This window comes from Grus americana, chromosome 4 (assembly GCF_028858705.1).
Source record: "Grus americana isolate bGruAme1 chromosome 4, bGruAme1.mat, whole genome shotgun sequence".
NCBI classification, from domain to species: Eukaryota; Metazoa; Chordata; class Aves; order Gruiformes; family Gruidae; genus Grus; species Grus americana.
Window position 1 is genome coordinate 74,632,526 of NC_072855.1, and position 144,179 is coordinate 74,776,704.

The window sequence follows — 144,179 nt, forward strand, 5'->3', positions numbered from 1 at the left end:
AAAGGTAGAATGAAAAGAAGCAGTATTACTATGATGTAGGGAATATGTTTGGTTGGTTTTTTTAAATTCCAAGCCTGATATAATATTTTCCTTCTTGTAATATTTAACTGGAAAAATTAGTCTGGTCTGTAACTCCAATAAAAAAAGTTGCATTGGAATAAATACTCTCCAATGTTTCCATTGTGTTTTGGGCACAGTAAGTGACAGGTTTCGTAGCTAATAAAATAATTCTAAATTTTCAAGCGCTGCTGGCTGAAATGTTTTGATTGTTACAAAACATGTATCTGCTTTAGTTTGCCATCATAGTAAATTCCTATCAACTAGTTGTTATATTCTCTTTGACTTCTTAAAAAGGCCCTCCCTTTATCAGTAGAATAAATAATGTTTTTTCCCCGGAAAACAGGAAGATAAAAATTACTGTTGGTCTCCACAAATTTTGCAGCAGAAAATACAGTGCCATAACAATGAATATGCTAAAGAGTCTGTATTATTTCAGAGTAGCAAGCGTGGCTGTCTAAGTGCTCCTGAAGAGCTGGGCGATAAACGAGCGCGTGACGAGTGGCAGCTCTGCAGGGGAAGGCAAGGCGGGAGCTGACAAGAGGGACCGCGGCCCAGGTGGGGACAACGTCCTCGGCAGCAAGCGGCTCGGTCCTCCGGCATTGGAAAAGACAAGCAGAGCAGGCTGGCAGCGGTAGCCCGGTGAGCACGGGCAGCTCAGCCCCCTGGCCCAGCCTCTCTCATAGGTGGTGTTCATCCAGACAGGATGGCTCTCAACCGGGAAGGGACACAAGAAAACCTTTGTTGTGTGGGTTGTCTTTTTTTCTTAAAATTTGTATTGATTTATCCTTTTCCTAATGCTGCTTAGTGCTTGCTTGGTTTTGCAGACTGTGGGCATGTGTCAGAAAGTAATTCTGCTGCGGTTCTTCAGCAGTGTTGATGGTATTCTCCACAATGAACAACAGCATTATCGCAGGAACTATGACAAACCCTAATACAAAACAACTGTGAATATTTTACAGTAACTAAACCATTCTTTATTGCTTCTTTATTGGCTTTTTCTGCTACATCAGGTTTTGGAGCAGAAACGGATAGCTCATTCACATATTAATTAAGCTCTACCCTGTACAAAGCCACAGTAAGTATATGATCTGACAGTAACTTACCAGAAGTCACTTACGCAAAATAATGTGAAAGTCTTAGTTTTTAGTTAGCAGAGAATACTATCTGGAGCTGAGCATTTTTATTTATTTATTTTGTGCACAAACTGAGGAAACTGCTTTTATACATTTCCTGTGGAATACAATGAGATCCTCTTTGCTTCTTGACTGAGCAATAACTGAAAAACAAAACCAGTGGCTCATCATTGCCAGTTGTATGTGCTTTTCGCATGCTCTTGTCCATGAAAAAAAAAAAAAAAAACCATGTGTTTCAACAGATTGCTGGAAATATGTTTTGGTTTTACCCAGATGTAGTTTCTTTCTTCAGGCACTCTTGTTTTTATTATTGTTTGCAATAGAAAGGCTGTATCAGGAAACCTGGGGTACAGCGAATGCCGTGTGAACCAAAGACATTGACCTTGAGACTGCTTGTCCCTGACATATTGTCACTATATCCCGTTCTCTCTTTGATAGATTGAGAGAGGTGGGAAAAGTAGTAACATGGAAGCAGCATGGAAAATTACTTTGCCCCTTTGCCTTAGAAGATGGCCTCGGTGAGAGCTTTGGTGAAGTCCTGTGAAAGACCTGGCATTGTGGTGGCAAGGGCTCCACTTTGTGTGATCTGGCTGCGGTTTTTGTGAGTACAAATGCTAACTTTGGCTCTTCTCAAGCGACATGAATAGCCTTGTAGAGGACTTGGTAAATGAGCCATAGAGAACAGGGAAGGAATCAAATCAAGTGAAATAATCTTGGTGACTGCTGTGAACTCCTAATAGGGATATAAACAAGAAACAGTTTGTATGAGCTCTCATGTGGAGGTGTAAATGTCTTATCTCTACATGCTAGCAATAGCTGGGGCTTTTCATGTTTAATACGAAACAATTCCTGACGGTTTGCGTCGCCAGGAAACAGCTCATTTTATTTCTTCTTCTTACTTTTGTTTTTCTTGGTATTTAGTTTGTGTTGGTTTTTTAACAGGAAAATGTTTAGAAATTCACATAGAGGCATTTTAAACAGCCTCCAAAACGTTATTTGGAGTAAATAATGTTATTACTTAATTCAGATAGAAATAAAGCTCTTAGAGAAAAGGCCTGGGGTATATTCATTGCCATAGTGATGCGAGGAGTACAGGAGGAGTATACTTAGGGCTTTCAAATAATTGTCTGTATTTTTGCCAGCTTTCTAACTGTTCCTTATCTCTTCCTTCTACCTCCCCCAGTGAATGCCACTGCAATTGTAGTGGGTTCTTTGTTTATAATAAAAATAGTGAAAATAAACCCTTGATCTTTGCATTCCAAGAGTGTCAGTATAACTTCCTGAGGTTATTTCTCAATCCTCACAAATATTTTTCTAGGAGGTTTTTGAGCACTTCAGTCCACTCCAGAATCTGAGGAGACCATGATAATAGCACGTGCATAAATACATGAAAACTTAATTTTGTTAAAAATGGGAAAAATATGAAGCACATTTTCTGAGGAAGTATATGGGACTCTGGTGACTGAGCGTGTGTGTGCATGTGCATGTAGTAAGTATATTTATACCTATAAGATTCGTTCATGACTTAAAACGGCTTTTGTTTTTCATGAGTTGTAGCATGTTAAATGAGGGATAAAGTGAGATAGCATTGGCAAACAGAAAGCATTTTTTCATGCCCTGATTGTTTAAAGCTTTGCATTATCTTTTTGGCATGTGGTAATATCCTGTGGTTAGTGGTTTTTAAACATGGTAACATTTTTTTTGGTAATTTTTCCAGTGTCCTAAACATAGATTTTTGCCTCCCGCAGTCACTTGTCAAAAGTTAGTCTTCTACAGGTCTCTCTGATCTCAATTGCTAGATTAGCTGCAATGGTGGAAAGTCAGGCTGCACTTTAATTGATCCGGGAGGCAATCTGTAACCCGCCGCTACGCTTATTACCCACTTGCAGTTCTTCACTTCCATTGCTTCAGTTTTTAAATATGTTGTGTCCATTACTGCAATAAGTATTTCTAGGCCCAAGTGTTTCAGTTGGAAAGTCAAAAGGTGAGTACATGTCTGGAAGGAGACAGTGTATACCTTTCATTAGTAGGCTGTTAGCGATGTAAGGCGCTTTTTAAATTTTATTTTCCAATTTTATGGCTAAATGAAAAAACCAGGGAAAAGAATTCCCCCCCCCCCCCCCAGTGAAAGAGAAAAAAGATGCATGGTTTAAAATCAAATTAAATAGTTGTTTTAAGATGATAGTTTTGGTTTGGGGTGTTTCTTACATAAAAAGGGTTCTTGGCTACACTTTTGAAGAAAATGTCATTTTGATATAAAGTAATATTTCATTTTGGAAATGTGGAAATGAAAGAGTTCGGCTTTTTTAATTCATAGTTTTCAAATCCGAGACCATTAGCTTAGTTCAGCTCACATTTGTGAACGGTTACCCTTGACTCCGAAGAGTATTTTTGGCAAATAGACCATTCACTCTTACAACATGCCCACCCCTACGGCTTCTAGTTCAGGTGTCTAAGTGAAAAGCTGGAGCTGCTCCTCCCAGGACGGCAATGGAGGGAGCGACGGCCCCGAGGAAACGACACAGAGCGTGGGGCGGTGGGGCACAGAACACCCTCGCAGGGTCTTCACCTGCGCGCTCTGACCTGCCATCTCCTCTGTTCCTGCCTGCGGTGACTTGACTCTGTGCCCAAGAGCAAGGGCAGCCCGGCGGCCTGAAGTCTGGTTGTCTTACGCTCCCTCAAAAGTCAACGTCACCTAGAAAACCCCCTTCTGACATTGTCACTCCTTTGGAAAGGAGCCATCCTTTGCTTCCGTCTTCATGCAGTGCTGTTCTGCACGTGGGGCATGCTACCAAAAGGCATACTAATACCAGAAATAGCCTAAAATCCACCATTTTTTTCCCTGAGTGGTGCTGCCAGCAGGGTGCCTGCCTGTCCCTGCCAGCCGGGAGGGCTGGGAGCCGGCCGGGAGGTACAGGCCTTGTTCTGAATGTTGGGCAGGAGCTGCTTGTCGGTGCTGGCGATGGAGGCGCTGGAGAGAAAATGGCGGAGTCCTGAGTGGGTGGCCGTGGTCTCTCAATCTTGGCAGTGAGAACTGACGAAGAACAGAACAGGCTGTGCTTTTTGTGAGAGTGTGAATTACTTCTTACGGCTCTTGTGAGTGTTCAGTCATGGTGTGTCCTTGGGGAATTGCTTCTATTTGTTTTCATCTTAACCTTTTCCCACTCTTTCCTGCTGCAGGGGTGAATTTCTGCTTCTTTGCCTGGGTGCATTGCTGCACTGATGCTTACGGTGCCCTTTTTCTGGATCCAAATCCTGCTTCACACTGGCACTTTTCTAAGACATTTAGATATAGGTATTTCTAACTAGACACCTTAATTCTTGAAGTTTTTATTATTTTTCAGTGCAGGGGTGGCCTTATGCTGTTCATACTTCTCTTTAAATTTAGGAACAAATCCTCCCTTTTCCCACATAAGATTTATTTCTTTTCATTTCCACTGAAATAAAATTTTCCTTACTCTGTATTACAGATTCTGCTTTTCCAGGGAGGAAGCTAGCACCATTTCTCTTACATATTACATACAGCTCTCTTATAAGGTAGACTTGTTCATTCATGTCAGACTGTTCTGAATTTTACATGTAAGCCACGTCAGCTGGGATAGGTAAATGTTAATTATAGGAAAGAGAATAAAAAACTGGAATAGGTTTCAACTTCCTTTTTCATCTACGTGAAATGATTGAGGATCACGTCACATTAAAGGGGAGAAATGTTATTTTTAAAAAGTGAATTGGAGCCTTCATCTCACATGGATCACTTCCTGCTGAGTGGCAGTGGCAGCAGCCACTTTATAATGAAGACAAGAGTTGGCTAAAGCCAATTATTCACTGTGTAATTTTGAAAGAAAAAAAGTTTTTTTTAATTAGTGGTTACAATGTGCAGTGACATTGAAAGGGGATGCAGACTTTGTAGTATCTGCAGAGGGATGCTGCTTGTATGATTGTTTTAATTGCTTGTTCTAATGTCATAGAAAGCAAATAGGTACAAATAAATACTGAAGTACTAACCATACTGAAATCTGTACGTCTTGTCTGTGGTCCTTGCCTGAAAGATCTTTTGGGCTCTCTTGATATATGACGTTTTGGCACCAACTATTTATTCTAGGAATCTTCTCTTGGGCTGCTTTACTTGCTAATAGCCTTGTTATTAGAGAGTTGAATTCCCTGGAGTTCAAGTTAGTTGATACAACAGAGAATGTCTATTGCCATTATTTTATGTACCACCATTAGTTCTTTCTTGGCATCGATTGATTTCATTTCAAAGGTTTAAACAAAATAATTTGCAATCTCCTCTATTTTTCTTCGAGCGGTTTTTTTACCTTAGAAGAGTTAGCCCAGCCCTTCCCAAATGACAAATATTTCTGTAATGCCTGCAATACTGTAAGAATGACAGCTACAGAATGTAGAAAGTTGGTGGTTGAGGTAGTAATCCAGTTTATCTTTTGCAGTGAGCTCATGTTGTTAAGGTAAGTAGAGAGATGTGATTGTTTAAGGACCAGCAACCCAAACAGTTGAGTCAATGTATTTTTAACAGCAGTACTTGAAGGAAGACTAGGTTTATAAAGCTTGGTGAAAGAAGAGGAAACAGGTTATTTTAGTTTTCAAATGACATTATTGACAGGGGAAAAAAGTATTCCACGCCTTATAAAAATAACACAGATTTAGGAAAAATGTGTCCTGAGACAAATGAAATCCATTGGGAATGAACAGACTTGGCCAAATGCATGTATTTGGCTCTTCTGCTCTGCTTTGGAATATACATCAGTTTTGATAAATGATTCGTGCCAAGATAGATGAAATACAGCCAATTGCACAAAGTACTCAACTATGACAGCAGAATACTGTGGGACTCCCCTGTCAGCGTCTTCATTGTCTGACGAGTGAGATTATGCACAGTTCAAGTTGTGCAATCATACTAATTTGGCAGAAACAAACATTGTGTGGTATAAAGCCTGTGTGACTTACTCTCATTACATTCTTATGCATATAGAAAGTTCCAGTGGAAGCACTAATGTAGGTAGCTAAATGACAACAGTCTGATTTTTGTTATTAAAATAATAAAGGTTAATAAAGAAAGGACACAAGTTGGATTGAATTTTATGGTGCATGTTAAAAATGTGGAATCCAAGCCTTTCCTCATGAACCAACACCTAGATGCATTCAAGTGTCTTTCCAGCTCTCTGGATATGCCTGTGGTTTCCAAAATGTTAAAAATTATACTTCTTGTGACTAGGCAACTTTTGATATGTATGCATTCAAATTTTAAGCTCCTTTTTCATATTCTCCTTTGTTTCAAATTTCTGTGACTTAGCAAACAAACACGAGGGCTGGAACATTCGCTGATAAGGATAATTGAAAAAGACTGCACCAAAATAGCAATAAACATGAATTTTGAGTTTGTAGGCAAGTGAATCAGAACAGGAAATGTAATTTTAAGTATTATCTATCTTCAGAGAAAAAAACAGAAGCAAAGCATACAAATTCAGTGTTCAAAAGAGCTTGCGTTCTGAATATTTAATGTTCACTGAGATTTGATTGTAAATTGCCGGTAGACCAAGTATCTTTTATAAAACCCATTTTGTGAATAAATTTAAATAATGAATACGTTAGAGAAGATCATGATCCTTTAGATTACAACTTCGAGTGATAAAAAGGATCAGACATATTTTCTTACAGAACCACTCTGGTTTGTTAGTCTCTTGGTGATTAGTTTCAGAAAAATTCAACATTGAAAAACAAACATTGTTTTTCATCATGCAGATGAACAATATTCTACCTTTAATTTTTTTTTCCTGAAACTTTCAGGCTTTGTTCATTTGGTTTTACATTTGATGATATTGCAGCATTGTTTACACTGGTTGTCATCAGTTTTCAAAGCTGGAAATTACTTTCAAAAAGTGATAACTACTGGAGTTGTGAACTGACCCGAGTACTGATCTAAAATAGCTGATTTTCACTCAGTATATTTCTGTTGTTTGAGACTGACTTATTGATGGGTTTACAATAAAAAATAGTCCCTGTAAATATTCATTCTTCTGCTTATAACTGTTGATATTTACAAGAAATAATGAAAAACCTGTCATATTCTCCATGTTTCCAGAATGCCAACCATTTGCTATTGGCATCTAGGAAGATTAACTTCCAACAATTACATTGCTTTTAAATTTCTAGGAGCAGTGTGCATGTCAGATGTTTTCTGTTTCTACAATGATGCAGAGTAGCCATATGCCTAGTTAACCATCTAATTAAGCTTTGCATCACTGAAGCAATAGAAAAGACCTAGAGTGTTTATTGTTCACATATCCAGCTTGAATTCACCAGATACACTTGTTAGCCTAGGAATTGGAGAGAGGAGCCAAAATGGGAGGCCAATTGTTCAATACTTTGAAGCAGATGTTAAAAATCTCTGTTTTCCCTCAATATTTGTTTTTATGAATTATCACAGAAAAAGAATTCCCAGGTTTCTGGCTTGAATGATGGAAGCAATGTTTACAAGCATGCCTTCAAAACCTGATTTTTCAGATTTCACTGCAATTTTGTTGGCAGGTAATAAGATTGAATGCAAGTAGTGAGCTGGCTATTTTGTTTGCTGTCAGAAACCTTTCCTGTGTGGAAATCCCGCTGACAGTCCTTCCATTATATCATCTGGTTTTGTTAACGTTGTACCACTGTCTATAGTCTTCAGTCCTAATGGAAAAGCCTGAATTATCATCAGATTGTATAAAATATGTCTCTCATACAGTGAAAAATACCCTTTTTTCGGGGTTACAAGACAAAGAACTTTTGCTTGCTTAGGAGGCAAAAGGGAGGCAAATTGCTCTACAATGGAAAATAATCAGATCCATTGGAAGGCGGTATTTTGTCCTTTTATATGTCCCTAGTAGGTAAATAAATGAATATAGGAAAATAATTTGTTTTTCCTTTGTTAGCCACTTTCCCTCTTTTTGCTAAGTTTGATCATCAAAATCCAAACCCGTTGCACAATCACCTTTGATCCAAAATGAATATATTTTCTTTTTTTCAGTTACCAGTTTCATGAAGAGAGATAACAGCTTCTTCCTCCGTAGCTCCAGGAAAACTCAAAGATTCTTCTTCTCATTAGGTTTTTGGGATCAGATGTAGCTTGGAGGTTTCTTGCTTTCTACTTCCGCCCGCATATCAATGTTTGTGAGGAGTGTAATGAATTTTGTCCTTTCTGTTTCCACACCTTTTTGGCTCTACTTTTAGTTTCTCCCCAACTGGGCCTATGTATTAATGTGTAAACTAAACAGGACTAGCTTTGTACAGGTGGTCCCATAATGCTTGTTTGCTTAACCATATCAATCTATGTTCAATCTGAAATAGTAACTAGTAAAACACAAGCATTTGTGTTTAGGATATTTTAAGAAAGAGTTGAATAATTAAAATGGAAAAGGTCAGGGAGACTATGAGGAAAAGTGTGATCCAATATATTGGTTACAGATCTTTCTGTGAAGATTATCCAAATTCTTCCATAAACAGAGATTGGAAACAACAGTATATTAGAGATGTGTTGGAAGGAATGATCTTCATTAGCAAAGAAAGTGGATTTCTTGAAAGGCCTTTTCTGCCTCTTAACTTCCACAATCTGTGCTGCCAAAGAGACAGATTCAGAATCAATTTTTTAAAAGTGATTTTCATGTTCAGATCGCCTTTTTTTACATATCGCAAAACTTACGTTATGTAGAGTGGAATTTCACCTTGCACTAACATCCTGAATCTGTTTAGTCACAGGCTTTGGACAATGAGTGGAGCGACCAACATTTGTTTTGGCAGCTAAAACTACTTGCTACGTCTGTCATTTATCTCTTGGAAACCCGCGGACTACAAAATGGAGAGAATGTATAAAAGAAGTGATATATGAAAAACCTATTGTCCGTGCAGCATTTGCAGTAGCAAGCTAGCAACATTTTTCTTGGCTTTCCATCTGGTTCTAAGGTTGATGAAGTAAACAAAGCCACTGCTCTACTTCAGGCTAGAAAGTCTCTAGTAAAGAAGTGGAAACGTCCACCCGTGACTGAATATATGCCTTCACTTTATCTTGGAAATTCATTCCTGAAGCACCTAAAATGGATGCATTCTTGGCCTTCACTTAGGGACATGTGCTCCCAAGACTGTGATTATTACAGTAATAGGTAGAATAAGTGCAGAAGGGCCCAGATAATATATTTACCTTGTTAAAAGCAGTAAGGGTGTCTTCTGACCTGCTTTGGCAAGGTGGGTATTTGGCTTGTGTGTGTACAAACTGGAAGTGGATGAGAGCATTAAAAATGCTAGTTTCTAATTTTTTATCCAGAATTTAAGTTCACATGGACTGTGAAGGTTAAATTCAAAGAATTTTACAGATGTTGGTCTTATGGAAACAGGAATTAATATAAAATATTTCTTTGTTTATGATCAAGACCTGAAACCTATTGAAATTGAATATCAGAACTTCATGGCATCAGACACTCTTCAATTAAACTGATGTCAAGGTATATTTAAATTTATGTCTTCTCCTGTATTTGTTCTTTTTTAGGTCTCTCACTTGTATGGCTGCCATTTTTGATTGTAAATCTGTTTTCTGTTAATCACTGGAGCTCAAATGGCAGAATGAGTTAGGCTCGAATGGATACAGGTCTCTGCTGTCTCATGGTTGTAGAGCTGTCCCTTTGTCTCACTCCTCAGTGTTGCAGCTGCTGCAGCCTGAAGGGCATATGAGTAACTGTCTTTTTTCAGAGCACTTCAAAGTACAATGGCTGAATGGAAGATTAACTATGAAAACATGAAACATCTTTGTTGGGACACATTGTGTTAGAGTGTGTGCCTATGGTATGGAGTGTGCTGCTTCTCGATACTTTCAACAGATGAGTACCTTGACTATAGAAGAATTTAAACTGGGAATATTTGGACAATTGTCTTACTGCTAATTTTTTCCTTAAATTTTGGGAGCACGTTGAGGGTGATATTTATTGAGCATTTCTGCCTTTAATTCTGCTTGGTACAGGACAGGTATTGCAAAGATTTTCCTCTTACAGAGCACCTGAGCACAACTTTGGTCTGGGACTCGTTTGTCCTCTTGAACATGCCATACATTTGATTTTTCCTTCCTACAAAAATGTGCTTGCATATCCCTTTGGGCTCTAGCGTTTTCCCTAATTTTGTTTGGTTTTGGTTTTTCTTTTGTGTTGTTTTGTTTGTTGGGTTTTTTTTAAGATGAAGATTAGCAAATTGACTCAGCCTGACATTGTTCTGTCACTTTTTGTATTGTTTGTCTGTTCTATGCCTGCATGTCTACTGTATGCCTATAAGTTTGTTGTCCACTTAATACTTGATTGAGTAGCCCAACTACTGGGCCACGGCACACTACCCAAACTTTTTATATCAAGAAGATAGTAAATATCAAGAAGATACTAAGATTCTTCTTGCTAGCTTGCAATCCTGCCACTTCCTATATTCCCAGTGTGCCTCGAATTCTGTCTATAAACTATAGATAGGGGAGAAATAGGAAAAGATAAAGATGCGAAGAAAACCAGTTGTTGCTTATGGCAGTATGTAGGTTAAGCTTCTGTGCTAGACCTAAAAATGGCTTTGCAAGTGCCAGGCTGTTGGAAGGAGACTATTATCTACTTGACCCTGCACGTTTTCCTGTAGCTTTTTTTTAATCTTCTGTTGCTGCCACCCGCACTAATGGATTTGCGTACAGGAGGCACAGAATCTTTCAAAAGGTTTGGTTCAGCAATTTTGTGAGGCCTGTAGTCCATTAAACTGAGGGACCAGTTGAATCAAACAGGCTGCACAGCCCCTAGCTTCAGTCTTGAAAGCACTGGCCCCCAGGAATGAAATGGTATAAAAGACGACAGACCTAACCTTTTATTTTTCTACCTTGGACTGAGTTCTAGTTAGCAGTGACACGAAATTTCTATCAGGTTCCCTCCATATGGTCCTTTCAAGGCTCCAATAAAGGAATGAATACCAGAGCAGAGCCTTTACCCATTCAGTTTTCAGCTCTGTTAGCTTTCAATACCAGAAATGTATTTAAAAGTGGGTAAGGTTTGTTAACTCTAATATACCACTGTCACTCATCCTGCCTCAAAAGAATAAACCTATATATGTGTTGGGATTTGCAATTCAAATGAAACCATTTTACTTCTTGAAAATGGGCTGCCGTGGAAGAAAAAAAGGCTGTATAAAGGATCACATTAACCTACAGCAATAATATTATAACAGCACTGTTCGTGATACTATAGTTAGGACTGTGCCAACTGGTTAATTTATAAGCCTACTCCTTCCTTTTCTGAAATACCCAGCTGCTTCTCCCCCACCTTTACAATTTTCTGAGTAAGTCTCAAATAAAAATGCTCTGCTTGTTAGAAAATGAAACTCTGTACACTCAGCTATCAGCAGTTTTATTTCAAAATGGTTGTGAGGTTTCATTTTATATCCTTTTATTTTTAAACAGGAATATAGGCCCGTCTGTTTTGTTTTCAATATGTTGCATATGCATGATCACAGTGCCATACTTTTGAATTACTTGAATTCCTAAGGGACTTTGGTATTTAGCTTATTGCCTTATTGTAGGGACTGGAAAGGGGCAGTTAGGGTGTATTTCAGAAGTTTGTAAACACAGAATTACAGAAAACAGTAGATTTCATCTGTCTTGCAGAAATTGTCACCACTGGCTGAGGAGTTCGTTGATAAGCGTCTGGGCTGCGTTTTGTGGGAAAGCAATTGTAAGGATAGTTCTTTATCTGCTGTTAACAGTCCGTGATAATTAAATAAGAGGACATTTTGGAAAGGTATTGCCTTTTAGGCTAATACTCAGTGGAACTGTATATAACTGAGAGCTGAAAACCATGCTGATAAAACTGCAGTGTGGTGGGCCGGGTAAGGACGAAGCCAGAGCTATTGATCTTAACATTAATGGTTAATGCTATCACTGGCATTGATGTTAAAACTTTTCATACCAACACTGCTGTCCTTCAGTTCACGACTGGAGTCACTGAGCACCGATTGAACTTTAACTCCTGTATGCAACAGAAATTGCTGTTCACGGGGCCCTATTAATGTTGTGTTTCAATTTTTTTTGAATCCCACTTATTTGCAGAAGGATTGAAAAAAAAACAATTATTTAGCAGCCCCTGTATTATGGAAAAACATTAGATCACTGTCTAACAGTGATATTTTGAACGCACCTTTTACTATAAGCACATCAGCTCAGGACCTGGGAACACTGAGTTCTTGGAATTGGAACTCTGTGTGTCTGCATGGTAATGCAGGCTCAGAGCAGCTTACTTGGGAAGAGCCAAAGAGCTCCAGTGGTGGACGGAGCTGTGCTCTCCCTGCGACTTATCCATCCATGCTGCATGAATAAAAAGCTGGGCCAACATTAACACATGATGTTGTTTCGGTTTCTCTGGCTACTTCTAGATAGTAAATACAAAGCCTCAGGGATTGTTTTCTAGTCCTGGAGCCAACTGGCGCAGCCTGGCTTGCATCAGCACAGCGAAAGTCACCCTCACAGAAGAGAGTGACTGCGTCCAAAGTACCCCTGGGAAAGTAAGCGTTCTTTGTTCAGGCTCACGCCTGAGCGTTGTCTTGCAGAGTGCTTGGGTGTTCAGGCCAAAGTGGTGTCACGTAGCACTGCTGAGATTTTAGCAGCCTGGACAATATGTCAGGACTTGGGCTCATTCCCTGGCCCAAAGGTTTAGTTTGCTAACACAGACATAGTATGTGTCTCTGTGGAGACCTGGCTGTTGAGCTGATGGTTTCTTGAGTGTGTGCTCGAGAGGGTTACAGTGTAAATGCTGGGTAAATCTGGTCTTTAGAAATGTCTAGATATTTGCTTAATTCATATTCCTGTCTTCCTCCACCCCAGCCTAACCTCCTTATTAAATATTAAGCCTGATTCTCTAGAAGTTAAAATCTCTGTCAAATCTCTGTCCATATGTAGATTTATGCATTACTTTCCAATACCTTTTGAATCTGCTGATTAATTCAGCTAAATTTGGCAAGAGTTAATGGCTTAGAGGCCTTAAATTGCAGGATGTGTGGTGAAAAACAGTAGCTGGTAAGGATGAGGGCTCTAAAGGAATGCTTCCACCAAGAGAAGGCACAAAAGCTTGCTTTCTCTTGGTAGAAGCAGTCAGAGCACAAGTATATCTTGCTGCCTGGCTGATGGGCACAGCTACAATGATGAGCAACAGCTGCTTGCCCATCTGATAAGATAGCTGGGAGTACTGATTGGATGAGGAACGTAGCTGTAGGGAACAAGAGGCAGGAGAAAGAGACAGAAGATGCAAATCTGGAGGAAAGTAGGCTTCCAGAGCGTGGCTGCTCAAAAAATGTACATGTTTTATTTTCTAGAGAGTGCAAAAGACTTTTTTCTTAGGTAGCAGAGATCTGCTGTAGAGGTGAGGATTGTAACCTTTGAGTGTCTGGCCGTAAAGGGGAATCCAGAATCCAAATGCTGAGTGCCTTGGTGTCCTGGGGGGGGAATGCAGCGAAGTACGTGTCTTGGAAGCAGAACGTGTTGAGTGAAGAGATGCTTCAAGATAGTTAACAGAAAGGTGCTGAAGCCAAAAGTACAGAAGATTGTGTCCAGGTCTAATCACACTCTGAAATTTAGGCACCTTGCTCAGGAGGAAGCCTGGTGACTCGAGTGGGTGCACATCCAGTGAGCATTTCTGAAAATACTTCTTCTCTCAAAGAACTGAAGAGATCTTTCTTTTCTTTTAAAGGAAAAGTGGTGGAAGGAATTAGGTTGTGTTTATATATTTTGTGCGATGATGTGAAATACAGGCAAAGTCTTGGAACTAGAACCCAGGCTGTCTCTTTCTTAGTAAGTGACATAACTACTAGACTTTAGAAACATGGTCTGTAGTATGCTTTTTTCTGGACCAGTGAGTCTCATATTTTATGGGAAAACATGGCAGTGATTCAACAAAAAGCTGAAGAATGCCCTTTCTGGAGTCTGGTGGTTAGATCACTCACCTGGGTGGTGGCAGATGTAAAAGAGAACAACTTGAGTCTCCCACATTGTAAATGCTCTGACAATTAGATTCTTGCATGAAAGCACAACTTAGTCTAAAGCAAAGCCATTGTTAACAGCTACATTTTGCAAGGAGCTTTAATGTCTTGAATAGATACATGAATGTACATATTTACAAATTAAGTACATCTATTAGATCAGCTCTTTGAGGAGTGACGGTTTCATTTCTGTTTTCTAAATCCTGACTGATTTTGTGGAAGCTAGGTTTGGACCTGTTTGACCTTGTTAAGACCATGGCTGTTTTCAAACATTGACAGTTCGTAGCTGTGTAAGACTGTTTTCCACTGCCCAGACGATGCGGTTTAAAGCAGTGCCAAAAGTGCTCGTGTGAGTCAGCTACCGCATCTCAGAAAGAGAGCAGCTTCATTGATAGTAGTAAACATTTGTTAGGAATGGCGTCTTTAACTACTCCAGCCCCTCACAATGTGAACGCTCGCCGAGTGAAAAAGAACTTTTTCAGAATATCCTTTCTGCTCAGTCCACTTACAAGAATCTGGAATGAAGGCACCGTATCTCGCAGAGAAACAGTGAAGATCTTCAATTTATGTCAGTGTAATTAAACTGGCCGAGAGCATCAGCCACAGGTTCCCCTTGTTGCTGCATCCCCTGTGCCTCCGAGCGGTTACCACAGGATCAGCTCAGTCAGGAAGATGGGTTCTCACAGCTCTGCTTCCTGTGCTCAGCTGTGGCGCATTTCAAATGCTCGTGAGGTTTTACTGTAGTTACCAAGGTATTTGCAAAGCAAAAGAAATAGCACCTGAAAATGTTAATATACAGTCTGACTGCCAAACGTGTGTACATTTTAAAAGATCCTAAAGTGGCTTGCTCTACCTGCCGTTCTGAGGCTGTGGCTCTGCTTGCCTCCACATGGGATTTGACCTGTGCTTCCCATGGCAGATTCCTCTCAGCGCATCCTATCTAAAGGTACGTAAGAATGAGATTTGGATGATCTAATGGAGCTTCGTGGTTGCTGAATACCTAATTTAAATGATTAGGGATTATGCTCCCTAAGTATTGAGCAACTAGTCCTACCCAGAGCCCAATCACTGTGGAGCTTTTCATCAGTTTTCAATTTTCAGACCTTTATTTCTTAGTGGACTTATGGATCCTGTGGAGCAAGTTCAAGCCTATTGGCAATAGCTGTTTTGTAACTGACTATTTTAGATTCAGTGGGACAGCAAACCTTGGGTTCGAAGTCATAGGTCTATCTATATGAAGAAGTGGGACAAGTCAACCCAGCCCTAATAGATCCGAGTTGTACTGCCCTACTGTGCTTTGACTAGCTTTACTGTTCCTTATGCAGCCTTGCCACGTCAGGTTCAGAAGTACAATAAACACCAGATCTGGCTTCTGCCTTCAATATACATACAAATTCTTCAGCTCAGTGGCTGTTACTTCCCTCATAGTACCCGCGCAACTGGATATATTTTATATAAAAATACTTATTCGGTAAAGAGATTAGTTTGCAAATACAAAAATTATTTGCTTTTCTGAGTGAAGGACTGTTATAAGAAGCACTATTGAAAGTATGTCCAAAAACCCCTTCTGTATTACAGAAAATGATTCAGTTGAGCCTTGAGCCCAGTGGCTGTTTTCTGGAACACCTCTGAGACTGAGCTGTTATATTCTTTAAGTATAAATATTAAATCAAGCTTACCATCATTTGGTAAATATCACTGTAATTTTTAACAGTTTTATGAAACAGGTTTCTAAGACTACAAATTCAGAACTGGCAAAATAACAGACTCTATACCTAGTAGCTGTTTCGGGTGATATAATGTCCATGTAAGTAAATAGGGCACTTTTCTGAATATGCTGACTTTGGTCCTGAATGATGTATATAGCTATATTAGACTCTAGCATGATACTAAAAGAGGTTACCAATGACCAAGGATATGTGATTGCTTGCGGCTAGTTTACAGGCTATATGTTATTGTAAACCTGATAATAAATCCTTTATTCTGCTGTAAGGCAGAAATAATTAAGTCAAAGCCAGCAGAGTTAGACTGGTTTCAGGCAAATAAACTAGGGATTTAGGCAATTTTAACCCAGAAGCCTGGAAATCAATGATGTGGGGACTGAGTTCTCATGTGGCTCTCCGGAACGGCTCTGGGTCAATGCTTTAAGTGGCATGTGGGTGACACAATCATAGTCCTCATAGTGTATTTGTTCACTTCACCTTAATTTCTATCCTTGTGACTTTGGCACCTTTCCTTTACAGAAATAAATACTCAGGTTCATGAATATAACACATTTTAACTTTGAACTTACATGATTATGTAGTGAGAACATAACCAACGCATGTTCTTCCATGGCCATATGGGTAAATAAAAGTAGGAAAAAAAGACTGTTTTTTGGATATGTTGGAAACAGGAAAATAAGGTAAATTAATGTCTGTGCATAATTCCATGAGTCTTTTGTCTAAAATAATGTATGGATTATTATAAATATAACAAAAAGTCAGACTTATGCGAATGATGTTTAACAGCTGTTGAGAAAACCTGACAAACAAAGGCTTTGGGTCTGCTGCATTTACACGTGGCCAACTATGTGGTAGAGTTGCCTCATTGAACTAAGTGGGACTTCTCAGATCTACAGAGTTGTTTATATCCATATATATTGTCGTAATAGACAAATTTTTTACTCATTTGTCAATACTTTTATATCTTATTTTTTAAGAAATGAAGGGGTCAAACTGTTGCAATATTATGGTTAACTTAAAGCAAAAATGCTCATCAAAATACTCACTTGAAATAAGATGAGGAGTCGTGTGGACGAGTTTTGTTCAAGTGTGCATTCGAATTCAGGAAAGAATACGTGCTTGTAAACAGGAAATTCTCTTTTGCAAACTGCAATGCCAAACACATCTTGATACATACAGAAACGATCATAAACTGCTTTTTGTTTACAGAACTATGATAGCTTTAATAAAAAGATTGTATTTTGGAAGAGCTGTCCGGAAGTTATTGTGGAGGGCATCAGACATCCTACCTCACAAGCATTTTAGTTTGTTAGGAATCTTTAGTTTGGTAGGTGTCCGTACGTTTTCCTGTGGCTCGTGTGCAAGTGCATTTTTGAAATATACTTTTCTACAACGATCATCAATTTTGCTTTATGTGCAGCAGAGGGAACTACTGTCACCAGGAAAAAAATGGACAGAGAGTGAATGTACATAGTGTTGTAATAAAACCACAGAAAGTAGGAAACAGAGGGTTCAAAGTAAGGTAGGTACGTGTGGTGATTGAAGTGAAAATTGTACTTTTGAATCAGGATGATGTTTTTTTAATGATACTTGAGATAATGCTTTCGAATTAGCGGCTGAAATTGAATTTTGTTCAGGTAATTCATATGCTATCTGAAGAGTAAAAGGTCTTGGAGGGAGTTTTCACCTTTTACTTTCTTTAACTAGCATTAACATTCATCTGGGAGGGTTTCTTGTGCAATTGTTTATTCTTTCTTGACCTAAAACCTATGCCAATGCAAGATTTTTATGCCAGACAGTGTTAATACTTGCCCTGCTGAATAGCTCTTTCTTTCACATAAGGTAATTTCCATGTGTGCTGCCCAGCAGGGTATTTCAGATGAAGAATTGATATGATGTTGGGTCTTTAATTTGAAGGTTCATATAACAGGTTTGCTATCCATGCAGTTTTGTTATTATCTGGAAGGAAAGTTTTGACATATGTAATTGTCCACCCACCACTGAAATATTCAGACATGCTTTATAATTATATGGTGAAACCTTATGGGCTCAGCTGCAAAAGCGACTGTCCAAAGCAAATAATGGAGACTTGGCTGCAGACTACTTTCCCCTCCTCAAATAAGACATTAGCAGAGAGAAAAGAATAAGACTCCTGTGTGGAAAAGTGCTGTGACATTTAGTAGAAAATGATAACCTTTCTACATGAATTATGAACCAACCTATAAAAATGAACAAGAAAAGATATGCTGCTTCTCCAATTCTGTATGACAATTAAAAACTTATATAGAACTGATGATCAGGTTTTGATTCTACAGATTTTTACAGCACTTATTTTAGAATTCTAATAAATTATCTATTCCTAAGGATTAGTTCATATTGAAGTTTAAAGGACTTTTTATTCTCTCTTAGGAAATTCTAAAAGATTTTTCCATATGAATGTAAAGGCCATGGTCAGAAGGTCTGCTTTTCTCAAAAATCAAAGGAAAACATTGATTTCAGTGATCTCACCATCCTCTGTATATGAAATTTAAGTTTCTCAATCCAGGATAGTTGCTGTTCTGTGGGGACCTCAGTGACAAACTTGGTGAGGGAGACTTGAGTCCTTTTGAACTGTGGAACCATGCCATTTTCGGTTTTGTCACTGTAGCTGCTGCAAGGAAATCTGGAAATCGGTGAGAGTAGGTTTTGGACTGCTACCTTTAGATTGTAACTTTGTGGATTCCTGTAGCACATAATGGGATAGGCAGGAGGTTTTTAGGGCAGTCCTATTAGAACTGTAAAGGTTTTGGTAACGTTCTTAAGAGTGTGGGGTCTGAACATAAATTGCTAAATCCAATACTTGCTGGTAAAAGATACAGGAGAACAGAAAGCCTGTTTTCTTTTAGGAATTAATGTATATTTTTTTCAGCTTTTTTGGTCAAAATGTACTTTTAATTAGAATTTCCTGGCAACTTCCGCTGCTGCTGTTCGTTGTAGTTTATTGTTATATTTGATCTAACAGTATATAGCCTTCTTGAACCTGCAGATGGCTTGCAGTGTGCTGAACAGCGTTCTGATTTTTATAAATAGAGCTGGCACTTTGTGTAGGTGTGTGCAATAGGCACGTGTGTACACAGATGCCACTGAAGCAGTGTTTGCTGAAGTCCTTGGTCTGTATTCCTGAGTTGAGCACCATGGTCATGCACCACAAGTTTCCATTCTCTGTTTTACATAAGTTTGTGAACTAATAGCTCATGAAGATGACTTTCCTTTCTGGCTTTGCAAGTCTTGTATTTCTTGATTATAAGAATCTAGTTTTACTCTGCACACAGTAGCTGTACTCTGTGAAAAATTTGCTTTGGTTGTTCCAACATATGTAGTTACATATCGTAATTGCAGCCTGGTTGTAGAAATGTGTAAGTCTGTGTGTTGAGTTCAGGGTACATTAGTCTGAGTAAAACCTCTGCTGAATAAAGACAAGGTTTCCAACTTTGTGAACTAAATAAGCAGTTCTCTGCATCCCAGTTTCCCACAGACTTCATTGTGTATATATAGCAGTATGTCTCAGCTTGTCATGTGGAGAGAGGTTTCATGTGATGGGTTAGCGCATCACATGATACGCATTTGTGTTCTTTTTTCTTTTGTTTTAAACTGAGATTGAGACACCATTGCAAATGGAACTTTTGGAAGAGAACAGCAGTGACAATGTTAATATAAATACTCCATTAAAAAAGGCAAGCTTTTGCTGTGGTTCACTGATTGTTGCCAAGGACATACAGCTGGTGCTCTGCATCTCTCTAGAAAAGCTTAGTGATCATTAGGCATCATTTCTGACAGACCATTGAGGTTTGGGACTCCTTGCAAACTCACAGGGGTTGCTTTGATGGAGAAATTTTCCATCAGACTCCCTGGAGCATCTGTGCTTTCAAAGAGAAGGGTTTCACTTCTCAGCTTGACAGGCGGGGATGTGCGCTGTGTTTCCCTCTTCAGAGGAAGGAGCACTAAAGCACAACTTGCTCATTGCTTTTAGCGAAAGATGCCAGAACCCATCTCCTCCCTGTACTTCCTAGGCAGCATCTCCATTGGATTCAATGGCTTCCTGCATCTCTGTAATACTTCACGGTACAGGATTTGATGCGAGTTTCGATTAGACGAAACTTTTTAATTGTAGCCCCTGTTACGTGCTCTGTCAGTCTGCTCAAATCCACAGCTGACCTGCCTCAAGCTGTGGTAAGTTGTTGCCTCCAAACCTAGAAGCGTTTACATGAAAACATACTTTTTTTAATTTAGTAAAGAAATCCAAAGCCAAAATACACAAAGCCAGTTTGCCTGGACCAAAAGCACTTCCGCTTTCCTCCATTCACTCTTGTCGAAGCAGAGTATGGGAAGCAAGGCTTGTAATCCTGAAAGAATTCTTTCAGGAGTTTGCTTGGTCAAAAGTCATCACAAGGAGTTTTTATTGCAATCAGAGGCAAGGATTTATATTAGAGTAAGTCTATGCAGGATAAATCCCTCTGTCCTCCTGAAATAACTGCTTGGAAATGAGATATAATTCTGTCTAACAGGGGCTAGGCTCAGAGAGCGAGGAATGGCGTTCTGGCCAAGAGGTACCCAAACAAAGACCTCAGTTGGACTTTGACAGGTATTGAGTTGTGGGTCGTTCTTAGTATTTTACCTTCTTATCTTTGCTCTGCGTTAAAAGATTAGAGAGGTGCAAGGTGTCAGATTAGGACTTCTTTGGCCATAACCTTTTCATTTTATTGTGCCTTTTTTCTGTATTTTTCTAGTTCTGTAGCTCACTCCATCTGTGATACTTGTTTATGCCATTGCTATTTTATGTAGGACTAATCAGTGTGACTGAAGAGTCAGGGAGAATGACTTGAGAGCTTAACCTTAGTTCTTGGGGAAAGTAATGACATGTGGATGGCAACAGAACATTGAGGAGAGAATAGAGCTTGTTTTAGGCAAAGGCTAATTAAACATGGGGGGTTGATTTTTTTTGAAGATTTTTAGAGGGATGCATGTAGGGGTAGAGCTCATGTAGCAGAGTTCAAATCTGCAATTAATTTTTACCGTATCTATCTATTTTTTTTTTACTATTAGGGAGTTATCTGACCTTCATAAATCTGTACCCTAGCCCAAGAAGTTACATTATACTCGTGAAGTGAAGGGGACTTGTGCCTACAGCAGCGTGTCCTTTCTAGCCTTGTGAGATAGGCTGTTCTTGTCTTTTGAACAAGCCTTTCTATTTCCCTGTGAAATATCTGCTTTATGCTGGTTTCATACTGGCAAGTGAAACTCTGGGTGAGCTGAGGAGATAGGAAGTGGAGTGGAAAAATGAAACTTTCTCTGTTATTGTAATCTTGGTGGTGGTTTTGTCTGTATCGTTATTAAACGTTGTGTGTCTGCAGATAATGTATAGAATCATAGAATCTTTAAGGTTGGAAAAGACCTCTAGGATCATCAAGTCCAACCATCAACCCAACACCACCATGTTCCAAAGTGCCATGTCTACACAGTTTTTGAACACCTCCAGGGACAGTGACTCCACCACTTCTCTGGGGAGCCTGTTCCAATGTCTGACCACTCTTTCAGTGAAGAATTTTTTCCTAATATCCATCCTAAACCTTCCCTGGAGCAATTTGAGGCTGTTTCCTCTTGTCCTATCACTTGTTGCTTGGGAGAAGAGACCAACACCCACCCATCATGAAGCACAACATGTAATTGAATATGTAGCACTGCTTAGGTTCTCTGCACTGTAGTCTGCTTTATGTCATTATATTTATAATTGTTCCAGTTAACTGTTTTGATTAGTTGTGTTATTTGGGAAAGCGCTTTTGACTGATACAAGTTACTGTGTGGTAAGTTGGAAGTCGTGGATGATTCTACCGATAGCATTAATGAGTAGCCTGGCTGGTAATGTCTACAACGAGGGCCCGTGAAGCACCCCACTTCCCAGAGGACAGCAGGTATATGTCCTAATTGCATGTTGGGGCCCTTTTTCCCAGTGGTCTGTACCCCCTGATTTCCATGACAGAGGAGCCTTGGATGAAGGATTAGGGAATGACGTATCCTTTTTCTCTACCAGTCCCACGGCCCCGGATAGCAAAGCTCAGGACCGCGGTGTGCACTGAAGAACAGCTGAGCTGCTGCTTAGAGACAGGCACTCTTACTAGTCACAACTGGAATCTCGACTGAGATTTCATCCCAGCTTTATGCTTGGCTTTCTGTATAAACTTGAGGAATTTACATAAGAAATGTAGTTTAATGCAGAAACCCGCCACATAAGCATGCATAATGTTTTGGTGAGCAGTAGCACAGAGGAAGGATCTAGGAATCACAAGGGACTGCAGACTGAGTAGTAGTCAGTATTGTCATGCTCTTGTAGAGGAGGAACCTTGTTCTGAGAAGTATTTGAAAGAACAACTTGTGAACAGTAATTGCCGTGGTTGTCTGAGTACTTGTGAGGCATCAGTGGTAGTGTCGCATCCATCTTTTGGGGCACCCTGTTTTAATGATGCAGTTAAAAAAAGAAAAAAAAAGACAAACAAGGAAAAAAGACAAATAGAATGAGAGAACTGCAAGGATAGCAACAGGTATAAGAGGTTTGGAAAGCATGATCTACATGGAACGACTAAAGGAAAACTTCAGCAAAGTATTTTAAGGAGTAGCCTGCAGACTGTGGGCCAGAGAAAGCTTGCCAAAATAATTCATACAGCTTCTGTCAGCTCCTGGCTACCCGCTTTCTGAGCCATTAAGTCATGGACAAGGCCCAGGTTGTGGTGCCCACTTCCCCATTCTTTCTTCAACATGTGGGGTGCTGGGGGACCTGCAAGCCAGTCCTTTGGTGAGGTGTGTATGTATATGTTGGAGGACATTCCTGCTGTATGTCCAATAGTGAAGGAAGTACCAGGATGTTTTGCCCTCAGGTGGCTGAGAGACAGACCTTGCAGGTTGTTTTGGGACAGGTGGCACTTCTGGATTAGACATCTGAAGTGTATTGCAGAGTGATAGTTAGCCCTCCTTGGGGGAAAGGTGCAGGCAAGGTGTCTTAAGGTCCCCAGCTGATGATATTTTCCTGTCTTCAGTTTTGCCATTTAGGAAATAATAGTGTGAAAGGGGGGAAGAAAAAAGTGGAGCACACGGAGTCAAAGGGGAAGGATTTAAAGCAGTGGTCAGACTTCACAAGCTGTGAAATATTGTTACTAAGTTCTTTGTGATAACTCCCTCTTACGAACAAATTCTTCCAAATGCGTGGGCAAATGCTTGTCAGATGTAAGCTAAAATACCAATACAACTGTGCTGCCACCCGCAGAAAATGTTACCCGTCTTGGCTGGGAGATGCAGATCTGAGGGCATGGGAGCGAAGCCTCTTTAAAATGCAGGAATAGTTATTTTTTATTACCCTGACCTTTTTCTATTTAGCGTATGGTTCCTTCTCTTTCTTGTTCTTTTTTTCCTATGGTGGTATTTCTAAATACTGATGAGACAACAGATGGCCCAAGAAGGATTCATTTAAAGGATTTTAAACTCTCTATACTAAAATATTTTTGTAGAAGTCATAGATCAGATCGCTTTTATTCTAGCGGGAAGTTTTGCTAGTACTTCTGTACAACTAAACAGTTTGAGATTTCTATGTTGGTCCATTTCTAATTAAAATACTGAGCTGCCGCCTGCTTTCTGGCCTTCAAGCCTTTTACTACCTGAATCTGGAGAACAGGCTGTAAAACATTAAATATGGGAAAGCTGGGAAATGTAACACGCTATAAATGCATGAAGGTAGGAGCTCAAATATGTGTGGACATAAAGATTTTATTTCTTTACATAAGGTTTAAATGAAGAGTCTGTAGTATAAATCTCTGCTTTCAAAGTGAACTATCACTTTTCAGCAAGAAGGAAGGCAAGAATGGCTATTAAGAAATAAAATATTATGCCTTTAGGAAGCATCAAAGCAATCCTAATAGGGCCATCCATATATGCAAATAAGACCACACCCTGCCCCCAAATATATCATAGGACTTTTTCTTTCAGTTTTTTTTATCTGCAGTCCGGAATTGTGTAGTTTTGCTTTTTTTTTTTTTTTAAAATGTTGTGAACAAGAAATGCAAAGGTCACCATTATGCAATGAAACTGTCAGGAGACAGCTGGGAGGTCTTCATTTAATGCCCATTATGCCCCATATTTGATATCTGTATCTGGCTCCTCATGTGTGGTAGGCGGGGGTGGAGGATGATTGTAGTTTGGAGGAAACAAGATGTAGCAGCTCACTGGAAATCACTGGGGGGGACAGGGTGGAGGTGATGTTTTTATAAGCAAAGTGCTGCATTTAACTGAAAAATATTACTTAAAACCTAATGTATTTATAAGCAGAATTTCTGAACACCAAGAAAACTGTTTTAACACTTAGAAATGAAAACTGAGAAATCCTAAATGATTAGTGTAAAAGAGTTGCAGTTCAGATCTCCAGGCTAAATCTTGTTTGATTTTTCTCAAATGTTTTGACCAGCTGGATCGATCACATTATTGACTTTTTAAACAGAATTCTTCATTGTGGTCTGTGTGATTTCTGAACGTCATTTTTCTCAGCTGGTTATTGAAGTGGTGGAATCGGCAGCACTCCCCAACATGGCTGCTCCAAATATTTGTTACGTAGATGGACCTTAAAGGAAGTGTCCTGGATCTTTCTGAGCCTGGAACAATGGAGCACTCATCAGCTGATGGTATTTGAGGCCTTTAGACTTTCATGCTCCACTGCTGGAGTGGAGATTTTTCAGCAAGTGAGCTTGATTTTTCTGTATTCAGTTGTGTGGCAATATTTTTCTCTTGTGTACTGAAATAATATTATCTCAAGTTCGTTGAAAAGCCACCCTAGTTGAAACAGTAGTAAAATCCATGTTATGTACAGGGGGTATAGTCAATTAACCAATTATGTGTTTTGTTAAACTAATTTTTGATCTGCTTGCATTCTGTGTAGTGAGGTATCAGAAAGCTCTGTTGGGTCCAGGGTATGTGGAGCAAAACCCATCATTGTTTTACTGAAACGATGAACCCCAGGCGAGGAAGAAACGAACATTAAGCTGAACTGAGTTACTGTTCAGAAGAAACATGATGCTATCATACTTCATATGAAAACCTCTCGTGGTTGGGGGAAGGCAGCCTTTCCCTTCTCCCAGCAAGTCTGGAGTTAGTTTTGGCTTGAGATGGAGGCAGAAGCTTGAGCATCTCCCAAAGACATTTGCTAACTTTGTACTGCTCAGTCAGCTGTCTGAAATGGATGATTGCACTGAGGTGGGTTTCTGCACAGTATTGATGTTCTGAGTTGTTGGCATGGGGTGGATCTTGGAGAAGGAGCCTGCATCTCATAAAGATCCTATTGATAAAATGTTAATAAATGACCTCTGCATCTAGCTGTTATTGGTATTCTGGGGCATATTAATTGCACCTAAATTATTGCATAGGAAAGACCAATGAAATTTATTTGACTTCAATGACCTCCTCAGAGAATGGGCTTTGTAATATGCTGAACAACTTGGTGGTTTTTTGTTTTTTGGTTTGGTTTTTTTTTTTTTTCCCAATATACCTTTATGAGATTCCCTGTTAGCAGTCTGTCTGATATAGGTTTACTTGATTTTGGCCCTTGCCATGGGCTTGTAAATTACTTTCAGCCATAGACGGGACTGTGTAATACCTCCCAGAAGTCTAGAGCATAAAAGAAATGAAGATACAGTCTGGGCTGCGGTATTAGGCTATGGCTCTTACATTTATTGCTCTTATATGTTATCAGCCCACTTCTCAGATTCTACCCCTTCTCCCAAGATCTACCTTTTACTTGTAGAGCTACCTCTGAAATACTGATCTCTCTCAAATCCTTGTTTATTCAGACCTGCGCTGTCATTTCTGGGACAGAGAGGTCTGACTTAGCGGAGTTAGCCTGGAAACTCAAAGCAAGCTAGTGGTGCCACCATGGTGTTTCCTCCAGTGAATGTGACCTCTCCTCTGGAGCTCAGGCATATCCACCCCTACTAATATTGTGGCACATCTTGCCCTTACATTTCCTAAATCACTGTCACTGTCAGAAGCTTTTCATAATGAAGTTCTCATGAAAAGCTTATCATAAGCAGCTGAAAGAAACAGCAGTGACTATAACAGCTGCTTTTGTACAAGCCATTGCAGCTCATTTAATGCAAATGTCATGGGCAAGTAATGAAGTCTATGACTGTTAATTATGTTTTAATAATATCACTGATTTTCTAATGCACATAGCTTTGCCTTCATGGAAAAAATCCTCTTAAAAAAAAAAACCAGACCATTCTCCTATGGGTAATTTATAGGTATAGCAGTTATGCCAAGTGGATAAATAATCTCATTACTGTGATTACTATGATCACACATAGACCACCGTATTAACTGAAATGTCTTCTTTACTTTGGAGACCTATGCAGCACAATAGGAGCTGCGAGCTGAAATACTTTTTAAGATTCTGCTAAAAACAAAATAAAAGAGTATGACCAGAGCCTGTCTGTTATGGTTACACCGATGGTGGAGGCTCATTCTCAAAGCTAGTTCCACTAGATGGCAGCGGTATACAGCAAAGCTGCCTCGGCGCTTGGCTCCTGGGGGTGCCTCCGAAAACTTGCAACAGTTCGAGAGGATGAAAAAATAAAAATGAATCTGTGCATGCATTTAAAATGATACATGTTTAAATTGAAGCCATTGTATTATTTTTTCCTTAATAGTTTTGACTGTAGAGTGAGGACACATCCTTACTGTAAAACACATCGTAGAGCAGTTACTAGTTACTGTTGGAAAAGGTTTGTGTTTGGGAATGTTTAGGTAGAATAATGCAAGAAAACTTTGGTTTTTCCAGTGTGTTCCCTAATTAGCTCAAATGTTTGCTGCTGATGCAGCCATGGGTCTTGTGATCCCTAGGATGCAATTACAGGGCAGAGAAAGGAACCACAAATGCTCCAGATACATTTTGATTTGCAGGGTAACTGTCAGACAAATGCTGTGGTAAAACCTCAACAGAGTACTCGAAGCATCTGAGTGTGCTGATTTTTGTCTGTTTCTCCATTTTCTCTGAACTGTACTTGTGCTTTCATTTGATTTTGGATACGCATATTTTCTTCAGGTTATTTACGTTGTGACAGTCTAAGTGCAAAATGTTCTTCTTCCTCCTGCGTTCCTCTGAACCTCTTGGGTTCCGATGCATTTCCCGTTCACACAGAGCAACTCTGAACATCCTTAATATACAATAAGTTGCTTTCTACTGGAAGACAGTAGGAAGAAAGAACAAATGGTGAGTTTCTGAGAGAAACCAAAGTGGGCATGTCTTCTAAATAGGCTGGAGTAATTCAGGGTGAAAGCACAGACTACTCTGGCTGCAGAATTTTAAAAACTTATCCCCGCAGCTGTTTGCTTCATCCTTCTGCTGGAGACAATCATCCCTGGTGCAGGGATAAACATGTTTAGGGCTCAGTTATCTCTCTGCACCATCTTAATGTGGATGGCTAGTAAAACTGCCCAATGGTCTTTGCGTTGTCGATCAGGAAGATCCAGTTGTGTCCGTACTGACAGGCTGAGGCAAGCTAGAGAATGCTTTCTGGTGCTGCCATGGCTGTCATTCAGAGAGAGTGCCCGCTGGAGGGTGTTATATTGCCTTCATGGGCTTCGCACCTGAGGTTCCTATGCCTTGAAACTAGGGCGTGGAAGATGGGACTGGTGCATGAATGAGCCTGCCCTGATGTAGCTGGGATGCAGTTAGGGTGCAGAACTGGGAACAGAAAATACTGCTGAATTTTTTTTTAGTACAGATGTAACCTAAGTGTCCATAAGATGTGGCTCTCGCATTACTGTAGTCTTTGTATTGCCTGATAAAATCCTGTGACCATGAACGAGGAACGAGTTTAAATGCCTGTGGTGATTTGCCAGAAAGGAATTAGGGTAGGCCGGCTCAGGCTGATTGTAGGAATTCTCAGCCTTCTTATGTTGTAAGCACTCTTCTCACCATGATGAAGTTTTGCAGTCTTGGCTTTCTTTAAAGTCTGTCACTGCCCTTGCAATCTGGAGTAGCAGCAGTAAGCAACAGTGCCTTTCATCGTCTCCAGCTAGGCAGGAGACTGGGATCACTCCTGCAGAGTGTGTAATGGCCTTCCATCTCTCTCATGGCAAGGTTAGACTCTAATTAAAGCAAATCTTTGAGGAATTTACAGCTATTACAGAGCACTCCCATCTGTGAGGTGAGCTTCTGAGAGAGGATAATGCTTGTGCTCATGTTTCTGCACTAGTTTCCTGTTCTCATCCAGGTGCAACTCAAGCTGTTGGTGATTATCTTTAAATCCAAGCATGTCTGGGACCTGTTAGCTAAGACACAGCCTCTCACCCCATACTAAGTTGTGGGACATACAAGTGGCTGTTTGTTCCTGAGGTGAAGCTTTCCAAGGGAGGTTATGGGGTTTTCCTTTTAGAAAGCTTCTCATTTCAGGAATTTGCCCCTTCCCCTTCCTCCCTTCTCTCCCCTTGAGAGCCTGCCAACCACAGGTTTTAGGAGTTTCCAGCAGACCGTATGGCTTAGCTGTTGTCCCTTTTCCTCTGTTTTGGTACGTGTCATTTTCTAGTTAATAACTTGTGTGGCAGTAGCTTTCTCAAAGCAGTTGTTTGGTAATGTCATGCATTGTGGGTGCTTTGTGGAGTGATTCTCCACCTCTTCTTCCCAACCTCCTAATTTTAAGAGGAGTAATTTTGGTTGCTGTAGCCATAGGAACTATACAGCTCTATCAATGAAAATGTGCAATGCAAACATATCTTAGAGTTTAATAAATGATCAGTAATTGGTTTATGAATGGCTTTAAATAGTTCATAATTCAACAGTTAGGTTGTTTATAACTATCCCACCTTCTGATTTTTAGATTTTTAGCTATTTGTAAGACATGTACCGTTCATGTCTGCAATGTGTATCATTCCTTTCTCACTATCCCTTTGCAAAGTATCCATAAAAAAGCGTTAATAAGAAGCATCACTAAACAGGGATTCATACTATATATTTGTGGGGGAGGAAAAATTTCATTTTCCTGTGCAAAAAAAATCACTTGTGCTCAGTTTAAGAAAATAAAAGATGTTTGGGATCTGGTGGAAAGGCTCCCGGATCTTCTGTCTCCTTTTCTCTTGCTCTCACTTTTTTTTTGTCTATTTGTAGATCTTCTTGTGATAGAGCTATGTTTCAGTGTCCTCGTTCGGATTCTCCAGAAAACCGATTTCTTCCCCTGTCTTCTTGAGGCTGATGGCTGCCTTCCCATTTCCTCTTCTGGAAGTTGTCTGTTCCAATACCACAATAGTAAAGATTTGGATTTGTTAATACAGCACTGGTTCTGGTTCCAATAAGTTTTAATTGTAGTGAAATGGCAAGATGCTTCATGTGATTTGTCCTGGTCTACCCTAACTGCCGAGTAATGGCCAGTATCATATTTGTTCAGTCAATCCTACAGGGCCAGGCTCAGCCACAGACGCATTTTGGAGTGAAGACAAATCGTGAAAAATGGGTGTCGGCACCCGTCCATTTTTCTGTAGCTGAATCCAGAAGTGCTCAATTATATATATTACTGTAAAGGGAAGAATCTTTCTGTCAACATCTATAAAAACTATTGAGGTATCCAATTATGTAAACTATTATACCTCTAGAAACTGTGAATATGTAAAGAACACTCTTAGCTTGCAGAGGTTTCCCTTACAAGAGGAAAAGTGAACGTTACCATGGTAGTTCTCACTGTCTTGTGACAGTGGAGACAAGGAGTGTGGGGTGTGTTGGCGGCTTTCCCCTCAACCGGGACGGATGTCTGGGTTTTCCATACCTGTTTATTTCTTGTAGGCAGGATAAGGAAGAAAGCTTTAAGTTATCTCACTCAACGAAGGTTGGTGAAATATAATTCTGGTTGGATTGCTGTGACAGGATGACTAAAGTGCTCTTCAAAGCTTCACTCAGAACAGCTTATGTTTGCTCTGGGTTTATCCTGAAACAGCTGGTCTTGCCTCAGTTAGGCAGAACTTAATGAAAAAAGGAATTAACCGTGATCCTTCGACAGCAGCATCTCCCACATTGTTATGCTCGTAAAAAGAAAGTAAAACAGCAGTGTTAGCCACAGCTTTTTAAGAGCCTGTGAATCCCGAAGTCTCTTGCTGTTGGTAAGGGATACAGCTGCATCTTGCAAGGCTGCGCTGACGCCCCCTCCATCTGGATTTGTCTTGAGCAATTTGTACATGAGAACTGGTCCTTTGTGCTGCTGTAAGCTGCCTTACAGTAATGCTGGACAAATATTCATGAAGACAGCCTTTGTCTGAAGAACGAGTTACAGTCAAAAGGCATATTCCCACCTTCAAAATGCCAGAAAATTTATTACAGCTTTCCAAGAGTTCTTGAATCTCAAATAATTGGAGGTTTTTCTGCCTCAGAGCTTGAGGCCTTGTCCTTTCAGGACTCTGATTCCGATTCGAACTATTGCTGTATGAACATTAAAGGATTTGATTATTCTTCAAGAATGTCCTCACTTTACATGTTCAAGAGCATGTGACTTGTGGCTTCGTTCCCAGGGTTGCAGTCAGAATTCCTTTTGCATTCTTTTTTCCACACAGTACATGCAGTGGCAATGAACACTTTCAGTTTTCATCGTGCCCAAGGGAATAAACCAAAAACATCAGTGCTACAGCATTTTCTTATGGTTGTTGTTATCTCTACAAAAAGTTTCTATTTTATGAAGATAAGCTCACCAAGGAGTAATATATGATAGGATAGACTCCTTTAATCAGTAACATGCAGTTAAGTACACAGATGAATGGCAACCCAAGAGGGCCAAAAATGTAATCACCAAAACGATTACAGATAAATTGCTCAGGAATGGCCCTAAGCCTTTGAATAACTATGAAGACGGCATCTTATACTTTTGATTAATTCCTCAATATTCTTTTCTGATCTCTCCCTTTTCTCTATTGTCATCCCCAAAACCCAAATGGAGGCATTCTGCAGATGTGCCGTCCATTTCAAATCCAGGATGGCTTTGACTTGAGGGAGTGTAGATGGGAGAAGAATTTGGCTCTCCACAGGTAAGGTTCAAAATTTAAGAAACAAATGCTGTGGTAATACCCTGATTACCCAAGGAAGAAGAGAGACCCCGTGATAACCGGGAGGTTAGGAGAATTAGAGAAGCTGGCCAGGAGACTTGAGAGGTGACTGATGACCTCCCTAGGTTCCCATCAGTCAGCTGGGGTCCCCAGGGACCGCTGGGTCAGAGGGAGGTGGCAGCTGTGCTCCAGGACTTCTGTGATCAAGCACATAGTCTTCATGCACTGGTCAGATTTCAGCACGTAAAGCTTTAAAACTGATTTTCAGTATTCACACTTTTCACTTAGGCCATCAACAGCTGTGGGAAAAACTAGAAAATTATGACAAGTGGAGGTTTCTTACAATTCGAGCTATTAGTAACTGAGAATTTACAAACTCTGCCATACGCAGCTGCAACAAGCCATCCGGTAACTGGGAAACTGCAAATATGTCAAAACCAGCAATAAATATCTACAAGTTTCTATAACAACAACAACAACATTGCTCAAACACCACCACAAGAAAATGCTTGTTAAGGCCTAGATCTGCTTAAAATAGAGAGTTAAAGAGGCTTGAGAAACTGTTTCTCCAAGGCTGAACTTGCCATAGCTGATTTAGTTCTCCTGTAGGCTTGAAATTGCTCAGCCAGAGGACTCCCATTCTCACAGCAGGAAGCTACTGTCTTAAAACTATACGTTTTAAATATAACAGCCTCTAATACTAAACACCTATGGCACCAGAACTCTGAATTACAAAGCTTTATAAGGAACTTCGTGTAGCGGCCCAGAGATTTCTTAGTCTTTGGGAGAGGAAGCTGGCATCCCTTCTCACTTCAGGCAGCTTATTTACAGTCTGAATTAAAGAAATGCAGTGATTGGCACCATTCAGAGAACAGCGAACAGTGGCACAAGGTGAACAGCCTGAGCCTGTGGGGAGAGCAAGGGGAGAACTTCTGCCTTAATTCTGAAAACAAATACGTTGTGCGAACACAGCCATAAATGTTGAAGGTTGAATTTGGAGATTGCTGCCTTGGCGTATTTCTTCTGCTGGGGTGAGAAACAGGAATTGGGATGCAGATAATTACAAGGAGATATTGGAAGAGTGGGACGTTGGTTGAAATTGGTGATCTGTAGAAGGTTTATAGGAGGGCTTCTGTTAGCATTAAGTGGTCCCAGGGTCTTCAGGAGGTCCTCTGAGGACATAGTAGTTTTAGCTGCCTCTTACGCTGAGGCGGCCTTGAAATATTCACTTGGTTTGTAATCTCAAAGTTCGTATTTCACTGCAGTACTTTAACAAAAATCATGACAGAATACTGAATCGGACTAATGAAAACTCAAAGCTTTATTTCTTTTTTCAGGGTGTAGAAAATGTTCTCTGTGTAGCTTCTAAGATACCGCTTTATCACTGTCTTGCTTGTTAGAAGAGCACAGATAGAGAATCATTTCCATTTTAAAGCTGAAGGACTGAGGCACAAAGAAGGCAGGACTTATTTAAATTCAACCTGAAAATCTGTGGTGGGGCAAAGAACTGGTATCCTTAAATGCCAACCTGGCAGAGGGCTTCATCTCTAAATGCTTTGTAAATAATCACGTGGATTATGCTGTGGATGCGCTAAGTGTGCTGGCTGCCGGATGAGAAAGCTGAGGAATACAGTCTTCAGAACGCTTGGCTCATAGGAAGTCTCTGGATGTGAATCCAGTTTCTCCAGGGAGTGTCTTGTCCTTTAGTCATTTGAATGTCCTTTTAATGCTGAATTTATGAGACCGTGTGTTGAGAAAGCTTAGTGGTGTAAGAGTGCACTTCCACATGCAGAAGGCAGTGAGCTGGTACCCACAGCTCAGCCACGTCCGCTAGTGTGGAGCGTGAAGGCGGTAAGAGTCTCTAGAAAAATACAATGTGTGAATTTGAAGTTTGATGAGAAAAATATATCATTCTGCCTTAGGCCCTTAATTGTTACAGTTTTAATATCTGTCTTCTGACCTTTCAGAGGCAGACAAGAGTCTAAAGAAAATAGAAGTGATTTCAAATCTCAATGAATATCAGGGTTTTAAAGCTAAAAATGAAATATACCTATATTTTGAAAACATGAAATATGTCTAGTGAATAGCAAATAGCGGGAGTTCTTTGAATGAGATCATATTAGCATCTGCAAGCATGTAACTTACATGGCAGATGAGAATCTCAAGTTATCATTAAAGTTATGATTCAATTGCATGTTGTAAAAACTTTTCTATTATTAATTGGGCTTTTAATACTGTGCTCAAGGGAAGCTATAATGACTTTATGGGTGTGGGCATCAGGCAGACCTTAAAGCAACATGTTAAAAATGACATGGAGTGGAATTTTCACAAAGCTGTAGTGATTTCTTTGTAACTTAAAGCCTTTAAATCGGGAATAGAGCTCTTTCTGAAGAACACGTCATAACTTAGATGGAATCTGTAACCTTGATGTGAAACTCGGAGTCATGTTTAGTGGTCTGTCTTGTGGAGAAGGTCCTACTGGAAAGACAAATTGGTTCCTTTCAGCTATATGAATGAAAGAAGCTCTTGACTTTTAGGTCTGTAACTTTAAACATGGCTGCAAGAAAAAGTGTGTGAGGATGTGTGTTTTAGGAAATAAGGAAGATTTTGCAAAAAAATGTTGCTATGGTGGAGAGTAAAACACAGATCTCTTCTGTATTTTCCCCAAAATTCCAGGTGAGTGCAAGCTAGGAAGGAAGGAATCAGCAGGAAAAGCTACGGACGTTTGCAGAAACTCACTGAAGCTAGGTACAAAATCTCTTCAAGTCTAAGTACTTGATCACTGAGCAAGGCAGCAAATCTGTGGCTTGCAAAGACTGATGTAAACGGAGCCTTAGGAAGGCAAGCTCTTGGTCTAAACAAATCATGTCTCTTTTTGAGTCCAATGTGGTTAAAGAACAATTTTTTCTGCAGTTCTCTCTGTGTGTGTGTGTATGAAGTGATGAAATGGATATAGCAGAATATTATGGGAAATGTAGCCGCGAGAGAAGGTGGGAGGACTCAAATACTTAAGAAAATCTCAGGAGGATGGGCCTTCATCTGGTGAAATTCAGCATAGATCCTTATAAAATGTTCAGTGCTCTCGTAGTACAGTTATATGGATTTACACCACGTTGTGTCTGGTCTAAGAACGATGAACAGAGTTCAAAGGGAGAGGGCTTACCTATATGCTTGGGCTCTTTTTCCACATGCCTAACGGGAGCTGATTAAATGCTTGTCTACTGCTGGAGGCAAAACAAAAACTTCCCCCAGAAAATAGTCCAGATAAATCTAGTGGCTTAAAAGGTAGCTTTCCTCAGCTAGTCAAAAGGAACAAATGGGAAACACGGAATAATAACCCAAAACATGAAATGACAGTCAGATGACTCGCTGCCATTAGAGGGCAGGAGGAAATGGGTTAATCAAAAAGTGGAGTAACCACAGCATTCCACCTGTGATAAGAGAATGTAAATTGGTGAGGGAAATGGTATGTAGAGCTTCAGAGCTTGCTTAAATACTTGTTTCTGTAAGAAAAGTAAAAAATGAAGAAATACAGCATACATTTGAATCTTAAGGTGCATTTCAGAGAATGTTTCATGAGCAGCTCACCCAGGGAGTAGAGTCAAATCTGGCCCAATGTCTGTTTTGATTGCAATGTTGTTAAATACTACTTTGCTTTGGTTCTGCGTATATCCAGTACAATAAGTCCTAGAAATAATAAGGAAATATAGTGATACCGTAGAAGTATCTTGGTTAAATTAACATATGAGACAGGAATACCGTGAATATTCTAAAAACTGTATCCCAAGTTGTGGGATAACCTGTACGTTGCCTTGAGAGGGACGTGAAATACTGTTGGCATCGAAGGATCTAGTGTATCATGTCTGTGTAGAAAATGATTATATAAAAATTGTGGTGAAAGCAGTCAGAGCATAATATTTTGTATTCTAGCCTCCAGAATTGTGATGCGGTATGTGTGTGCAGGAAACAGATGGGCATTACACACAGATCATCTTAGGCAAGATGAGATTTACCTGCGCTAAATTGGATGGCTAAGTCTGTTAGTCAGCCTAAGCTCACTTCATAGTCAGTGGGTGTAATGTCTCAAGGAGCAAGGCATTTTATCCTGAAATAGGCTCTGCACTAACGTGAGCGAGTTGGTTTCCGCCAAGTGCCAGGCTGTCTGTGGCTGCGTTATTTTGTCCCTTTTTCAAGTTAACTGTTTTAATTTCTCAAGTGGAAAACATGACAATCCCCTTCCTTTTAGTATATTTAAAAGCTTGAAAAGAGAAGGAAGGATTTTGCTGTAGGTGCTGCCATTTTTTTTCCCCTCCATGCCTTATTCTAAGCCTTCTAGAGAATCAAAATGTAGTTTTATTCATACAGGTCCTGTGGAGGGACTCTCAGCAGTTTCCTTTTTTTCTTTTTTTTTTTTAAAGCAGCTCTGAGTGGCAGTGAGAAGGAAGAATGAAGAGTGCTTTGCGACTTCATACATCGTGTGGTACTTCTGAATCAGAATATTCTATGGAGATGAGGAATTCAGATTTTTTTCCGGTAGGTTTACCAGATGAAAAGATACGTAACTTTTACTAACACTGTATAACAAACAAGAAGCTGTTTTAGTCAGAATAGATAAGCATAGGATGGATACCTCACCATGTTCTTATTGCTGCTCCGTGACACACCTTCCATTTACTAACTGCAGATCAGGCCTTCAGTTTGGAATAAAAAATCCTGGGTACTGGCAATTGCAACTGAAAAATTAATTTAAAGAAAATTAGGCAACTCAATCTGAAGATGAATGAGGGTAATAATTTATAGCCAGTAACTGTACACATGAAACTGGTTCTGTTAACTCTGGCAAAATCAGGTTCATTTCCAGGTAGCCGGGTATTTCAGTAGAGCTCACTTATCCCTTGTCGTCCAGATCAAACAGCAGAAGTGGAAAATTCCACTAGTACAGACTTCAAAGAGCTTCAAGAAGAGAAGTTTTGGGAAGGGACTTTTTTTTTCCCCCATTCATTGAGCAAAGAGAAATGATGAGCATAGTTGTCCGTGGCTATAGCTTAATAAAAAGGATTCGGTCTCATCAGCCAGGTAACACCAAATGAGTCAGGACACTACACATCCTCACCCGTTTAAACGCAGCACCGTACAGGGTGACACTAGTTTTCTCCCCATCCAGAACACGTATCACCCGTGCATCTCAGGGTCTTCCCTGTTATGACATAACCAGCCTTCTCCCCTTTCAGAGGCATTTTAGTTAAGCATATGACTGCTTTCTTAATTTTTATTTTTTAATTTTTTTTAATTATGGCACTTCTACACTTACTCTAGCTGTGAGCTAATGCTGTTAAGAGAACCTTGTGTCATATAGACTATTCTGTTAAAAAACACCACCGTCAGAAGCCTTGTAAAAAACCTGTTCGAGCGATGAACATTCAGAAGGTGCTAGTTTAGAAAAAGCGTGAAGTTGTGGCACTCATAAAGAGAAAAGTTTTAAGAGATTTGGTGACTTCAGAGATGAATACAATACATCTAAACTGCCTGTCTTTACTCTTTTCTGGGTTTCCCTAATTAGTTGCATGCCATTTCTTCTTTGCTGTTGTATTGCTGCTTTAGTATCCCTCTCAGATTAACCTCCCACCACCCTTACCTTGCCTTTTGCACCACAGAGATTGTTCCTTAGTTTGCAGTACATTTGTCTGACTTAATTACAGTCACATAGATTAGATAACAAGAGGTAGCATATCTCAGACTATGTTATACATCACCCATGAGTGGCATGTTAAAACCTTGGTGTCTGTTCAGGTACCTGTTAGAAGAAAGTTCAGATGTGGCTTTCCTGGACATTCTGGTGTGGGATGTGCTTTCTAAGGAGCTTTGCTTAAGGTATATTCCATTCTTTCCAGGTTTTCTGGTGACCCTGTATGGCCATTTAATGTCAGCTGGATTAGAAGAAAGTACTGATGTGATTAACACCATTTATCACATTGTAACTGTAGACAGTTTTGCTCATCACTTGCCTTTGCTTGATGGACATCATCCCGCAGAAGCCCTCGTTCAGAAAAAAGATAATGCAAAAAGTATTCTCTTGAAACTTTTTAAGTCCACATTACTGGAGGATTGTATTTTCACTGTTTGGCCTGCTTGACCTTGAAAGTGGAAAAAATACATGAAGACCTCACATCTGTACTGTCTGAAGGTAAATACTGGCACAGAGATCTAGAGATGTAATACTTGTTAGCAAATCTGCCACAGGTGAAAACGTGGGCACTTTGATATAAGTCTTAGAGGAGCCTGAGTAGAGAATGTGTAGGTGATGTTCCTTAAGTTAGAACCCCACTGTGTTCCTGAAGGGACAAATTGTTGTCAAAAATGCAAAGATACAAGCTTTTCTTTGTTACTTCAGTATGTGTTTGTAACACTGGGGGGGAAAAAAACCAATAGCAGTGGAAAAGAAACATGGGTTTTGAATTAGGCATGCTCTAAATTGTATGTTACGTGTGTATGTAGAGTGCAAATACGCTTACCTACTGGTTCCCTGATGGTGCCTTTCTATTGCTTTCTCTACAAGTTCTTTAGCTGTCTCTGCTTTCCCTCTGCCCTTCCTCTGAGCTCCGTGCCTGAGCAACGTTACCGTGCTGTTTTGCCTAGTGATGCCTTCTCGGGCTACATGGGTGTTACCTTCCATTTGATTTGACTCTCTTGAATTTGCTGCCATAGTTTACTAATTTAATTCCACCCTGTTATGGAATGTGTAGCAAATCTAAGACATTTTGGTACCTATGGTGTGATGCTATCGCATCTCTCCACATCTCTATTCTTCTGTATGCATAGACTGAGAAGGAACCAAAACTCAGTAATTACTGAGGCAGCAATACCTTTCTGCTCAGTCCCAGCTGGTGGCCTCCTTGTCCTAGGGCAAAGAGCTGTACCTCTTTGGGAACCCCAAACTCTGGACAAACCCTTTCTTCTCATAAGGATCACTAAGCACCTGGAGGAGGATTTTCTGATTCTTGTCTTGTCATTGTGTGTACCTATATAATATATACAGTAAGTGCTTACTTGCCACCTGGGACAGGCAAGGTTGCCATAGTCCAGGAAGGAAAACACACATCAGGAAGCTATCCTGGGTAATGTGCAGTGCTAAAACCACGTGAGAGAAGTACTTTGGAAGGTTGGAGAATATCACTCTAATAATGAAAAAATGAGTAAGTCAAAGCCCTGAGTCCTCCTGGTTTTCCACCTGAAGGGCAAGCAAGTGGAGGACTGCCTTCAAGCAAACAGCAGGCAGCTGCTGCCTCAAGCAGCTCAGCTTCCAAAGACACCGGTACAAGAGTCAGAACCTGCTTCTTCTGGATTCTGCCTCTGAAAGACACAGCCCTGACCTGGGGATGCAGATCCTACCTAGTCTGTCAAATATCCAACCCTGCTTTGAGCCGGACGCTGGACTAGATGACCTCCTGGGCTTCCTTTCAAACTGAATTATCATAAGATCCCGTAACCTTAATCTTTATTGAACCAACCTTTGCCGTAAGAAGGCTAACAGTGTAAGGAAAACTGTCAGTAGGACAAGAATGGAAAGTAATCGATGCCAATAGGATTTTGGTAGTTGGAGCCCAAAAGTGGATTTACTGTATGGTGGAACCACTGCCTAAGCATTTTTTTCTGAGTTGAAAAGGACAATGAGAGAACACATTGTCTTTGAATATGTTGGAATAAAACCAGTAAGTTTCTTAGCCCTGAAAATGCCGTTGCTCCCCTGGAGTACTTTTATTTTTTACGACTGCATCCTGGAGCATCCTGGTGCGAGTCAAATGTTTTATGTTTCCCATTGTATTACATGCATGGGAAATGCATTGTTTTATCTTTCCTCTTTTGGATTTTGATTTTCTCTTGCATTCCTTTTGGGTGGCACAAGCAGTTCAGAACAGACCCTGTGCTTTTCCAACATTTTATTGCTAAGAAATGTTACTGATGCACATGAAAGGACAGTTTTCTGGGGAAAACAAATCTTATCACTTTCTACTGTTAGTGTCTCCCATCTCTACCTTTCCTCCCATCTTTCTTCACTCAGTTCTTGCTACTGACCCTGCAAAATGGCCGTGGTGATATGCTCTTGAGTGTTAGCGATGAAATGAAGGATTCATAGCTTTGCAACCTGAAGATCTCTGCTGATCTGCAGGCCAGGTGCAGTTATGACAGAGAAGTCTGCAATGCACTTTCCCACACTGTTCTGCCAGGACAGTTCGTACTTTTTCCATGTGTGTTTGCCTGGATGGGCTCTGTGGATTTCTGTTCATTGTACCCACAGTAGAAAATGTTTTAGACTAGACGTTTTCTTTTTCTTTTTTTTTTTTCTTTCTCCCTCTATCTCTACAAAAGCAGAGAAGAATTCCAGTAGGTTTCTGGAACCAACTATTTAGGGAAAAAAAGAGCAGAACATTTCTTTTCTCATTATTAAATATTATATTGTATATAAAATACCAGAGGATTTATTAAACTGAATCCTTTTATTACCTTTTTATAATGAGAAAAGTTTATTAGAGAAGACAGGGTCATAAAGCCTTTTCCTATAAACATCTTAAATGATCTATTTGGGCTTCAGTCTGCTCTTTCAACTCCTTCAAACACTACCACCTCAGCCGCTTGCTGCCAGCCCGCCCAGTCACCTGGTCAGACCGCTGGTAAATGTCTGTTCCTCTTGCAGAGCTCCCTGTACCCCACCTTCTGGCTTACACTGACTGTTCCCTCTGGCACAACAGCTTCAGCCTTTTCAAGCCCAGAAAGGATCCATTTCAGGGCTCTATGCTGATCTTTTCTTTAGCACAAGGAGAACAACTCCAAAGCGTAAAGGGGGAAATATCAGTCTCCTCTGGCACGTTTGCCCCCACCGAAGTCAATGACATCCCCAAAGAAGCGAAGCGTCTGCCTGCTACTTTGTCAAGCTGCGTTTTCACTGCCCTGACCTGCTCCTGGTGGCCCCGGGGGAACTCTTGGGCAGAGGAATTGAATTACTATCAGTGGGCTGCGAGTACAGCATCCTGCTGGAGTCAGACCTGTTGTCACCTGATGGCAGCGCACGAGGATGAGCGCACAGGATGGCCCTCGTGGACTGATTGTAGCTAAATAAGCCTGTTGCGTGAATTAATACCCCAGCAATTAAATATTGGTTTCCATTTACAGAGTGAATACGACCTTCAAAATTAATCTGCAGTGAAGAACTGCAGCATTCTGCTACTGCTGTTGTTTCTTGTGTTCTTGGAATTCAATTGAATTCCAAATTTTGTCTTGATAATTAGTGAAAACCTGGTCATGGAACTGTCATCATGAATTTTGAACCCAACAATGTTGCTGAACTGGTTAGCAGATTTTATAATTTTCAGAGTAAAGGGTCTGGAGTAAAGTATTGTTTAGGTCTGCCCAGTGAATCCACACAGTTGATGTGTACCCAGAATTCTGTCACTTAATCGGTCTCCCCATAGGCCTGAAAGACATGTTCCTAGGATATTTTTCTCTGTTCTTATCACTGATACAGCTATATCCATCAGAAAAACGTTAGAGTACACGTGCCCTTTTTCTGCATGAATAAAAGAGAATTATATTGTTTCATGTCTCAAACCTCTTTTGGCAACTATAACTTATAAATTTATTGAAATTGGCAAATTGACTGCATGGGAAGAGATTCAAGAGTTGCATCAGTTGGATCTGGATTAGTTCCTGACTGGATGTGAGATATTTCTGTTGTAGGCAACATACACTCAACTTTGAGACGCTACCTGCCCGTGTTTGGAGCTGCCTACCATCTGAAACCCTCAGAAGAATAACTGCAACTAGATCTCGATTTATAGCATAGAATTACTATAGAAATAGAATGTTGAATAAATCACGTATGCTTTTTAGGAAAGATAGTTGTTACTGTCATCTCCAAAAACCATGGTCAGGCCTTAAAGGTTAAAAAGGTTAAAAAAAAAAAAAAGGAAAAAAAAAAGAAGAATAAAAGGGAGAGAAGTTAAAAGTGACGAAGAAAGTTTGAAGTTGCTTTAACGACTAGTTGTAGTGCTTTTTAATTGATTATCAAGAAAGAGAAAATGTGAATGGTGAGGGTATGGAAAATAATAGCAACAAATCTAAAAATTTAAAATTAATTGGTTTTGAGAATGTCCAGAAGCCTTTCTAATGATACATTACATATATAAGGCTTCATTATTAAGAGGTAATAAGGTGAAGTTCTTTTTCTGAACAATTTTGAAACCTAAGGAAACAAAGTCCTGAACAGATCATTGGAATAAAAAGTTCATTGATCTGTCTTCCCCTTTTGATTTCTTTATAAAAACTGTAATACTAATAATAGTATCTACTTTCTGAAATTTTTACATGAAATAATTTCAATAGACTTGGATTATGGGATTGTTCATAAATGGCCTGAAGCAAATTTTTCTTTTTATTTTGACTTGTGCAAATACAGAATTAAGTAGCCTTTTCTTTAAAAAAAAAAAACCCAAACAAAACAACAAAAAAACCCCAACAAACAACTACCTTAAGTAACACAGTGTCACTTCTGTTTCCTAGCTGGAAAAAGCAGCACCAGAAAAAAATCAGTGGAAAGTAAATTATCCTAGGATGAGAGTGTGTGACACACCAAGGAGAAAGAGAGAGGAGACTAGCAGGCCTTGGGAAATCTTTAGAACGTATAAAACCTTTTCCTGTCATCTTCTCCAGCAGAAGTAGCGTTTGTTTTTGGCTATGTACCTGGACACCAGATTTAAAAATAGCTTGGTTCCTTCCTGCCTGAGGAAGAGAGAAAGACGTAAGCCAGATTTATTGGCTGACCTACAAGCTTTACATTTAATTTCTCTCTGGTCACATTTCTTGAAGACGTTGCTTTACAGACAGGGTGGTCAAAGCAGCAGTTCCACTGCTGATCCACGTTAATCTAGATATTTGCAGGCATACATGCAAACGTATTTGTTCAGGTGTTGCATTCAGAAGAATGCTCCCTCCCAAACATTTATGTACACAAAAATACTTCGAACAAATATTCCCAGAAAAGCAAACCAAAATTAATGCTTGCTTAATCATACAGGGGGGAATTTCCAAAGTGCTTAGCATTGCTTGGATTATGCTCCCCGATGTTTGTCAGAGCTTTCACTGCAGGCAGTGATTAAAAAAACTCAGAGTTAGCTTAACCCTTTAGAAAATTATATGAATTTTTGCTTGCACTTGTTTTTCTTCAGAATTGGTGGGGATATGTTTCTGTGGCAATATCTTCTGGTGTAGGATGGAAGTACCATCACATGGCTTCCTTGGCATTTCATCCTGAACTCGGTTTCTGAGCCTCCACGAACTGCATAATCGGGGAGATGGTAAGCGGAAGGACAGAAACGTACTAATTTTGGGGCCTGGTATATTTATAGCTCATAAGAAGATGGTTCATTCCAGAAGAGTGGTCCTGGAGCATCTTCAGAGACACAGCCACAACTGGCTTGTTTTCTGGGGGCAGTTGAGGAAGTGTGGGAATTGGTCTCATTATAGTCAGGGAAATTTAGGAAGCGTACACTCTTAGGTAAAGCTGCCCAAGATGATAAAGTTTTTGCTACCATTTGTCCCTCAAAAATAAACTTTTATCCTAACAATATTTGACTTGGAAGAAAAAAAACCCCAAACCATGCTTGACCTTAACTCTGTGATCTATGATAGTTTTTGTAGTGCTGATATAGATTAATGTAAGTTTTGCAACATGATTTACCTATTAATGATGATGGCATATGACTAAAATAGATGTCTGAAATTTATATAATGACTGATCATATATGCCTACAGTTGCAGATATGCACACTCTATATAAATATATATAAATATGCATGGGGTTTTGTGTATCATACCTGTCATTTAAATATACAAAGACATATGAACTTTACAGAACTTTCCCATTTTGGGAGATGTTTCCAAAGGCTGTCGTACCCCCTGGGCTGCGTTGGCTTCCAGCACCACAGTCAGCGCGACTTTTAATTTTAAGATTAAATCCACGTATAAAACCAGAGTTATTTGGCATGTGCTTGCATACCTGTCTTAACTCATTCTACTTAGCATGATAAAATAACAGTGAAGCTGAGATGGCATGAGACTTGATATACATCAAAACCAGCGTGCAAGCTCTCCCTCAGCTGTGGCTGTGTACTGTGATCACAGACATAGGGCAGAACCCATAATGCTACATATTCACTGCTCTTGGTACCCGGAGTAGTTTAAGCTAGGGTGTTTACCATCATGTGTGCTGCAGTCACCATTTAAATTTCTTTTTTTTCTTTGATTACCTCTTAAGTCACTGTAGGACTTTCAAAGATCCTTCTCCATACCACTGAAATAAGAGGAAGGAAGAGAAGATACCAACTTTGAACGTTTCTTTTAGAAGACAGCATTTTTGAGAGCTGGAGAGAAGTACTGTGACTAAAAGCTGCTGCTGCTGCTATAATTCATGAATTATTAAGTAATGAAGTATTTTGCCATGTAAGCAGTTAAAGCTCCTGTCACCTTTTGAGCTGGTGATTCCAAAGCCACAGTGGTGTCTGTATGACTGTTAATGGAGCCACACAAAGTTTTTTGTCTGTTCAGATGCCGGACTTCTTTGTTTTCAGTTGATTCACGTAAACAGGGTGGTCAAATGGCTAGAAGGTGCCTGAAGTCTCGAAGAGGATTTCTCAGTAAGTCTGAAGTGTCACTGGATGTGATTTAAACAATTTCTTGTGTGGAGAGTAAAATGTATTATCTGAAAAAGCTGTAAAATGACTGCATGTTCTACACAACCTTGTATTTAGGATCTGGCAAAAAGGACTCTGCAATGATATGGAAACAGGCGTATTAAAATAGCTGACTGTTGAAATAAAATAGCAATAGTGGGATGAGATGACATGGTCAAAAAATCTTTTAAAGAACCAGCACCTAGTTCTAAAAATGGATTTGTCCCTGGACAATTGTTTTCTTTACAAGTAGGATGAAAAGTTTACACGGTTGGAGAACAGATCTGTTTTCCTTCTGATTCTTAATTTCTTGTTCTCTGGGCACCTGAAGTGTTGTAGAAAGGCTAGGAACTTTGCTTCCGGAGCTGAGTATCAGTTTTACTAAAAGAATAAATTTGCTTTCAGCTGAGAATTTCTTTTTAACAAATAAGCTGTTTTACAGCTGAGCAAAATCTATAATCCCAAGTGCTAAGCTGTGAGGGATGGTTCTTTCAAAGCTCAAAACACTTGAAAAGTTGGAAACAACAACAAATTGCTTGTGAAATGAAATTACTCTGCTAACGCTAGGAAGGGTTTTCAAGTAATCCTTGGTTCAGTCACTAAATTATCATAACTATGGCCCTCTGCTTCTGATGTAGATATTTCCAATAGCAAAAGGAAACTGTGAGTAGAAGTCTTCAGACACAGTGTGGTTAAGTCAAGGATATCAAGACATGGATCTCTGAGGACCAAGGACATGAACCCAAGTAGGACTGATTTGCTTTCCAGTTTTTTAAGAGCTCATGTTAAAACGCACAGCTCTGTCAATAGAGCTCAAGAGATAGCTTTTACATTGTAGTTACACGATGCCTGTAATAGGGTTCAGTTATCGTGCTAACTGTATGTGAGGGATCTGCAAAAATTTTCCAGGGTTGTAGGAGAAAAATAAAATGAATGCAGTCTGCTTCACATAACTGTCTGCAGTGAACAATAAAATGGCTGTAACAGGGATTATTTCTTCGCATATGGAAAAAATATAGGTTTTCTATATATTTGTAATATATTTGCTTAAAATTTATTGCAAGTATATTTAAAATATATATCCCCTGTATAAAATACTGTGTGTTTCAAATGGGACAACTTTGCCAATTTTCATAGTATTTCAAGTATGTGGTATAACAAAATGCATTCAAAGTATCATTAAAAATTGATACTTTTGGAACACTTAAAATGTAGTTATATGTTGTCTTGAGTATTTTTAAAGAAGCATGTGTGCAGAGAATTTTTCAGATATATAATTAATAAGCAGAAACGGAGATCCCCCTCCCCTTCTGTGGAACCCGTGACAAGATTTAGTCCAGAATAATAGTGTACAGCAGACTGATGGTATGTTCGTATGTTCTCTCCCTGTGCTTTGCGTAGTAACAGTGTAGTATTTTCCATCAGCTAGACTTTTCAGTACTCTGATGTTGCAAAGTATCCATAGGCAGCTAAACCCAGATAAACCAGCTTTACAGCTGTTTTGCATTGCCAAAGGGGAGTGCAAAGCAGCTGGAACATATTGGTGAATCTGGTCTTACATCTTTTCAGTGCATTCAGAAACCAATGTGGGTTGCTTTTTTTTTTTCTTAAACGTACAGCAGGTTGCTGTGTGTAACACGATGCTAGAATGCTGTGGGAGCGGCTGTGTTGTATCCTGAAATGAGAAGCTAACGTGGTTCAGAACTAACAACTCCTTGATGTGCAGTACTCGGGCCAAGCTCTGCTTTCAGAGATAGGATATAAGTAACTGGGAGCAATACACTTGCTTTGACAGACATATTTTATTCTTGGAAGTTGCTCAAAAATGAACCTGGAGCACTAATTCCCCAATGGCAGTTTAACAAAAATAGAGAGAATAACTGAAGGTACAGAAAATCCTACAATGGCCAAACAGTGCGGGGGTGAGTAAGTTGTGCCTAAAGCTGAACAGGAAATAGATTTCCTGGCCCACAGGGAAAAGAGAAAAGGGGGGGGTTATGGAATGTAGAACTTTGCCTACTTTGCATTTGGATGAAAATAGCAATTAAGGAAAAAAAAAAGATGAACAAAACCCTTCTATTCTTAGGTTAAGCTTACAGTTTGCTTCTGCTTTGCATGAGACTGAGGTTCAAGACCTCTTATCTCCGAGCCAAACCAGGACTTAAACTTCAGTCTCTGTACCCGAGGTGAGTCTCCTGATGTCTGGCCTTTCAGGTACTGGAGAGAGGGGTAGTAGGAGGAGGTCTTGGGGTTTAAACAGAAGTTGTGTCTTGGACATGGAGCACTCTCCTTGAATTTTAAATTGATACGCTCCTACAAAGGGTTTGGTTTTGGCAAATCTGCACGATTTGAAGAGAAATATTTTTGTTTTAAAATTAAAAAAAAAAATCTGAACATCTGTAGTTCTGTGGCCATTTTGGGCCAAATCTGCTTTGGCATGCCAGCACCTAATCCTGTGATTCATGTTCTAAGCATGTAACACCGAAATTCCTCTCCTCAGGAGTCATGTCCAGCCCCTGTCCTGCACCACCGTTTCCAGCAGCCTCGGTTTGCTGCTCCGAAGTTCCTCGGGTGCCGAAAGTGTCAGGGCTTGCTGTGCCCAGAGACGCCTTGACTGCAGCGTGGTTAAATGCCCGTGTCCCCGCCGGCAGACGCCGTGTCAGACACCACGCACGCGCGTCGAGCTCACCTCATAAATAGCGCTGGCTCTCTGGGCAGAAGCAGTGCTGCCACGGCAGCTGCCGTCGTATCGTCTAATTGCTCAGCATTTTGCCTCATGTCCAGGATGCTGCTTTGTTATTTTGGTTTTTTTTCCTCTGCCTGAAGCAAATCAAAGACACACTTCTGTGAGGATCTCCCGCCACTGGGATGCTGGAGAAAGCAGATCATGCTTTCTGCCCATTCCATGGATGCTGTTAAAGTGTGCAGTGCTCCAAAAAGTACTGAGAGCCTGCATATTAGTGCTTCATCCAAGATTTTGAAATGTTCACTAGACAAAGGACTGTAGCTCAGCTTTCCCTTCTGCTGGGAAGGTGCCTGATGATTTCACGCTTCCTTTTTGCTCCGGTTACTATTTTAATTATTCCATGTGAAACATTTTAATGGGAGGGACTGAGCCTATTTCTCTACAAGCTGTAGCATATTTTGAAATGGGCAAACATCTTGTGGATATTAGGGCACAGGAAAGCTAAGCAGTTTGTTTAAAGTCCCACCAAGAGGTTCTGACAGCTAGAAATGGAACAGGCACCTTTTGATGCTTCATCCTCTATTTTAGCCATGAACTGTAGGTATTTCACTGTGATGTTTTCCCGTAAGCTGAGCATTTGCTCTCTTCATTTTCTCCTGGATGTGACACCTTTACATGGCACTAGGTGTGCGATGGCAGTTGTGATCATCAGTCACTTCCCTTATTTTGCAGGAAGGAAAGGTAGGAGTGGTGGAGCACTTTATGACTTATTACAGTCTAGGTGCAGCCATTCATGTGGTTTCTGGATCCTCACGTGCCTCCTTTGGTTGTCAAGGTAATTCGTTCTCCTGATCCTATACCCCCTCGTTCATCCCAGAAATTCTTGTTTCCTATTTCCCTTTCATGCTAAAGTACTTTTTTCTGTAGGGAAGATGACAGACAGGCAGTTTTTTCTTTTGAGATGTTTAGCTCCTGTAAGTACCTTCTGGTCAGGTAGGCCTTGTTCTTAGCTGTTTTCCTAGACGTAATCACCCAAATTCTGTCTGAAGAACACTGGGGCTGAGTCACAGACTCTTTCTGAGGAGAGAGGAGGTTGTACTGAATGTATACTGGGAGCTAGCAGAGCTGCCTCAGGTTATTTTCCTTTCAGGATACTGAATAGTGTCTGTAGCTTCCCAGCTGTTGAGCTCTGGTGAGCTTCACACTATAGAGCTTTAGTGGCAAGGGACAAACATGGCTTTGTTCTTCATTTCTTAAAAATTTAATTATTTTTAAGGGATTGCGAACTTGATTGTGAACATGCTTTGACAGATATTCTTTGTTGATTTTTAAATTTCCCTTCTATTAAATGGTTTGACAGTTAAAAAGTTAGCCATGGAAATCATAATCTACTGTAACTAAATACATAAAATCCAATAATAAAATTATGGGGAAAAACCCTGAAGACATTTATAAAGTAATATAGAAAAATGTAAATCATTCAAAGAAACACCAAAGCATGGTGTAATCCATAACTATGTTAGTCAAATAACCATGAATTGTTTTTATTAATAGAAAAAAAGCCAAATGATATCTTATAGACTAAGCAAGTATCAGAAAACCCTATCTCCAGAGAGCTCCATCACATGCAGAAGCACTGAAAGCAGTATCCTCCATGAAGAAGGTTTCTCTAACTCTCTTCCAAGAGCAAGGAGCAAGTGTAGGTATAGCATCATCTCAGGTAATCCAATTTAGGTACAGCATTGGAGGGGAAGGGGTTAGACACAGGCGTTTGGACTCAGTCAGCTGAAATTGATATAACAGACCTGTGCTTGTTCTTAAGCAAAGCTTGTAAAGGACACAAAAAGACCTAAAAAATATATGACACTACTGGATCAAATATTTTTAAATGATTTCTGAAAATGTATTTTCATTCAGAGTCTTAGTGTTATCTCTTTTCCTGTTTTCTCACTGTTGTTTAAATTCATATTTTCATTTTTCTCCCTGCAGTTCTGGATGACTGGTGTAGATGTTGCTTATCATTAAATGGCATCAAATGAATATGCAACTTCCAGAAAGAAGATTGCTTGCTATTTTTTTGTGCTTACCATTAACTAACTACAGATTCAATTAATTGGAAGTTAAACCTGGAGGCATTTTTCTAACTGTGGCCAATCATGTATATTCCTTGAAAACGTAGCCTAAGTTGTTTGAATAACATAATGAGCAATGTATTTGAACAGAATAATAAACAATCCAATCAGATGAATTCCTTTTCAAGCAAACCAGATGCTAATACTTTTCAGCAAAGTTCCAATGAAATGGTTAACTTTCTAAGGGGAGAAAAATATGTGCACCTTTACTGTTTGGTTGTGATGATTAAACATAAAAATCCACAATTAAGAGAGCAATCTTATGGCTCTTTCTATCCATCAAAATCCTGGACTGCTGTAAATCTCAGGAGAAAGCCTTTTCTCACAAGAGTTATTAGAACAATTCTAAATCAGCTGCTGGCCAAAATGAACCTCTAAAGTTTTAGAAGTTCATAAAATGTTAAGTACATATTTCTTAGGCTGTTCCTTAGGTTGTTCTGGAGGACAGCTTAATCCGTCCTCTCGTCAGCATTGTTTTTTGCTCCCCAAGGGAATATTCTACAATATGTTTCCTTTGACATGTAATACGACTGCAGTTCAGTGTAATCTCTTGCAAGATGATAGCGTGAATTATATAGAAGAAATGTTTTGCAGTAAGATTTTGGTTATTTCAGGAAAAGTTAACTGTTAGGCCTAGAGACCAAAACCTGTAAAATTCCTGAAAGTTGGCTGAACTAGTGAGTGCAGGACTCTTTTATGCAGTTTGAGTTTTGAGAAAGCAAAAGCAGAAACCTGAATGGAATGCTGAAATGATTATTTGGGCTCAGATGGATGAAGAGCTGCTATAAGACCCATCTCAATTTTACCTTTATTTTGCTAAACTATATATAGATTAGGCACAGTCATGTCCATTAGTAATTTCTGTCTTCCTCTCATGTAAGCATAAAACTAGTTTAACAGAGTTTCCTGGGAAGAGCATGATGCATCCAAAACACACAAGTCCTCATCCAGCTTCCTGTCTGTAGGTAATGCTGCAGTCATTTTGGATTAGCGATAAACGGTCGTGAAATTGGAAACAGGTTCTCCCAGCTTTACACAAGAATCTGCAAAAACATGAATACTTGCACCCAGAAAGTGTGATTCCAATTCAAACATCATAAAATAATATACAGTGCATGCTTAACTGCATGCAGGGCCGTAAGAACATATTAAATGACATTGCCAGATGCCAAAGACAAATATGGTTTCAGCATTCAGATGTATAGGAATCTGGAGGAGACTATGGCTTAACTTGAACTACTGTCAGGGCTTTATTTCTGTCAAATTATTTTCTTACCCCATCACTTTTTGCCCTTAGTTTCTGTTATCATTCCACTTGTTCCTGGCACGTATGTCGCAGCGTTATATCATATGTCTGAAAAAGCTCTGACACAGCCTGAGCACTGTTCAGCTGTGCTGGCTGGGTGACCTCTTCTCACCATTCCTTGAAGCCCCTGAGTGTACAAGTCCCCTCCTGGAAGTGCAGAGTGATAGAGATACTGAGGAAGTCCTCACCAAGTTTAATGGAAAATGTATGGGGTTTTTTCACAGGCTGTGTAAGTGAATTGCCACCCACGAGTTTCCAGCTGAACAGGTTTCATTTTTGCAGTCAAGTTAGGCGAGGTGGGAGATCTGAGAGAGGAGAACGTGGATACAATCATCTTTAGTCCTCATACAGCTACTGTAGTTTCTACAGGGTACTACTGGGATGACAAAAACAGCGATTAGAAATGTTGATCTGAACACCAGCCCTGTGCAATTTGAGAGAAAAACACAGGTACAGTGAGTAATTCATACTATTCATTATTTTAAGGACTTGGAGCGTGAAACCGTATTCAAATTTAGAATCCAAACTAAAGACATATGTCATAATTAAATGATGCAAGTTGGGAGGGAATAATCTGAGAAATCACTTACTCTGGGTATCTCATCAAAAATTTGGTGGTGGGGGTGTCATTTGCCACCACATAAATCTAAATCGAGCTCAGCCGAAGCAGTCCAATGTGAAAAATCAACATCTTTTTGCTCATGCTTTCTGAAATGTTTAGGCTGCACAAGATGAATGCTAGCAAACCAAGCTTTTTCAACCATAAGATAAAATAATAATGAAAGAAGGCTATGAGGAAGACCTATAAAAATGACAAAACTAGCCAGACTGCTGTTTTCCAAAATACTTTCTCTCATGTTTGAAATGAATTAGGGATTTCCGTAAGGCTTTGAAAGTGGCCTTGAATTACAGAGTTGGTGCCAGATGATAACATCTGTCCCAGTAGGAGGTGAATCAGAACAACATAAACCAGTGACCTTCAGCTGAAAACAAAAGATCCCCCGTACCTACCATTGCAAATATGGGTTAAAATCTTACGACTTTGAAATGAGATTTTTTTTTAATCACTATTGCTGATATCATGGCCTCAGTATGGGAAATGCAGACCTGCAATCATGATTGCTCCGTATCCTGTAATTTGTCACACCGATGGGGTTTTCAGGTTTTCACATATAATGCCAGTTGTGTGGGACTGGGGCAGCCATCTGTTTGAGAGCGCCCAGTTAGAGTCTTGCCCTCTCAAATGATCCACAATGACCATTTGTCATATCCGATGTAAAATGGTTCTCCTAGAAGACTAGGGCAAATATTTCATCTCTATCGGCAGCCAGAGCTGGAGTGGAGGAGCCTTACGGTAAGAGCTGCTTGCTAGGGGGCTGCAGCTCTGAGGTGCACAAGGTTTGAGCAAGGATCCAAGTGCTGGTTATCCGCATCCCTGGCCAGCACTCCTGCAAGCTAGTGAATAAGTCTTCAGCCATTTGGTTTTCCCTCATAATCTGCAGTAAGAGCTCTTTTACTTTGCAGCAAAACTTGGACATTTCTTGCCAGAAGCTTTCAACATGAATAGATATATCAATTGCCTGGGAATAGACTCATATTTTGTCTTGGACCCTCCTCTGTTATAGATACGATCTTGTCTCCAGAAGTTAGTTACAAAGAAAAAGTTAGCTTTGCAAAACATGCCCCTAGTGGTTTCCTTAAAAAGCAGGAGGAGAAAATAAGTCCTAACAAACCAAACCTTTACTGTCATGTACTTGAACACTGTGAGATGGGTTTTCTGTGCTATTTAATAGTCCATTTTCTTCTACAGTACCTAATTGCACAGATACAGATGATGTGGGAGGAATATGGAAGATTTCTGAGTTTACTGGTAAAACATCTCTCAAATCTACCTGTCATGGTACTTAGGAGAATCATTCCATCATTGTTATATTTTCTTTCACATACAACAGCAGTGACAGAAGCACATGATGTTATTTCACAGTTACATTTCAGATTTACTTTAATAATCTCAAATTACATGTGATGTGCTGGACAATTCCCTCCAGATAATGCCTTCGGTTGTCCTTCTGATCTCAGATATTTCTTAAAATGTTTTTTCTCAGACAGGCATGCTAAAGCTTTGTGGAGTTAATGAGTCATTTTACACCAGATTTCTGGTTTAGGTATCTTTGATTGTGTTTCTGCCCTTTTCACTGTTTCAGGCCAGTTCTTTTCACCTAGCTTGTCCCCTGTTTGCAAGCAAATCAGTTCAGTTTTGCAAGTCTTAAGAGACCTTTCTCGAGGATTTCAGTACTCAGATTTTCAGATTCCACTCTCATTCCCAGAGCAATGAGTTTGCACAAGTTAAGATATATGCGATATTATCATAGTTTTTGGTTCCAATGACATCTAAATATTAACTGTAGATTGTGTGGCATGGGTATTACTGAGGGATTAATTTTACCTGAGGCCTTTTTTTCAACCCAAAAAAAGAAAAATAAAAATCCAGGAACAACAAAAATCCCAACCCCTAGTTGCAGGTAAGCTCTGAGGGGCTAGCTTGCATTTGCAAAGTTAAATAAATAAACAGAGGAACTGCTGGCTAGATTCAATGACCCATGCTTGGACTTTCACAAAGCCACTGCTGAAATGCTGTTTTTGCAGAACCACCACACTCTGCAGGTCATAAGGACAAACTAGGTCCATAAGGGAAAGAATTTTAGGTTTAAAAAAGAAAAACTCTGCTGATTTGAGCATGCGTAATCTTTATGGCACTGCACTCACAAAATGCAGTAGCTCAGGCAGCGTGCTTTTTGTCAAACTGCTGGCCTGTTTTTCTTTCGGGGATCTGGAGACTTACAAAGCTGTGTCAATGGAATTCTTCATATCTAAAGCTTTCCGTCCTTCGCCCGCAGCTCTGCTGCAGATGCTGTTTGTAATTACTGCACTGGTGTAACCTGGAGTCCAAATGGTGGACTAAGGGGTCAGAGGGGTGTCGCCTGGGCTGGGCATCGCCCTGCAGTACCAGGTGCTGCCTCTCAGCTACTTGGTCTGTAAATTGCCCCAATTACTTGCCCATTGTGAATCCCAAAGCCTTAATTAGTGACACCCATGTCAGTGCCATGGGCTGGGTCTTAGTCACAGCTGTGAGAGTGATTAGTGAGAGATCAGAGAGCAAGGGCAGCGAATCTCCTTGTTGGATTTAGCAATTGCTGAGACTTTTGTGGGTTCCTAGATCTTCAGCCGTAGTAGCATTTTTCTTGGAGATCAGAGATATGGCAGGAGGTAAGGATGACTAAAATTCAGGTCTGCACTTAGGGCTGTCCGTATTAGATGTTCTGGTGTTGAGGTCTCTGCAGCATTCCTTCCTCACAGGAGCTGTGAATAAAAGAAGGTAATGAAGTACTTCAGTCGTGCATTTTAAGAGAGAGAGAGAAAGGTATTTCTTGATTGTGTGATTTATTTATTTTTTTTCCCTTTGCGAGCGACTGGTGTAACTAATATTGGTTTCTTTTGCTTTGGGTTTGTAATCACTGGAGAGGCTCTGGCAGTGGAGTTTTAACCCTTCCTTCTCTCAACAGCCTTTACGCTGACCTTAAGGTTTCCCATGGGAAATAAGAGAATTTGCTTAATCTTGTTGTATGGGGCTAGCCATGGGTTATTGAAAATGACCTGTTGTTATTGTGCCAATGAATAAAATGTCACAAGTAATTTTGGCAGAACTAAAGAGCAAACTAATTGAAGGACTAGTCGGTGAAAGCCAGAAAAATTTCATCTGTTTTTAATATCTACCAAGGCTCAAATTCAGCTTTTATTTCACATATAAAGATGTAAACTCTAAAGTATGCACACCTCTTTCTAGTACTACCTATGGCACAGTTTTTTATGAAGTTGCAGTAAGCAATCTGATCAATAATCCAAAGTCATCAAGGTAAAAATTTCAAGGCAAATTGCACTGCTAATTCCTGCTTTGGAAGGAACCTTAGACTTTTTAAAGGAACAGGCTTTTCTTAAAAAGATTATTTTTAGGGGATATCTAGGAAAAAAAAAATTATTAGCAAAATAATTTTGCAACTGGCAATGTAGAATTATGTATTTATGAATCTCCAGGCCACATGTTGCATGGAGTTGCAGCAGTTCCTTATCCTTAGAGATGGCTGCTCATAACTTAAGAATGCGTAAATATAACACTCCCTGAATAAATACTATTGTTAGGAGCCAAGGGCTCTGCAAGTTAACAATGAGTTATTGTTGCTGTTATTGTTTGTGATACCTTTTAATGGAATTGAAGAACCCAAACGCAGCAGCTCTACACAGGAACAGACTTCTTGCAATGGGGAAGATTTGCACAGAGGCTGCACTTGGTCTGCAAATTGTTTACTGGTAAATGACATCATTCTGCTATCTACACGCTCCCCAGCACCTTTTGATTTATAAAATCCCAATGGACTGTGGCTTTTGCTTTCTTTCTCAACTTTCAAAAAGGGTCTGGCTAATGCAGAATTGTGGACTTTCATGTGAGGTTCCTGTGGGTTTATACCCTTTGTTCTTTAACGTGTCGTGAAAATAAAGTTGCTACCTCTGTCAAGATTTTCTGAAGAACAAAGAGTGAGGACAAATTCTTTCTGGCATTATACCAAGGCATCGTGACTAACTTTTAAAGGACTGTATGATGTAACTGGGAGCAGTTTGACTTTTGCTGTATTGTGTGTATATATATAATAGACATGAATGAAAAAGTCAGCAAGGGAATATTTTAGGCTGAGTGTGAGGAATTGTTTCTTTACAGTGAAATCTTTTATGATAGCGAATAGTCTCTGGAGGAAAGTGGTGGGAGCTCCTTTGCTCGTGTCACTAAAAACTGAACAAACCTCTAGGAACACAGTGTGGACCAGTCTTGCATTGGCAAAGATGTGAACTAAATACCTACGAGCTCTTTTCCATCCCCATTTTCCATGACAGAGAGATGGATAGATTGATAACCCTTGTGGTGGTTTTAGCAGTGTACTGCTAATGCAGCTCTTATATTTGCCGGACCAGGTTTTCAAAAGACATTTGGACAACTGTGTCTGAAGAGGTTCATAAATTACACTGCATTATGCCAGCAAAACTCTTTGCTCTTCAGGGAGGTGACTTCAGCAGCAAGAAGTTAGTATGTCCACCATTGTCCTCACCAGGATTTCTTTTTTGGTTTTTGGGTTTTGGGGGTTTTTTTGCTTGTTTCCTTGGGCAGCTAGGTCCATGTGAAAGACCCTCCTGTGAACTAATGGAAGGGAGGTCACTAGGTACCTGTTAAACATCACTCAGACTGAGCCTGTCTATCATCTTCCCTCGCAGTTGTTCTAAAATGTACCTGGCTCGGAGAATCTCTTTAGTGAGTTTGAGTAGTCGACGTGCCTTGGCCCAACCAACTTCTCCTCTGTAGTAGAGAGAATTTATTTACTCATAGGGGAAATATTAGATTTAACTGTGAATGACCTGGAAAAGAGTTTCTACCTGACCAAGAAAGAAGGTAAGGAAGCCTAGAAATTAAATAGGAGCATACAAATGGAAACATTTCCCATTGCTGGTATGGGCCCTTTCATAGAAAATTCAAGCCACATAATGCTTGCTTGCTTTTTTTGTTTGCCTTTCACAAATCCTTTTAAAGTAGTTCATGGGTACTGGTGAGAACTAGTGGTCTGTGTTCCCAAACAGCCATGAAAGGAAACAGGAACGGACAGTTGTTCCTTATGGAAATTTTTGTTTATCAGAAGATGTCTAAGTTTCCTTTTCTGTCTTCTCACTCCCATCGGTTCAAGTTTTTGAAGTTGACAACTCTATATTTAAGCAGTACGTCTTACCAGAAAAATTCTGGGCAGCTGATAGTTGGTTTTGGTCTCTGCTTCTGGCTGAAGAAGGGCTCCTGTAGTCCCAGCTGAGGAGCTGCCGCAGCAGGCAAGGAAAGGGAGAACTGTCTGCTTCCCTTTCAGTAAAGACTCCTCATTACTACAGGACAATAATTAGTGGTTTATGCTGTGTGATTTTTGTTCTTATTAAATATTTGGCAAGATCTAACTTCTTTTCAAGGATTTGTATGACACACTTAGATTTGAGGAATCCTTTTGGAGTCTCTGAGCACACATTTCTTTGTTCTGTGTGTGTAGAGCACACAGCAGTGTTACGTTTGTAAGCATGGAGGGAAATAAAAGGCATTCCTTGCCAGTTGTTCGGTTGAACGTAATTATTTTGAAAATAGATAGCAACTATTACTGTTTTTCTTTTTAATATCCTTTACTCCTGTTCTCCTGTTCTACCACCTCTCTGGAAATCAGGATATACCCCCTAATGGAAGGTGGCTAAAATACCACGTAAAGATAAAATCTATTTTATTATTTAAACCATGTTTGGCAATCAAGAAACTGTAAGTTAGGTTATTTAGTGAAACAGCGTGCTGGGATTGTACTGTGGTGAAACTAGCTTTAGCCAAAAAGGTTCAGGTGAAGAGTACAAGAAGGTTTTCTGCAAGAGACAGTGTACTGGATTGATCTTAGAGTAAGATTTCTTACTTTTTTTTTTTTTTAAATGAGAGATATAGTTAATGGTAACTAACTCCATGTTTAAAATGAAACCAAAGTTAAAAAAAAAAAAATATGCATGAGACCCAAGTGAAAAAGACTTACTATTTACTACCTTTGATTAGAAATGTTCACAAAGCCTCTAATTACTCAAATTTGAGATTTAGAGCCATAATTCAGTGTTAGCATGGTTTCCAAGACCATTCCTGCTTACTGCTATCACTCAGGCACTTTCAGATGAGCTGAGAGGCATCTGCTCATCTTACTTAATTTGAAGGAGTACTTTTTAGGTAAAAAGAGAAAGAAATTTGGAAAAGGAAGCAAAGGTCTTAACCAATGAATAATTAGTATTACAGAAATACTCGATAATTATCATGCAAAAGATCTGACAGGACATAAACTGTGCTTGAAAAATTCCCTCATCTTGTTAGGTAACCTGCCAAAAGCTGGATGTATCCTAATATGTCATTTGCCTTATTGTGCTCATTTAAATCCCATGAACTAATACAGGGAGAAAAAAAAAAAATCTTAGATCAAACTATTTTTAGTTGCCAATGTGTGACAAGGAACGTTTTCCAGTGCAGTGGGGTAAAGAAATGGGCAATGAGAAGGGAACCTTGGTAGAGCTCCAAAAATTCTTTTTTTTTTTTTTTTTTTCCTTATGGTACAAGCCACGGACTGTGGAACTAGTTGGGAGCAAGAAAACCAGCTGCCACCCTGACGGTCCTGGCAATTTTGATTTTTGGCAGAGAAGCTGGGAAAGCTTTCCAGCTGGGGAATCACGGGGGAATCACTCTGCCTGGGAAAAGGCCTGGAAAGGACCAGCACATGTGAGGAAGAGGGCATCCTTGGAGGAATTGGCACAGCCGGTCCCGTATGAGGTTATACTGGGAATCATGCTGTGGATGCCAGCGGGTTAAAAGGGGTACTCTTTGGGAGGACTTCTTCAAGCCTCTTGAAAGTCTTTACATTTTCTTGGGGCAAAGTAATCGAAACATGTTATATTAAACCAATCATCTAAGGCAGCAAAATGAAGTACTTTGAGCCTGTTTTACGAGCCATCTCTCTCTCCCTCTGGCTCGCTCTCCACACGTATCTGTGTGTAACCTATTTTGAGTGTGCAGTATTTGAGCTCTAACACCATTTGAAAGTGTTACACTTGGCATACGTTAGAGAATTTCCAGCATGCCAGATAAAGCCTTGGTCCTTTGGAAAGAGGAGATGCCAGTCAATCTGGTTCGCAGCAGGGGTTATGTATCATTTGTAAGTTTTTAATCATATCTCAGAGTTTTGAAATAATGTTCTTGGGAGCTCACCCTGTTGTTTTCATCCACTGACTGGCTCGGTTTGAGCACTGGGAAGCCAATAATTTGGGGATCATCGCTCACTCCTTCGCAGAAGGTGTTAGGACTTACGAGAATACGAACAGAGCTTGATAGGTTGCAAATGGCTAAATATTTCAGAAGGGCTGTGAACTTTGAGGAAGATCATGATAAACAGGCAGCAGTCCTGGTGGGCCTGATCTCACAGAAGTGAGCCAAGTTTTGTAGACGTGTAAGACTCTGATCCTCAAAATGTTTCCTTAGCTGATAAAATTCCCTTGGTTGTCCAAGCTGTGCCCTCATGCATGTCCCTAAACAAGTAGGGTTTTTTGTGAGTGCTGAGAAACTCGGCGTTTACGGCACCCACGGAGTCAGGTGAATGATCCCCACACCGCTGTGCTGCTGCCTGGGGCGGCAGGGGATGCCTGCAGACAACGTGCTTTCAAATCAGCTGGCGTGTGTCTGGGGCAAAATGCATCACGGCAGCTACCCCTCAGGAAACAGCGTGTGGGGTATTGCCCTCTTTATACGATACCTGCCAGAACGCATGCCTTCTCAATGGGGAGGGGTCGTCTTCTTTCTCCTCCTCACAGCGATCCGCTGTGCTAGGCAAGAGCGTTGGTTCCCCTTATTTAGAAACTTGGCCATAACCATATGAGAGTCATTGGACCAGAGGGACTTGCTCATCTGGAATGGAAAAAGTTGAGGTTTTGATCTCTGCTTTAAGAATGCCTTATACAAATCTCCTCCAATGGCTGCCATACGCAGCCCTCAGCGGGGGGGTTGGAATGCAGATCTCCCCAACGCTTGGTGGCTGACAGAGGAATAAATTCATTAAAATGGGAAGAAAAAGTGCATTGAAAATTGTAAAGCATTTGTGTGTTATGCTAAGAGGTGCCTATTAGTCAACTAGAAAGATTAAGTTGAGATTACTCTAAACTAGAGATTGAAAGTAATCTAAAATAGATTTAAGTTGAAAACAAGGGAAGAATCTGTAGGCTATTGGGCAGGGAAAGAAAGCTTGTAAGCACTTTTTGCTGAGTTAAAAATGACTGATTCTAGCATTCATTTTCTTTTACCTGGATATGTCTGCCTCCTCTTGGAGAGGATGTGCAGAGTGAAGAATTAGTAAAGTTTCATAATCTGGTATTTTAGTAATAGCTGTCTGAACAGTTGGGGACCATTGTGCCCTGCATGAGAAGGAAAATGATACTGCTGCAAGGAGAAAAGAAATACTGCACTGAAGAAAAGTGTTCTCAGCTGGAGAGCCAACTTGATACCAACAGACCACAGCCTCCTCCAGACTGCGCAGCTGACGATATCATTACAGTGCAGTGCTGCCACCACAGCACTGAAATCTCTCTTAAATTATTAAGAAAACATAAATATCAAACAGATAAAGAGATTTTTTTAGAAGCTACTTAAAAGTGGAAGTGAGTATTTAGAAATACAGGAGTCCCTTGAATATTTTCTTTGGTGACTTCTGACAGACAGCTCTTCTCACTGCTGCTGATCTAGTATTCCTTCCTCTTTATTGCTGTTGAAAGGATTATTCTTAGGAAATAAAGACATAGTTTGGGATTTCTGGAGGCAAAAATAAATACACAGTGTCCTCATGAAGTAATAAGTGAATAGAATCCTATTCTAAATATTTTGCAAGAGGGGGATGGGGTAGGAACTGAGGCACAAGGACCAAAACACGTTTCCTGAGGTCAGCCAAGAGGGAGGCAGTAGGAGTCCGAGGGCTCCCTGTCCCATGAGACCAGACCCTCTGCAGAAGGTATAAAACTTTACTCAGGATTTAGACTAAAGTTCGTACTTGATGTGGCAATTATAAATGAGGCTAATATGTCATGAGATAGGTTTAACAAACCTGCATACTATGGCAATATAAATAAACATGTAAATATGCAACCTGAAGTTCTTAATGGCCTTATGTCCTGCCAGGCTCTAAAATAACTTAGCGCAATAAAATAAAACCCCAAATACCTAGTGATAGATTTCTGCTGTGCTATAGTGCATTTATAAAGATAGTCCTGATACTAATGATGATTTTTTTGAATATAATGTAAAATAAGGAAGCCATCAAAATTTTTTTCTTTTTTTTTTTCTGCTTTAGAAAAGCATACTTTCAACTTAGCATTAAACTGTCTTTACTTAATTCTTAGCTGTATCACTTTACATTAGTGTTGATCAACACAAAGCTTTTGGTGTTAACAGCTGCAATTTGTAAAGTGATTGTTTTGTAAGACAAGCTATTTTTCAAAAATACAGTTCAACTTCCTGCAATGTGGCTATCCAAATTTTTGAGGGAATCAGGAACTTTGTCGAATATTTCCCATGTAAATCAAAAAATGGTTTTAGGGTATTCTCCAAGTGCCCACAAAAATTCAGTCCTGTTGTTTCTGAACAAGCAAAATGTGAGCAAATTTAGATCCTGGGCTTTAAAAAACCCACAAAGTTAGGCTTAGCAAGACAGATGAGCGGCCGAGGTTTGCAAGGAAGGTGGGTAAGGGGAGGGTGCTGCTTCGGAAGGTTTTCTTTAGAGCTGTTAATGGAGCTTTAGCTACTTTGCAGCAGAGGGGGGAAAAGGAAGCCGGGACAAGATATTATATTGTAAGAATCTCAGGCAAGCGCTGTTTAACTGAATAGGGCTTTCAACACGTCTGTAAAGGCGGGTTTTTCAATGTCCCAACCTGAACGTATCGTAATGGCATGAGAGACAGATACTAAAATACATAAGCGTTGTATCAAATGGATGAATCTGTATGCCGTGCTTATACTGCCAGATTGTTGGGAGCTCTTCTAATCCGTAGAAGCAAATTGTATTTTGTTAAGCAGGATCGATAAACTTCCTCTGTGGGGATACTATACTATATAAATGATAATTTAATTTTTTATTATATGATGTAATGTAATGTAATTCATATTACAGTAGGTTGCAGAAAACTCTATCCCTGTGTGTACTGGTGTCAGTGTAAAATCAGGGTGGATTCTTTGGGGAAGCTTTATTCTTCAGATACTCCATAAGAGTTTCTAAAAAAAATACAAACTTGCTGAGGACTTTACACAGATAAATATTCCAGACACACAGCTCTCAAACTTTTAGAGCCAGAAGCCCTGAAAAAGGAGCTAGGCTACAAGTATTTTTCTGCTTTTCAGCTAGTTTATGGAACTAACATCCTCCTCCTCCTGGGAGTTGGTAAGGTACAGAATTTAGAGTAAAAACCATTTTCTTCAGAGGCAGCTGAAGCAGGGCATAAGGAAGCCCAAGGAGACCCTCAGATGTTTGTGTCATACTTTGATTTAGCAAGAATCAAGCATGTGGGGGAGGAGGGCAGAGTTAAGGGCAGAGAGTAGAAAGTGTAACTAAGACAGGAAGGAGTGTTTTAAAATACAGAGACCATAACAAAATTTCTAAAAAAATTCAAGGTTAGGGATTACAAGGTATATAGTGTCGATTTTCTTTTTTGAATACCTGCCTAGGAACATTTCTTAAAGCATTTGTCATCTTGGCTATAACTTGAATGCATGGACTAAACCTGTGTTTTAAAATTATTTTGCAAATATTTCCTCTCTCACCAAATATCCTGAAATACTATGTGTTATCCCTTCAGTAGACTTGCAGTTTTTCTTCTAAGGTTTCTTCATAGGCCAAAATGTGCTAGCTTTTGCTTTAGACCTGATAATTAAAAGGAGATGGATATATAATTCTAATTAAAAAAAGGGTAACTTTTTATTAGATTTACCACAAAATGCCACTTGGTTCACTCAGCTGTGTACCATGTGAAGTGTCAGCAAGGGCTCCGTTTTTAATACTGTTTGGCAAATAGCCAAGTGTTGCTAAGGATGGCATCCAGCTTTCTGAGATCAAGAGATCTCGGATCACAGGAGAGAAATGGTGTTAATCGCCACTACAGAGACTGCAGAGAGACAAAGTCGCTCAGTAGGTTACAAATTGAGCCGGAGGTGCTGGATAGACACAGGGAAATTTAGTCAGACTAAATTGCCATAATAGTACCATCTGAAATTAAAATCTCTTTAGCTATCAAACGAAATGCTATTCTTGAAAATCCTTCTCAGCCCAACACTGTTCAGTTTCACTCCGCCCTTGATTCTACGTGCTTTTTTCCGGTTTTCATCTATGGAAATACAGTGCTACCGAATTACTCTTCAGCCAGTAATGACGAAATCTGCTGTGGGAGTTAGCAGCCCAGGAAGATGTACATTGATCACGACCTCAGCAGAGCGGGAAAGGAGAAGGATGACGCCCGTTTCAGCACCCTTCACATGGAACAATCAAGGTTTTAAGCGTGGCTGTTGCAAACCTCTTTGGGATCCTAACTCAGTTTTTTATTCAGTGAATCTGTGTCAGCGTTTGATGTGGTTTAAGTTAGTAGGTTTCAATTCTGCTCCTGGCTCAGTGAAGGCATTTATGCCAGAAATTTTGAGAAAACTTACTCCACTATGTGGGGTGGAGGGGGAACCCTATAAAACAATTAAGTAGATAAAGAATTCCATGCATCCACCCACATTTTTCTCATTTCTCAAGGGTATCTCTTTTCCTTCTCTTGGTGTTGGGAATAAATTGTACTGTATTTTTGAGCAGCCTCACCTAATACATTTTATCTTGCTAATAAATTATTTTTCCAGTAGTTCTAATTCCAAGTGTGTTTGAGACACTACCTTAAAATCGGTAGTTCATAAAACTTAATCCTAGAAAATAAGAATCACAATTCTGATCTTGTTTAAGTGCTCAGATACCATGGCAGGGAATACGAAATAGATAATGATTATGTGTAATTTTGTAATGAGTAAAACAAGAAAGTTTATGAGTTTGAATCCACTTTCACTTATGAGAATCAGGTAAGACTCTTGGAAGAACTCTACAGAGTTGAGGTATTTCAGTGCTAGCTGACAATGGCATAGGTATGCTGCAGCAAAGGCTTATTTTGTTGCCTTTAAGACATCTCTAGTAAGCGAAGAATAAATAAAAAATATTGCCACTACTCACTGTGAAGAACTATATTAAAATTTTCACTTTTTTTCTGGAAAGGTTTATAAGAACAGTCAAGTATTTCCTCTCTGTTTCTTTCTGAAACTGGGCAAGTTTATGCCCCTTATTACTTCACCATGGGGTGCTTTTGCTTTGGCAGGAGAAGATGCAGATAAATGAAAGCAATCTTCACATCCCTGTGAAAGCTTTCTATTCATTTCCCTTCCGAGGGGAGAGGAGGACCTAAGAGCAGTTGAACCAGGTCAGATCACTTGGCCAGTATCCTGTCTGTGAGGCCAGAAGTAGATGTTTATAGAAAAATGTAAGAGTAGAGTCTGAACAGTGATGATTATATAAAGGATGACTGATATTCACCTTTGGGTTCAAGTCAAGCTTCTGTGTAAGGAAAGGAGAAGCAGCAGCTCTGTCCTCACTAGTCAATCCAGAAGGTTTTTCCAAGCACGTCTCTGAAACAAATTTTAAGATGAAAGAGGTTGGGTTTTGTTCTGCGGGTTTTTTTCCTCAGGGTGTTCAGCACCATGCAGGCTTGGTGAGGCTGTTCATTTGAATTTTATTTTATTATTTTTAAAGCTACTGAGCTGATGTTTTGATATTTTCATAGTACTGTATATGATGACTCCAAGGCCTCTGTTCCTGACTGGTAATCAGCACTTCAGAGTCCATTTTTTGTGAACAAAGTTAAGATTGGGTTTTTTTTTCCCTCCATGTGCTATATTCTACCTTTATCTACATTAAACTTATTCTGTCGCCTTATTCCCCTGTCACTTAGGCTCACAAGTTGGCCCTACATAGTTGAATCTCATCTTTATTATCTTGGATAAGACTCCCATATCATACCATTTCCCATAACAAGCCAAGAATTTGTTTGGAAGCTGAGACCTGTTTGTTTTGGAATAGGAATTTCAGTTTAGGTCTCCAGTATCATTGCTGTTTTTTGAAATGTCATATAAGGGGTTCTGGACTGGACCCAGGCTGTTACATTTGGATCTCCATGTCAGACCCATCTGCTGTTGGTGCGAGAGCTTTGATCAGAGCAGTTTGGGTACTGCTGTACCTGTTAAGTCATTCAGCATGTCCTCTGCTTAACATTGAATTTGTTGGTACCGGCTCTGCTGCCTCCCCAGTATCTGAAGCACAATCCTCTGCATCAGCCTTCTATTTCTGTTCTATTTCTCAGGCTGATGTGATAGCTAAGGAAAGAAGCGCTGACGTCATGGCCTGTTTCTAATACAGTCAGAATTCACTTCATGCAGTACTTTTGGACACATATACTTGGAGTGATTGCATTTGTGTTATTTTCTTCTCTCCGTGATATTCTTGGCAAAATCCTCAGTGAGTAAATGGAAGGGGGTAGGAAAAATAAGAAATGCCTGCACTTAGATCTATCTTCCAGCTTCCTCACCAATCTTGAGCGTTACTCTTCACAGGTTGCAGAACTTACCTTCTCAGACCTCTTTTCTGATTTGAGTTACTGTTCAATTTCTGCAGTCTCCTCCAGACCTAGATGATCCACAGTCAAAGATTTGCTCTTCTCCCTAAACCCTGCCTGTTTATCCTCCTACTCTTCTGCTTTCCTCATGCCAACAGTAGAGCGTACTCTCCTCCCGAGGACATTGCTCTGTGCCTCACATTCACTGAGCTACGACTTACCATCACGGCAAACTTAGCGAGAACATGGAAAACAGTGGTCTCGCTCAATCTAGCACTTCTGTTGATTTTACTGGGGTCTGTTTTTCACCCAGTATTACAAACAAATATTTGTGAGCGGATGAAAGCCAAATAAAATAACCCAGAGATTCTAAATTTGTTTAACGCCTACAGTGGAAAGTCAGAGCAACAAGTGAAGTTAAACAATAGAGATTTCAATATCGATGTGGAGGGCAGGAGAGGAGTTGGGTACAATTTAGGAATAGCAGCTCTCTGTGCCCTGGGCTGCCTCTCGCCCTTGCAAACAAGGGGCGAGCAGCACCGCGTGCAGAGTCCTCACCGCAGCGGGAATTCCTTAACCCAACTCCAGGTTGCTTGTACGCTGCAACACCTATTCTAATTTAAGGGGGCATAACCTTGGTTTAGGAAGAGACTAGCAAAGAATTGTAAGGCAGGCAGCTGTTACCACTATAATTAGTTGTTTGGGTTTTTTAAAAGGACATAAAAATTGCTTTATCATTGCATAGCAGAACAGAGAGAACACGTGCAGCATTGTATGGATACGATGCACCAGTTAAATGCAAGCTGGTGCTGGGTCTCATTGTGAGCCAAGACTGGAACAGATGACATAAATTTTTAGAGAGCAGAGCAGAGACTTGTCAGTAAGAGGACTGATGCTGCAGAGGGCCTGTCTACCCATCTCAGGGACTTGCGGCAGACGTGACTGCCTTTTGGGAAGCAAGAATGTGATGGGGAAATAACCCGTGACCCTCAGACTTGAGGTCTGACTGTTAGATGGTGTGAGCTGGCATAGCGTGACTGACAATTTATCTGACTTGCTGTAGATGCTGTAACCAATGTGGATGCAATCAAAAGTCTAGTCTGTTTTTAAGAGAGATGGCGTAGACATCTTTCCATTTCTTTGGGCATCTACTGTATGTGTTGTAATTCCTAAGAGGCAGCGACCTGGCCCGGAGATGGGGTTCCACACATTTGGCTGACTGTTTACACTGGCTTTTGTTTGGAGACACAAACAAGCCCATTAGTTTATATTGAAACACAGGATGGCAACTTCTACAAAGTGTGCGTTTTTTCTTGTTTAGCTAAATGCTTTCGAGAGTAATGAACAAAGACAACTATTAGAGGATGTTACATATTTTAATGTTACAAATGGGAACGACAGGATTAAAACAAAGACATCAAAATGCCATATGCTGGTTTGTGTCTGTAACAGAATCAATTCATCCGCCTGTAACTTTAGGCTTCTATTACTGCAGAGGTGAAAAATGCAACCTTACTGGGCCTTGTAATCAAATCCAAAACCTGGGATCCCAAGCCACCGTGCATTTAAATGCTCGGGGACCTTGTTCTTTATCTTCTTGGAGGTAAAAATAAATCTATGAAGAAAGTGCAGTAATTCTTCCATATGTTTGGACATATTCATTCCCCTCCTGTTCATGAATGTTCCTTAATGTTTCCCCCTCTAGTGGGTTTTCTTTAGTCTTGTGCAGATACCTGATGGATGATCGACGTCCTGGAACCTCTATTCTCTTGGGCTCCCAGCCTAACCTTGAAGCCTTCAGGTGTCACATATATTCAGGGCCTTGGAATTTTTTTCCAGCCATTTTAATCCTCTATCATCAATCTGTTAGCAATTGCTGCATGTTTTGTTTCATCTCAAGAAACATCTGGAATAGTCATACATATTTTGTGTTTTTTGTTGAAAGAATCTTTTTTTATTTGGTCTCATATGTCATTTTTCTTCTTTCATATACCTTGCTTAGCTACCTATTTTCACTTAAATATATTGAGTCATGAATTTGTAAAGTGGATCCTTGGCCTGCCATCAAGTAATCTGTCTGAGCAATTGATTATTTATGCAGCTTTTTAATAGTAAGTCTTCTGTAATATCTGAGTTGTTTGACATGCCTTTTCAAAACCAATAGGTAAACCCAAAACTTAGAATCTTTTCTAAATGACCAATTATTGTGACTAGGCACAAACTTAACAGTGCAAATATTTTTGAAAAAATAAACAATCAGCTGCCAGATAAAAAGCTGACTGAAGGCAGAAATGCAGAGTTTATCTAACAGCATGGCAGCCATAGTAATTTTAATAAAAAAATAATTATAGTGCAAATCTTTGGTATAACTGCCTGTTGGGTAGAGCGTTTTGGGAAAAGATGTAGATTCAGTGCTCATCTCTGTTCTCTGGTCTTCAGACCACATTTTGGAGGACAATCCTTCAAGCACTAGGTTAAAATTAGTAAGAAAATAATGGTAAATGGGCTGAGGTGGAGAAGGCATTGTACATGTACAACTAGGAGTAGTGCAAGAACTTGAAGAAGGGCCAAAAAGGGAACAAAAATGAAATAAGCCCTGGACTAGAGCACCCTTCCGAAATAGGGAGTCCTGGTCCTGGCATGGTTTTCCCTGGGGGAAGGAGAGGGGAGTATGAGCAACATCTGACTCTTGTGCCAATATAGACTTGGGAGGCAGAAACATCCCTGAGCCCCACAATTTGACTGGACCCCCTGTGAGTCACAGGTGAATTATCTTTACACTGTGTCAGCTGTCTGTGCTTCTGACATCATGGATATACATCTTAAACAGAAATGCTGGCCTTTATTTATTTTTAATTTGTTGTATACCTCCTGGTCGCTGGGTTTTGGGGTTATGTTTTTCCCCGCTACTACTTTGAGAAGAGATGATGATTGTGTAATTTGAACCACAAGCAAATTAACTATCACTCTTGGATAGTACATTTAAAGACTCTTCTTTCAACCTGGTTTTAAAACTTGCTTATCTGTACTGCTGGCTCCTATGCTTTAGGAAGGAGATCTAATGTCCCTGTAAGCATTAGGGTTTGGCGATGTTCTGTTCCAGTGTAACAGTTCCTCAGAGCTGTAGGAAGTTTTATTTCTGTTGTACATCTGCAGTAAGAACCAGGCATTTGAAATCTGAGCTCCTTAAGGGCCCGGGTCTTGGAGATATTGATCATCTCCTGCAACTTTTTGTCTGCTTTCAATTCCCATTGCAGTCGGCAGGAGACGAGGCTCTCAGCACCTTGCGGGATTGGGCTCGCAGAGGTTGCTTTTGGTTGCCTATGCATTCAGCTGCCTGGATGATCTCTTGTCAGATGACTCCATATGTTATTGTACATCCCAGATATTTCTGCTGTCAGCTGAAGGTAAAACAATGTCTGCATTGTCTGGACTCAAGCTGTAAAGTAACTAAGTGAAAGCAAGCTAGAGTAATGGATTTAAGGTTTTTTTTGAAGATTAAATTTGAGTTTTGGGTTTTTTAAAGATATTTTACATATGAGACTTCATTTTAGAATATCGCCTATATTCGGAAGGGACAGCTTTTCTAGGAACTTGTGTGTTTTAGTCATTTTTGTGTTTAATAATTTAATAATTAAAGCAGTTTAGTAATGAAAGAAGAGCAAGGCAGGTAGGTAACTTGAGAACTGCAGCTCTCTGAGATGATGGAGACAGTTCATACATCACAAGGTCCCCAAAGCATCTTCAAAAGCGATGGTGAAAATTGAGTATGACTGGAAATGAAAGCTACAACCGAACCAATGGGAGGTGGGGAAGAAGAAAACCTCACTTGGCCACAGTGTTTTTAATGGCGGACTAAAGAAAAAGTTTTTTGAACCAGGGCCCAAATTTTAACACTTCTGAGGATTTGCACGGTTCCTTTTAGCTGCTTCTCATAGAATTTATGAATAAGGCAAATTGTTGACCTTAATGTAGGAACACTTATACAAGAGGTGACAGTGTATAACTTCATGGCTCCTTTTTCCTTACATTCTGTGAATAAAAGATTTTCTAGAGGGAGACTATACTAAAGTAAAAGCCAAGTTCTGCTTTCTACAGAACTCTAACACTTTAGCTATAGATTGTCATATAGTAAAAAAAAGTAAAAGTAAATGCTATGGCTAACATTTGAGGCACTGAAAAAGCTCATTTGTAGGAATGTGAGGGACCTGTTAATCCCATTGAAGTCAAAGGGAAATTGCCCAGAACCTCAAAAAAGCAAACCCAAACTATCTTAAACTAAGCAATAAAAACCAAAGGAATTATTAAAATGTTGAGCTTAACACTTAATGAGTAAACCCTTTTTTCTTCCCTACTTGCACACAGCTATTTTGAGTATACTTAGCATATACTTTCTCTATACTCCTGGCCTCCATTCTCAAATTGGACAAAACGCTGCCAGTTGCCTTCCCAGTCAGAGCTTTGGTCTTGAGCTTTTCTATTTTCACCGGAGTCACACTTAGGCCATATTTAGCCAAAGTGCACAGTGTGCTGACAGGTGAAAGCTGGCAGTTTGAAAGTACTCCCTCTTTTCCACAGACTGAGTCTATCCTTATCCCAAGCAATTATTTTGGTAGTGCGGTTTCCATTTTCCAAGCAGCAACACTGCCAAAGATTTTGGTCAGTGCAAAACATTCTGCCTAGAAAAGTTAAAGCTAAATCAAGAGCACATTGAAATCAACGGGTGGATGCAGAACCAGTAAACACAGAAAAGGCAGAAGTGTATCTGCAAAAATTCTTGGTTTACGTAATTCAGTTTTAGAAGAAAAGCAGTTTTGATGGAAAGACTGTTGCTGGTTCCCTAGGGCAGGGCTGCTTGGGTGCTAGAACTGCTCAGGCAATAGCAGTCACAGGCAGTAGCTCTTGGTGAGGTGAGAGGCTGCACGCGCTGTAGTTCCAAAGCTCCTCCGTAATGCAGGCAAAACTGTTTTTTCCATGCTTGTGGAAAAAGGTTATGGTGAGGGTGAGAGAGGAGGCAGTGAACTCATGGAGGGTGCTGCTGGGAGCCAGGGACCTCTGTGCTGTGGGCAGTCGGCTAGCAGCACAGCCCCTTCCTCCAGATCCTCCTGTCTTCCCTCCATCCCGGAGCGTGACGGCTTCCTCTCTGTATTCTACTAGCTGTATATGAGGAAATACAGGTAACAGGAAAGGTATTAAACTAAAATGTCTTAGTTGAGTAGCTTAAGGTATGACACCTCTTGTAGCTTACATCTTTCTAGATTTAATGGTTGTTTTTTTTCTCAGAGAAGATATCTAATGTGTTTGCACGGATTCAGTATAACTCATTGTCAGTTTAAAAGGACAATAATTTGCCTGCATAACATGTAGTTACCTAAAGCCCAGTGTACATGTTGTCACTAACTGGCTCTTGTAAAGATCTTTGCTGCTGAGAACCATTTTTCCAAAAAAGTTAAAGACCTGGTACATATTTAGTAATTTTCTGAGACTGAAACTTTTGTTGCAGAGCAAAAATTACTCGGGAAACCTCCAAAGCCCAAACTGTGTGCCTGAGTTTCCTTGGTGTGGGAGGAGGGGAAAGGGGGAGTGGTGCATGTCTGGCTCCACGTTACAAAGTTAAGGCATTGCCAGGATGTGCACCTGGAGCTGAGGATACTCCTGGGTCCGCTAACGTAGCTGTAGTCACAGTGACCCTGGTATGGATCTGCCATGTCCTAGCTATTCACGCTTGCTCTTCTGGAATAATTTTGCATGGAATGTAACCAGACAACACAAATAAGTGTTGTGTCCCATACTTCTGTTCAACCAGCTCGCTGCTGGGCCATCAAATAGTCAAGTATAAGTTGTAATATTACATTTCCTTAACGTTAGATTTATTATTGCTGAAGAACACAGTTTCTCCCTCGGAGCATTGCTGTGGCTAATGCTGTGACCAGGCGGAGTCCCTCTCTGCCTCCCGGTGTGCTGGTTCCCTTCCCCAGACAGCTGTGAGGGGCTGAGGGGTGCAGCTGCCTTACGGAGCTGAGCCTTTTTGTCCATCCAGCCTATTGGTACCCTCGTTGAAGGTAATCCATCCAAGAGAGGAGATAACACAGTGCACCCTGAAGCACCCATATAGTCTGTCTTTAGATGCGAGGTGTTACTGTAACGTTGCTAACGAGTAGGGGAGCCTGTCTAACACAACGTGGAGCTTGGCTGATGCCACTCAGAGTAAGAAATTGCAAGTTCTGTGAGAAATATTGTTTGTTTAAGTTCAAATAACAGAAGCTATTGAAAAAACTGTTCTCCATGGGATTTCATGAGCAGGGAAAGAGGCTACATACAAGTAGTTTTGAATTATTCACTCTAACTCATAGCATACATTAAACCAACCAAGTTAGATTAAAAGGCTGATTCTTTATGAGCAAGCAGCGCTAAATACGATCATGAACCAGGTCTTTTCAGGATGATTGTATGATTGGTTCACTCTCTGAAATAGTTTTTCTAGACTCTCTGAGGAAAAATTTATTTGTGCTTTTATTTAAAGAAAATATTTGAAAATGTAGGTCCAGCTTGGTCTTGCTTTTCCCAACCGGAAGAAATATTCCTGCTTTTAAACAATTTTAACAGCTGCAAGGAAGCCACAGTCATCTTTGATCTGTCAGTGAAATTAGTTTTCATTGTTAATAAAACCTGATATCTTGGACAGGATGTTTAAGAAATGATTGTGGACTAATTGTAACCGTCGGTGTGCAAACAGGAGTCAGCATTAAACTTCTGTGTTTAATAGAACAGATACACAACCTAAACACACAGAGAAAACTGAGTACCTCCAAAGAAACACGCGGTCTGCCTCACGGTGGGCCTGCTGCCGCTCCGGCTGAGGTCTGCCATAAATCTCCTGTTGCCTTTTCAATTTGGAGTCGTTGGCTGTGAATGCCTAGCTGCCTTTGGTGGGAGGCATGGGTACCTCTGAGCAGCTGGCTGGAGAGTCTTAAGTAACTTACTGCTGACTGGTGCAGACTTCTGCTGCAATATGACTTTATTGGTAGAAATGTGGGCGCTTCAAAGATTGGGTATGGGTTTTCTGGATCTCTCTCTGATCCACTGAGGTTCCTAAATGCCCATCTTGTTTTAGGTGGGGCGTATCTGGGTTCACATGTCTCACTGATGTCAGTAGGATTATTTACTTGGGTTATTCATGCCCTTAAATATTTTAAGAAGGAGGCCTCAGTGAGGTGTATCGGTAACCGTAACCCTAAAGCAGATTGGAAATAAACCTAATTAATTCAGAATTCTGCTTTTCCTTACATTGTATTAAGTCAGATACCGAACAGAAGTAGAAACAAAATGATAGAGGTGGTGGCATTTCCTGTAAGGTTGTTGCTACAGTGCTTGTCATCAGATAAGGGGGAACAAAAGTTTAACATGGCTAAGTAGACATTTTTAATATTTGAAAGACAATTCCAGAAAAATATACGGGGGGGGAAAGAGAGATGACAGCTGATATGAGGGAATCTGCCCAGTATTCTATCCAAAGAGACAATATAGCAGAGAGTTGCATTTGGGAAGTACAAGAACTGTTGTTGATTTTACAAAGTTTTGTAGTACTTAACCTGATATTCCTAGAAGAAAAAGAATAAGAATAAATCCATGGTTTCAGCCATCCAAGCGAGGATGGCTGAAAAGAGGCAGTCTGGAGAGGTGAAAATGTAATAACTTCCTCCAGCAGCAAACACGATGGAAATGAATCTCATGTGTCTATGCCCTGTTACCCTTGGAGATACTCTAGAGTATTCTGCAGGGCCTCCAACTGCAGTTCCAGGAGAGCTTGGGTCTCCTGTAGGTCCTGTGCGGACATTTCAGATATCTTTCAGCAACCCAGATGTACTGGGTGCTTTTATTTAGGCAATGGAATCGCAGCATAGTAGACTTTGTTTTTTTGAGTGCTGATTCTTAGATGTGAAAAATTAGGCTCAAAGAAGTACTTATGCTCCTAACTTTTTACTCATTTTATTGGAAAAACAGGAGCCAAAGAAAAAAAAAAGCCAAAAAAAAAAAAGCCAACTACTTAAGTGCTGTGCTTAATCCGGGCTGGGGAAGGAACTTCATCCCATACAACTGCTAAGGACAGCTGTGCTCCATGTACTCATTCAGCCTTCCTGGGAACACTGATCTTGAAGAAAGTGCTTTGATTGCATGGAAGGAAACAATACAGAATTAGGAATTTGGCTGGGCCATAATGGGGGCACAGATCTATTAAATGCATGTCAGAGCCGTGCTTTTACGTATCATGGGAACCTTTGGTGATGCTTGCACCATTGATCTTGGTCCCCTTAATGCAACTCCCTAGGAGATGTGTATTAGCTTGTTTTCCGTGTTACTGTCTAGTTGGTCTGACTGCAGAAAGGTGATGCTGGACGTGGGGACAATGAGATGTGTTGTTGTGCCTGAGATGAGTCATCTCCAATAAAATGAAAAGGGGAAATATGGCCTGCAGAAAATGCTTGCTCTTGGATTGATAAATGTAAGAAGCTGAGTGTGCTTGTGAATTTACTGTGGGGAGCAGAACTAGATTTACTGTGTGGTTTTGTGTTGTGTGGTGAGGTTTTTTTTGGTTTTTTTGGTTTTTTTTTTTTAATACTTTAATCCTGTTAGTAAAAGGTGTTATTTTAATGTTTAACTTGGCATTTCTTTAAGAAATATATCAATGTTAAAAAGTAGGAGCCTAAACAATGGTAATGACATGACTCTAAATTGTGCTTATTCCTCCTGAATGTGAAGGGAGATGGTTGTCTACCAAAACAGCTATTAAAACCCACTATCGAGTACAAAACCATGGGTAAGCCCCAGGACTCACAGTTGTGCCAGGCCAGAAGATGCACTGAACTACTATAAAGTCATGTTTGTATCTTCTGACCTTAGATTAATTCTGAGGAAAACTCTGCTTTAAGTCCAGGAGCATCTACTGCAAATCAGAGCCCACTTAAGCTTTAGGTAGGCAAAAGTAAAACATTTCAAATATTCAAGATTAACTTTGTGGTATATTAAATATCTTGTGGTTTGTTCTTCAGTCAGACAACACAGATCTTCTTTCCCCTATGCTTATGAAGATTAGCCTTCTATTACATACTTTGTTTTGTTTTGTTTTTTAAAGAAATCGTGACTGTAGTGGTTCATCATACTCACATTGTTAGTTAAGATGGTTACAATGTGAATTGAAGATGCTTTTCTTTATTGGAAATCCTTTATTTGTCTACTTTTCAACTCTTGTTTAAAACAAACACTCATTTACTTCACTATTTAAAAAGGAAACAAAACAAACCACAAAAAAAGCGCCACCCCACAAACCCAGAAAGGCTGATTAAAAGCTGGTTAGTCCTGCTTGTATGTGTGATCTTATCAGACTGGCCTTTTCCTTTCCAGATGTCACAGTTTTATGTGGTGTAAATGATACTCTCATTACCCAGATGGTCTAAGAAAGTAACAGCTTCTGGGAGGTATATGTTATTTAATTCTGCACATCCAGGGTCTATAAAAAAAGAAACTGGTCAGTAAAGTGTCTGAATATTGCAGTATTCATTTGGGAATGAAAGCCTTGAACCAACTGACTGCACACTTGGCCAGATGTGGCCTCATCTTTATAGACAACAACCAGACCACCAATAAAATTATTCAAAATAAGACTCAGAGTGGCAATCACAGGACTGCTATTCTCATCATAACAAGCTCAACTGTGCACAAACAGTAAGGGTCAGATTTAGTTCTCATTTACACTGGAATATAATGGTCTTGAAGGGAGGAGATTTTTCCGGGGTTTTTTTTGTTGTTGTTTATGGGGGGGGGAGGGTTGATTTTGGGTTTGGTGGTTTTTGGGTTTTTTTCAGAGAAGTAGCTGACAGTGAATTTAGTCCTAATTTTCTGTACAGACAACACATTTTTAGGAAACAGATAGGTAATTCAGCAGGTATTAATAGAACCAATAATTGGACACAATTGGACGATAGGATACGGTGCAGAAATCTCACTGAAATTAAAGGCACATATCTGAGGGCAAAGCTGACCCATATAAGCAAGTGTGGCCTCCTTCCCAAATGCCAAAAGCTATTGGATAGCTTTCAGAATGTCTCCTTGGAAATTATTCTAAGTCAGCAAATAATCAAACAGAGAAGTATTTCAAATTACCTTGTTTTTGTAAATGCTATATTAGTTTTCCTTGAAATGGGTCTACATGTGGCAAAGTTTGCTATTTAGCTGAATAAAGTTAAAAATAGACTGAAGACAGCGCTCATACAGTGCTATAGTACAACCTAAGGTAAGCAGGTGCCATCCCAGTGGTATTCTTGAAATAGTATTCTACTTTTGGGTTTGATTGCCTCCACTGCCATTCCCCAGAGCCTGTTTTCTGCAGATCCTTTGATATAAAGCTCCAGCAAAGTTTGCTGCCTCAAAGTAGGTGATGCAGAAGTGCTTGCCTACCCAGGTGTCCTGGTTTTGGCTGACATAGAGTTAGTTTTCTTTCTAGTAGCTGCTATAGTGCTGTGTTTTGGATTTAGTGTGAGTATAATGTTGATAACACACTGATGTTTTTAGCTGTTGCTAGGTAGTTGTAGTGTCTACGCTAAGTCCAGGACTCTTCAGCTTCTCACGCCCTGCCAGGTGCACAAGAAGCTGGGAGAGCACAGCCAGGACAGCTGACCCAGACTGGTCAAAGGGACATTCCATACCATGTAATGTCATGCTCCATATAGAACTGGGGAAGCTAGCCAGGTGACAGGATCGCTGCTCAGAAACAGACTGGACATAAGATTGGGGTTTTTTTTGTCCTTCTGCACATGATGAGCAATTGCATTTGTGCGTCACTTGCATTACTAATTATTTTTAATTATTACTTTTTTTTTGTTATTATTATTCTCTTCCTTTTGTTATCCTATTGAAGTGTCTTTATCTCAATCCACGAGGGTTTTTTTCCATTCTCCTCCCCATCCCCTTGTGGGTGGAGGGCACAAGCAGCAGTGTGGTGCTCAGTTACCAGTTGGGGTTAAATCATGACACCAGGTGAGTTCAAAGCCCCAGGAGATCCCTTAAGGTCTAGGGAGAGAACCCCTGTGCTGCTGCTCCCTCATTTGCCTGGCTGGCAAGATCTGTGCCTGTGGGAGGTAAAGGCAGGCAGCTGATCCCAGCTAAACGCCTGTTCTTGAGAAATGTAGGACTGGGTGCAAGTCAAGGAACATTCCTGCTTTTTTTAGCCTATGCTGGATAAGAGAGATTCACGCAGAGCTTAGTGCACTCCCCAAGTGCCGCCCCTTCTGTCCTTTGCCCCTGCTCCTCTGTACACTGTATTTTCCATTTTGGGTTCCAAGTGCTCTTTTCTCTCTAATAAGAGAGGTAGAAGTGTGGGATATTGGTTTAGTCAGTGCTTGTTGAAGGCGAATTTACGATGTAGAAAGAATAATAAATGTAAAGTAGAGTTTGTGTCTTAAAATACAGGTTACTTTTTCTGAGGTCATTTTTAAGTGTAGTATATTCTGCAAGAATTCTGTATTTTCAGTTCTCAATTTGGAAAAAGTATCTGTGTTTAAGGTTAAGTATCAAAGAAAAGAAGCAAGATTTTGAGTGTTTTGGGTGGGTTTTTTTGAATACTGGAAGTCATTAAAGTTGGCCTTGAGGCCTTACTCGTAATTCTAATGCTTCTCCTGTCTTTGGTTTTCTGGTAATCTGCTGGCCAGCAGACCTCTCAAACATCTACCCTCTGGAATATTTTCCGTTTGCCATCTGTATTTTTTTAAGTGTAAAAGTGTGAGGAAAAATTGCCAAGAAATGAACAACAGAAATGTGAAGCTGAAATATTATTTACGTTGCTAATCAGAGAGAGAGCTTTTAATGCTGTTGGGGTAATAGAAAGACTAGCAAAGCGTAACTCAAAGATACACGCATTTGAAGGAAACAGTATGACAGCATAACTGAACAAAAATCTGTTAAAAGCTGCGTAAGAGACTGTTGTTGATGCTAATACAAGTTGATAGCCAAGGCCTGGAACTAATCAGAGGGCCTAGCAGGGCTTCTAAATTACTGAGGAAGCAGAAGATGAACAGTGAGAAGTAAGTACTTTTAAATCAGCTGCTCTGCTTTAAAGCCAATCTGCGTACAAATGGTAGGAATGGAAAGTAGGAATGAAAGTGGTTGCTGAAGTGTTCTGAAAAGTTGCAAGTGAGTTATGATGAGGAAAAGAGGAAGAGTTCCTGATGAAAACTCCAGGGTGTTAGCAGACAGTCCAAACTGTTTTGGTTGGGTAGAATGTCCACGGGTGGCTAAGGAGTTGGGAAAACCTGGAGAGACATGGAAGGTCTGAAATTTCAGGAAGAGTATAGTGCAGTGACAGAAGTAATTGTCACTCACCTTGTTGAGCTCTGATTATCTTCTAAGAGGGAAGTGAGATGTCCTGTCATCTATACTGCTGTAGCTGGTCCAGCAGCTATGGGCAAAGAGAAGAAGGTACTGTCAGAAAAATATAAAGGTACACCGAGAACATCTGAAACTCAGCTAAATTCATTTCACTTCAGAAAATTTTCAGCTTCGCATTCCCTCTGATGTTCACCATCACTGGGTGTATTTTTCTCTCACAGTTTCTGCCAGCTAGCAGTTGCAGTTGTGTTCCCGTTGCCTGCTAGGAAGATCTCTGAATCAAATCCCAGCTATTGCATTCCCTCTGAATACGCAGCTCTTTCTTTTTCCTGTGTACTGCACCAGTGGGAGCGTGGGGGGGCAGATATTATGAGTTTCAGTGCTTCAGTTCTGCTTTGAAACACCTATCTGAGGTAAACACATATTCTCAGTGTAGGTCCTGAAAGGAACCAGCCCTGAGCCATACAATATGCATTACGCAGCTTCTGTTTCACTTTTTTATCCACTGTCCTCTGGTGAAGACCATATTGTACCCAAAGGACTGTCTTTTCCCTTGTAATCCAGTGATGGAACTGTAGCCTTCAAGGAAAAATGTCACTTTTCCACTATAGGAAACTAGAAAATCTGTCTTAAGACCTCTGTTTAACTTATTGGTGGAGATACTTGTTTTATTTATGTATTGGCTTTGCCTTATTGCAGTATCTGAGCACTTTTTCAGCATTATTTAGTCACTAAAAGTGAAGCAGGATGCTTTTATTAACTTTTTGTAATTATTTAAGCATTTGAATGGGATAGAGAATTCCGAGATGATACAGGTTAAAAATTATAAAATTAAGATTTGTGTATATTACTCTTACTTTTAACTGAATCTGCCTATTATGATGTTGGGAGTTGGAGGAGATCTCATTGAAACTGATAAGCATGAGAGGTCATTTAGCAAAATGTCAGAAGCAGTTTATCTTGTTACCGTTTAGGCAGCCTCTGCCTATTCTGCAAATGCCCAGAGCACCAGGCCACATGCAATGCTGGATCCTGAGGTTTTCCCTGGGGTCTGAGTACATGTACAGGGAATATTTTTAGTGGAGGATTATGCACATACAAGAAAGAGAAACTGAGCACAAAAAAAAAAAAGAACTGCAGAGCCATACATAGAGAGGCCTGTGGAGCAGTTGAAAGCAAGCCAAAGAAATACTTGGACTTACTTCTTCCTTTAGAGAAAAAGTAACATGTGTGAGAGAGGTGGCCAGAGACAGTGAGCATGCAGGGTAGCGTTTGGGGTAGAATATCTTGGAAGTATAAGCAAACACCCCCTATCTCTTCCTGATGGATCCGTGCAGAGCTGGGGGAAGACAGGACTTTGTGCGCATTTATTGTAACTTAAGTGGGATTGCATCAAAGAGATGTCTGATGCCATTGCCGGTTTCACCTCCTAATGCAAACAATATGAAACTCCCCAGATATATTAGCTATATACATGGGTCAACTGGAGCAGTTTTTCAGTTTGTATAATTCAAAATTAAGTACAAGTGAGGAAAGTACTGATCGCATAAGAGCTGTGTACTTTCCTTAGCTGTTGGGGAATCTTACTGTAACTCGCTGTGTTTTGAATTCCATTCTCAAAAATCTACCAGTTTTCATGCTGCAAAACTAATATTCCTCTTTCCAGTTTTACATTCCCTACCCTCTCCTTTTTTCTGATCAAACTACTAAATGTGGTGGACTTTTTTCTTAATGTTTCTTTATGCATCAGAGCTAATCATTCTTTAAAATAATAATTTCTTTTTCCAACGATAAATACACCATAGCACAGAAAATGCTAAGTCATAGAAAAAAATGCATATTGCAGCTGGAACTGATATTGGGTGCATTAATTAGATCCTTCCTCCAATCTTATGAAAACACAACTGAACCGTAAAAGAAAGAACACTATGCTAGCTCAACTAAACATACATCAGTTACTCATCAAGGAGGGACTCTTAAAACTCCTATTTTCAATTCTAGTCTCTATAAGTAAACCCAACAGTGAGCTTTAGCATGGATAGATAGCACTATTTATTGCTTGTGTGGTCATGCAGGAGGAAACTGAGCAAGCCTTCAAAATATTAACTGAAGGAGCACTAGACCCCCCCGCTGTCCCAAAACCAAACATTTAACAAAGCTGCTTGGGTAAAGGGATAAGGGAGAGAGATAGAGGAGAATTATCTCCAAATGTGGAGAGAATGAAAAACAAAAACCACTCTGCTGATTGAAAAATAGGAAAGAAGCAATGGAAGATAAAAATAAGTGAAAATAATTACAGTCATTAAATAACAGTGACAGAAGAGGTGTCAGGGCGGAGGAAAAGGAGTTTGGAAATGCAAGGCTTGGTTACAAAGCAGTGGTGTGACCCAGCTGTATTTGAAAGTTTGCTTACAGACAGGACTAAATCGTAGTGAATGGAAGTGTGTCTTGGCACTCAACGTGCCATTTCTGACTCCAGGGAAGGCAGGAATTGAGATCAGGAACTGTCACCTGGGAAACACCTGATTGCCTAGCACCTGATTCAGGAGATACCTGTTTTAATAGAAGTTCTTACTTTTTAGCTTAATTTCCGAAGAAGATAAAGCTTTGGTCACTTTTTTTTTTTTTTTTAATGGTTACTTACTAAATGTATGTTGGTAGGTCTTCCACAAAAACAAGTAAGAATGCCCTCACTCCCAGACTTTTAAACCAATGACCCACATTTGGCAGAGAATTAGGGTTCTAGACTTCTTAGTCTTAAGAGTAAAGTGGGCTCTTCTCTCTGAAAGCAATATGTTGTAGGCTTGCACTTTGAAGGGAGACTTCATCCAGGTAGAAGGACCACCCTCAGAACTGTTGTAGGGCCGATCTAGGTATTTTCCTGTTGAAACTGTGCCCTCTCAGTACAGTATATGATCTTGCTCCCATTCTGTGGTACCTGCCTGTTTTCTTGACTAGGAATGTGAAAAAGGGTTTAGGTACCAGGCATCCAAGTGTCTGATGTATTGTTCTGGTCACTTGGGATACTTGTGGAGCACAGGCTATATTCACTTCATGTGAAGTACAAAAGGGCAGCCATGTTGTATATATTGTTTGTTGTCCAGCGAGTCATAGGATACCAACCATAAAGTAAAATGAGGCCAAATTAATAGATGTGCCGTACGCAAAATCAGCTTATCCTGATAAAACTCCTATGTAGAGACACATAGAAAAAAGAGCATCATCCAAGGGATGAAAGAAGGGATTGACTCTATAATCCTTGGTTTATAAACTGCCAACTGTTAATATCAGAGTTGCCTGTAGTTGTAGAAGGATTTTCTATCACCACTGTTGGAGGGCCAACAGAAGATGATATAATCAAAGCATAAGGACCTGATCCCTAAAGTAAAATATGTTTTGTTTGTGTAAGTGGGACCTAGGATCTGTCTTCATCATTAATGTTACGCAGATGGTGACACCCTAGGAAAGAAGACCCTTGAACCATATGTGTCCTAAGGTATCTTTAAACTCAGTAAAAGCCATCATTACTTACTCTGTGTGCCATACTTCTATATTATTGGCTGCCAAGTTCCATTATGGCTAATTGATTTACTATGTACAGATGTAGTGAACTTTTTCATGTCTTTGGACCAGATGTTGCTGAACCAGAGGTCAGTTGTGGGACTTGGTGTATCAATCCATTTTTTGTGTAGCAGTATAATAAATCAGCTCTGCTGAAGTTCTAGGCACCAGGAAATTGAATAAACTGTTTTTAATGTTGGAGAGAAAGTAAATCTCTACCAGTTGTCCTGTTTGTTGTGTTTTTCCTTCAGACAAACTTTGCATCAGGACAGATGTTCACCTTGAATTTTAGAGTTACTCAGATGCCTTTGTAACGGCAAATTGGAGTCTGTGGTGTTGCCACCAGCTTTACTTTTCTGTGGACCGATAGCTCAGGATATTCAGGCACAGCTTCAGGTCACCTCTTGCAGTGGTTTCAGAGGCAGGATGTCCTCAGTCTTATTGGAACACCCCGATCTTGTGAGCAGAAAGAGAGTAGATTTAGTCTAAGCGCTCCATTTCTAACAATGTTGATTCTAGACAGCCAAAGGAATGGCAGAGCAGTTTTATGTCCATGGAGTGACTCGCTGCTTTTTCAAGTGACAAGGAAACTGTTATCTGTTCCACTTGTTAATGAGAGTGTTAATGAAAATCATTTGATCAAATCTTTTTCAGACTTTTTGAACTAGGAGTGTGCCTCTGGCGTTAATATTCTGAAGGGATCTTGAAACTTAACTTGTCACAATATCAAAGGACTAACGTCTAATAAGACTTTTAAGAGTTAGGGGAACTGAATATGAATTGGCAGTTTCAGAAAAATGGGAAAATGTAAAGCTCTAAGGTATATTTGCTAGTCACTTGTGCTGACCATCTCACTTCCTTTCTGATACTTGCAGAAGTCAGTTGGTCCCTTTTTACATCAGCTAAAATTAAAAGCATGTCAACATCGAATGAATTAAAGTTGGTTGTTTTATAAACCATATGGTCGAGTTAAATAAGAAAACAAAGGGTTGATGAAGAAATCACTTGGTGAGGGTCTGTACAGGAAGTGATGTGTTAACTATTATACAGGAAATCAGACTAGATAATCAAAATGGTACTTTTGGCCTCAAAATATACAAAACTGTCCAATGAATATTTTTTTTGCCCATGTTTGATGAGGTAACTGGTGGTTCCTTTGAACTCTCTCAGACTGAGAATACATCTTAGTTGTGTTTTAAATCAAATGGGAATAGCTCTCTTATATATCAAACTACAATGACAAAAATTTCTGCATTAGAGCAAATAAACACTTAACTATTTAATTCAAAGACAAGGTTCTTTAAATTTTGCAAGGCAATATTTACAATCATTTTCTCACTTCCTTAAGTGGAATATAATGCTGTTACATATGACATTAAATGTCTGTCTCTTTCCCTCTGCATGTGTGTGTACAGTAATATAGATCAAACAGGATTTAAGGATAAACATGACTGAATTTTTTAAAAAGTTTATGGCATTTCCAGATAAATGCCAGAGTGAATACTTAAATATACCCATTTATGACACTTTTGTTCACTACTACCAGGCTACTTGTCCAAGATCATAGTCATCATAAACAAGATCACAAGACTTCAGTTACCATTTGATTCATTCATTTTCCTTCTGGGATTGTATCCAGTTAGCCTTAAATAAAGTTACTCAGGAATTGGCCTGCGTTATGTATACATATGAATCAAATGGAAGCTGGAGTACTACATTTGTGATCTTGCAATGGTAGCTTAATGTCGGTGACCAAAAGAAGGAAAAAAAAAAATCAGAAGACCGTAAAGGTAGTGCATTTCTTAAATATTTAGTTAAACATTTATCTAAAGCAAGATTTTCAGGACATATAAATATCCTTGAAGCATGTTTGATCTTAGTTACTTTGTTGTTGCGGATACTGACTCTGAAGCAAAATATTGTCCTTCTTTAAAAAGCAAGGTCTTTTTTCGGAAAATGCAATTTTGCATTTAATTTAAAGATATGCATGTTAGCTCTTTTTAAGGCTTTGAACAGAACCTTGAACACTGAAATATATAATTTCTTTGTGATTTGTCAACACCCCCCCCCCCACCCCCCCCCCGTATAGATTTCTGTGAAATTAGCCAAGAGCTAAAGCATAAGTCAGCTGAGAAGTACTGCTACTGTAGAATTGAGGAACTCACTGGTCAGCCTCATCTTTTTTGGATTAATGTAGACTACCTCTAAAAGATTAATGGATGGCACAAAAATTATTAAATCCATATTCCTTTTATGTAATTCTTTCCATTTGGGATTAGAACTCAAAGAACCATGGAAATGCTTCTAATGAGATTTTGAAATTCTTGTAGCAGTACCACAGGGAGCTCTTTTGTCTGTGAATTTGCTGGGATACAACTCTTTCTTGATTTCAAATAATTCTTTAGAAACATTGGTAAACGCAAAATATCTGCGAACATTACCATCTGAAATACTAACAGTTCAAGGGATTTAGAATTTGTGTTCAACTATTTGCTAAATTTAACATGTGCACCTCAGTATTAGACCTGCAGTACTTCCAGAATTGCTGCTCTTTCTTTGAATTTGTGGCTATGCCTACCTGCTGTCCTTGCTTTCATTCTTGCAGTTATTCAGGAGTGATTGCCGGCCTGTCCATGATGCCCCTCTGAGGGAGGAATACTCTGGATGCTTTATTTTCTTGTTACAGCTGAAAACCTGGTCCTATGGCTGGATAAATGATGGGGAAAATTATTACTATATATTCTCATAAATATATTTGCAAATATAATTGCCATGCTGGTTCTATTTTTTTATTTTTTTTTTTTTTTAATGTGTGTGAACCTGTTTAGTAGAATAATTCACCTCTGGGCTGGTAACCTAAAGCTGTTTGAAGGAAAACATGAATTGTCAGTTTAGGAACATGCTTCTTCCCAAAGCCAAAAGAGTTGACCTGTTTGCAGCAGCAGCAACCACCACCAGAGCATAGCGCTTTGCTGTGTGAGGAGTCAGGTTAGCACCATGATCCTCTGGGGTTGGAATTTCATCCCACCTCCTCCTCGCGCCTTGGCTTTTATGCCACGCTGATAACTGAGAGAGGTTGTTACAATCACAGATACCGTAACAGAGGGAGAGTTTTATGGAAATATTTATTTTTGCTATCGCATTGACACAGCGAGTAGCTCTGAGCTCTCAGTCAGGATGACAGTATTTCAAGTATGCATATGTGTTCAGGGCAGTTACTTGTGTTTAGTGACAAAAAAAAGTCTGATGGAAAATGACAAAGATTATTCAATTTAAGTGCAACACCAGCATATACTGTTGCATTTCATTTTGGGCCTGCATGGTTAGGCAATGGTGAGGAGTCCATTCAGAAAAAGCCACTGTTTGCTATAGAACCCTTCAATTACATCAAATGTAAATGGTTTTATTTTCTTGCAAGTCAGAGGAAGAAAAGATTATATTTGCCTGCATCTCCCTGTAGACCTTTCTCCCTCCAAATCTCTGTACTTGAGGTTTCCCCGGAGGTTGTTTCCACAGGCCTGCAGACCTGCCTAGGGCTTCTGTGGTGCTTCCCTGTCCCTGTCTCGGTTTTGGCCATATTTGGGCTTTTTTTTTTGTTATTTTGTCTCTGAATTTCACACAGAATCCTTTCTGAAACTGTACTCAGTGAATATTCCTCTATTTACACACAGCATTTTTGGGAGTGGAGGCAGTAGCCGTTTCTGTTTCTGCCCTGAAATGCCATGTTTTCTTGAAGTTGTCTTCAGTCAGCGTTGCCTCCCCCGTGCTTCCACAGCTGGTGGTGGTAACCTGATTTGCAGTGACCAGAAATTGAAGCTGGGACAGGTTTGGATCTTGGGTGGGTGTTTGCAGTTGGGTTGCGCACAGTGCCCTGTCCTTCCCCATGCACACCTTTGACTCTGAGGTAGCTCGTGTGTGGCACTACACCAGGCTGTCGGACACGTCTGCGCACACGTCCTGCACGTCCCGCAGGCCAGCCTCTGCTGAATCCTCCAAAACTTTTAATTAATTGGACATTTTTTAATTAATTGGACCTATACTGCTGTACTGGATGTGGGTGCTCAGTTGCTGGTGTTGGGGGGCTGCAGGGCGGCCTCTGTGAGGAGCAGCCGGGGCTGCCCTGTGCCAGACACAGCCGGCTCTGACAGGCCTGCCCAGGGCACCGCTCAGCCCCCTGCCAAGCTGATGGTGCCTCAGGGAAAGTGTATTTAAGAAAGGGCAAAAAATGCCAGACAGGCAAAGGAGGAGAGGGAGGAGGAAAAAAAATGAGGAAAGAAAAAACAAACAAACAAACAAAACCGGCAGAGGGAATCCTGAGAGCCATGAAAGAGGGGAGGAGGAGGAGGTGCTCCAGGTTCCTGAGCAGAGAGTCCCCTCCAGCTGCTGTCTTCAGGAAGTTTTTACTCTTGGAGATTCAATTAGGAAATATATTATGAAGAAATTTACACAGAGCTAAATTAGTAATCATATTCATACAGTGTATGCTTATGGAAGTTTATATTTGTAAATTTGAAACAGGCCACACTATGCAAGTCCTTCATATTTTAGTGTGTATCTTTAGAGGTGAGAGTTGTATACTGAGCATAAATATTGTGTTTTTTTAGATTGATAAATAATGGGAGTGTGAACTATTGTGTTTCCTGCTTTTACAAAAGTTGTCTTGCAAGGTAAAATCATAACATAACAGGTTTTACAATTCCTTCCCAATTTTCATCTGTCCCTTCTCTCCTGTTTGTTAATGACACGGTTTATTTAGATAACAAAAGGAAAGCTCACTCCCATCAGACAAAACAGGTAGGTAAGAAAAATACTCTTCCGTGATTCTGGTCTGTGCATTAATGATTCTGCTGGTTTTGACATTGAACTGAGAAGAGAGTATTTGCTGACAGGCGTTGTGGTAACCAACACTCGCTCTCCTTCCACCGCTGCGGTCAGTGGTGATGGATTCACGGCTCCTCTGACCCAATGATGTTCTGTCCCAGAGATGGCTTTCCCAGATCCCCTGAGTAGCACCTGTGTTTATGAAAAAGGAACCGGTGCGTCAAAATTTCATACACAGATTTGATGTACTCACAAACTGCCATAGATAGGTACTGTCAACTTCTCTTTGGATTGCCTCTAAAAATCATCTAAGTAGTGCAATCAAGGGCAATTACTGCATCATTTGCTTGTGTTTATAACATATTAGAGCTTTCTGGGCTTAAGCACTGCAATCCATCCTGATTGCTACCAAGTAATGCTTTGCAGACTTGTAAATCAAAACTGTGGCTGATTTTCAGCAGCATGATTGTCATGTTTTTGAAACTTTGCTAATTAAAACTTTATGAGCATGCAATTAAAAAGCAGAGAACAGTTTCCCTGCTTTGCAAATGAATATAAGCCATAGCAGTCTCCGCAAAAATAAGGCTCCTCTATATTTACTTTTCTTAAAAAAATAAATGACATTTGGTGGTTTCAGGCTTTCCAAACCATTTACCACGTTTGTCTTTGAAACTTTCTCTTCTGGTTGACTTAACAGCATGAACTTAACAAATTAGACTGCTTAGTTGGACATTCTAACTATGCTGCAACTTCAGGTGCTACCTTTGTCATTGGTTTTATGTGCTTACTGAAAATAAGTCTTTTAAATAGAAGAAACTTAGTGTTCTGAAGTATAAAATACTGTTTAAAAAAGGTTTCTGGGATCCAAAACATGAACCAACATTACTCAGATATGTAAAGGCAAGGCTGCTGGAAATCTACAATGAAATTCAAGATAAGAACAATTAAAGGGAACAGAATTAATAAGATCTGCTAACTTTTAGAATATATCTCTCTGGTGAGTTTCTATAAACAATATGAAAAAATGTAAGGGTTCCAACTGAAGCTTTTAGGCTGAGCTTATATTTTCGGTCACTTGATAAACACTACAAATCATGACTGCTCTGGTCTAAATTTCAAATCAGGTCATGTGCAGAATGCCAACACTTACTAATTTTTAGTGATGACAAATAACTACGTTCACTTTAATTTTGGACTACAGTTTAGAAGATGCACAAAACTCCAAACCAAAAAATAATTCACTTTGAAGTGCTGCATCCAGTCTCAATAAAGTTGTCAATGTAATGCATAGAAAAATGAACATCTATTAAGCAGAACAGTTCCTCTTTTACTGCAGTTTCCACTTAAGCAATCATATTTCTGAGTGTAGAATTGGGAATCAGAAAAAACCAAGACGACATGTTGAAGAGGTATGGTTGTCTGGAATGCGCAGGATATGTAACAATCTTGTATGTGATGTGATCACTTCCTTGTTTGCAGCAACTGAAACCCAGATGAGGGGAAATAATTCTTTTAATTGTGAGGTCTAATGATCACTTTTTTTCTTTTTTTTTTCTTTTCCCCCTCCCTGTATACTATACTAGGTTTGACTTAGACATACATCTTAATTTTAGATGTCTGTAGTTTGGTGACATGGATCTTGTATTTACTTATTGTGCTAGTCTTACCACTCTGTACTTTCTGTTTGTTCTTTGTGTTAATGTCAAACAACTTGCAATTCTCTTTCTTTTCTGAGTGATTTTCCTGGAAGTCTTACTAGCATAAATGCTCAAGGGCTACATAAATACTATATAAACACTGAAGGACTATAGGATGTGGCTTAGAAGAAAAACAGGATTCCATGGATAGGTCACTGAACTGAGGCTTTTTGGGCTTTCTTCTCAGTGTTGTTATTGGCTTTCTGGATGGCTCTCCTCATCTTGCCTGACCTGTAGTTTCTCCGTCACCTCTTATCAGTTGAGGTGGCAACCATTTTGAGGTTCTTATTGACAGTATTTTTCCTTGTGATAGGCACTGATCAAAGAGAACAGCTTGTGACTCTAAGCCTCATATCACAGACTTGTTTAATTCTTACCATAATGGGAATCCCTGTGTATAGTGGAACTCCTATTCCTGTAATAAAACAAAGTAAAATGAAGTTAAATTTTTATGACTTTTCCAGCTGAATAACTAGGTTGGTGTAATTCAGGAAATATGTATAAATTTGTTCACAAAAAATGGAAAGCATATCAGAGCAGAAGGCATACTTTGACATTTATTAACATGCAAATTAAAGATATCATTGCACAGAAGGGATAGTGCCAGAATGCCAAGTGGCAATTTCCCAGTATGTGTTACAGGATAGCAGTACTAATTATCTGTTCATTCAGTGCGAACCAACTGGTCTGGAACTAAGTAGATGGTAGTTCTCTGGAAAATGTGTGTACATTACTAAAAAGTGCATTGTCCTAGCTATGTCCTTTGGTAGCTATTAAAACACAAACTTAATTTCCTAATTTCTCTGTGCTTGACTTTGCGTATGTAACATCTATATAATGCATTTTTTATTGTCATTTCAGAGTTTTATAAAATGTTACAAGCTAGGGTGGGGAAGAAGGGATAAAGAAAACACTATGTACATCCTACCTAGGTCACTGGCAGATTTTAAACTTTAGGTTACTGTGTTACCTTGAGCACCACAGCAATAAAATGCTGACTGATGGGTGTTTTTCTTTAAGTGTACCTGCCACTAGAGGGGAATGAAAGCACATGTTTTGCCCCTGGGTTTCTCAGCTGTTTGCTCAATAGAAAAGTGATGTCCTGATTGCACAGTCTTGGGTCTTGGAGGAGCCTGTTCTCTCACGGTTCTGGCTGTTCCTTCTTTTTCCAAGTCCGTGTGTTCTCCCAAACTTTTGTTTCCGCATCTGTCCCAGAGTTTCTCTTCCATTCCTCTATTGCTCCTTCCCACAAATTGTCTTCTTGTTTGTCACCTGTGATTTCCTTCCTTTTGTGTCAACTCTTCTTTCCTTCCATTTCTGCCATTCTGTCCCCAAGGCCTGGCTCTGCTCTCCTCCCCGCCTTATGCTCCCAAAGTCATTCTGTTCTGCATGACTGTCCTTTCCTTTTCTGCCCCTTCCTTTGTATCTAAATCAGGCCACTTTCTCCTGTGTTTCTTGCAGATAAGCACTTGGAAATGAGACCACAGAGATTTTTTTCTCTGATTTTTATTCCGATACTTGATACTGTAGGATCTTCTAGGAAGCTGGAAAACCATCAGTGGAGAAAGATGTGGTGAGTCCCTGCAGTCCTGGAGTGGAAAGGGTGCAATCCAGGTGATATGAGCTATGTGGGGCTTGAGCATGCTCAGTGCAGAGATCATCTCTGGAAAATGAATTGCCAAACTCTTTCATGTGTCTGCTGAGTGACTGAAATTATCTGGATATATGTAACTCCGTTGAAGTTGAGCTGGTTTGGAACAGTATGGGGAAAAATATACCTCTGATCTGACAGGAACATGGGAGAGGTCCTGGAGCTTCTTAATGAAACAATAATAACAATGTAATTAACCTGGCTGAGATAAGTCTTCTGAAGGTGTCTGTTCATACCACCTAAACTTAAGCACCTAATTTAAAGTTTGCTGGAGGTTTGTTGTCATCAGTGATGAAAAATAGATTCCTAGATGAAGTTTCAGATTATCTAAGGTAGATTGCTACTTGGGATAGTCTCTGGAATAGTATGTCTTTTGGTGTTCACTGTGTATGGAGCTTAAAGTGACCAGCCTTTTCATACAGGAAGTTAAATTAGAGGTCTAAAGTGGAGAGGTATGAAAAAAACATAACTTTGTCCAGGGTAATAGATGTATCACTTTTTTAAAAAATTAATAAATGTGTCCTGTATTTCATCATGAGGCAGATAAATGTCCAAAAACTTCAGCCCAGTGACTTATGTTTGCTAAACTAAGTAAAACCTGAATTTATGTAGTCCTGTAAATAAGAGTTAGCATTTTCACAACCCAATATATGCTGTTCACTGTCTGTGGGAAAGAAGTTGCTGAATAATTAATGAAGACAAGGAAGGAAGGTAGAAAAGGCATTTGTTAAAGTTTCCTTTGAATTGTTAAGTTCAACATTTGTTAAGACAGAAGTGACATTAAAAAGAAAGTGTCAGGATCAGCATTTATTAATCACCTAATCCAGGAATTGTTCCACTGTTTACAAATACTAAAATTAATTTTCAGGACACACCAATCAGGCTGAGATTTCCATCTGATCAAATTGTACGAATTTAGAAAATGAAATAAGCTTTTTTTTTTTTTTTTGGGGGGGGGGGGTGTTTAATGATTAATAAATTAGTGATAGCGAGCTGCGAGTTACACTGAGCATATGCCAGAAAGCCCAGGGAAATAAGTATTGCAATCCATCTATTCATTTCATCCATAGAATTTGTTCACAATGATGCGGGGAGGGATGAGGAATGAAAGGCTTTTATAATGACTGTCTGTAAAAAGCATTAATTATGTCTATCATATATAAACAGACCTGTATTTTTTTATAAATTTTCTTGACCAGAGTGATTGACCTAAACCTGCTTGATCCCAATGAAGAGTGATGAGAAGGAAGTGAGTAATGTTTTTCTGTGGCTGACATGGTCTACTTTGGTTTGTCCTGAAAATAGGCTGTTCCAGGAAGAAAAGAAAAAAAAAAAAAAAAGGTAATACTCCAAATTTGAATACTCCAGTTTGAACCTGAAACAGAAGTGATGTGATAAAAGAACATGTTTCTGCTAAGACCTTTCTGAAGTCATTTCTACAAAGAATAAAATGCTGGGCTGTATAGATACATTAAACTTGAGAAGAATTAATTTTTACCAAGGTCCCAACTGAAATCAATGAAAAGGGAATCAATGGTATTACAGTGTTACAAAACATTGCTTGGAGGTGAAAATGAAAAATATTCTAAATGTCTAAATTGTGTAAATACTCTGAAAAATAAAAAGATAACAAGTGCCTTAAGTTAATCAGAGACATCTTTCAAAAGTGGTCTCTAAAGAAAGACAAACATACTTACTTTTTATATGATCATTTGCTCCTTAACAGATTAAAATATAAAGACTGGTGAATTCTGCATACTTATGTCTGTAAAAGGTTAGGTGACAGACTTTCATTAGAAATTACCGTCTGTTCTGCATATTTCAGTGCTGACATGAAGAACAGGATTTTGTAACCTAACACTACTGAGAAAGGCATCAGGTATAAAATGAGGTTTAAAATGTTTTATATATGCCTTAATAGATGGATGATCGTTAAAGCAAATTAAGTAGGGTGACAGTTTCAACAGTTATATGTACTTGTATCTGCAAAAATTCAGTTTTGCCTACCCTAAGAGGTGTGTAATGCTTTTAGGTACCAAAGTCCCAATAGTGTCTCTGTTTCTGTTACTAGATATGCACACAGCCACCTAAGTTGAAGGCAGCTGCCTCTAATTCCTGCTTAAGTCGTACAGGACTCTCAGTGTACAGCTTTGGTACTTCACACACCTCACCTTCAGGATTTCTTCTGGCAGGCATACACAGAGCATGACTAAATTTCACACAAAGACAGTTTATATTTTGGCATTTCAGAACAGTCACATGGAGGGAAGAGACCCATGTTACGGTTCCCGGCTGAAATCTGATATCTCCCCGTCTAGGAGACTGCTGTAACCATTAGATTATACGTGTTCTAAGATTGTGCTCAATTAGGTTCTTCTACCTAAAAAAAAAAAAAGTGCAGTGAACAGCAGTGTGAATTTACAGTACCCTTACTACTCCCTGCTGGCTCCCCACATGGGAATTAATTTACACATTTCAATTTCAGTAAGGTGCCTTTTACAAAGGCACTTCTACTGCATGCACTGTTTATGCACACACAGCCTTTGCTAGCATCTGGTCTTGAGCCATTACTTTCTGACCAACACATTAAACTTTGCATCCCTTTACATCACCCCTGGAGCTAGAGGAAAGCCACCTAACACTGCTGATACTGATTCTTCTGTCCTTCAATTTAGACAGTAGTAGATAAAAAAATTGCAAACACACGGACACACAGGCATGAAAGTTGATAATTAAGTAGAAGAGAAGTAATAGACCAAAAAGGCAGCTTTACAAGCTAAGCGGTCACCTGTGATTTAAGCTAACCGTTTTGACTTTACACAGAAAAGGACTAAGAGTTTGCTGAGAGACATTTTCAAAAGCCAGTACTGTACAGTGGAGAAGGTTCAGTGTGTGAGCTCTTCTACTTACTTTCATTACAAAGTCAAGTAGCATAATTTAAGCATATTGAAATATAATATTTGAATCTTGTGGAATGATTTTATTTTCCCTGAGTGAAACTGGAAAAATCAACATTTTACCATGATATGCCCCAAATGGCAATTTCAACAGAAAAAACAACCACCCTCCTATCCAATCATGTTGGGCAAAATCTAGGGCTCAGTAATTTTCCAAGTCATTCATTTATTTATAAATGTAGGTATGAGAGCCATCTGTTAAGCATTCAGTTTTCTAATATATTTTAACTTTAAAGTGTTATATGCTACTGTGAGAAATTAAAATGTTTTAATTATCCCCTTCTGTCTAATCATTGTACTTTCAGTCAAGCATCTAAGACTTTTGTCATCATTTAGAGCAGGTAGGCGGCAATCTACTTTTTTTTCGTACAGTGCTGTTATACACAGACACTCTCACGCAGATAAAAATCAACATTCTGCAATTATAATGAAGATACAGAATATAATTGTATTATGGTGAGCAGTTTTGGACTACCATATAGTAGTTTTCACTTTTGCTCAAACAGTTCACTCACCTGTTATTCATCCAGTCACATTTTTACAGTTTCTTGCCTTCCTTCTCTTTCTTTTCTCATGCATTCATCTATTTCTTATAGATGTACCTGAAGAATAATGGTCTACAATGGATGCATAGTGTCCTTCCCATCTCAGTTGTATCTCAATGTAATTCAAAGACTTAGCATTTAAGACTGTAATACTTAATGCAGGAACTGTGAACACCTTCCCGTTTTACTAGGGTCTGAACACATTGTCTATACTATGATACAGCAGAAAACCCTGACGACCTCTGCTGTGTGTTCAACAAGGCTAAGGGGCTTAATGTCTGCTTAAAACTCTTTTTTTTTTTTTTTTTTTTTTCTTTTGGTACAGGGGATATATGCTCATTTTCTCATCTGCTTTTTGTATATTCACCCTTGTAGGGGAGGTAACAGCGGAGAAGTCAGAAATCTGTCTCTTAGAGCTTATTTTGCAGGGTAATTGTAGTTCAGCGTGCACTTTGCTTGATGATAGATGCTTTTCTCTGACGATTAAGCAAGGGCCTTCGGCAAAATGCTGAGATAGCTCCATAGGAGATGATTATTGGGAGTGGCTGCAGGCGTGGGAACTGATGTGACAGACCCCAGTGGCATATCTCACTAAGCACTGGGAACTGTTCAGAGACAATGGCGAGTGTCCTGCAACAGGGAAAGCACCAGCTCAGCAGGTGGGTAACATTCAGGGTTTTATTTGGTGGGTCAGACTGGAAAGGCGACAGAGTTCCAGTGGTTCTTGGTGACAAATGTACATAGTGGGTAACAGTCTGTTAGACTTTCTGCTCGGGGCAAACCCTTGGAAGGAGTGCAGAAACGAGCTAGTGGCTTGTGAGGTTTGGCAGAAGGTACAGAGACCTGTCAGTATTTATGTGTAAAGGGACCCTGCTGAGAAGTTGTCCTCATCTGCCTGAATTGGACTGAAGGACTTGTATATCTCCCAGTCTGGGTTACAGAGGAGGGGGAAGGAGTCCTGTATCTGTTTTACCTCACAGTCCCTGGAAAATACACGGTTAAGTAAGAATTGTGGCCTTCTGTTCAAATTCAACTATTTCAGTGCCCATGTCATCTTTTCTTCTATTGTCAGAATCAATGTGGGATGTGATGATTTAGGAAATGGCAGCAAATGCTGTGGTTGAAATATTTCTAGACTTCAGTATAGGCTCTGCAACAGATCATAAATGTCATGAACACATATCAAGTATTCTAAAATAGCAGATTATTTTAAGAAATAATATCAGATCATGTATTTGGAAATCAGTGCTTGCCTAGAAGAAAAAAAGCACACTTATGGCTGACCGTCCAAATTCTCATGTATGACTGTCATATGGATAATCTTCTTTGCATGGATAATCTCAAGAATGACTCCTCCATTGTCATTTGCTGCCACACAGTAATGCCAAAATTTATTGTTTAAACTGGGACTATTTTCTCAGTGAAGCTGAGTTAGTCCCTAGCTCTGTATGGCTGCATCTGGCTCCCGACATCTCTGCGCCTTGACATCCCTCAGAACTGGAGATCTCCAGGGACCCTGGGCAATACGCCCTCCCTGGGCACTGTGAGGCCAGGGTGGAGCAAAGCCTAGCAGGGTCACGCTGCCCCACACAAGTTCTATCACCTCGGCTGCAATAGGCACTGTAACACACTGTCTGCATTGAGGGTAGCAGGAGTTGGAAAGCACTCTGCACCTAGCAGGGCGTGAGTGTTCATCACCCTGCGGTAATGGAGTATGTAACCCTCCCCTCCTACTCCTCCTTGGAACTTTGACCTCAGTTTTTTTAGAAGTGGGGAGGGTGCGAACAGGAAGACGAATGTGTGCAGAAAGTCTGAACAGCCTGGTAGCACTGCCCCCGTGCTTTGTGTTAATGCCCTGGTCCTCGTGTGGTGGTGTTGCGGCTGTCTATACCCGTGATTCCTGCTAGTGGGAATTCTGCAAATCTAGTGAACGTGGCCAACAAAGACAAATTAAGAGAGAGGAGAATTTTGCCCACAGCTATGGAAGAAGAGAGTTAAGTCTTGTTGTTTTAGCTCTGTGGGATGCCACAGTGGTACATACGGCATGTTAATGTTAGGGTGTTTTATTGTATCACTCTCTCATGCTGTGTTCATTTGTAGGGACAACATGACTTCCATAATATTTATTTTAGGGTCATTTTATTACTTTAATAATGCAGATTTAGATTGTAATTAAAGCCCGTATGATTTGTTTTAATAGCTTGCAGCTTGGTTCAGCATATGTTTTGATATTATAAAAGTTCTTCAATAGACAATGAATTCATTTGTCCCTTTTACTTATTAAAATGCATGTGTACTTCATCAGGTTTATTCTTTGTGAATTTTATGAGTGCGGAATTAAATAATAAAGTCACATACAGACACATGCCAAATTTGGGACTTGATTGATTATGACTGCCCTTGTAAAAGAAAGAACTGGGAAAACAAGTAATCATGATTGTATTTAATATTAGAATAATAACATTTTGCATATTTAACCACATCTTAGGAATTATTCCACTACTAAGTCATATGGCATTGTTAAAATGATTAGAATAAATTTATACGGTATTATGGATTTCATACTTTTTTCTTAATAGTCGTGTAGATGAAATTCTTCCCTTTAAAACTGCACCTTTCAATTAAATTTGATTATTCCTTTTTTCATTGTTTTGTAAGTGGCATTCTCTGTCTTCTGGCACAATCCTTACTGTTCTTTAGCACACTTTATACAAAGGAACAATTTTGCTTCCCTTTCATTAATTCCCAGTATTTTCTGACAATGAGCTTATGTTGTCCACATCATCTGCTACAAAGATTATTTTGACTTCCAGTTCCTTTAAACTGTTTCTCTTGTAACAGGACCCAGACCCATGAGGTGTTGAACATTTCTGATGATGAATCAGGTACCTTCAACAATATGTGACTGCAAAGTGTACTCTTTGGCAGCTGAAACAATATTTGGTGAGAATTTAATAGACCTTATTGTGACACCTAAATATCATACTCCAAGCCAAAGCACCCTTAATCAATTTTGTTTTCCATCTATGTATTACAGGGAAGAGAACTGGAAAAGCATTGAACTAATGGGTTTTTCATTTCCTCTCTTCCTCTCTGTCCCTCTTTCCTATGTTGTGGTGTTTGGTTTTTTGTTTGGTTGTTTGGTTTCATTTTGTGGTTTGTTTTTTTTTTTTTTTTGCTGGTGGGGTTGGTTTTTTTTTTGTTTTGTTTTGTTCTTACATTTGAGAGAGAATGAGGGAATCCTGTCTTTTTCCTATGTTGTTTTAGTAGTGATCATTCTAGCACACTCTTTTGTATCCCAACATGAACAGCATCAGTGGTAGCAACCAACTACTTTTCTTGCTCTGGAACTTCTGATGTATCAAAATGTCTCATGAGATAATGAGGTAATTACCATCATCTCCAAAACTGAGGGTGTAGATATTTGGAAGCTACATCTGCTTATTGGTTGAAAGTCCTAGATCAAATTATCTTGGATTTTGGGGTTGGTAAAATCAAAATCCAAGTTTGAACCTTATACAGTCAGTGCTTTTTTTATGTTGCCTATGCTGCCCCATAAATTCCTCTTGTATTTTACTAAGAAACTAAAAGTCTTTCTATGGCATTTTTGTTTTCATGTCATGGTAGTCAAATTAAGAAATGTTTAAATGCATTTGAACTGGGTAAAAAAAAAAAAAAGTATGATTAACATACAGTTTAAACCTTCAAATGTTTCACTGCAGTCTTCTGAGAATAATCAGGTTATCCCCACACAAACATACACATTTATTCTTCAAGTTATTCTCAAAATGGTCTTAAATACACTGTCCTTGTTTGCCAACCCATGCACATGCTGTTCTAACAAGAGGTACCAGCTCTGAGGCACCTTAAACAAGTTTATAGTTTAATACTTTCCTGAGTCAGGGCCTAAACTGTTAATGCTCAGAGATATTCAATGCTATTCATTTATATAACTATTTAAATAGCTTAAGAGTTGGAGGGAAAAATACACCACCCCCCACCCCCCCAAAACCAGAGCCTCATGTGATATAAACAATAAGAAAAAACAGTGAGGAGGTGAAGCATTTCATGGTTGGTGACCATGAATTTGGAGCCTACCACAGAGGTCTGGCTATAGAAATCTTCACTGGAGGAACTTCTACGCTCCATGGGAAGTGTGGGATTCAGTGCTGTTGTTGGTATGATAAAAATTAAATATTCTGCTCCATTTATTTTTAAGATGGATTAGAAATAGGTTATGAGAAGTATTTTATGACATGGTTGCCTGTGATAAGAAGTGACTGGATTCAGTAGCCCCAGAGGCCTTTCTGGTTTCTGTGTTTCTAAGGAGAAAACATGTTGCAGAGCCAACCATCCTTGTGCTATTCTTCACTAGGTTTGACTTGAAAAAAAGAAATAAAAAGGAGCCTATTTGTTTTGCCACTGGATTTGTTGAAGTCTGGGAAGATGATGGGATTAAATCACTAACGGCCATGTAGATGCCGTCCAGTCTGGAAGGTAAATGGCTGCTGTTGGGGCATTCAGTTTTGAGGAAAAGGGCTTATTTCTTAGGCAGTCTTTTCCAGAATCTGAGTCTGGGCTTCTGACTTGGACACATCTCAGATCTAACTGTGTCATTTGTAGCTGTTTCACCATCTAGAGGTGTCATAGTGGTATATAATAAACCTGTGGGGGTGGTTTTTAATTTTTTTCTTTTTTTTTTTTCCTTTTTCCAGAAGGAAGAGTGAGGAACCAGTTTGAGCCAGTGGCTATCAGTCAGAATGGTTACTGTGCTAATGAAAATTTGGAACGCCATTGCAAACTGGAGCGCTTGGCAGAAGCAGGAATTTCTCTGTGCTGTTTATGAGGTATATAAAAAGGTCAGTATTACTTTATAGATTTTTAGCCTTAGCAGTATTTTCTTTTTTTATGATTTACTTTTTCTTGTTTTCCAACAGCCATGATTTTTTTGATCTGGATATGGAATGTAGCTTTTTTGGTTGGTTAGTGTGTTGTTGGAAAATATGTTGTGTTTCTAAATTCCAGACACGTTTTGACTGTATTATTAAGAAAACATTGCTCCTGGAATAATAAATGGTGGGGTTATTTTTAGCAGTTGTCTTACATTTTCTAAATCTGCAAAAGAAAGAATCAGAACAATAAAAGAATGATCAAGGCTGGGTTTCTTTTGTTTTAACAGGCAGGTCATCATTTGGCCTGTTGGCAAAACTCCATTCATTGTAATGGACCTACATGAATTTCCAGAAGTTGCAGATTTGGAGAAATACTTCTTAAGTGTTTCAGAATCCTTGACTTCTCATCTGGCACTGCCAACATTACCAAATACAGGATCGTTTTTGTGTTACTAACCTGCCCCTCTATGAATAAAGGGAAGAAAATGGTTTTTTAGGCCACTGGACAATAGACAATAAGATAGTGAAGAAAGACTTTGGATATGCTAGAAATAGTATATTTACTGAGTCTTATCTCAGATATAGGTAGTTTGTCCCTCAATTTAAATACAGCTGTTTTAAGTGCAGTATTCAGTTGAGAAGGGGGTGATATCTCCCATTTGAAAAAATTGAAGTCTTAGAGTTTGGACTCATATCTTTTCTTTATCTTCTTAGTGATTATTTAGAAGGGAAAAAAAAATATTCCTGAGGTTCCATTTTGCTCTACCAGATGATTAGATTTTTTGAGGCATTGATACCGTCTGAAACGCAGAGCCATGTATACGCTGTCAAGTATAGACAAAGAGCTGCGAAGTGTTGGTGGTTTCATAAGATTGCATTCTTTTCTGTTCTGATTCCCCCACAGGAATCTACCTACTCTCTTTTTCCTAGCAACTTTTTTCCTAGGTACAGAACTGAATGTTAAGGAGCACAATTAAAACCCATTGATTTAAATGACATCTTATTATTTTAATAGTCAAGTGACTGTGCTCCCCCTGTGTGGCCTACAGTACATAGGTATAACACGGTAATAGCAGCTGTGAAAACAGTCTGCCTTCCCTATGTTTAGATACCTATCTGTGGCTAGGGAGCAACAGAGGAAGTCAAAACTCCAAGAGTATAATGAGGGTAGAGAATGTACAGTCGGCGCATTTCTTCCAAATCTTGCTAAGTAAAGCAGTTTGAAGACTTGTCCTTTTGTCCTGCCAAGTTTACCAATCTGAACTTTCTCAGACAGATTATGCACACTTAATCTCATTCTCTCAGACAGGCCCCTCCAGTGCTGTAAGATTGTGGGTCAGGACTTAAATCTTCCTCCCACAGAAGTTGGTGTAATTTAGCCTGTAAAGAGGCACAGGTAGCAGGGTTAAATACGAAGAAAAAGAAGTATAATGAGTTCTAATGTCTGTTTGTGAATTAGCTCCTGAATGTGCAGTCAGTACAGAAAACTGTTTTCAGACTTAAATTAGGAGATAGGCTAAATTTATACACCTGATTTAGTAGATAGGGGATTTAGTAGAAGGTGATGAAGTTAATCAAGATTTGAAAAAAATAAAGTGTAGATTCTCTTTTCAGAACAACTGTTTCTAGAAAAAGGCTTTCCTTTTGTTTTCTCCCTGTGATATATTTTGGCTTTTTCAGTCTGGAAAAACTACAAAGCGGAGCACAACTTTGTCAAGCAAGCATACAGATGTATTTGAAAGGGCATCCCTTATTCTGCCAAGATTTTGCTGCCTTTTGTAAATCAGGCATTGGAGAAATGCCTTAAAATCATCCTCTGGTCTAGAGACTAAGAACTGTGTGGCACAGGCATCCCGATGGGATTTCAGTCATCTGATGTAGATGTTAAATAAGGTGTCAACAGAGTATGCAGCCTCCCCTTTAGAGAGGAGCTGTTGTCAGTACCTGCCTGGAGATGAATGAACAGATCATCCGGACGTTTTGGCATCTGTCATCCTCTGGGACTGTTACAGCATGTTTGCATTTACCGTTCTAGCCATCTGAAAGTAGCTACTGCTGTTCTCTAATTCACAGCCTATTTATTGCTAGGGGAAGTTATGTATTCTCATTTCATTTATTTTAATTTGTTTACTTTATGGGATTAGAAGCAGTAGCAAGGCCTATAAAACAAGCAAAAGCTTAGATAAACACCACAGCAGGCTGTTTCAGGGACCTAGTTTTCCTCCATAAGTTGTAAGTAGATACTCAAACTACAGAATTTTTCTATGTTCTATATTATTTTCTCTCTTTAGCTGCAGATGCCCTTCAAATCACTGTCACCTTTGCAGCTGGACATATCACCTATGCAGCTGGACTGGGTGATCATTGTAGGTCCCTTGCAACTGAACTATTCTATCTACTGTCCCAGGTGATAGCATTCCTTCTCTTGACTCTGACTCTTTTGCTCCCAAGTTATGGGCTTGATTGTCAGTCAATTTAGTCTTTCCATCATCATCATCTTACTATAATAATGTCTTGAAACCTTAATTGGGATAAAGCTCTACTGTGGTAAAGAGAAAAATAGAGGACGAGCCAATGATTGATAAATGGAGCAGACAAATCAGAAATTAATTGAATTGCACAGGCCAGAGGAGAACCTGTATGGAATTATAATTATTCCAGTCCCATCTACTGGTGTCTTTACAGGCGCTACCCATTTGCCTCACCTTCTTCTACCTTGCTACTCTGTTAATGTTGTGTTTCTTCAATAGTTAAAGTAGTTTTGTAACTTCCCTATATTTTAAGAAGTATCCACTTACTAAACAGCTTCTTGGTCACTCTGTTACCTTTTAATATACTTCCAAATTCTCATTGCAAGTTTATACTTTGGTAAGGCCGAGTGCAAGGTCCTGCACATGGGTCGGGGCAATCCCAAGCACAAATACAGGTTGTGCGGAGAATGGATTGAGAACAGCCCTGAGGAGAAGGACTTGGGGGTGTTGGTGGATGAGAAGCTCAACGTGAGCCAGTAGTGTGCACCTGCAGCCCAGAAAGCCAACTGTATCCTGGGCTGCATCAAAAGCAGCGTGACCAGCAGATCGAGGGAGGGGATTCTGCTCCTCTATTCCACTCTCATGAGACCCACCTGCAGTACTGCATCCAGCTCTGGGGTCTACAGCATAAGACAGACAGGGACCTGTTGGAGCGAGTCCAGAGGAGGCCACGAAGATGGTCAGAGGGTGGGAGCACCTCTCCTGTGAAGACACTGGCTAAGTAACTGCAGAATGACCTCAATGTTTAGTTAGTAATCTGAGCTGGTACTTGCAGGGCTAACACAACACAGAAAGGATCATCTTAGCCTAAAATGGAAAGGTGTCTGCACCATTCTAGAAAAAATGCAGGGTGCTGAACCAATTATTTTGTCACTGGGTCTTGAAAATCTTGTTTGTGTTTATGGATTGCCACGAGTTGTTAGCTGCATAAATTGTGATTTTTTTTTTTTTTTTTTGTCCATATAGCAGAAAAGACTGCTTCAGTTGTTTTGAACACACAGATCTGCAAAGATTTGCAAGATTTACATTCTTTTTAATCTCTTCATCTTCCCCCGATGTCTACCTTGTTCTTGTCCTTGTATGCTACCATGAAAACTGCTATGTTAGCACATAGCATAACATATATATAGCACATAATGCACACTTTCAGCAGATGAAGCAATCAGCAACATCTTTACTCTCCACAACTGTGCTCGCCAAGGCTCCGTTTGGCTTATTGTGTCCAAGTCGGTATTCCCTCATCCCCTTAGTATTCATGTTTTAAAAACACAGAAGCTGATTTTAGAAACAGTGAAGCCAATGAGAACAGCAAGAGCACCGCACCTCTGGGAATCCAGCCCACATCCCTTTTGTTTTGAGTATAGGATGAATCCTAAATGAGAAACCTTTTGTATTTTGGAAACTAAGAAGGAGCTGAAGCAAATTTCTTCATACTTGGCAAAAACAGAATTGCTTTTGATGGAGACCAAGCATGGAAAGTTCTAGTCCGAGAGGATTATTTTTGTCAAAGTTATGACAAGTCTGAACATAAGAGTTTTGCATAGAAATCCCTCTCATTTTACTGTCTACAGTGACAGTAGAATACATTTATGTGAAAAATAAAATATGAGAAGTTAGATTTATATGCACCAAACAATTACTAGTAAGCAAAAACCAAAACCAGATCAGCATAATGATGTTTTTGTCAAGCGTAACAATTTTGGTTTGGCCCAAATACATAGATACAGATTTGGACTTTCTGTCACAAGTTGCCAAACATTTGTTTTCATTTAGATCTGTGTATTTGTGTGTGTACATATTGACAAAGGGGATTTGACTCCAAGAAGAACGGAGGTATGATCCAAATCCCAACACAAATCCTTCCATTGACTTCACTGGGAGTTGGATCAGCACCTTAGTGAGAATGTTCAAAAGAGAGCATCCAGAGTTAAAATATCAGTTCTTCATCCAACTCTCATTGAAATCAATTAAATCTTTCCATTAACTTCAATCACTCTTGGATCTAGCTATAAAACACAAATTTTGTATTAATGGGACATATGGAGGCTATTCTATTAAGTGTATTTTGAAGAGACAAGGGCACGAGAATTTGAGGACAGAGGGCTGAAAGCCAATATTAACTGAATACAAACTATTAGAGGCTAGAAAAATGCAAAATTAGTTACTTTTTTAAAAGGGCATGATTGTTGAAATAAATCAGAAGTCTTCATTCTCTTTATACCATTTTTAGGGTTTAAAGAGAATTGAACTGTGGCTGCTGCTTTGTTGGTTCTGGTTCAGAAAAGCAGCCCTATTCAGGCAGCAGTTAAGCAATGCAACTTAAGTGTATGCGTAACTCCTTCCTTAAGGAGGGGTGGAATTAAACACATGCTTTAGTGATTTCCTGACCTGCGGCTTTTATTTTCCTTCTGTGAATATTAGTGAAAGTACCTTTTTGTTCATAAGAACACTCATGAAAAGCACATTTTGAGCCCCTGGCTCAGATTTGCTTAATCTAATCAAGGAAGAGAAAGTCACATGATGTATATTAGGTAACCAGTTGCACAATTTGTGGGTGACCATTAAATCATTTCAGATAGTAAAAACTGTACTAACTTGCAGTGTGCTCTCAGATAATTCATAAACATAATAGAGAGCTGTTCTCTAGTTCTGGATGTTCTCTCGGTGAGGAAAATTACAAGATAGGGAATATTTTTTGCTAGGAAATAGAAACACCTGAAAGAAACCTCAGATGGACTGTTTTCTCATAAAGCAAAACAAAAATAATTTCCTCCAAATGTGGAAAGAGCTTCCATTGTCTGCATTGCTCAGAGTTTTCCTAATTGAAAAGAAATACATCCAGGCTAAACAGACTTGCAAAGTTGTGCTTAAAGTACACCTGTGCAAATTACAAAAGAACTAACAACACTCACAGATACCTGCAGGTACCTTTCAGAGAATATTATCAATTTTATTTATGCAAGCTCAGATGAATATGGCATTTGTGTGAAAAAAGTGCATTTTTGTGAAACGCCTTTGAGAACACATGGGACGGCTTTTTTTAATGTTTTATATGTATATGTACATATTCCATATGTTTTACTTAGACAAACTTTTAAGCAAAGATTTCTGGGTCAAATGACCTCATTTACTGTTTGTAAACTAAGCTATCTAATCTGGCCCAGAGTCTTTTTATCATATGGTGTAAGTTGAATAAACTCATCTGTTGCTCAGGCTTACAATTACAAGGAGTTTTCAACTCAGCAGTTAAACATGAGCTCTGGTCAGGACAGGGCCATAATGGAGCCGTGACGCTATAGAAGAGTACTTTGGGCCCTAGACCTCAGGGCCATGAGACTACTCATTTTTCATTCTTCTAAAGGAAGTTCTTAGCTAGGTTTATTTCAACTGGCTATAGCTAATGCCAACCTGGCATCCAGAATCCATAAACACCATGGAAAAAAGGGTAACTCCAAGAGCTGTTAACTGGCCCAAGCATCTCTGGGCATCTATCACAGAAGGGTTCTCTGTATTATTGCAGAAGAGCACTCTGTGGGGTGCAGCAGCTGTGTCTTACCCCACATACCTACCTAGGGCAATGCCCACATCCCTGTTGCCAGCACCTTTGTACCACTGCAGGATGGTGTGAGGGGGAAACTCCTCATTAGCAATCTCTGTCCTATCAGCTCTGATCTCACATTTGCTAGGAGGCTTCATCCAGCCAGGCAGAGGAGTTAATGCAAAAGCTGATGTTAAGGCAGTAGGTAGAATAGACTGAGGACACACAGAGACATAAAGATACCAATTTCCTTTTTTTCTTTTGCTTCCAAATCCTGCCTGCAAAATATCTGAACTGCTCCAGCCTCCTACCTGCATGTGAGCAGAGAGAAATACTTTCTTTATTCCCTATTCAGCAGAACTCAGTTCATCCAGTGTTTTTGAAAGAGGATCTTGTAGTTTGCTTGAAGCAGAGGGTAAGGTACCTCCTTTTACTGCGAGGCAGTCTTGAGTGCACTTGACAACTTCTTCTACTGGTAACTACTGGGACCAGCTGTGGTTACTGAATCGGGTATGTTTTTGAAGAGCCTGGCTAGATACAAAGCCCTTGGTACACAGGATTTACTGAAGAGCATTCTGTAGTTTTTCTCCTACTCAGTCCAGGATTTTTTTTCCAAGGTCTGTAATTTCATGTTAGTCTGTTGCAGCTACAGGGGATATTCAGTTGGTATTTCTCTGAAGTTCTGTCTCAGTTCAGAAAGACTAATCTCCAATTAATCCCTGTCAAGGGTGAGGTGTTTTTTGAAGACTTGCAGCCAGCCACTAGAGAATAGCAGGCACTGGACTTCAGGTTCCTGATCCTGGGCCATTCTTTTCAACTGCTCAGAAACTAGACATTTACATCCTTGCCTGTTGGGGAACAGAATTGCATATGGAAGCCACACGTTTTACTTTACATTCCTCTTTGGACATTTTAATATGTACCCTTTTCAACAGTGTCATTTGATTTGATACTACAGTCTATAAGGAGTCTGGAATGACACACAGATATGTTTGGCCCTTTACCAAAAGAGTTGGGTACTGCTGCTCTATAAAATGCATAAAAAGTACTTGCATGCAAGACTGACTGCGGGCTAGACTCCCTCAGGAGCTAAGGAGATTGCAAATCTCAACACGTTGTAGGTACTGTGTGCGTTTCTTTGACTTTCTGCAACATGCATTTCCCTCTGGATAGAGTATGAGGGAGCAGTCATGCACTGTTACAGCTTGCTCACATACTAGTTGATGTAGGAAGAGACAATGATGTTGAACATGGACAGACTAGCTAGAAAATTGTAGTGAACTAAGCCTAATGGAGAAAAATTTCATCTACATTAGCTCTTGAAGGATTAAGATAGGATCCTGTTGCTTTAAAGTGCAGAAGAGGCAGATCATGATTTGAGACTGGAGACAGGAGGAAATGTATTGTGTTGTGGTGTACCTTCACGCAAGTGCCTCAATCTTACCCTAAAAAAATGCAGAGCTGTGTTGTCCAGTGGATAGAACAAGGATCAGGTTGAGCAAACTCCTGCCAGCCTTGCAAATTGAAACGTTCCACCCAAAAATATTCAGCTGGGGCAGAAATAAAAACTATTACTGGGAAACATGGTTTTATGGCCAGGATTATAGGTGCTTTTTTAGCTGAATAAAGACGCAATGTTTCAGAATTACAGTGACTCAGCCAAGGTCATCTACAGTAGACTGCATTATCATCTCTAGAATCTAAGGGCAAAGTATCAAAATAGGCACAGAGTTAAGGAATGCAAATACATAGGCACAAGCATCTCTGAGGGAAAAGTCTTTAGAGCATGTGAACCTTATTGCTTATTTGTACTAGCTATAGACATCACCTAGTGTATGCCCATTCTAGTTTGTAAATTTTAAAGTGCATAAATAAGTAATTTGCTTTCAGGCATAACCTGCCTTCATGTGCTCTATTGTTTATTTCACAACAATAAGTGGATATTTTGTGCTCTCAGCTGTGCAACAGTCTCTAAAACTTATCTTCATTTCCTAACTGTAGTCATTAAGATCATGGGGGTTTTTTGTTCTCTGTTTTTGCTAGATTCAGTATGCTAAGTGTGGAACACTGTGCAGAGGAAAATTATTTTCCCTGAAGCATGAAGTGAGCACTAGAAATGAGCTCTGTCATTTACATGCTTATGAACTAAAACAAAGGAAAAACATGCTTTTCCTTCATTTACTGGAGGAAAGTGCAGTTTTGATTCCATCTTGTCTTCTGGAGAATTAGTCTTCTTGGGGAATGTGCCATTGTGATTTATGCTTCCAGCTCCCATTAGTGACTGGCTATGTGTGTGAGGGATTCCTTTAGTAAAAATACAGAAGAATTTTTCTAATTGTTTTCTTTTAATTATGTGCTTGGATTTAAGGAGAACAGAAGAAGAAAGAAAACCTTTGGAAAATGCTGCAATTCCAGCTCTATTTGTTACTCTGATTATCAACATATTGCAAGAAGAAAAAAGTGAAACATCAGGACCTGAAACTGTGCAGAGAACAGAGGTCTAGATCCTTGCAGGTATCTGACAGGTAAATCTCCTGGATTTCATGAAGAGCCTGACTTATCCTCATTTAAACAAGAAAGCTGAAGACATGGATGAAAGTTATGAGATTCATTTGACATTCTTTTGTATTGTTTTTTAATTTCTCTGCATTCCTAGGGGTCTAACCAGGATTCATGTTTTCGGTGGGAAATGTCACAAGCATATTTAAACTTTTAGGGCTTATCCCTTATGAACGTATCTACTGTAAATATCTGGGGTTTTTTTTCTTCTGGTTGTGTATGTGGTGTTGCTAATTTGAAATCTAAGATTCCACCGGCTCCCTAAGATCTGAATACTGTTAATGGAAACCACTCCCTTACAGAAGGTCAACAAATAAAATCTGTGAGTTTTAATGAAGAAAGGTGTTAATATTTAATAACAGAAAAAAAAAATCTTTAAGCGGCAAATACCATAAAATAGAGTTGACGAAACAGAAAATGCAGCATACAATGAGCAAGATTCATAAGCTTTCTTGAAATCGTAAGTCCTCATGTAGCCCCTGCAGATATATATGTAACCAGTTATTGAGATTGACATAAATAGCTGATGTGGATGCAGTGATGAAAGCAATAGAGATCAATAACAAGTCACGATCCCATTATGGAAGCTAATGTATTCTGCATAATGTTCAACTACATCTGTCACCCCAGAGAATGAAAGCTAATTTAAGTCATTAGGCAGAAGCTAACATCCTTGATAACGACAGCACTACTTTACTTCACAGGATAATTGTTAAACTGACCAAAGCGTTTCTTGGATTTGATGGTCTGCTGAAGATATAAACATACAAGGGTTTCTGCAAGTCATCAGTGGAGCATTATCCAGCTTCTGCAGTACTCAGCCACCAACATTGCTAGGAACACTCATATCAAATTATTTACGATAATCGTGAAAACACCACCACCAGAGACCACACGGACGCTCTCCCTGCGACACGTCAATCTAGTTTGGTGCTTCCAGAAAGGTAAACTTAGTGCAATTCTGTGAACAGCATTATGCATTCTTGGGGGGGAGGAGTTCTTTTTTACAAAACTACATATTGATCACTGTCGGCTTTCCATAGCATTTTCCATAATGGGCTTTTGTCTTTAAAGTTAATACTAGCCTCGAACTTTTCAAATTGCTAAGATGTGCTTGTACTTCTCTTAGAGGACTCACGGAGGCAGCTGGTCACTCCTGGAGGTGTCGCACATGACTTCTGTGCATTGCCATGTTGTCTGTCAAACACATTTTGGTGGGTAGGGAACACGCAGCTCACTGTGAGAGCGACGTGTGTTTTCCTCAAACACACTGATGATGCTTAATAGTGTGTGGAGCACACACAGGCAAACAGCAAAGCTATTCTGTGACTAAGTGGTGTACTGAGAAAGTCTAGCTTGCTTCCTTAGGTTGCTCTGCAACGTGAGATCATTGGCAATGAGGCAATTTTGGAGAAATCACTGGTTATAGTGGTTAGCAGACCAAGTTTTGCCTTCAGAAACCAAATGCATGCTTTCTGAGGACAGGAGAACAAAGGAGGGGTGAAAAGGTACGTTTTTAAAACTGTCTCAGTTATTCCTAACCTTATTATGAAGGTCTATTCAAGCCAGCTCCACTTGCAGAAAGAATCATGGTATGTATTCGAGATGGTCATAAGGAACTGCGGATGGTGGCAAGCCAGGTGGTGATTCCTGAGCAATGTTGTCTAGTGACAGGTAAAAATGCAATTTTATTTTATTGTGAAATGCCACAATGTAGACAGAAAGTTTAAGAAAAGCAACTCTCCCTGACCATGAGGACATGGATCTTGACCCCTTTTTCACCTCAGTACTCTCTGACCCTGATTTAGTTTAATGAGGGTTTGGGGGTTTTTTTCTCAGAAGGTGATAACTCTGCAAGGAAGAAATAACACAAACCATTATGACTTTTCCTAGTAGGGGGAGAAATGTGCATAATGGCATGTCTCGCATTGTGGTCTGTTGCTGATGGTTTCATTGGAAGTTTTTATTGGAAAAGCCATGTAGGGGAAATAAAAACTCCAGCAAACAGCCTAAAACTGTAAAGAGTAAAGAGAACAAGTCTCTGACTGGAAAATGTTTCTGAACTCTCACAAGGTGTGTTTTGTTTGTAATCTCACATCTAGAAAGACCAAATCATCAAGTCTGGTACTTAACACCCCCACCCCAACAAAATAGACTTTTACTCTAGGATGGATTTTTTTATGAGCAGTTTATAATCCATATCGAAATAAGGATTTATAAAGGAAGTGCTGACACAAATTTAGAACAGGATCCAATAAAAATGTCGTATGGCTTCTGGAGTGCAGAAACCTGCATAAGGTCACAACCTTCATCCTCACCCCTCCACCCCAGAAAATGTGTCTTACTGGTATGTATGTGGATTTTTGTGGTGCCAAAGCCAAACGAAAGAGGGAATAATTGAATTTGGCCTCTAATGACAGCAATGCAAATGTGTTCCTCTGTGTGGTTTACAACCTTTGCTTGTATAATAACTGACATGATACTACATTCTGGAGAGTAAAAAACAGTTTTCTGACACAGAACATTAGGGAGAGAAATAAGGTTTTATGAGTTAGGTTGAGTGAGTGACAGATGGGGGAGAAAAAATGATTAATTTAATGTTATCTGCACTTGAAAAAACATAGAGATTGGGATGTGTCTCCTTGCTGATTTTTCAAGCAAACAATCTGTAGCAATGGTGCTGTGTGGCAGGAAATTATCTGAAATAATGAACTGGTCAAGTATGCTAAAACTGATACTCTTCTCATCAGAATCCAATATGCGAAACCTGCCAAAATAGTCTAATTGCAGTACACTCTGTCCAAATTATTTTACTACTTGCCAAGAAGGGCTCTGAAATATTTGGCAGAGTCTTCTACCAGGAGAAAATGAAATAAAAGGGAATGAAGTAAAACACAATAAAGAAATACCCCCACCCTCTTGAAAAATATCAGGTTGGGGGGGTTAGCCCTTTCGTGAAGAGCTGATAACTCTATAATTCATACTAAGTAAGTAATCAGAAATAATTTATCAGAGATAAATAAAATGGACTCAGCTAAAAAGCCTTCCAAATTTAAAGGTGTTTCTTGTTAGAACAACTGCTTCAATACTATGATATTCACAAGGTGTGTTGATATTAAACATCAAATAAAGTATCTTTCCATTCATTTACCTTGATGCACAGCTATGATCCATGAAATAATGTACAGAAATGTTACTGACTAAGCCAATTCTAAATTAGGCTATCATGAATAACTCTAGAGTTTTAAAATAGTTCCACAGACTTGCTTCACAGCCCTAGGTAACAAGGACCACAGTCCTTGTCTCATCATAAGAACAGTGTATTAAATGGATTTTTAATCTGGGACTAGCTCACAAATAAGTAAAATCCAATTATTTTTTCAATTTCCATTTTGTTCCTTGTACACACGCAAGCAAAGTACAAAGTATTGTTTTGCCTTCATCTGCGTATTTGTGAGATGGGAGCAGCGCAAACAGTATGCTTAGGTTATGTCTCAAAAGCGTTGAGGGGAGATTTTCATTTCAGTTCACAAAGTATAACCTGAGCAGAAAGATGCTCAAATACAGCTACTAGTTTTGTCTAATTGGATTCAAGGCTTTATTTGGTGCAACTGTTCTTTGTAATATAATGAAGTATGCTGAAAATAATTTTCAGGCTTTCATACTTCTTAAGCCCTTGATGGTGTATTCAGGGGATACCTCTGACCATAACATGACAGATCAAAGATGTTCTTTAGATACCGTGATTTTGACTCCAGACATCATTACGGCTTGTGATTCTCGCTTACCGAACAAAATTGACAGAAGGTTTGAGCCGCACAGATACATTTGTCCTCCAAGTGGATCCCCCGCCTGAGCTCTGCTGCCTTGGCCACAGCCCTACTGTGTCTCCCATTTCCGCCAACACCTCTTCCTTTGTCAGGGCTGACAGTGGGAAGCACAACACGTTTCTGGATCTGGCACACATGTGCCAGTGAGGACTCTCCGGCAAGAGGAGGGAGCAGTGCTGGCCATGGCCAGCTCTCTCCACCTTTGCAGCTCGCATGGAAGGCAAGAGGGCCAGGAACTGATTAGAGGACCCAGGTCAGAGATTTTTGAACTCTGAATTTGGCAGGCAAATGGAAGAGAAATGGATTTTACAATATTGTGTTTTAAGATGCATTTACTCATAACTATGAAAGCTGCAGACATATTGTGTTACTGCATCAGGATCTTAAGCAGATGTTTAGATTTTACAGAACAGGGTGTATGTAGAAATTTTCAGTTTTCCTTTAATTTTAAAAGACCTCATTGTTATGTGTGGTTTTACACCTAATGCCTACAGGGAGACAATGTACTCCGTTACGTCAGATTGCTTGAATATAAAGATGTTTTAATTTTTTTTTTTTTTTTTTTCTGATTAGACTAAGTAAATCAAGGTAAACGTATAGTCTCCTGCCATAACACTGGAGCCAACACATGTCATTTGCGAGGGGGCTTGAAAGAAAATGACGTAGGAATCGCTTAGGGTAAGATTTTTCAGAGTTTTCCATAATGTGATCATAACTTAACAGAAGAATTACATAACTGATCAGTTTATTTGTTTCATAGTTGCTTGGACTGTCTCTTGTTTCCATTTGCATTTACATAGCAGACCTGTTGGTGAAGTTAGACCAATTGGTATGTGGAAAAACTGTATTATAGGGAAGGAATAATGTTATCTTAGTTTTCTATTCATATAATTTATTAGTTGGGTTTTTTACACAGGAAGGCCATACCAATGATGGCATTGTCCCTGCAAACCACTAGAAAAGGTTCTGTGGGTCAGTGAGCTTTGCCAGTCTCCACATTACAATGAGTTTTCCAACGAATGTGCACAGGGAGCATCTACCTGCATGTTTTAGTTCAGCTCAGGAGTGCTCTTTTGCAGAGAATCTCCCATGTTGTCCCCGTTTACCTTGCTTTGATATGCATTGGCAAGTGATCTTGGAGCAGATGAACTGGATTCCTTTCAGATGAAACTATGCTGTAAGATACACTACAGCATTGTGGCTAATGCACTCCAGCTGCTATAGGGCTTTCAGGCCATGGGACCTGACTGGTCTGAAGTTTAACAAACAAGCAGCCAAACAAACAAAAAAACCCCCCAAATCAGAAAGCCCCGCAGTCCTGCTCCTCAATGCCCCTCAAAGTGTGGACTTTGGGTCCTCAGCAGCAAATCTTCACCCTTAAAAACTCTTCCTGTTGGTCTGTAGTGCATGATAATGTAGTTGTATGTGCTTATCCTTAGTAAGGATTGTTTTTAGAGGATTCCAGCTTCAACTTCTGAGATTATACATTTGGATCCAGAGTTTGGGATCTGTATTGCCATTTTTTACTAATGTGATTTTGAATCGTTAAGAGACTTGAAGCTGTCTTAAAGAAAAAAATCCTCCTTAAAGAAAATTCCTCAAGTTTATCTGTGTCTGTTTTACAACTGATTTGCAAGATACAGGAAAGAAACCTGTAGAAAAACATAAAATCAAAGTTACTCTGTTCTCCATTAAATACATAAGTGAGTGTTTTGTAGAATCTGATTTGAGGTATATATGTACACCTTGATTAGAGACAGGTCAGAGGTTAAAACTCCAAACACTGGAACAGTGCTTCCAAACACTGGGAAATTCTAAGTATGAATCTGAATCTCTCCCTTGGTCTCATATCTAATATAAACAGAACAAACACTCCCTTCTCACATGGGCCAGTTCAGGTTTCCTCATCTGGTTATTAAAGGAGCTCTGCCAGCTTCCAGGAGTTCTTGGCTGAAATACTGTTTCAGGTGAAGGGACATGTAGACATTCATTATTTGTATGTAGAGATTATTGAGTTCTAAATTGCTACTGTTGACTCTTTATGCATTTGATTGACATTGTTGTGAAAAGCATTGGGAGAGTGGATCTGAATTCGTGGGCCAGGTGGTGGGTATTCACAAAAAAGTTGGTAGGTTGTGACTAGATCTTTGTAGAGGAATTTTAGACTCTCTCTACCTGATCATTATAAACAAACAGATTCATTCTGCCTGCTACATCTTCCATTGTGTGCAAACACATAGGTAGTAAAACCACCAAGGAGAAGCTATTTTTCTCGGTTAAACAGGTATTCAATGAGTAACATCCCTGTTTCTTTGACTGTCCCCTCTACTGTCAAACATTGTCAACCACTATGAGAATTGTATATACAGGAGGAAATCCTAACTGGGTTGGATGCCACCAGGCTCCCTGGATTAAGTTTTATGTGGTAAAAAAGGCTGATATGCATGAAGCTGGGATACACTGTACACCCAGATTAGCCAATGCGTAATGGTATAGGAAAATAACATAAACCTGGCAAAATGTTAGGATAAGTATGCTTTACGGAAGAGGCATTTTTGTTGCTGCTGTCCAGTATGACCCGTATGGTTTCCAGTAGCTATATATATGTGGTAGTTGGTTACTGCATCCAACACTGCTGGTTTTCTACTGACTGCTTCCATCCGCTAGCCTTACGTTTGTTTTATTGCTTCTGTTGTCACTTTATTTATTATGCTTTTATATAGCTTTATAGATGTTCACAGCACTTTATAAAACATAGAATGAGACAACCTTGTTGCCGCAAAGAGCTTGCAATCAAAGCTCTGATCTTGCACTGAACTCTTATCCAATGCACAGTACCACTGAACTTAATGAGATGCCACACAGGAATAGGACTCTGCACAAGCGGATCCTGCTGTAAGGTCTGGGCTTAATATACTGATGGCTTGATGCTGATCCAGAGGTTGTGGGTGAGCATCCAGGCAAAAATGTGTGTCTTTACATCTTGGCCTATGTCATAGCCATAATCTCTGCCATTCATGTCACAGTGCAAAGGAATCTGCTTTCTCTGGTTATGATGGCTGTTAATCTTTCTGAAATAAAATATGGCACCTACTTCCATGCCTGCACGAACCATGTTGGCCTCCTTTAGCTGGAGTCAAGTAATGAGAAAACATTCAGGACTGTAACTTAAATGGTTTGAGAACTGGGATCTCTTAAATATTTTTTCATTTTCTCCTTATTCTGGCATCAAGGCAAATGTGTAGGTCAATCCAAGAAAAATATGAAATATCCAAATATTATTTAACATAAGTCATGCAGGTCCCAAATTCCCAACAAGATGCATCAGACGTAATAGTTAGCAGTTTGTATTCTTACAATGGAAAATAGCAAGAGTTGTAAAGCTGAGATTATCCTAAATAAGGATTATTCAAGTTCTTTAGACCCCTATCCACAGAGGAACTTATGGAGTCTCATTGCTTCTGAAAGTAAGTGCGTTGTATTTAGTAGTATAAATATGGAATTAGGAGTCTCACAGCAGGTATCTGAGACTGACCAATTTTTATCTCTAAAATTTGCCAGTTACAATTTTGGAATAGCGCTATGACTTCTTTTGTTCAAATTCTGTTCTAATATACAGTTAAAAAATCTGCGCTTCTAGTCATGGGAATAATTTGGGTTTAGCGAGTGTTTGGCTTGAGTTGTTACTGATGGAGTTTTATATATAAAAATATAAAGCATGTAGTTTATTATAAATATAAAGTCCACATGATTTAAAGCCTGTGTTTAAAATGTGATTTAAGACCTTTTGATTCCTTACCAGTTCTGGGATGGTTTGGCAGGTAGTCAAGTTTCTGATTAAAATTTGAGCAATTCATGTTCTTTTAGCCTATACCTCTCTGCCTATGTCCTAGTGAGCATGGAAAGACCACTAAAGGTAAGAAACTGTCAGTAGAGGTCTTGTCCTCATCCCTCCTGATGGGAACGAATGGAATAAGAGAAGGCATCCCACAGTTCATCTCTGGAGGAGGTTGGGTTTTGCAAACTTTTTAAAACTGTGAAGCAAGACTATGGTCTTGACGACCCAGCTCTCTGTACTAGGGTAGCTACTGGAATTCACTGCAACACCTTCTGTGTCCATTTACCTGGGTTTCCTCCCAAGGGGAGTTTATCCCAGGTGCTGTTTCCCCATGCGGGAGACCACCTCTTCCAAACAAGAGAGACAGTCTTTAACATTTATGTCACAGTGAAACCATTTGGTTAACTGAACATGAGAGAAGAAGTAGACCAGATGCTTAATACAGGGTACTACAGAACCAACTAATGGAGAAATATGTTCATGACCCATGTCTGGACCATGGATTGTAGTTGTATATATGTTTACATTTCAGGTGTTTTGTAGGCACTTAATCTACGCTTTGTTATGTTCTGTTACTTCCTGGTATTTGTAATTTTCAAGAAAGTAAGGAATTTATTTTCCTGCTCTGAGCCCGTCAGCTAGGATTGCTTATGAAAGTGTTGATTTCACACATAAGCAACCAAAAGAATGGTACTCATGTTATTAGAAAAAAACCTGCCTATTTTCTGGGAATTGTGGTATATTCTTTGTGTACGGGAACAAAAAGACAAAGACCTCATCATTTCAGAGCTTAAGCTTCTCTCTAGCAATTGACCTTTCTAGGGAGTGGATTAATTCATATTTGTCTAACATGGGATTGTGGGCATTTAGTACTGGATACTGAGAGAGACAGCATGCTGAAAAACTCGAGATTTGGTCCATCATAACACTTTGGACAGACCTGAAGAAGCTAACAAACATCACATGAAAACAGGTGCCAAGAATCTCACTGATATATTTGGGCTGATATGTAACTGCCCAGTTTCTTTTCTTTTGTCAAGCTTCCTGTACCAGTGGGCGTCTTAAATGGCAGAATTTTAGAACTCAGTTTGTGTATGTGAAATGTCCACAGGTTGAGAAGAAATTTGGTGTAGCTGCAGAATTCATCCCTACATCAGTGAAAATATATGGTTTGGTCCAGAAGGACAGATCAGCTTGAATCTAACTTTAGGCAAAACAAAGTAATGCTTCAAGACAGACAAAGGAAAGAGAAAGGGATACAACTGACGTGCCAGTTTCTTGTGCAACCAATAAAAATAATTCTTTCTTAGATAGCATTTAACATACTACTCTTGAATTTTAGTAAGTGGGTCCTTGGCTTTATGCTAGCTGGGACCAGCAGAGATAGTTGCATTTTAACACCCAATGAAGCTTATCACCCTATTTCTGAAAGGCTATATTTATCCTATTTTTTTATGTTTTTTGTTTGCTTAACATCTCTGAATGTTATGATCACATAGTACTGATTGTACTGTATGCCAGAGTTGGGGAATCATTCCCAGTCCTTTTCTTACATCTTTTTCTTATGCCTAGATTCCTATTTGAAAGAAAAATGTCCCCCGATTTATAAATGTCTAGCCCTGAAAATGGTTAGCAACTGCATGTAATCTCCATTTTTATCCTGCAAAGAGTAAGTAGAAGTCATTTGGGTGTGTGATGTGTACGTTAATGCTTTGGGCTATTACTTAGCACTTCAGAATAGATCCTCATTCATTTTCTCTAGCCAACTACTTGAAGATCTTTGCAGATTTTAGCGCTAAAAAAAGGCTGCAAAATTGTAAACATGTTCCCAGTCATGTGAGAATCTATCAGTGTAGTACATCTTGGAAATGCGAACCATATTTTGAAGGAAAATGATAAATGAGAAGACAGTATGATGCTAAACCTAAGACTGTACTTCAGGCTTGCTTAGTCCTTTCTTGGCAAACACTTAAATCTTTTCTCCTGCTGCTCCATATCTAAGGTGCCAGCTGGGTGGGCAATGTGGATACTTCTTTCCCATGTTGCATATTGCTCCTATAGAATGGCATTCTTTTTAGAGAAATTCAGTAGAACTAAAAGGAGCCAAGGGGGAGTTATTCTCTTGCTTTGTGATGGCAAGGTAGGGCTTCCATGGGTGTCTGCCCAATTTCAGGAATGACTGCTTGGGAATGGAAGGGTGGGTAAAAAAATACTAAAGAATAGTTCACGTAGCATGGGGAACATTTTAGGTCATTGCATCTGGAAAGCACAAGTTGAAGTACGTATCATCTAGTCTCTCCTTCTCACTCTTTCTTTCTCCCTGAATCTGTCTACTTCACTTTAGTTTCTTTGCTCATCTTATTATTAGGCACATTTACGGGAAGCAGGATTTATGGTCTCCCTCTGCTAATAAATGTTAAGGAATATGACTTAAAGTGAGGAATACACAGCAGGAGATGATGAACTCTTAATAAACAAATATCCTGTTTTCATGCAAATATTCTTAGTAACACAAACAAAACAAGGCAGAGAAGGAAATGCAGCCAAAGTGTTATACAAGCTGTGGTGTAATTAAATAGGAGGGATTTCAGAATTTTCCAGAGGCCAAGAAGAGTTTCAAGTTATCCTTCAGACTTTTCCAACTCATTCCTTCAGATGGTTTCATCCCATAATGTTGGATGGAGGGTTGGAAAAGGAGAATTGGAAGAATGACAAAGTAACCTGAGAACTTTATAAAATTCTCAGTGCCTGTCTTGTTCCGTATCTTCTCCTCAATTGGGAGACTCTGACCTTAGAACTTGGCAGACTTTGCTTGAGGGTTTTGGAGTTTTTAAAAAGTTTCTAAGGTCATGTTGTTGTTCTCATTCTGGTGAAAATACTCTCTTATTCCACAACCATAAGCATGATATTATCTGCAAAAGGTATTAATCCTAGTTAATTGGCATTAACATTATGTCTAACATTCATCCATATTAACGTGCTGGAATGAAATGTAAAAGCTTTACTGATGTGTAATAGTGGCATAAAGACTGGGGAGTGATTAATGAGAAAGGAAAATCTAGATCATATGGTCATCTGGATGCAACAAATAGTATGTCTGAATATGGCCAAATAGTTCCTACATCTACAAGCCAAGGGGACAGCTGTAATTACAGGAGAGGGGTCTCCGACTTGGAAAGAGTGAATAAAGAATTGGGAATCAAAATGGATAATAACTGATCGCTACCTTCTGGACTACTGCTGTGGCCAAAAGAGCTGATATGATCCATATACAAATAAGCAAAGGAATCTCATGGCACATTTTATTTGGTCTTGATGCAGTGGCTATTGGGCTTTAGTGTACCCAGGCATCAAGAATTCAGGTTGGATGGTCAAAAGCTGATCAGAAAATAAATGTCAGGATCAAGGAGGGATTAGGAAACATGTATGTTTTATGTTTATATTGTTTCACCTGACTATGAGAAGCTTAATGCATACTTCAGTCATTGCTGATGCATACTTATCAGGTGAATAAAACTTGAAAATTGGGATCACTAGTCTAGCAGAGAAAGCTGTCAGAAGATCCAATGGCTGCGGCTTGGGACCTGGATAAGTTTAGATTAGAAAGAAGATGCACATTTTTAGTTACCACTGGAGCAATTTTCTAAGAGTTGTTGTGGAGTCTGCCACACTGCCAATTTTTGCATCACAATTGTGCACTTTTACAAAAGAGACTCAAAATAGTCACGTTCATCCAAAGTGGTTTTTTTGCTCTTTGGGTCAGCTGCACCACAGAGCAAATCAGTGTCAGTTTTTGCACTTTGGATCAAGTAAGTCTTGACCCAGACTTTGGGCCCAAATTAATATCTGAACTTTTGTGGCTAGTCCATATCTTGCTCATGGATCAAACCAAAGCCTAGTTCATGAAAATGCCTGAATTTCACAAATAGTCATTTATATAGCCAAAATTTGCAGCTGGCTCCAAACCTTCTATTGTGTTGAAACAATATCTGGCTTCAGATATCTTTAAATTTGGGGGAAGTCTGGATTTGAACTTTACAGCTTGGGAGCTTCTGTTTTTTCTTTACTACACTCCTGGGATTGCAGGCATGTACCATGTGTACTGTTGTATAAATGCCATGTGGTTACTGACTTTGGCATGGGATGAGGTTTTCTATCTGCTGAAATGATACAATACACTTACTGGGTTACTACTGAAACATTCGTACCATCCTTGGAAAGAATATGGGACAGATACAACTCACTGATGATTTTATATCATTACAACATCATCATCTTTCTTACTTTTACTTGATTTCATTTACATTTAGAGTGGGGAATCTCTCTAAAAATAATAATTTGTTGGAAGGTTATGTTTGCAACTGAAATAAATTTGTTTCAGACAATACTGTGATGGGCACATCACCTAGAAGAGCTTAGCGGTGTGTTCCAGGGAGGTGTAAGTAGAGCGAGGCTGTTCAGAGGCTTGAAGCCAAGGCACAAACTCGGCTGGTTAAAAGCAGTTGGAAAGCAGATGAACAGCCATCCTGACAGACACGTGCACCAATTCTTCTCCCTTGCTTGGGCACTCTTTGAGATTTGTCATATTTGCAATTTTAAGAATAAATCATTGCTTGACTTCCCTTTGTTGTTCATCTCAAGAAAACAGCAAAGGATAATACAGGCTGACTGACCTGGGCCAGCAAGTCCAGGCCCCTAAAACTGAAAGCCAAATATGTGGTAGATGATTAGTTTAGGTGGCTTAAATAACATCTATTGTGTAGGCCCCTTTGCTGCAGGTGCCATAGCCTCACAATGAGCTTTAGACTCCACAGTAGAAGACAGAATGTCGCAACTACATGGTATCTTCTATTTCCTTGATGTCTGCTTGTCATTTAAGTGACACTTAGCCAACATTTGCTCTGTTAGCCTACTGATAAGCTTTTTAGTCTGAGTTCTTGAAGTCAAGGTTGACACTGCAAAAAATTTCTTGGTGTTACACCATCAGGTACCAATAGTCATTGAAAAACTTCTTGGAAATGTTACTTTGGCGATTTTGAAAGTAAACTGACCTCTGTAGTTTCAAGACGGGACGACTTGGGAAAAGGTTCCCTTGTGCAATCTATGCCTTAAATCATTTAGTACTTTTCATTTAAAATCTGTTTAAGAATCCTCATGCTAGCAGGCTTCCTTACTTTTACTTTTTAAAAACTGTAAAATGGATTTAATTCTTTTTTAATTAATTTAATTTCTTTTCTTGCAGAAAAGAAATACAAATATACAATATATTTCATGTTATATTTTTGATATATTTTGTTTTCTCATGCTGTATGTTATTGATCTATATTGATTTGTATTATATAATCCCGCTTGAAGGATCAATATTGTTTCCTATGTGGTGTGAGAATATAGTGGATTTTAATTGCCAGATACAACAGCACATCTGCTTGTAAAATGTTGCCGTATAGCACATTCAACTTTGCTGTCTTCCCTATTAGACTGGAAAATATTTTAATGACTTCAGTTTTTTAAATACTGCCAGGACAACTATGGGCATTGCATGCTTTCAAAAATTCAAATAAAATACATAATTTCAAGTTAACTCAAATTTTAGTCATATAAACATTTGATTAGGAATGAGTAAAACCTTATACATGAATAAAAAAAATAAATACAAAGCATCTGTTACATAGTTTACATAACATGATCTGTAGTATATTTAATGTCTTTTCTATGCAGAGGTTTATATAAAATTGTATGGTCCAATTTAAAGGGACATTATGCACTTTAAAACACCTAGTTTTGCAGCAATGCAAGTATCATCCTGATGCTTCTGTATTATCAGAGCTTGTATTGTAAGTGTCAGGTACCAAGGATTATTTTTTCTTTTTCACTTCAATGTGTTCCCACAGTTCTCCTCCATATTAGCATTTGGTCTGCTCTTGCGGAGGAAGAACTGTCCCATTGGCTTTTATGTCCTGGTCCCTCTATCAGAGGATGGCGTTAGCACAGCAGGTTACCGTGCAGTAGTCATCTTCTTCCCCTCTTAACAACACTTACACCATCATCTTCTAGCTTTTATTTGAGCTGCTGTGTGGAGCACGAGGTTGCTAGATATCTGGAGAGCTTTTTAAAAGCACACAGTGGAATCAGGTAGTCAACTTCTGCTGAGTCTTAACTTCTGCTGAGTGCTGCTTTGCACTTTGTAAATCATTCCCCAAACACTGGCCTTTACAGTAACAGTAAAACATCAGCTGAAATGCTACATCCAATTTCTCCAAACCTCTCTAAAAGATTTAAAATAAGTTTTTTAATTTTTGGATCAGCAACATAAGTGGATTGAAATTTCCTGAAGCTGAACTTCATGAACTTTTGGATTATTTACCCAAACATTTATACTGGAAAAGATGCAGTCAGTATTTGTTTGCTATCCTTTAAAAATTTATTTACCTCCTGGTAACTTGGAAACATCTTCCAGAATACTTTGTCCAAAAATAAGATGTTAAATTTGGCCCCCAGAACAGGCATTCCAATGTAATTTGTGTGCAATGGCTTTTGTCATTTGGTATAATGGCTTCTGGACCTATGCTTGGAACCCAAGACTGATCTCATTGTCAGCGACGGAAAATGTGTGTAACTCTCTTGAAAACAGATGAAGATCAAAACTGGCCCTTTGGTGAAAAGCTGCCTGTTTTGGAGATCATTATTTTTTCAGGATTGTGAAGTATTCTGCTAGCATTTAATTTCTGTTTAGGGAATCTGTAATAATCTTGTTGTTTTGCTTGATCTGCTTTCTCTAAGAGTTGTTATACTGGCTCTCTAGAGCCCATTCAAATACTTTTAGCACTACTTGTTCAAGATTTTGCTTGTTAAGATGATGGTCCTGCATGATCTCAAGGCCTGTAAGGGCTAATGTTCAGGAATGCAGAACTGTTTTGAGTAGGTTTTGATTCAACCTGCCTAATACCTGCCTCTCTTTTCACCCTGCCTTCTGAATACCTTGAAGAAACTCCCTATTATTTGAAATCTCATGATACGATGTTAATGTTTGCTGAATGGTTTGGTACTGGCAAGGTGACCCCAACAAGCTCTGCCCAAGGTCTTGATTGACACCGAATATGTTTGGAGAAAGAGAAGGAAACACACATGCACACACAAATATCTTAAATGTTTGGAGCCTTGTATTTTAGCATTAATAGTTGTGCCCTTAAACACACCAAAACTATTTTACAATCCATGCTTTTATTTATTATTCCTGTTAGCCCCCCTACTATGCCTGACTCCATTTCACCTCTCCAGAATGAACACAGTTGTTAATCTTTGAGTAATTGTACTTCCTTTCTCGCGGATATTCTCAGCAAACTTTCTGGCACCCAATTAAAATTTCTTATTCTCGCTTTGGAGGCTCTTTTTGTTTTTTTCTCTTGCCAAAGCAACCATCTTCCTTTGCTCCCTCCCTACATGAACCTGGGCTATACACTTAATATCTTCTCTTTCTGGAGCTTTTCCAGAAGGATATTTATCTTCACTTCCCTTAGAAAAATTTTTCTTCAAAGCTTATCTGTAATACCTGTATGAAAACACTTGAATATAGGGCACAGATGCAAGGAGCCAGCATTTTCTTACCTATTCAGAAAAATACAAATCTTTGTCATACTTGTGCAATGTATCTGCATTTACATAATTTTTTTTTAATACTGATTGGTGTTCTGTTAAATAGGATATAGGACTGGCAGAGGAAGAAAGAAAAGCAATAAGGAGTCATTTTAGAATGAAGAATGATTTAAATAGAACTCTGAAGATCATTTAGGAAACAAAAGGACAAAGGTCTGGAAACCGATAAATGTGATGGAGAAGGGAGTGGAAGAGGGAATGATTGGTTGTTTTCTCTTCCAATATAAGAATTAGGGCTTTAAATGCAACTAGCCAGCAGCAGGCTTTAAACCAACCAAAGGCGGTAACTTCACATGAAGGAGTACTCTGGCCAGGTCACTGTGGATGCTTAAAAGTGACTGGGCTTCTGAAAATAATCAAGTAAACTCATTGAAGAAAAAGAAAAGATAGCACTGAGACATTGGATTTGGGTCAGGAAGATCCTGTTTCCCATCTTGTTGGAGATTGTGAGATTGCATTGGGGGAAATACTACTTCATGCTTCTCTAGATATCTGCTCATGGCTACAGGAGGAGACAAGATGCTGGGTTAGAAGGGAGTATTAGTCTCACCTGTTTTGTGCATTGCCCACAGAAATATAATTCTCTCACTACCTCTGCTGCAGAATTTTCAAATATTCAAGTAGCCTAAGCCCAACTTTGCCAATAGGCACTAACTTATCAAACCTAATTCCTGTTGTCTAGAAGGCAGATGTCTTCTACAACGTTGTGATTTACGCTGCTTCTATTTTTGGTGGAGACACCTCTGAAGATGTTGCCACATATCATGAAGTTAAGTGTTAAATTTGCTCCTAATGACAAACTGATTTGGCAGTCTGGAGCTCTGTTCTTGCCCCTGAAGGGATGTATCAACATGTTGTTGCCTTCCCTTCTCTGCTCCCACACATTTCCATTGGGCAATTTCCCCTGCCTGCTGTATTTGTTTCCATCCTTGGTATTTGGCCAAGCAGGCCCAGTTGCACTCCTGATTCCTCTTACAAAATGTCTTTGCTTCTCAGTCTCTAGCTGGTCTCCATCCTCATACTTCCAGACTATGCATCCAGTCACAGCTTCCCTCCTTCAGATTTAAGCCAAAGTGTCACGGAGGATAAAAAGTGTCATTACAAGTTCTCTTCTTATACTTTAATTGCAGGAAATGTTTTGCTCAGCTGCTTGTTACAGTGAGCTGAAAAAAGGAGCAGTCTGCAGGGAAATTTGCAGTTCAATTCCAACTTCCAGTTCGTGCTGGGCTTGCTTAAATAGTCTTTTTCTTCTCGATAGAAGTCTGGGTGGGCCAAGTATACGCAGATTTTTACAGGTGTAGTTGAAAGACTATCCTTGACACAGAACAACTTCTCTGCCTAATCCCAGGCTTTGTTTCACAACCAAATTAATAAAGGAAGTTTATTCATATATTATTTTTTCAGCAGGAACAAAAATCCTGTGTTTTCTCCTGTCTGTTCCTTAGAAACAGGTAAATGTTTTTGGCTGAAGCTTCCAGGAGAAGTCTTGCGAAGCAGACCCCCTGCTTTGGGAATCATCAGCCCAAAAGTTACATTTGGCAGAGTCATGTGAGAAACAACACTATTGTAGGAAGTACTGAGCTGCTTTAACACTAAGCAGAGCTTCAAGTCTCACAAGTCTCCCTTAGTAGTAGTGTATTACCCAGAAAAATATACTGTCTGGAGCGTTTTTAAAATTCTGGATGTAACTTTGAAATTAGGTAGAACTCTAGTAAGCTAATTGTCTATAAAACTTTTTTTTTTCCAAAGTTCTGCCTTGAAAATATTAATATGATGTGAAGGTGTCAGCCATTTGTAAATCTGGACAATTTGTCAGCAGCGTGCTTAAAACGCTAAGTCCCAACATTGGTTGCATGCAGAAACTGTGCAGGAGGATTAATCAGTAGACCAAAATAAAGTCACTAGATTTTTTTCTTATATTCTGTTATAAATCAAGTCCTTATGCCAATTAAAACCATCTGTGCATGTCCATTTTCAAATGATTTATAGACGTGCATCCTCTTTCTTCTCAAACATTCCAAGCAATCTTAACCTGGTATGTAGATGGTCTATATTTCTCTATAACTGGAAAAAAATAATGAATTAAGTAAGTATGGCACATTCATCCCAAGGATTTTATGTGGTAGAAGGTAATGAGAGACAGTTGTGAAATCATATGATACTATGGTTTAGAATTATAGATGGAGCAATGGCAAGGCCTTTAGCTGAGGTTGTCTCAGTGTGATATGAGAGTGATGAGGAGCTTATCAGGAAGTCTACGGAAAACATTTTTCTGGAGAACTGAAACAAAGCTAATTCTTGAACCTTAGCATTTGTAAAACTGGCAAGAAATTTCTTTTAAAAAAAGGCACACTCCATCAATTCTGTCTTACTGTTTAGCTCTATTCTGTGACAGAAAGAAACAGATATCCTTTATGCAGGATTGGCAATGGCTTTGAGAACGTTCTTCTCAACACAAGAGAAAAGGCAAACTTTTTTCATGGATACACCTGCCATTCCACTTTTTTTTTTTTTTCTGATAGAAAAGTTTTTTGAGGTGTGGAGGAGTCAAGGAGGAGGATTTTCTAATGGAAATTACTTTTGCAATTTTGTTCTGGGAAATTAATTTGGCATAAAATGACACCAGGTTTTTTTGGCGTTTTGTTTTTTTTATTGTTGTTGGGTTTGGGGTTTTTTTTTTTGTTTGTTTGTTTGGTGGAGTTTTGAGTGTTTGGTTTTTTAATGTCCATTGTAACCTATAGAGACAAAAATACATGGTTGACTCATGAATCGGCAGCTGGTATTTCAGTTACTATCACTGTCTGATACAGTCACAACTTATGTCAAGTATGACAAATTCTTCACTAAGGGATATATAAATAGTAATCTGAGCAGCAATAGGACAGGGATTATTTCCTTCCTTCTATCCACTGCCTTTCAGTGTGTTGCAGAGGAAAAGCCTGTGTGTCTGCTTCAACTTTCTGATCTTTTAGTTTCTTTCTGAGGACAGATTCTGTGTGAAATCTGATAACGTAAGAATCATTATTTTCAATATAAAAGAGGGGAAGAGAATGTGACACTAAGCAGTTTCTCTCTCTTTTTTTGAGGCACAAGATTTTTATATGCTTCAATAGTTTGTTGGTCACCATAACAGGACAATCATATAGATCATATTATCAAAAAGTAACATAAAAAATTAGGCTCCTGAATTTGGCCATTGAAGTAATTTGTAAGATTTGCCAGCAGAACTGTGTACCTAAACTGGTCCGTTGCTTTAAGTGGAAGTTTTAAGTGCCTGTGGAAAACTTCCTAATAATAATAATAATAATAATAATTGTTACAATCTTATTTTTAACACACATTCATGATTTTTTTTATACTCTTGCAATATTTCACTTATTTTCCTTCAGCCTCCCCTGTGTGTCTTTTGTCAATACATGCATTCTGCAACAGGAATTTAACACTAGGAATTTGTCCAGATTCACAATCACGCTTAAGACAGTGCTTTTATCCTTAATTTCTTGAATCATGTGGTAGAGGACCTTATGTTTGACATCATGGAGCTCAGTAAAACTTGGCCATTGAAACACTGGGTCCATTGAAAAAACATCTGGAGGTAAACCAATAGTCCGATATATCCTGCTAGACTACACTCAGCATATCCAGCCTCCTGGTCTTTCTCTTTGTGTTCTGCCTTGCAAAAACCTGGCTATACTTACAGAAATGTACAAACACAAGAACAAAATGGATGCACTCCATGTTCCTAAAAATGTCATATCTTGGCTGTGCTGAAAGTGTATGTATGCTTGCTTGGCTGTAGCAGTGACTGGTTTTTGTGTTGCTCTTTATCATACTGATGCTAAAGTTAAAGGCTGAAAAGCCCTACAAAGACATCTGGTTCTTTTGCTATTACCTCTGCGCACTTTTTCCATATAGTGTATTTTTCATGTTTTACTTAGTTGAGTTTTAAATAGCTCATATGGTCAAGTTTCTGTAATTTCTTTTGGACCTCTTCAATAATGTATGAAATGGTTTGCTTAAGACTAACAAATACTATTATCAAATTAGAGTTTCCTTTTCTGTTCACCATGTTTCCAAGTTTTAAGAAGAAACCCCAGCTCCTTTTTCCTCTGTAGGTCAGCATCCCTGTAAAAAAAAAAAGTTCTTAAGGGATGTGTCAATATATTAAACTGCAAAGAAGCTGTGTAGCATGATCTCAGAGTACTTGTCCAAACTTGGAGAAAGTTAATGATCTGGCAATGTTTATATTCTTTATTTTAAAACAAATCAAACAGTTGATTGTGGCTGTAGAGGTATTTTTTAGTCCTTAAGATCAAGAAGAAAATAGGAAATAAAATTGTTCTTAACTTGATTCTGTTCAACAGGGTTTCTGGTAAACAAATGTCTGCCTTTAAAAGTGCTTGTTACAGCTTTTGAGTTGTACAATATGAAAATGGGGGGGAAAGTGGCAGACTACTGTTTAATCTTGTGTATCACTGTGTGGCACGTCGTAACTGGAAGATCTTTGGAGATAGTTAAATTTCTTTGCTGATTCAGAAAAGCTGACAATTACTCAGTCCTGTTTTGGAATGGACAAAAAATCCTAATGCCTGGTTTTCTTTTTAAAGTGAAGTTAGTATTTATGTTAACATGTTTCTCATTTATTTGATTAGCCGTAAATATCCAGCCAGGATTAAAGGAGAGTCCTTATTCTGTGCACAGCTTCTAGCCCATCTCCTCTGTCCTAGAACTTGGATTTGAGCTTCTCCATTTTCTCTTACCAGCTCTCAGCATATTGGTATCTTCCTTAAGAAAGGGAAAAGGACAGATTTTAACAATACTTTTAAAACCATTGATAACTACTTTAAACCTTTTCCTTAACTCTACATGGTCTACAGAAAAGTTAGCTAAGTACTACTGATCTATCAGTGTTGGATTCAGTCCAGATCCGTCAGGTGTCTCTGACAGAAGAAAGGCTAAAAACAGACATCTTGACTTTGAAGCCAGAAGGAGCTGATGTATTTTCACATGAGTGAGACAAACATTTCTATTCATCAGTGGCACTACAGTCATCCATATGCATGTGCACGTATATGGGATTACAGGCTCTAGTTCTCATGCAGTGAGTGTTGGTGGGGAGCTGGCAGCAGCCAGCTTTTGCTTTCCTGGTTTTTGTGGGCCTGCTTCATCTGCTGCTCCTCAGGCTTCTCTCCTTTTCACTGGGTGCATGGGACACAGGAATGAATAGAGGGAAAGCACCAACATGCATTTAGTTTTTTAACCAAGCACCAAAATCATAAACTTCATTAAGTTCTCAAGAGCAGCTGGAAACATGAGGACAAAATTAAGTGACATGGAAATACCAAAACTGAAAAATAACACTAATTAAAAGAAATCTGAAGGGAGAACTGTTGCTGTTCCTTCTGGATCAGTGACATTTGTGTAGATGGTGTGTAGGCCAGAATTTGGCCTCTGTACCTTATCAAGCTATCAATTTTATGTGTTCACAAATAGAAAATTAGTTATGGATGTTATCCTTTCTTCATTAGAATTTGGCATTATGCTGAGGTTTAAGAAAACTTTTCAAATTAATTTCAAAATAAAAGTAAAATCTCAGCTGATTTTTTTTTCCCCCAAAGGCAGATCCATTCATTTAAATCCCACTATGAGTCATTTTCTTTCAAGATCTGAAGCTTGACTCCACAAATAAGCAAATTGATTGTTTCATTCTATAATGGACAGTTAAACGGTAAAACATAACCAATCATTGCTGTTCAGTATGGTAAATACAGATATATAGGCTTGATAAATATGCACCTGTGTATAACCTCCCTGTCAGTTCAGCTGGAAGAGACATGCAGGGAGATCTCTCTGTGTGAAGAAAGGTGGCAAATAGACCTATTTTCAAATGTGACATAGGCAGCTAGGAGCTGTTAGTTCTGGTCCTGCACCATCGATATCAGTAGGGGTTTTGCCACTCACTCTCCAACAGGCAGTGAGAACAATATTGTTTGGTGCGAATTTTTAAAGAAAAATCAGGGTCTATGTGCCACAGCAAGTACTGACACCAATTTAAGGATTCAAAATCAGGCAATGATTTCTGCTCAGGCTACTTTTTTTTTTTTTTTTTTTTTTAAGCACTTTGTATTTCCTGGTGAGATTATTGCTGCTATAATTTTATCTTCTAATTGGGAGATACTGTAAAAAATAACTTCTCGTAGATGAGAAAATGTCTGTGTGTTTGAAAGCCCCTGTATTGAACCAGAGCTGAAAAATTGACAGTTATGAGGGCAGTAGAAAATGTGACTTGTTTAGGCCATTTACAGATTGAAAATTTTGCATGCACTGATATGTTCGCATCAAATCTAACTTAATGGTTTTCAACTATATCCAGGATATTCTGTAATTAGTTGTTAATAAGCTGGAGACATGGTTACAGCAACACACACAGAATGGCATCCATTCTGTTACAAAACCAAAGATAACTAAAAGCGTAATGGGCTCCTACTTCTATCTGTGGTCTGCCTTGAAAAGGCAGGAGATGCAGTGCACAAAACAGAATAAAGAAAGATCTACTGGAGTGGAAATTTGTTAGTTCAGTTTATCGATAATCAGAAAGAATAGGAAACTGAGAGAGAGGCAACATGATGAATGCAGCTTGCTCAACGTAAAGTGAGACTTTAATGAAAGATAGTTAAGCTATTGTCTGCCCTTCAAATTCCTCATCAGTATTCTGCCTTATGCAGTGGGAACATCTATTAATTACAATGGAATCATTACTAGGTAAAAATTGTAACCATGGCTATGGATGATGCATGACAACTTGCAATGCTGCTCGCGCAGCAAAAATCGCACAAAGAGGACCGCCACTTATACATGTCATCACTGCATTCATAGCCTGATTCCTGAACTCTGTGATTAAACACTGCTGAATGTCTTCCCCCACTATTCTCTCTCTTGCCTGCTTTTATTTCCTGTGAAGATTTGGACCTCTGTTCTTTGCATCTCCTGCCATGGCTCAAAATCCTGCTTCTTGGTTCTTTCAACCTGCCACATCCAATAATCACGCACAGAAAATGCTTATGCAAGCCAGTTGGCTTAGATTTCTGTCTTAAGGGAAGAGTGCATCTGTTTTTTGGATTAAATCATGCTTATAAAGTCGTGCTTATTCAGTTGACAGAAAAAAATGCATAATTTAAAGCTTTCATTTGCTCTTGTGCTAAAACATTTCAGAGCCTTAATTCACCCTGGTTTATCCTTCTAGAGCAATGCAAAATTAGAGTTCATTATGGTGATCCAGTCTCTCCTTTTGTCTTGATTGAAGACACTGTAAGCTCTTTGTCAGAGATGTCGACTTTCCTGAACAAGCCTTTCAAGGCTTGCAAGCTATCTGTTGTTTTCCGAGTAGGCTAATTAGGGTGGATTAGCGCCCATCAGATATACCCTAGGGATGAGCCAAAAACTGAAGAAGAAGGTAAATTGTGATGCCCAAAATTTCCACCTTTGCAAGGCCTAACTGCCCTGTGACACAAGGTAAGATGCTGGAGGAGAGTAGGGTACAGTTGCAAAGGCAGTTCAGCAGCAGGACAACACCCTAAACGTGGAACATGAGCTCATGATTAGAGCTGTTGCTTTTTTGGTTGGCTTGTTCCAATAACATTTGTTTTGTGATTAAAATGCAGGCAAAATTCAAAATAAAGTATGGCTTTGCATACAAAAAGTTTCATTAGAAAAACAAAATGGAAACGTTCTCTTCAGAGAATAAGAGAAAAAGATTTTATTTTTCTGACCAGAATTAATTGAAACCATCATCGTATTGTGATTTATTTTTTATTTCTTGACCAAAGTCTGTGATTTCTTTCATGATACGTTTGGCTAAAAAAATTTCACTCAGATCTTCTCTTCTCAACGAGACTGAAAGGAAGACACAATGGAGAGACCCACACAGCAACTCTTTTAAAATATATCTGTAGGGATCCTGCTCTTTTGAAAGGTAGGTTAGCCATGGTGGGATTAATCTCATTTAGACTGTCTTTATGGTCAGCACAGAAAGAAGGAGCATCTAGCACACGTCTAATCTTTGCTTAAGTTAGATTTTAAAATAGACCAAATGTGTAATCTGGAAGTGTTTATTCCCTCTGTTGGTAGTTCAGATGAGTGGTTCATACATAGACACGTATACAGTGACATTTGAAGTGAGAAGAATCCTGCTTTTAAATCCTTTTGAGGCTTTGGGTTTCAGAAGCAAGCAAAGAAGTAGAAGAAAAGGTAGAAGTTTAGGTAGACCTCACACTCAGGAGAAAACAGTGCTGTCTTGTGGCAAGGATGTGAGAAATCGGAGGTATTCTGTAAGTAGAGACTGAAAAGATCTGCGCTGCTCTGGGGCAGTTGTACTTCTATGCATCATCTCCAGCAATGAGTCTGGTAACCTGGTTCTCACAAATGAGAGTGAAAGGTCCATTGTAGAAAACTGGAAAATGTAGCCAGGGTCCATTTCAAATAGAATTAGTGGAATTATTCACTAATTACTAGGAATTGGTCAGAATTGTTACAGTATGTTTAATAAACAGCAACTAACAAAAAAGTTGGAGAAAGCTTTTCCACCCCCTTCAAATGCCTGTAAGGTATTGAACTACTCAAGACACTAAAAAAGGTTTTGTTAGAACAAAAGGAAAATTTTCTCAGCTCTGATAGGTATATTTGCTTCAGGAAGCAGCCTAAAGATTGACAGCATCTTGGTTTGTGTACGCTTTTGACACCACATAGATTTGACTGAAACGTATAGTGACAGGTAGGGATTTACAAAATATTTAGTATAATGTACGTGAAGGTAAATCTTCCAGACTGTTGCAGGATCTTGCACACTGAGCTTTTGCCACTGCAGATTCACTGAACTTTTCCTCTGACAGTCTGGCTCCCACCCCAGTCCCGAGGTCTGTACCTGTCATGGGAAAAGATTCATTAGTCTGTGATGCGCAGTAGCTGTGGGATCTCTTTGTATGGCCTCACAGCATCCTGCCCTGAAGTGCGAGCACTGCAGCAGTTAAAAGCTGTAAGCTGGGCCTCAACTATTGTGAAAGTTTTATGAAGAGAAGAGTGTCTGTTATGGTTTTTGGGCTTGTTTTGGAATCTCAAGGACCTCTTCATTTGGAAATTCCCTCAGTGGCTGTATCTTTTTTTTTTTTTTTTTTTTTTTTAAATCCTAGCAATTTTATATAGTGGTAGTTAAAAGGAAAAAAAAATCTTCATTGCCTGTAAGGTGTATAGAGCCAATCATCATGTTAATTATATGTCACAGAGTAATGAATAATCCCACACTTTTATCATGTGGAGAATAACCTGGGGTTTGTCAGATGGAGCTTTGTGTTTTAAATGAACACCCCCAAACAAAACTTTGCACCACTCTAATTATGTGAAGACAGACTCTGGTTCAATGCTTTCTTAAGTCTTAAAGCTTTACAGCTGTGGGAACAGCAGTTTGACACACTGTTCTGCAAACAACAGAAGGCTAAGCTAAAATGTAAAGCATACATTTTGTGTTGTTGATCGGCTTTGTAGTATTCATCTATATTCTCCAAGAGCCTGGTAGTGGTGAGAATAATAAGTTTAAAAAAAAAAAAAATCTTCAGAGCTGAAAAACTGTTATGATTACAACACATTATTGTATAATTGTCTAATTTTGTAACTTTGGAGAGTGTTTATGTTCTCAAAATTAATTAGTGTGGAGTGTAACTGCTTTTAAAAATGTCATTCCTCTCAAAACTGTGGTTAGAAATGTATGCCTCAGTGAATATACACTTCATTATTATTGAATATAAAAGTTTATTGTTCATTACATGGAAAATTGCAGTTGAGGCATTTCACAGCTTCAAGAACGATTATTATCCCTGATTAAGTAATGGAAAGATTTTTCATGGGTCAGTACATTGAAATAATTTTTATTTGAAATGCATTCAGAGAAATATTTATGCAAAAGATAAACGAAGTCAATGATTTAAGGTGAAAAATCAACAGATAATTTGGAGAAAAGCAACACAAAAAAGAGTTTAAGGTACAATTCTGGAAAATGCTTATTACAGCAGTGGGGAAAAAATGTGGCCCCAAAACTCTGGCCCCAATATGATTAGTTTTGTATCTTGTTAAAGAGCCTCATTATAGCGGAGCTTGGTGTTAACCCTTTTCCTTTATGCTCCCCTATATGCAAGTTAGATTGTGTTTTCAGATGTACGCGTATGGAGGGAAATAACAATGCTCTTGCATCATCAGTTACATATGCAGTGGGTAATGGTGTTTAGGATTATGTGGAGTCCTGTGATTGCTTATTCCTCTCTGCAAATCCAGTAGGAAGTGGAGTCCTTAGTGCCTGGGTTGGTCCACACAGATCTTTGTGCCGCTAGCAGCCCTGAGCCAGCCAGTCTGCATACCCCCACAGCGAGGAGATGGGTACAGACTTGGGCAAGATGCTCCACACTCAGCTGCTGTCTTTGTTGTCTGCTTCCTGTTGTCTTCGTGCTACAGAAAAGAGATCTCTCCATTTCTTAATGTGGCCTCAGTGATCTCTGAGCTGTTTTGTACTGTGTTCCAGCCTTACCCATCTCCCTGTGATAGGTGTTGGCAGGAGGCAGGACATTTGTTCCTTCTGGTGATGTACGATCCGTGTGGGCCTGTGTCTTCCCTCTTGGAGGACTCCTGGATCAGAAGAAAATCTTCATGCTGCGGCCCATCTCACTTCTGGGAGGTGGGAAACGTGCTACCAGCTCCTCAGTTTAGATTAAATGGTAACTTCAACAAAGTAGACGTGCTTTGGAACAATTGTTGCCTTTGTAGGTATAGAATCACAGAATAGAATCATAAAATCATTTAGGTTGGAAAAGACATTTAAGATCATTGAGTCCAACCATTGGGTCTCACTTTGAAGTCATGGTAACTTCTGAGGCCTCAGACCAGGTTGTTTTTTCTTCTTTTTTGGCCTACCTAAGCTCCTTACATTTCTGCAAATCCCTAGTTCCTCTAATGTCAGCTCCTAACATTGCAACCATTCATTTTCTTGCTTTTCAGTTAAATAAAAATGTCAGCAGGTTATGACCTAGGCTTCCTTGGTGCCTTTTTATACTGGATAATGCTAAATGTATGGATCAGTGCCTGTAGCATTTTCAATAGGTGATTTATTATTTTGACACAGTTTTGCAGCAGCCTGTTTTGATGATGTGGAGTAGAAATTGCATGCCTAAACCCAGTCTTTGCTGCAAAATGCTTGAAATCATGCTCAGTCATCTGCAGCCCATGCCATCAAATTGAACTTCCTTAGGAAGAACTGATTGTACATACAGGTGCATGGTGTAGGTAGAGTATTCTATACCAACCCAAATAAATTAGAACTACAGTCTAGAACAACTTCTGCCCAAGGCAAGCTAGTTGGCTGGCTTTGCTGCACTGACTTAACTTTTCCTATTCCATGAATAGGACCTGGCTTGTGTTTCTGGCATAGGAAAGAAACCTTGGCAGTTTCTTTGCTATTGCTGCTCATATGAGACCAAAATAAATGTTGCTAGCCCTCTCTGTCCATTTTCTTCGATCCCTAAATGACCTGTAGAATTTGTCTTTTAATTTTTCTTAAGCAGAACAGTTTTGCTGCAAAAATGAACAAATGAATTACTTAAATCACCCTGGTACAGTTTTGTCAGTCTTTTTCCTGTTAAATTCCTCACTGTGAGAAAACAAAGTATCAATGGAAATGTATTTAATTATGCTTTTGAATATATAGATATGTTTTGTTTTGCCTCAGTTACTCATGGTTGTTGTACCCAGTCTCAGTTAAATATTGTATGAACCAGAAATATGTAAATGGACAAAGTCTGTTTTATATTTACCACCTAACAGAAAGATGGTGTTCACCAAAAGAATACACTTTTGAGCACCAATTTCAGGAGCAAACCATATAATCAGGGCCTTTTTTGTTGTTGTTTTTGGTTTTTGTTTAATGTGGGTGTACATTGAAGGAGGCATGGCACCTAAAGAGGCATTATTAGCCCTTAATTTTAGGGAGTTAGATTACATTCATGTTCTGACTCACCTTCTTAAAAACCTGTACTATGCAGAAAGCTAGATGCCTGCGTCAGTAGATGTGAATTAATTCTTTCCCTTTTCCCCTCTCATACATATCTACATAAAAGATGCTTTAAGACTCTTACTCAAAAGAAAAGAACTATCTCAAAAATCTTGCTCATGCTGTAGTCATCTGCAGAAGTCAACAACAAAATCTTGCTAGTCTTTTCTGTGCAGTCTGTGGTAAAAGTATGAGACTGTTCGCTAATGTAATCATCCTGACTGCATCTCTTCTTGTGGTCTTCTGCATTGTCCAGCAGGATGTGGCTCTCATGGAAACCCATTGGTTAATTCAGCCTCCTTAAAGCCTCTCAGTAGTTTCTTTTCCCGGTACAAACATCTTGGTACATTGGCTGGTACTCTACGTGTGGGCTGGCATCCTCATGCTTAGTGATGCACAATTCCTTCCTCCTGTGGCCTTCCTTTTACTTGTGCTTCTTGGATAACCACTGACTCTGGAACATCCTAAATGGTCAAAACTTTCCAGAACAGCAGCACAGGGAAACATAATTATAACCATTTTCCTATTTATGCTGGCAAATTGGCAACTTGTCACGGTCTGGATCACAGAAGTTTGAATGGAGATGAGCCTCATAAATTGCATTTTATACTTCTTTTTCCAAAACCCCTTCAAACTTGATTTTATGATACACATATAAGTTAAGCATCATGACCTTTCGGCTGCTGCTGCTTGAATGTGGCAGCTTTCCAGAACATATGAACATTTTCTAGAGATTTCTTTTAAAATTTGCTAGAACAAAGTCAGAGTTCTGGGGGGCCAAAAGCAAAAGCAGAGCCTAGATTTAGCTGGCACAAATGCTTCCAGGGAGTAGAGACTTTTACAATCCAAACAATCTGACAGACAAAGATAAGCCTTCTGCTTAATTTTTACTCTTAAAGGAAAATCTGTGCCATAATAGATACAGAAATTAAAGTAATGTTTTAAAATCTGTCTCAATTAAAACTTCTAATACACAGATATTTAAAACACAGCAAGGATGATTTTCTAGGAAAAAAAAAAAAAGAAATCATCTTTGTTTATGAGAGATACTTGAGATAGACCCTGAAGCATTTAGAAACATCTGATGGTTAATGGTGAAGAGTTAGGTACTTCCATATGGGAGTGTGGCTTGCCTATTTTGAGACAGGAAGAATCGAAATTCTTTGCAGGCCACTGAGAAAGCCTAATTGCCCAGCTTGTAGATTAGGGATAATGTAAGTAAAGTGTAAATTAGGTGAGATGAATCCCTCCTAAAAATCTATTGCACAAAATTGTCTCTTTTATCTTTCTTTTTCTAAATAAGCAAAACAAGAAGTCATTGCTAACATTTTGGAATACTTTCAAGTTAGGCTTAGGTATTAAGCGCACAGTAATGCTGGTATGTTACCTCTTCCAGTCCGTAAACAGGGAGTGTACATAAAGGTTACTGAACCTTTTGCTAATTTTTGATTCTTATATGTTTTACTTTCCAGCTATCTTAGAAAAGCAGTAGTCCATACTAAGAAAAATGTTCTGACAAAACCTTCAATGATTTTTTTTTTTTTCTCACAGAGATTTGATCTGTACTCTTGTTTTCCATGACCTTTGGTGTATCCATCTGTCTATGTGAAGTACAGAAGGAAAAAGGAAAGGTAACATGGGTTGCAGCATACTGACAACAACTCTTTCTAAATCTCATTCTGTAACTTGGAAAGATTTATTTACGCCATCTTATGTGTTTCTCAGAGCTTTGTTAAAATGAGCATTTCAGTGGAAAGATGCAGAAAAAAAGCTGAATTCCATTTGAGACTGGATTAATGGTGACCTAGATTAATGCTCTTTGGAAATCCCTTCAGAATATCTCTTTTCTATTTACAGCCTGTTGTCTGAAAAAATCATTTTTGCGGATATGGCCAAGCCTCAGAAACGCTTCCTGATTCCAACTAGTCACCAAACTGACTGTTTTATGGTTTCTGGCTGAGCACATACCTACATTGGGATGATGCATACATACTAAGTGTGAGAATATTGCAGTCTGTTGTATGTAGAAACAAAGCCAGGTATGTCTACTGAGCATCTTGACATGATACAAAATACAACAGTCTTTTTGCTAAGCTACCGCAATCAAAGATCACTTTTTTACCACCATTATAAAATCACTCAGAAAGTCAGTCCTATCTGTTGGGGAGATTTGCCTTTCAGCAAATCTCTTCCTCCATTTATTCTTTATAAAAACAGAGCAGGGCAAATCTTTATCCCTGTGCTGGAAGTGCTGGTGAAAACTTTGTGAAATTTGGACTAAACCAAATTTTACCATGTTTAGCATAACATTAACATATGAAATACAGGGCATGGATCTATGATATTTTTAATTGCACGGGTTGGTACAGGAAACTTTCCCCTCTCATGGATGATATTTATTAGCCCAAGGTTTGTTTTTAAACATTTACAGTCAATGCTTTTAGACTCTGATGTTTTAGCCTAGATGAAACTAGAGACACCACCTACATATGTAAAACTGAACATGCAGAATTTGCCTTCACATTCTTTCCTCTTGTGGTCTTTATTTTGTTTTAAATGTCTTCCTGTGAAACCTGAATAGTGGCATAGAGGGTTACTCTGCTGTTATATTGTCCTGAATCCTTCCTGCGGTCTGAGAACAGCAAGGGATGAAGGAGAGACAGTGCACTCTTGTGAGCTAGCTGTTGCCTCTAGGAGTCACGTACCAATCCAACAAGAGCCTTCTCAGGTTGGGACTGTGTTGAAACTGGGATACTGTTATTGCTGAAGACATGGATGCTCTCAGGAGGACTCTGCTTTGACTCAGAAGAAAACACGTACAGTCATTTTCAGTAGATTAATGTGGACCTTCTTTGTTTCTTCTCTGGTGACAGAAATATTTCTGTCTGTGTTTTCAGAATGGAAATAGAGTTTGCATTTGTTTGATCTAATGCAACATGACAAGAGATTTGTCTGTGAAAGATTACTTTTCTTTATGCAATATGGAAAGGGAAATCTTCACGCATTTTGTAACTGAATGTCGCTCTGGAGCTTGGAAAAGGTTTCTACCTTCAGAAATGCATTATCTTGCTCTTTCATATAGAGAGCTAGTAGAGAGAAATCCTTAATCCTACACTTGATTTGTTTATATCTAACTGGCTTCATTTTGGATCCAGGGCTCTCAGATGAATGCATAAAAGCTTTGTTGTTCAGGTCACATACTATATTACATGATGTGCTAGGTCTGTAAGAAGCATCTATTTGTGTTTTGATTTAAAAAAAAAAGTTAAAGTTCTGAAACGTTATTGATTTCAAATAAATATGTACTATTAGCTCTTCTCCCCCCCCCCCCAACATTTTAGCCTGCTTTACAATGTCAATAAGGTAAAACTGTTTCATTCTGAGAGCAGCTACATTAGTTATAGTATAAGGGATAAAATGTTAGTATAGAGACATTGCAGGTGTTTATGTTAGATGATGCAAAGTTAAAATACCCAAATGCTCTTTCTACTATTGCTCAGCTCCTGGTAGCACCTATGGAGGTCTCTTATGGATTAAATTTATTTTGGTAGTAATTTGTACTGCCTTTCACAGACCTAGATAGCTACTTTCTGTTTTTTTGTAGCTGCCTGCGTATATATCTGTCCTTCCATTTCTGAGTAGCACCTTTTACGTTTGTAATTTGTGTTCAGGAATTGAGTCTGAATTTATAAATGAGGGATGCGAAATATAAAGTTGTACACTTGGGTTTTTATAGACCAGTCTTATTTCTTTAGCCTTCAAACTCATAAAGGTAATAAGTGCTTGGAATCTTCCTAATTATAAAATGTTTTTTGATATGAGTTTATAACATCAAATGAGTGGATAGTAGATGCAGTTTAGTATCTCAGAAATGTGCAGCATAACTGAATTAGACTTTATAGTTAAAGTCAGTTATGTATTTGATTTGTCTTGGGAATCAAGGCAGTGCGTGAACATTTCCCTTTCTTAGTATTTTCTATCAACTTCCTACCTGCCTTTCATTCGTGATCACCATTTTAACAATAGTGGCCTAGGGGATACAAATTCAAGGAGGGAAGCAAGTTTGAACAACAAAATACTTCCCCCCCCCCCCCCCCCCTAAATGATTAATCACTGCTATACTTCAGGGATCACAATCTATTGTCATTTTCTGCATGTTAAAGCAGTTACTGCAATTGATGGCATGCTGTCTTTATAATAGAATCCAAAAGAATTTTAAACCATTCATCTATTTACATATGTTTTAAATTATCCCATGAAATTTAACAGAGGATTGCCAATGTCTCATTTGAGATTGTAAAGGGCTCTTTTATAACAGTTGCACTCAATGCTTTTGTGTCCCATGGCTTATGTACAACTGAAGGTTGATTTAGCTGTTAAAGGGCACACAAAAGTGAATTTGGAGACTACATTTACAGTGGAATCCATAGGTGTGTCGTCATAGTGTTTTAATCAGTCAACAGTTGAAATGAGGACATTTTTTCTGGACCAAGGGGGAACCAAGTCGTTACCTATCAATGGGTACAGCTTGTAACTTTCATAACTGGCTCCACACACAAAGGAGAGTGAGTAAAGCCTTAGTTATTTGCCTGTATTTGTACTTGCCCTAATTAATTCCCATTTTTTTCACATCTGAAGCGATTAATTTTCACCATAGGTGTCAGGAAAGGTCAAAACCAAACAGTTACCCTGATTCCTTCTGCTATGCCATCTGGAGGTACCAATGAGGAATTGTCTTTGGAGGAGTTAATCCAAAGTGGCATCCCAGGGCAGAAATAAGCAAGGTTGTAACGGTTATCTTCACACTTCTCCGAGGTGGAAAGCATGGCCAAATCTTTACTGATGACCAAATGCATTCAATTTAGGAATCAAAGACGTGAGGCTTGGTAGACTCTCATCTAAGGACTTGGACTTTCTGGCCTATTCTAGGTGAAAAGGAGTGGAGAAAGGCTCCAGTTTGAATCTGGTATATATGTCATTCAATAGGTTTGGAAAAGGCTAACTCCGTAGCCCACTGTGTTAGATCACCTCCATACAGTGTTAGTGTCCAAAGTTCAGCTCACTTCTCTGAGGAGCAGAGCAATAATGGAAAGGTTTCCCTCTTCCATTGTCCCTCTGCTGTTTTACTGGGAGACACGTTGAGAGTCTTGGATTTATCCTGGTATGACATAATAGTCTTCAAATGTTTAAAAGTTTCATAGGGCAGGCAAATTACTTCTTGCCCAGGTTTATCTTGAAAGCTCACAGAGCTGAATCTGTATTTTCATTTCAGAATCATCACAGGCGTAATGGTGCATGTACATTGCAGATCAACTGACATACATCTATTTGTGCATGTGTTGGTACAAATAACTAAATGTTTTCATTTAGTTTCCAGGTTTGGTGTTCTTGCTCCTCTGCTTCTATAAATCACGTCATGTAAAGATAAATCTGGTTATCATCTGTGTGAAAAATATGTTGGTCTACTAGATCTCTAGTGTGTGTGTTTATTAATACATACCTGTGTGTGTATTTATACAAAATATAAATGCAAAATGGTGTTTATATTCCAGTGTGCCATCTAAGTAATATTTTCTGTATTTTTTAAGCAAAGAAATATATACTTCTTTAGATTCCTTTTTAAATATGCTCACAACAGTCTACAGTTTTGATCCACACACCCTTTTTTCACTGCGTTTTTTTAAAATAAAAATTTAGAGTTTTAGATTTACATAATATAAGGAAATAGCAAGTTCCTCTTTAACTTTTCTGTCTTTAGAAGTAGAAATATTCTCCCTTATGCTATCCATGTTGTTGCCAGAGGGATGGAACGCTGTTCCTCATTTTTCTGGGCAGAGAAAGATATGACCTTACCCACTTCTTTTGACAGCTACACACATAGGAGACACTTTGCTGAAAAAGTTGCTGTTTTGGGGGGGTTAAATTTTGATTCAGTGCCCAAAATTCAGGAGGTTCATTGTTTGAGTCAACTGTAGCGTTTGAGTTTGTCAACATCTCTATGGATTTTAAGCTCTTTTTTATGTAGAAGTTATGATTCTGTTTAACTCACATTGTTTAATAATGTAAGACATTAGATGCAAACATAACTTGGTTAAAATTTCAAAACCTATTGTTTTTCATAGTTACAGAACATAAGACCAGCAGTGGTGAGAGGACTGAGGACAGTCTTAAAATGTGGGAATTCCCAACAGTGTAGAATTGTTCACAAAGGTCTTTAAATATGATCCATTTGGATGAAGATTAGAACCTCTTCAGAATTTTAATGTCGTTTTTCTTCAATGTGCAAGGACTGAAACAATCTTTCCTCAGCAAGCCTCAATCTGGTTTTTTTTTTTTCTTTTCAGATACTATCAGCACCTCTGCAGCTCCCGGGGACCATACATGCCTCATGTTCTGATGCGGGACACAACAACTTCCGTGAAGTTCCTAGGTATTGCTGACCTTGAAATTCTCATATTTTGGGATTCTGCTTTTTTAACCTACCCTTCTTGAATAGCATTTTCTGGGAACACAGACCTTCATTTGGCAGGAAGTGCACTAGGGTTATGTAGTAGCAGGTTCTATGACAACTGGAGAAGATGGAGAAGAAGGAACTGGGGCAAGAGGAGAGAAAAGGAGTATGTTTGGGGGACAAGACAGGAGGTTCTCTTTACATGAATAAAAAGTAATTTTTGACTATTTTTGGGTTCATACAGAGGTTGCTGCATAGGTAGATTCCTAAATTCTTGTAAGAACTGATTTGCCTAGCTCTGGAGATGCTTACTCCAGGGCTTCAACTCCAAAGTGTTTCTACCCACATTCCATTTATTATCAGCACATTTTGAAATTTCAGGTAATGTTGTGCAGGTTTTATTTCTCACTTTCTATTAGTGAATTCTGTAGAGTTATGAGCTTTTTCATTCTCAGTTTTCCAAAACTTTCAAGAGATGTCTTACCAGCAGCAAAGATCATTAAAGGTTTCTGAAGAAGTAGACTGCTGCTGGAAATCTAAAAGGGATCCCTCTGCAGTGCCAAAAATCTTTGGAAAAATATGTATGGCCCCCTTCTTACTAGAAATGTGTATAGCCTCTTGAAGAAATTTTACGCAATAGAGCTACTTCATTGCATGTGTTTTTACCTGAACTAGACAGAATAGGTAAGTGAAATTCCTACAGGTAGGACAAAACAAAGGTGAAAAAGGATCAACTTGGGCCTTAGTCTTGACAAGGTGTTGGATAGCATCTACAAATATGCTGAAAATACACTTCTAAACCACTGAATGTATTTCCACAGATTCTGTGATGCTAGTTTGTCCCCAGTTAGTTTTTGGAATATTGATCTTGAGCATTTCTATCTGGCTAGGAGTTTTCAACATTTTTTTTTCCCCCCGTAACTCAGACTTATTCATTATAATTTGCTTCCTTGTCACCTTGAAACTAAATTAATGCAATGCACTCTGCTTGGTATATGAAGCATTGTTTGATTCATATTCGTCATCAAAGTGTTTGCTGAGCAGCAACTGAAAAGTTCAAACATTACACTCATGTATGAATAAGCAAAAGGGTTAGTGTATTTTCAAACAGTATGTTTTGATAACAAAGTATCTGTGCTTCAGTTTATTGAGAGGAATTAGTGCAGTTTTGAAAGGGTTATCTGATGTAGTGGCTGGCATTATGAGGAACTGGATTCAACCCAGGAGATAGTTTCCTGTGCTAGATTTCTCTCTCAAGTGTTGGGCAGTATGTAGATAAAGCCCCGATTTAGCTGGATTGAAATATTCAAATATGTTCTCTTTGCCTTCTTGCTTAAAACAATAGAAATTTATTCAGCAGTATCCAAAAGTTTATAACCTTTCATAACCTCTTTTTCTTGCTTTCTACAGAGTGTTTTAGAATTGCAGATTTTTAAAAACTTTTCCAATTTTTTTCCTATCAGTGGCAGAGAAGTGTAGCCACAAGCCTGTGATCTTCATCCAGGCATTGGAGATGTGGAATTAGCAAAGCTGCAAAGCCAGATGATGATTTGCTGATTTTTTTTCTGAAAATTTTTTCCCTTGAAGGGCCAATTTAAATTATTACCTTATGCCACTGAAGCTCAGAAGATGACAGGAAAGATACAAGAACATTTTTCTTGGATAAAAGTGTGTTTTCAAAGGATGCTACCTGAGCATTGTATATATAAAAAAAAAAAAAGATATCTATGTTCTTTTTGCCTTTAGGTCTGATCCTCCTCTGATTGGAAGTCGAAGACATTACTTGTAGCTCTGAGATGATACCTGAAATTTTTATTCATCTTAAAGTATCCTTTTGCTTTTAATTTTTCTTTATACTTGAGAATGACCTTCAGCAGTCAGCATATACAAAGCTTGCCCTTACTCCTATGATTGTCTAACTAAACACTTAACTTCTCAAAGTGTCTTGAAAAGATAAGGAGAGATGGTTCTTTTGTTATCAAGATTTTACTGACCATCAGTTAATACTCTTTAAGGACATATTTTGACCACATTTTCTATTCAAGTGGCTTACAGAACTATTACTACAATTGTCCAATGTTACAAGGTGATGAAGAGGAGCTTAAAAATACCCCAGTGCAAGCCACGTAAGCAGCTGAATGCTTCTTTTTCTTTTTCAGATAAATCTCAGTTAAAGACAGCTTTACCTTACCCCTCAGGAATGTTCTGTTTGAAGCAGTCTCAGCTAATCCATGAGTCATTATGGAACAATTTACAGTATATGCAGATCCTTGCTACACTCATTCCATACAACAGTATGGGACAGATATGTGTGGATATTTGTTCCTTTCGAATGACTCTTACATGATCCTAGTGACACAGGTACAAATTAAGTCTTCAGCTAAATCACTCATATAATGAACAACCTCTTTAGGCTCTCCTGGAAAAAAAAAAAATGTACTCACAAATGGTTTTCATCCCAGGGCTGCAAGAAACATAGGACAGAACATCCCAAACCCTGCAGTTTTCCCTATATTGCTATTTAAATTGAGCCAATTGCTATGGAACTCACTGCTGTTGGGAACTTTTGCAGTGAGACCTATAGGCTTTTGATTGCATATTGGGTCTAGCCTCCCCAGATATTTTCAAAGCTACTGTACTTTTTCCAAGATGCAGATATATACATTACAGTACTTAGTGATGTTTCTGTTGGAATTGAATTTGAAAAATGCTCTGACTGCCACGCATTAATTTTATTTAATTGAGAACAAGTTTATTTTTCCCTGGGCTGAACTGGAACTGAAAATATTTGGCCCTTGGTATTTGCTACCAAAATCTTTTACAGGTAGTTCAATGGCAACATTGTGATAGAGCCAAACTTGTCTTTATCACTTCTTCCTGAAATTTCATAGAGTTAGGGCCAGACTTCCAATTGCAGAATTCTACTGAATCGAAGCAATTAGCAGCAGCTGAAGATCTGGCCAATAGTCAAAAATAAATCCTAGGATTTTTCTTGAAGTTTAGATATCACTTTGCCCAGATAGGAGGAGATCCAAGTGGTGCTTGATCTTTGAACTACCCCTGCACTTAGGACACCTACAAATATCCTCAACTCCCTGTGTGCTAGGCAGTGCCTGATCACAGACTCAAAACTCAGTCCATGCCTGAGGGGACTTACAGCCACAGGTGTGGTACAGTAGATGAGTACAGAGAAGGGGAATATAGGGATGTCAAAAAAATAACACCAGAGTCTTAGTATTTTTTAGTGGGGTAGGGATTCTGGGGTAGGATAAAAGATGTAAATAGGCATAAGAGAAACCAGAGGTTCCTGGAAGAGTGAGAAAAGTTGCATGCGTGGTTTAGAGGGATAATAGGTAGAAATGTTACGTGCCAGGAGGAAGCATATATTTTCTTGTATGAGGGAATTCTGGCTCCAGTAATCTAGTTACAGAGTTACCAAGTGTAATGTTGGTTCTGGTATTGAAATACTTGAGAGAAATGTCAGTCTGCCATAGGTTTTTCATCAGCAAATGGAGGCCAACATTACTTTTAAATGCTCTGAGATGCCTAAATAAAGAGCCATATGAAAGTGAGATTTACATTAATGATAAAAATAACAAAGTCGTCATCATTTTGAAAGAGGAAATCAGTGTTAATTATTCACTATAACAAAAATACTTATTAAAACAACCCAGAGTTTGAGGCAGGTAGACAGCATTGGAATTTTTCAGTTGAGTAGTTGTAGCTTTGCAAGGTTGTAAGTTATTGAAAACAAGGTCTTACAGTGAAGTCTCAAGAAGACTTAAAAATTAAAAACTATCTGTACCCATAGAATCTTTTTTTCTATAGTTTTTTTGCTCCTCAGTATCTTTGTTGTTGTTTTACTATTCTTATGTGAGTTACATGCGAAGGGAAAAATATATTTTTGGATCTAGCTTTTACTTTTGGAGCTACTCTTGTGCATTTACTAGGTTTAAACAGTGTCACTTCCGTTAATGATCATCTGCACTGTTCATCAGTCAGCAGAAAATGTAAGAGCAAGTGAAAGGCGAGAAGCCATATACGTATACGAAGAGTAGCCTGGGCATATATGGAACTTCCGTGTCATTGTGCTTAAAAACATGAAGGGACAATGAAGCTGCTGAAGAAGCTGAACATGCATGGACCATGTGCATCATATACTGGAACAGTGTGCTTTTGCATGTGTGAGTGTTTGCAGCAATGGGTATAAGGAAGAATGCATACAGTAAAAATTAATATAATATATGAATTGCAGTTTGTGTAGATGTCTTCTGGATATTGTCCCAGTTCTGTGATTGCAAGTCCTGGTCCAAGTCCCACTGAAATAATTAAAACTTTATTTCATTTACTTATTCAGGGTGGGGCCACATCTATCCATTAATTCAAGTGCACTTTCAGTTAGGGCCCAAACTTACTAATGAAGTAAGTGACAAACTCTTCCTGCCTTTAGCAAAATATGCCTTGGTACAGTGTATGTTATGAGATGTTAAGTGTTTTAACAACTGAAGCATCTGTTGAGCTCTGAGATGGCATCCAAAAGGGTCACAAGACACCAATCTGATTACATTCTTCATGTTGGTATGACAATAGTCTCTCCACACATTGTTTGTCATTATTGCAGTCATATCACTAGAGTGTCTTAATATTCTGCCAATTTATATTCTTGAGAAATTTTTGTCACAAGAATAGATTTATTTTTTTTCCACTCTTCATTATTTTTCCTGAGTTAATAACCTACTTGGGGCCAAATTTGGAAAATTTAGCCCAAGGACTCTGGTTTGTTTTGTCATTTGCATTTATTTATTTTCTAATTCATACAAGTGAAAGATGCCAAATGAATTAGTGAACAGGATAGTCCAAAACTGTTAACATACAATAGTGCTTTTGCTTTGTATTCCTTTTTGTCTTGCAAAAAGTCATCTTCTCCACTTCAGTCTTCTCTTGCACGGTAAAATGAGAACAGTAATGCTTTTGTATTTCCCTAACCAAAGTGTTTGCAGGATCAC